General features: G+C 40.8%; 1 protein-coding gene and 2 long non-coding RNA genes across 5 annotated transcripts; 2 read left to right on the forward strand and 1 right to left on the reverse strand.

The window, feature by feature from the left end:
* Positions 1 to 16693: 16693 nt before the first annotated feature.
* On the reverse strand, positions 16694 to 44480 carry CDC42EP3 (CDC42 effector protein 3). Of its 3 annotated transcripts, XM_082047984.1 has the most exons (3): positions 43844 to 44111; positions 42643 to 42725; positions 16694 to 18817 (listed from the first exon to the last, which is right to left on the reverse strand). In XM_082047984.1, the coding sequence occupies exon 3, from the start codon at positions 18533 to 18535 to the stop codon at positions 17771 to 17773; it is 765 nt and encodes a 254-aa protein (XP_081904110.1). In that variant the 5' UTR covers positions 18536 to 18817; positions 42643 to 42725; positions 43844 to 44111; the 3' UTR covers positions 16694 to 17770. The 3 variants fall into 3 exon arrangements, with proteins under 3 accessions (XP_081904110.1, XP_081904109.1, XP_081904108.1); XM_082047983.1 differs by lacking the exons at positions 42643 to 42725; positions 43844 to 44111 and adding an exon at positions 44344 to 44480; XM_082047982.1 differs by lacking the exon at positions 42643 to 42725.
* On the forward strand, positions 44421 to 63350 carry LOC309437503. Its single transcript, XR_014183567.1, has 4 exons — positions 44421 to 44495; positions 48225 to 48292; positions 58100 to 58213; positions 63281 to 63350. It is a non-coding gene; the product is annotated as an uncharacterized lncRNA (long non-coding RNA).
* A 214-nt stretch (positions 63351 to 63564) lies between these two features.
* On the forward strand, positions 63565 to 69591 carry LOC309437502. The gene is made up of 3 exons (XR_014183566.1): positions 63565 to 63672; positions 64230 to 64391; positions 67526 to 69591. It is a non-coding gene; the product is annotated as an uncharacterized lncRNA (long non-coding RNA).
* Positions 69592 to 114403: the final 44812 nt, after the last annotated feature.

Genomic DNA, 114403 nt, shown 5'->3' on the forward strand with positions numbered 1-114403 from the left:
ATTTGAAATTAAACACAAGTTAATATTTGCAGGACTGGTGTTGAAGTCAGGTCCAATAAACCTATAGGTCTGCATAGAAGAAAGTATGTAAGTGGCCTTTGTTGTCTGTCCATGTGGAAGTACATACTTCACCTTGTTTGTAAGAACTACTGAAGACAGCAATAATGTCAGTTTACTTGTCTCTGTATGTTAATGGAATATGCTGGAGATCTCTATCTTCAGCATTGTTGCTTCTGGCTCTTGCTGAGGCAGCCTGCAGGTTTATACAGCTGAACTTTCCTCATTTATTTAATACAGATTCTTTGTGTCAATATAAACACAGATCAAAGCTAAATGTTTTAAAAATGAAGCTATAGACAAAAGACGGCAGCTGGTTTGCAGAGGGAGGGTTCAAGCCTGCAGGTCAGAGAGACTGGGCAATTTCCTCCTTGCGTCTCAAAGGCTGTTGCCAAGGAGACCACTTTTTCTTCAGTGAGCCTTGCAGTATTTCTGCTGCTAAGGCAAAAGAGAAGCACAAGCTGTGGAGTATCTGTCAGGATAAAGCACAGAAAGCCAACTATAAGGCCCTTTTCAACTACTTGCTTTTTCTGACAAAAGTTGGTAACATCACAATTTTTCCTCTTTCCTTTGCAGTAATCTTTGATTCAAATGAGAAGGAAAACGTTGCTGTGAATGGCAAGCAGATGACACCTTACTACTAGCAGAAATCATAGGAAAGCACAAGCTTTCAAAGGAACAGCTCTCCAGCTAGGCATAATCCTTCCATTACAATTTCAGCAGGTAATAATTCGGAATTTAGCACTATCTGTATATTCTCTGACAGTATTCCTTTACAATAACAGGAGGTAGTATAAATGAACCTGAGCTTGCTTTACTCCAAATAGCCCTCTTGTGTTACTGAATAGTGTCAATGGTGCTTCTAAGTAGCACAAATCTTTGGCTAGTTTTAGAGCTTACAATGACTATTTTTACATTTAACCTTCAGCATTCCCAGCTTTGATAATTTTATGTTTCGTCACCTTGACTTTTGTATTAACAGATTTGACATTCACATTAGTTGTGTGACAAAGGTCACAAGGCCTCTGTTGTCCAATCTATTGTTTCCCTGTGATGATCTTTCTGTGAGATAAATTAATCTTGATGGGGGTTTCCTAAAAAGGAAGAGAGAGAAGTTTCCACTGCAGGACTATTGAGAATCAAAAGGTCATTCAAATCTGATATACTTTAAAAAGTTATTACTCTTTTAATTAGAATGGTACTGTTATCCCAAAATAGTTATATGCAGGAAAGCCTGTTGGGTGGACACATATATGTAAATGCATTACACTGAAATAGCTAACACAGCTTTTACAATAAGCTGTATTTGAATAAGCATGTTCATCTGTGCTATGAAAATTCTGTAAAACCTTGTAGCAGTAAAACTAGTGTAGATAAGGCTCCTCTAGCAATCTATGGCTCATCTAGGAATAATAAACAATAAGCCCTTCCCCTGTTCCCTGAACCTAACTTTACAAAACCATTGTACAACATGGAGGAAGGGTGTACAATTTTATCAATGAGCTTCATTTTCCTGCCAGGTGAAGTGAATGTGACTCCCTCAGTAACAATAGTATATTATATTCTTTGCTTGGCACCTGCTCCTTTAAATTAGGACTCACTTTTTGATCTTTAACCTTTAAAATGTTCTCTCCACCAGTGATGTAAAGTGGTTTGCAATATATACTTGAATAGCACAGACATTTCACACTGAAGAAAAAATTCAGCAAGTTGAGTGAGTGGATGGCAAAAGAGTATCCAGAAAGCCTTAAAGTTTTCTTTTCAGTTCATTTAAGCTTTTATTTCACTGTGATAGACACATTGATACTCAGTCTACAGGGAAATAAAAGTAAAAATAGAGTATGGCAAAACAATGTAGAGCCAATGTGCTTCATTTCAATTTAATTGAATTTATTTTAAATTCTTTAAGTGAGACTAAAATAACTTATCTAAATAACCAATTAATTCAACAAAGCAAATTCATGTATTTACATTTACATTTTACATGTATTTACTTCTATTTACTGATTCTATTTGAGGAATGTGAGCATTATTAACTTTGAAATAAACAGGAGGTATGAACTATTTGATTCCTTTTTGCTTTGCACTCTTATGCTTTGAGGGAAGAAAACCGAAATATTAAAGGTGTAATAAGAAGGGTGCCAAACCGTGAAAAATGTGCCTGTTCCTTACCAGCTACTATTCCTACTGCTGAGAAGGAGCAAGTTCCAAAGCAGGCAGGTGAGTGAGAGCTGGTGACAGCTCAAGAAAAGTAAGGCTTATTTAGTATGGGGGTGGCTGGTTTCCCAAGGCCCAAAATATCAACAAGAACACCTGGAAAAACTCTTGAAATGACCTAATGTGCCACAGTTTGCATATATTTGTAAAGTAAGAGGTAATTTCAGTGTTTATTTTGTGTTGTTACTTTTAATTTTGAGGGCAGGTGTAATCAAGTTCTCAATATGCTGTATTTTTGTGGAGCATTTTTTCATAAAATCATCACCTCTGCGATGCTGAGCTATTAGGAAAGAACGAAATTTCATTGTAATGTCACTTAGATCTATCACCAATCAACTCTGGTGTCTTCTCACTTAATTATTCATCTCTAAACTATTTATATCTTAGAAATACTTGGCTTTTTTTTCCCCACTCAGAAGGAATGTGACTAGAACAACTTGAAAACAAAAGGAAAAACCCAAAGTTCCTTCAAAATGAGTGAGCATGGAGTTGTTCCTCTGAAAACACTTGAGCTTCTTGATAAATTATCAACACTTGAAGAAGAAAAAGCCTAAATATCAGAGATATAACTGCAGACTTTTTTTTGAGCTGAACTTTTTTTCCTTTTTAAAGATTTATAGTGAAAGCACTGTTTTTTTCACAGTGCATTAATTCTTACTGCTTGTAGAAATTATGTTTGGAAGGTATCATATTTTAAATGTGAGTTTCCCGTAATTTTTCCACATTACTTGTTTGCTTGTGGGTCTGTTCTTGCAGCCAGTAATATACAACAATGGCTTCATTTCCTTCAAAGTTGTTATGTTTTACATTCAGCTTCCCTAACATAGTCTGGAGAACTTCTGCAATACATGAAGCTGAGGCTTCCTAACACTAAACCAAAGTGAATAATTAAGTTGCTTCAACACATGTTTAGAGTTCCTGACACCTTTGCTATTCCTGTATTTTGAATGTGTGGGGAACATTCTTTGCTAACATTATGTGATTTCAGCTAGGCTGTGACAGTTTTCAGCAGCTGAGGACCATTAAAAATAAGCCGTGTGTAGATTTTTTGGCTTTACCAAAGCGGATAACAAATCGAAGCTGTGATATTATACCTTACATTTAACATCCAGGCCATCTGGGCCCCAGGAAAGTAAAAAAGGAGTTTTGCCTTTACTTCAAATTACTCCAAGATTTCACCAGATTTTGCAACTAGATCCGTCCAGATACACTCAGGATGCACTTTTTCCCTCTTTGTAATGGCATGAAAAGAAAGAGAAATTTTCTCAGAAAATGCTAATCATGTCCACACAACATATTCATAGCCACTATGTCTAGAAGGGTTGACAGCTACCTTCGTGGTATGATTCCACATCCCCCAGAAGGACTCTTCATGGGGATTCAGTTGTATCAGATTCCATCCATCCCAGATCTGTGGGACCCCATGACAACTTATCAATAAAGGACGAGACAGAAACTGTGTAGAAACTCTGAGATTTCTTGCCACCACAGATGTGTAGGAGGGGTGTACCTCAGGTACATCCTTTTAGTTCATGAGGATTTACTGGTGACAACAGCTCCACTCTCCATATCAGACCCTGTAGAGAACCAACTGTTTTGCTTCTCAGTCTGGGTCACAGTGCAGGAGGGCGGGCAGCAAGGCATCATGCAGTACCAACAGTGTCCATGCGGATAGTATCCAGGTCTACAGGGTCTTCCTTTCAAGTGTACACAGCACAACCCTCCAGCTTTCTATCAAACCAAATCAACCACTGCTTTGAGAACAGCCAGCTGGAAGTGAGTGGGACACAAAGATGGCTTTGTAGCAAGAAGGGGGAAGTCCTGTGGAAAAACATCTAGTTCACCCAAGTTCTCAACTTTTAGGTTCTTCCAAGCATTTCAGTGCTATTAGGTATCCAAACAATGTCTGCCTGTGCCTAAGGCTGGACTTCCCTTTCAGAAGCAGGCTTGACCACAGTGATCTGTAAACTCAGGAATTCAGGACTATGTTACCATAACACTTAGCTAGGAATAAAAACACACAGTTATGTAGCCTCTAACTGGTTCACTACATGACAGGCTTTTCACTTAGCCACAAAAGCCAGCACTAGCATCTCACTTGACTGCTTTGCAGTCTGTAGTGGCTTCTCATTTCATGCAGGATGTAGGGAATCACTGATGCTAATCAAGGCCCAAGAATCTGGCAGGCTCTTGCAATACACATTGGAAAGTTCAGGCACTAGTGAAATCACTTCTGCGAAACTGCATAATCATCTATGTACAGGAAGGGTGAACTTAAACTGGAAAGTTTGCAGAAAAGAGCTGGAAGGATCATTAGGGAATGAAAGGCCTTTTAAGAGATTTGAATAGAGCAGCTTGTTTAGTCTAGCAAAATTAAGATCGAGGGAGAAAAAGAATGCTGTCGTCGACAAATACACTGGTGAAGGGGGTTAAACACTAGGAGGAAAAGCTATTTAAGGTGAAAGACAGCACTGGCACAAGGGTACAAACTGACCCTTAATGATTTTAGACTGCAAAACCAAGAAGGAGATTGCTGCAAGAGTGAAATGCTGGAGTTATGACAGCAGCAGTAGAAACAAAGGGATGGAGTTTGACCTAGCTGTGAAAAGATCTGTGTAATAGGACAAGCTATGATGTGGGAGATTGGTCTTGATAACTGGGGTACTTCATGCAGTTTTATCTTTTTAAGACCTAGTCTACAAACAAACATATACTGAACTAACTCCAGCCATTGCCTCTCCAGCTGTGAGCAGAACCTTCACACAGCAGCTGCATTCCACAAGAACAACTAAATGAGTCCAGGCTCCCCCATGAGCAAGAGAGACAGGGACGTGGCTTTACTACATTTGGAATATGCCTCTTGTAGAACTAAGGATAAGCTTCAGATCTCACTGCATTCATAACTAAATATAAAACAACTTGCTTGATTTCCTACAGTAAGCTTTATAGGCACATTGACACATTCTGATTTTAATGATCTTGTTATTTCTACAACTGGGGAGAGGGAGTGAATTGGGGAAAAGTGTGGTTGTAATTTTCATAACTATTATAAAGTGTTCATTTTTGAAACTTTTTTGAGAAATACAGGCAGGTGTCTAACTTTAATGAAGTATTTTTCACCATTTCTTTAAAAAAATTTCTTCTATGATATGCGTTCTTAGACATCTTAGGAACTTAGAAAATTAATTTCAGAGCTACTCTAAGTTTTTCAGTGCTGTATTAATGACTAATTTGGCAAAAAGACAATGCCTTTACATATGCGCAGGTTTATGACTGTTCCTAGAATGCTTTTTCTGCTGTACTACACCTGGAGACTATACACAACTTCTTAGAATCTCATCATGGCCCTGCATTCTCATGCTATTGATGAAAGTCCTCTGATCCTCTCGTCAGAGCAGATAAAAAGAGTCTCTAAAGACTATTTGTCTTTTTCTTGTCCTATTGCTGAAGGAGATCCAGAAGTGCCTGCTGGGCTGCCACATTTTCATGTAACACAGCAAGGCTTTGCTTGGTTTTGTGATTTGTCTTAAAATGACTGACACTTCTTCACAAGTCTTAAAGAAACAGGACCAAAGCATTAGAGCCTCGTCTCTTTATGATCAGGTTTAGATTTGCTGGTTTTAAATTCCTTGTTATATTTTGTCTGATCACAAGAAACTGTTCATCTAGTACAGTAAGTGCTTGCAGGCAGACTGTTAAAGTATCAGTTATTCTCTTTCAGCATATTCAGCTGATGGGTAATCTTACCCAAAGATCTAAACTATTTATTTATAAAACACAATAAAGAAATGATCTCTGGTGTAAAGCAGTTACTGTAGGGAGGGTTTGGGCCAGTTGGATCAAGCAGTGTGAATAAGAGAAGGCGAAAACAATCCTATAAATGGATGAGATGAAGAAGATTTATGAGATCATCCTGAAATTCCCCCAAGATAAACATCAGGAATAAGTTACCATAGAAGACAAGTGGTGATCATCTATGAGTTCAAGAAATACCTGATTCTTTCTGAAGAAATACTGAATCATTATTCCAGAGCAGTATCCTGTCATGGTTACATTTCAGATCCATGGTATAATCTGGGCTGAATGGGAATCTTCCAAGGACACCTGTGATTACTGGAAATATAACCAGGGATTCTGTGAAGGATTTCCTAACTCAGTATTCATTTCTGCATACATTCTTGTGCTCTAGACTGGCCAAGAGGTGGGTGGTGGCCAGAAGAAAGACACTCAGTACTTTGCTGTGGCCCTGTTGCAAGGAACTGGGAAGAAAAGGAAGGGGGCAAACCCAGTTCCACTGGAGCAGTTTAAACAGTATAAGCTTCCTACACACAGCTCTATTTTCTGATTACTTTGTGACAACCACTCAGGTCTAGGAGAAAATATATTTTAAAGTGATAATTCTTCCTTCATTCTGCAGGAGCTAAACCCTGCTTCACTGTAAAATGATCTGAAGGACATTCAACAAGAAACTTCACAGAGCATCACGAACTCTGCTTATCCTCAGGTCGGATCTACAACTTTCAGTTTGTTAAACAGTTTTACAGTAGAAAAATACTAATATCCTCAAGCCTAACTGGTACTGTGAGAGTCCCTCACAGGTGTAAATTGTGACAGCTTTATGGATGGTTTTGAGGTATCTCTTTGTTTCTTCCTTTTCTTTATCAAGTCCAGACATCACTGAGTTTTGTAGAACATTCACTGTGGAAAGAAGGAAAACAACCCAAACCCAAACGGTGTCATATTTTGCTTTTCAGGGTATTATTTTGCAGCTAAAGTGGTGAACTCTTGGTTTATTCAGTCAGAATATCTAAAGGTATTTCCCAGTAGCATGGATTTCTAACTGTGAAAAAAAGCTTCATGCCTTTTTAAACTCTCCTACCTCATACACATATATTTTACTAGAAAAACACTTTAACTGGACAGGAAAACACATTAAAAATAAATGTAGATTTAATCAGGAAATGTGACTGAACGTATTATTGCATGAGTTTTAGAAGGAAAATGTTGAAATTCAGTATTTCAGATTGTGTGTCCTCTCTACTTTGACTCCATCATCTGCAGACTTTTGCATATATAAGTGAGAAGATCTGTCTGTTCTGAAAAGCTGGTATGTATCAACTAATATTTTTAATATAAATTTAATCATTGTGGAAAGTATAATTAATATGAAGAAGCAGGTATAGAATGTAAATAACAGTATATATTAACCTTCCTTGAATGAAGATGAGTAGAAGTTTGCACTGTCAATAGATTTTCCCCTAAAAGGAAACAGTTCACAGAATCCAAAAAATAGCCATGCGCAAACCCAGTTGTGCATATCTCTGCCAGACAGTGATGAACTTTTTATGAGATAGTTTAAATTATATCTTTAAGACATTTCCTAAAAAGGAAGAGATAGAATTGTCCACAGCAGATTAAAAGATGTTTTAAGAAACAATGAACAAACAATCCAAAATTGGACTCCATAGTACTTAAATTTATTTGCACTTAGCACACATCTGAATATCAAAACACCAAGTCAAATTCAGCATCAATTTATACTTTGCCTGACTTCCTAAATGTCAGTGTGGGATACAACACAGCACACAATTAGGGTAGCTTTCTAAAGAATGGGGTTTGGAAAGTTCTTTGTTTGTGAGGGTTTGTGAGTTCTTATGTGTGTGAGATCTTTGAAGTACTTTTGAAAACTTTGGTCTGTTTCAGTCAGTTGATGGACAGGTGAATGGTTCAGAGCTGCTTGCTACAAATAAGCAGCTGGGCAGCAGAAAAAGACCCTTTCAGTATGCCTGTATTTCCCCAATTCAGGAAAAGGTGTATCATGAAAGAAGCCTTTTTTAGACATGAGAGAATCTGCCCAACAGGATTTCCCTCTGCTCTCAGAGACATGAAAGCTCTTAAAAATCATGGTGCATTAGTAATGCTGTATTATTATTATTATTACTATTATTATTATTTCTTAATATGCATATAATGTTGTATATTGAGTTTTATTCTATACCAGAAAAAGCTGTATTACCCAGTGGGTCAGCCACTAACTTACATTATTTTCTCAGATTTGCCCACTGGCATGATGTATCTTCCAATATACCAAGGACTAAATGATTTAATGTAGTAAGGAAGCTTTCAGAATGCACCTTGCAAATGCAAGCTAACAGTGGAGAGAGGCAGGCAGTAGGACTTTTTAAAAAATCTGTATTCAGTTTTCAGAACTGCAAGAGGAGCCCTACAAATAGAAAAGTGTGTCATTTATATTTTGCTTGCTGTCATGTCATGATATAGAGAAAGCAAGGCACAGCGGGTACACTTTCATCTGAGTGACACTTTGCAAGGTGCATGGAGAAGAGGCAAAGCCCGCAATTCCAGCAGGGGAAAGCTCAAGGACTATGTGTAAACTGGTATGCTCTTGGGCTTTTGGCTGTGGGCATATGCCCTCCCAGCAGCCTGTCTGAGATCAGAGCAAGACACATGCAGACGTTAATTTTCCATTCCTATGCTCACTTTTGAGCAGAAGGAACTGAGCATACAGGGCGAAGGGGAGCTAGGCATGCTTTAGATATCTCTTGATGCTGTTCCACTGAAGGTTCTTAGCTTTCGTGCTCACTGCCTTTCCATTGCTCAATGCCAACACAGTTTGAATGAATTAATTTCTAAGCAGAAAAGCCTAGGGGGTTTTTAAGTTGGTGTGAAGTCGTTGAGACTTAGTGAGCAACAGCACAGCCTCCTGCAGATTGTGGGATAGCTATGTGTTGGGCTCGCAGAGCCATTTTCCTGTTGCATGAAGTGCAAAGTAATCCTCTTGCTATATGACTCTCTCCCACCCTGATGAAATGATCTGGTGAAAGGATGCCACTCCCATGAAGACTGCTTACAGTTTTTCTCCTTTCATTCAATAACAGTAGGAAAGGAAAATGTCATTTGATTGCTTCCACATCAGGGAGCAATCCACAAGGATGACAGGATAAATATTTTTCCTGATGCAGCCCTAATTAAGGATGTCCGTTTTGCTTGCTTGCTTGCTTGCTGTAGGAATAGTGTCAGACACTCTGTGGCTACAGGATGGCTTAAGGTTGCAAATACCACTAGGGTAAAGTGTCTCAAGCCTCATTTAGAATGACTTAACCAGAGGGTTATTTCATGGTGGTCTGGTTGCACCTGTTCACACTTAACTGATTCTGCACAAATTTGACCTCTGCCTGACATCTTTGCTAACATGCCATGGCACAGTGAACATCCCTCTATTGCTGGACATGTGTTGGATTATTTATTGAGCTGTGGTGACAGTCATGTTATTCTAACTACTCTCCAGACATTGGATGAGACAGTCCTTGCTCCCCAGGGCAGTTCCAAAAAGACAAACGGTAATAGTCAAACAAATAAATTAGATGGCTCGCTGGTATTCCCTGGCTATTAGATTTCCTGAAGCCATCACCATCCCATCTTGCTCTCTTTCTTTTCCAAGTCATGTAATCATATTGCCTTATGATTTATTATATTTCAAACTGAGAGCAAAACCTGGATTGTTTTCTTTAAATGATAAAGTTTTTCATGGGAGTTTATAGAAAATACGATTTTAAGGCACCTATCATTGAAACTTTATACAGTCTGTTAAGCAACCATTGCAGTTCCATATAACAGCAATCCTTAGATACTCCAGCTAATGCTCTTAGCCTAAGTGGGGCCCTCCAAACAATTTACCTGCAAACTTTTTCATCTAATTTGACAGAACGGACAAAAGTTGATAGAAATACAATGTTATCCCCTCCCTGTACCAGTCCAGGCACATCTCTCATCATTGCTGTTATTTCCAGTATGAGAAATGGCATTCCTCACTGTGCACATCCTCAATGTGGTTATGATTTCCCCAACACTGTCACAGGATACAGGGCTCACTATAGAATAGTAGTAAACATTTAGCATATTTGTGGTTGACATTCAGAAGTAATTACATAAGCCAAATGTAGTGAAAGCTCTTGCAACCCTGTGGATGCAGAAGGTCAACATTTACAGTCAGCTTGTTAAGTTGCTGTCTCCATCTGCATTTTTCTAGTGAGAGCAGTTTGGATAAAATAACAAGCGATGCGAAGCTTTTCTGAATTTAGAAAACACTTGAAGATTAAATATAAATACATGAACACTGAACTGCAGATACATGTATCTGCCAGGAGAGCATATAGAAATATTATGAGTAAGTATTTTCTCACAATTTTTCCAACAAACCAGATAAAATTTATTAGAAATGAAGATGGAGGAAAAGAGAATAAATTCCCAGAATTTTTTTCTGTACTGCCACAGAGTGCTTTGTCAAAAAGAAATAGGTGGACGCTCTGAGAGACAGAGCTAACATCCCACAGTATCATTGAGAAACAGAAAGTAAAGGCTAGAATTCTGTGTCCTATAAGGAGAATAAATATTAGAAAACAAATAAGCCATCCAGTTATTACATTTTAAGATAGATGGCAATGATAGCTCTTTGGGACTCCAAGCATTTAAGCTATTTTTTTATTCTGGTACAGGCAACATAAGCCTGGGAGGAGGATGGAGGACGATGCCCTGGAAGTCTAAAGCTGTTGGATGTGGGGAGCTTCTGTGGACCAAGTAGAAATCTGGTGTTTATGAAACTGTGACAAGCACAACCAGCCAGTGCATGGTGAAAGGCACAGACCAGAGAGCCAGGCATCCCTTTAGGCAAAGCACCTGGGATCTGCAAACGTGCCCAGAGGAAGAAAAAACAAAACCCTCTCAGTTAACAAAGCAGTTCAGAAGGCAGGACTCCTAACATGAAGCAGTGCTGTTCATGTGAGGTTCTTGGTCCTGTGGCTTCCAACTAGACCTGGTCCTGGACCTTTCTCCTGCTTCCTCACCACTCTTGCTCCCCAGTGACTTATTGTGTCTCTGGTCAAACAATTGCTTCAGCCTTGCTCCCCTGCCTTGGAAGACTGGTACTGTCTTGAACAAAGGCTCCCCCCTGATGCTCACTCATGTATCCCTTGTGTTCAAAACCCAAATCTGCCACTTGACCAAGAACACAACTGACAGTAAAGCTAAACACTCACATACTGAGGGAACCTGTTATTATTCCCCATGACCTTCCTGATGGTGAATCTTGAAGGGCTAGTCATGGTCGTACTTCAGTCTAGGTCCTCAGGATATGTGTTTGGCACAAGAGATAGCATTATTCTTCACAATCCCAGTGATGGGCCTGTTCCTGGGTGTCTCCTCCCAGGACTTTCAGCTGGTCTGTCTGATGCCAGTTGAGATGGCAACTGATAGCTCACGGTGACCATAACTGCTGAGCATGTGATTTCCACTACAGCTAGTTCCGGCTCTGGGTTGGGGTTAGGCCTGACTTGCTTTCACTAGGAACAACTGAGATGACTTAATACATATGGAGGAATCTGGCATGAAGCAACGAAAAGCTCAGGTTCACTGATCTTTCAAAAGTGCATGAGACAGTATCTTATAGTGTAATGTCACAGAATCACAGAATCACAGAATCGACTGGGTTGGAAAAGACCTCAGAGATCATCGAGTCCAACCCTTGGTCCAACTCTAGTCCGTTTATTAGATCATGGCACTAAGTGCCATGTCCAATCTCAGTTTAAAAACCTCCAGGGACGGCGAGTCCACCACCTCCCTGGGCAGGCCATTCCAATGCCTGACCACTCTCTCTGTAAAGAATTTCTTTCTAATATCCAGCCTAAATTTCCCCTGGCAGAGTTTAAGCCCATGCCCCCTTGTCCTATTGCTAACTGCCTGGGAGAAGATCATCTCTGGGGAATATCTGGGGACGGTGACCTCAAAGCACTTACAGCTGAAAGGAAGAAAGAATGGACTGGCAAAAAATCTGCTTGGGTAACTGCTGACATGTGGTATTTGACTCAGCATTTTTTATCAATTTTATCAAAATATAGTTACCTCTGCAATCTGTGGGATCAACTTTCTTCTTGAGAAGTAGTTTTATCAATCAACACTTTGTCTTGTAAAGCTGCAGCATTTTTTAATGAGGCAGTTAGGTGCCCTGGAATGGCATTAGCAATTTGCTAATAGAGCAAATGGGTTTGACTTTTCTTTGCCATAGCAAACAGGGAACAGCCCAAGGCTCCTTCATTTGTACGGCAACAAAATCTAATAGCATATTAGATGGCTCCTGTAACTATGACCACTGGAGATATAATTAAGCTTCATCTCTCAGGTCAAATGTATTACCCACAAAAATCTGCCAGAGGTGTGAGGGTTCTCAAGTGGGACCCCACCCCTGTCCATCAGCGCAGGAGCCCCATTTCAGCTCAGCCCAGGGTCTTCAGTCCCTCCCCAAGCGATGCCACAGGAGTGCTCATCTCCACCTCAGCCACAGCTCTCATGGCACCCTAAGAGGACATTGTAATAGAAGAAATGTTACTACATACAGTAACCAGTGGAGAGCTAGAGATCATTAGGGGTCTGAAGCATCTTTCTTGTGAGGAGAGACTGAGAGAGCTGGGTCTGTTCAACCTGGAGAAGAGAAGGCTGAGAGGGGATCTTATCAATATTAATAAATATCTCAAGGGTAGATGTCAAGAGGATGGGACCAGACTCCTTTCAGTGGTGCCCAACAACAGGATGAGGGGCAATGGGAACCGGCTGAAGCACGGGAGGTTCCATTTGAACATGCGGAGAAAATTCTTTACTATGAGGTTGCCAGAGCACTGGAACAAGCTGCCCAGAGACGTTGTGGAGTCTCCTCCTCTAGAGACATTCAAAACCCACCTGGACACATTCCTGTGCAATCTGCTCTAGATGAACCTGCTTTAGCAGGTGGGTTGGACCAGATGATCTGCAGCGGTCCCTTCCAACTCCAACCATTCTGTGATTCTGTAAATATATTAATATCTCAAGAAGCAAAGGAAAGAGCACATGTGAAAAGTCACTCACTCACAAAGCTAAAGTCGTAGTGTCTCTGTGCACAAGCTAAGAAAGAATTGTCTTCGACAATGAGGAAAAGAAACAGATTGAAGAATGTGTAGGATCATACTGCAATGTATCTATGAAAAATAATATTCTTTCTGGTGTAAATATTCTGGGAAATTTACGTCTGCCTGGAAGTACTCTGATATAAATGAGAAACCCTGATTCTACTGGAGTGATATTAATTTATACCGAGAGAAAATAATTACTTTTGTAATCATTATAGTGAGAAAATAGATCACAATATTCTAAAGTAAATTAAGTATTAGGTACTTCTTTCATTTTCTAGCACTTGTAATATGCTATCTTAAGAGAAGCAGTTAGTGATGGACCCAGCCTTACACCTGGAGCCAGGAAATCCCTTTAAAAAACACATAAATTGGAAGTGTTTATAGGAAACAGATACACTATTGTACTTTGTGTTCATATGAAAAGCAAATGGATGAAAGCAGAACAGTTAGGTCACTGCTAATCTAATTAATTTGCTTACAAGAACCATTAATTTATTCCCTTGGAATGAAGTTCAGTGTGTCTCTTTGTTAGCTGCTTCTCGCATCATCTGAACTTTATTTGGCCTCAGTATGCCAGGTCCAACACCTTCCCTGCTAGGCTTGCATTTGGGTTATTTATATTTGACATATCAAACAGCTGCTTCCAATACTGGGCATAACTGACATTCTCAAAAAGACAACCACTTGAAGTGTCCCTTCTCTCACTAATTCTAGAAGGACTGAAAAAAAAATTGAGCTGATATACCTTCTAGAAGTGAAGTCCTCTGTTTTCCTTGAAACTTGGCCTCAGCCTATTCTTGTTGATTGTTGTGAAATTTCTACACAAATTAGAGAATGTCCTTCAGGTCTAACCCTGATCAATAGCTTCCTTGTTAACACCTATAAATTCAAAAAGGGAAAAGGAATATGAAGTAAAATCACCCTTAAACAAGGTATTGCTTACGATTCTCTTTAGATTTTTTTTTTTTAACATTTCCTGCCCTTTTCTGTCATGTTCACATACTGTGCAGTTATTTATACCCATTTGCCAGCAAATCCAAATGTTTCGGTCCTGTATACACTTGGTAGTGGTTTAGGTAAACAGGTGAAATGAAATGGATACCTTCAGTACATTAGAGTTTCAAGACTATGAATTCTAACAAATGTCAATGCTGAGCAATTTTTATTAATAAAATGTAGCTTTTTCAATGTGGGGGGGAAAGCGGGGTTGCTGTGGAAATCATTAATTACTTGATGTACCTTTGCAAGGGACTTTCAAAAGAAACTGTGTTTGCATCAACCCCCTGTCTCAAGATTTCTGCTAAGCCTCCTTGTCAGGCTGTTTGCCATCATCCAGTTGTGATCTAGCTTGGAGGTTTGTTTTGCTTTTCGTTTTTCTCTAGGGTGTTGCATTTGGTCCTTGTTAGAAAAAAAACAGAGATCAATGTGGGGTTGGGCATGTCTCAGCATTTTATTTGCCCATTACCTCCCACTGACATCCCCGGCAAAATGCCAATTACCCCAGTTAGGCTGGCAGGGGAACTGGGCCAGGGGTTCAAGGGCTCTTGAACTGGACGATTATTGGACTTTCTAATAAGTTTTTGTATTGTATTGTGCATAGCCCAGCTTGTAGGATTGTACAGATGAGGAATTCAGCAAATTCTCATGCAGGAACTAAGTGTATGCTTTATGGCTTCCACCTTCTTCCTCTAGCACATTTAGATTACATGTTGAGGTCTTCGCTGCACTTCTTCAGTTAGAAGAGATTGGGAAGTGTTTTCTGGCATACTGGAAGACTTGTGAAGCATCTGTGAACCTTTCTGGGCAGCTGTACAGTCAGCATATTTTTCCCCTGACCACAAAAAATTGATGTTAGATCCAAGGGAACACCTTCCAGTCCTCTCCTCCAGTTCGAAGGCCAACTTGCAGCATTACCTTGGTCTTCAGGAAATTGCTGTGTAACTCCCCCTGGAAAATTCACATTAAGAATTTTATCAAGGCTTCAGGAAGGCAGAACTTCTCACAAACCAGAAATTCAAGGTTTTAATCTGACAAGCTGTGACAGCTGAGATGCCATATCAGATTACACAAAGCAGTATTTTACAGATAACTATGTCAGAACAGAAGCTGAGCACATTTCAACTTTGCATCTTGTAGGTCTTTACATGTAAGACTGAGCAGATCTGAACAATTCAAGGATTCAGTTTCTGAAGGAAGTAACAGAAAGGCTTTAAAGGAAGAGGAAAGCTACTTCGCTAGTGTAAAAGTCCTGTTCTTAACTTGAGCAAAACTTCTCCACACCACCACAGTTCTTTTTGCCTGGTGTGATGGTTATTATTTTAGTTCAGACCACCCACCGTCATCACAAGACCTAAGGATTTACAAATTTACAAGAGCAATCACATAGGAAGGATAATACAGACCAAAAACCTCCTTCAATAGTGAGACATTTTTCAGCAGACTAAGCCAGGAAATCAAATATAAAACAGGACAAAGTAAAACTAACACAACTGCAATAGCTGCTGTAAGAATCTCTTTCTGCTTTCTAGAGAATACTGACTTGAAAAGGCCTGCAAGATTAAGACTTTTCATTCAGCAAATACTTTTAATGTTGTAATCATGATATTTGAAGCTTGTCTACATAGAAAATATATAATTCCCTATTTCTCCCAAACTTCCCTTATGCTAATGACTGACAGATTTTTACAAAGAAAGTTTTGGCCTAAATTCTCATTGGGTTCTAAATCCCCAGGTCCCATAAGAAACATGTGGCCAAGCAGAGCCTTGAACCTGCTTTCAGGTGACAGAACCACCATTTTTCTTGGATCATGAATGCACTGGAAATTTGATTCAGGCTTATACACACAGAATATTAAGTCAAAGGCAATTAAGCATTCTTTTAAAAATAAACACAGTTCTTGGCCATTCTACATCTCTGTTGTTCATTTCTAGGAATAATATGGGAGAATGTAGCTGCATATCTCGTTAATGCAAAATAATAGAAGTGCTTAACCAGAAACAGGGGTAATGACTACATTCCTAACACACTCTGAAGGAATGGAATTAGTTGGCATTGACTCCCTAGAAATGTTAAGGGTAAATGTAACACTTATTAAATAATCCATGACTTATATGTTCTGATACAAAGATACAGATAAATGTGATTATCTAATGAAGAACAGTCTACAAACTGTGTCAGGATCTTACCTAAAGACTTCGGTGAAAGGTGCTGGAACTTTGCCATTAACTTCACTAGGACCAAAGTGTTACTCCCCTGTCTCCAACTACTTAAAATCAGTGTATATCTCACAGGGTCCTACGTGCTTGGACTTAAACTGAATTGGAGAAGTCAACTGAATTACAATATTAGAATTGATCTACCGCTTGGTCCTGTATTTCTGCAACTCTACTGCAGTCTGTTTTATTACAGCAGAAAACAAAACTTCATGTTTTGGTGAGGTTATGTACTGAATCACAAAGACATAGCAATTTAAAGTTTCTTTTTATTGTATTGCACAAGATATCTATGCAATTCACGTAGGTATTGTATTAAAGGATCCACATTTCCCAAAACACTGGCTGTTGCAGCACACATCAGAAGCATTGTGAATAACCAGTGCCTTCTTCAAAAATTCAAATAACCGGTTGCAAGTTTAAGCATGTGTAGCAATAAATGAAGAAAAAAAAAAAAAGGCAAGTAGTATCAATACATATTTCTTTTCAAACACACAAATATACAATTTTCAGAAGAGCACTGATAATGCCAAGCGACTATTTTGATGAGATACTGTATGTGTAGGCTCTGCAGTAAAAAGCCAATATGCACACACAAAAAAATATTTCAACTTTTAAAATAATTTAACCATAATATCTTGCATGTGTCACCTGTTTACAACATATCATTTCATATACAACGTCAGGCCCAAGCCTCAGCTTGTGTAAATTTGTGCATATTCATTTAAAGAGGCTGAGATTCTGGACCAGGTGTTCAAGCTGAAAAAGCCTTCAAATTGTTCACATCTGAATACAGAGTGGTAGTATAAGACCGAAAAAGTAGTTACAGTGAAGGTGTAACAGAACAGTACTACGGAAAATTAAGAAAAACACTATCAAACCCTCAAACACAAGGTTCTAGAAAGATGCCTACATGTAAAGTGATGTCATAATAATTTATAAAAGTGAATAATTAATATCAGTCTCCCTTCTGACGCTTAGAGAATCTTGTATATTCAGAAGCCCATAAAAGTGAACTAACCAAAGGTCACAATGAGTATCATCCTCAAACTCTGTATTTTAAGTTTCTGATCATTAATACTGGTACTTAAAAACATTTGTACTTGCTGAAAACTGTTATTAAAATTTACCTTCCTGCTATGAGAATTTAGTGTAATAAAAATAATGAAAAACAATAGGTAAAAAAATAGTATTTTAAGAATATTTTTAGAAAACCCGTCAAACAACTGTAAATACAGCTGATTTTTAAGTGTCTCTACTTTTGAACTACTTTTTTGTTTGTTTTTGTTTAAATGAATCACTTATAAAGAAGCAAGGGAGTACCAGTTCTAAGATTTGTTCTTGTCCATTACATTGAGGACCTCATCCAAAAGTGAAGGTCCCAAGTCAAGCTGTAGTGATAGAAGAGAGCCTGTAAGATCTGAAAGGGATTCTTCTGACTTAGTCTTTGTCTTGGTTAGTTCACATGGAAGTCGACCGTCATCAAATAGATCAACTGTTTGCCAATCAGTGCATCGTTCAGAAAAGCTGGATGAGTGGCTGTCTCTACCATTAGTAAAATGCGAAGAACCACTGTTTTGCTCCCATATGTCATCTTTGTATGTTTCTCCATCCTCTATCTGTTTACTTGTCTCCTGCAATTTTTCTTCTATTACTGGCTCACAGCTAAGCCTAGGATTTCTTGATGATCTGATGGATTCTTGCTTTGAATTAAATGTCACTGGTGACAATAAGGGCAACGTAAGGGCTTGAGAACCCCCAATGGCAGGAAGGGAAATAGCATTTTTGAGCACTGGTGATGGAGTTTCTGTAAACATGGATTCAGAAGTGCTGTTTGCCCTTAAGAATTCATTGTGGCCACCAGACTGGCTAACTCTGGCTTCTCCATTTCCAGGCAATAGCTCATAGTTGCCCTGCAAAAAGGAGATGTCTCCAAAAACATCATGTTGTCCCTCTTTTCCAATGTGTATGGTATGACGAAAATCTCCAAGTGGTGGACTGATCATATCAGGAGACAAGATATCCCTTAGTTTGAATTTCTTCCCTTTCTTATTGTTAGCAGCTTTCAAGTAGATGGGTGTCTTGGCAGGCATCTTGCTTGTAGTTTCTGAGACAAGCAGTTATTAGGAAAAAAAAAAAAGGGGGAGGGAGAAGCCTCTTACAAAATAAGTTATTCTCAGGAGACCTTCAGTGTTATCAACATTACATCATCATATTAAATCACTCTTGCAAATGAAGTTCCTTTCTTCTGATGCAGAGAGCTGTAGGGTGTGTGAAGGTGAATGCCTCCCACTGCAGATCTTTCCAAGGTGAAGCACAAGTTTCAGGTTAGTTAGCGACCAAATGCCCTGCTACTTCCACAACTTGAAAAAAACCTGCATGGGATACAAAATCAGGTTATCATTAATTTATTTTTCATTGTTCATTCCATCTTGTTTTTTTTTTTTTTAAATAGTAATTGTACTAAGACTTCCAGCCTGCAGATTAGCTTTATGATGTTGTTTCCCTTCATTAGGCAAGATAAAAGAGTTTAGATTAACAAGGGCTAGCTAACTTTTCTCTGACTTCATAGCTTTTTTGAAGTCATAGTTTCTTAGACACGGTTGCTGAGCACAATTCATTCGATAAATATCACTAATCTCAATCTTTCTTCTCCTTATTCTGACATTCAAAATGCTGGCCTTTGAGAGCACATGCAGAAACACGTTTATGACATTCAACAACATTAAGCTTTTGGTAGACCCAAGAAGATGGACAGTCATTCAGGAAATCTTTCTGGAAATGCAGTAGATCACCTTGGATTAGAGAACTTCAGATGCCCCCATTTAGTGCTGGAACCCTCACAAACTGACATCAATAACATTTCTGTTAAACATGCCCATTTAAAAGGATAGTTTTAGGTACTTGAAAAAAGTTCTAGTCTAGAGCATCACAGACCACTCCTTCTCACCAGAATACTCAGCCCCAAATCCCTCACACTCTGTCCATCACCATCTTCACTCCATAATGGAGCTTGCCCAGTAAGAATAACCAGTTTTAAAGCTTTGTACTGTATGGCTATACAGCCAGATTGTCAAGAAGTATTTAAGCATTTTCACAAATCCTTTAACCTGAGTAATTAGTTCCTAGAGTGGGGTACTTAACCATGCATCACAAGGGGAGCTGGGAATATAGCCAGGTTAGCATTTTGTTTTTTTGGATTCCCACCAGATATCTACTGCACTTCAAAGCCTTCTTCTACACAACAAAATGGTAATTCATTAGGATCTATAGAATACTAGGAGATGCACATTACATACCAAAACTCCACCAACTTAACTCCATGTTAGTACCGTACGATACAAAAGTAATTACTAAATAAGATCTCTACTTGTGGCACACCCCATGGCAACAGAACTGATGAGTCAAATCGGTTACTTTTAAACTGAAAAATTCACTGCATTGCTTCACCCATCCAATTACCATTCTACCTAAGCAACCCATTTAGCTAAACAAAATGTCCTCAACTATAAAGAGAAGATTATTCTTAGTGAACAAAGCTGAACAGTGAGGTTGTTTTATGTTTATCTAGTGAACTCAGCTCTATCTTACTTCTCAGGAATAACAGGCAGAATTCCCCAATTCAAAATCCTAATTCTTTTCAGATCTTTTAATCTGGAATGAATGGCAGTGTAGTGTAGTGTCCATGTGGTCCAAAGTCACACTTATTGGTTACTAGTTTAAAAATGAAAGTTCATTACTAGTTCATTAATGGCTTCCACCAGTTTGGGTGTGTATCAGAGACCATCATCACCAAATACCACAAAGGAGATTTCAAAGAAACCTAAAGGACACAATGAAACATCTGAACATCAAGAAATACTAAAATCAAGTATAAAATAACTTCTAATATAAATAAACCATTTTGGCACACAAGAGGAGCAGTGTATTTTATTTGGCTCATAGCTCAGGGGAAAAAAAAAAAAATGCAAAAACCCAAACCAGAGCAAATGTTTGGGCATCCAGATCTCCTTCAATTCTTGCATTATTAGAGAGCCCCAGTAAGGGGCAGTGTGAAACCACACTTTCTCAGAGGATGCTGCAAGAGACTCTGGCACCAGGAATTATGATCCCTCCCTATACAGCAGTCCCCGTATCTGTGAAGGCCTTGCCTTCCATTTGGCCAGTGCAAGAGGCATTACATTTGGAGAGAACTTTTGGAATTACATGCTTGCTGCAAGCATCGTTTGCTCTGCTGAAAACAAATGCTGCCATCACTGCAGATTTTATTAGCCACCCTATTGAAATATCTGCAAATTACACGTTGTAAATAAAAGATAAGAGTTCCCTCCTCCACGGACGTACAGCATAACATCAGCTTCAGATAATCTATACTTTGTTACTGCATACCTATCCTCCTTGTTAAAAGCTGCTCAAAGGAATACAGATTTTAAGCTACTTTGAACAGCTGAAATATTAGGTTGGTGCAAAAGTAATTGCCATTTCAGACTGTGAATTTTAAATCATTATAACTAGACTCAAATACATCTTTATTAATCTAAATAGGAACCATTACAACCAACGTATTTTTGCCAACAAGAAATAAGTTTGTTTATTCCTGTAGCATAAAAATCGGTGCTTCAGGAGTCGATGAACTCTTGGAAAGCATTTTCTGCATCCTGCTGGTTGTGGAAGTGTTCTCCCTGCAAAAAGTTGTTGAGATGCCTGGAGAAGTGGTAGTTGGTTGGCAAGAGGTCAGCTGAACATGGCAGATGAGGCAAAACTTTGTAGCCCAATTAGTTCGACTTTTTAAGCGTTAGTTGTGCACTCTGTGGTCGGGTGTTGTCATGGAGAAGAATCAGGCTCTTTCTGCTAACTGATGCCAGCTGCAGGTGTTACAGTTTTTGGTGCATCTCATTAATTTTCTGGGCATTCTTGTCAGATGGAATGGTTTCACTGGGATTCAGAAAGCTGTAGTGGATCAGACCAGCAGCAGACCTTCTTTTGGTGCAAGTTTGGCTTTGGGAAGTGCTTTTGAGGTTCTTCTCAGTCCAACCACTGAGCTGATTATCACCAGTTGTTGTATCAAATCTACTTTTCATCACACATCACAATCCAATCAAGAAATGGTTCGTTGCTGTTGCATAGAATAAGATAAGACGACACTTCAAAACAATGATTTTTTTGATTTTCGGTCAGCTCATGAGGCACCCACTTACTGAGCTTTTTCACCTTCCAAATTTGCTTCAAATGCCAGACGACCATAGAACGGTCAATGTTAAGTTCTTTGGCAACTTCTCATGTAGTTGTAAGAGGATCAGCTTTGATGATTGCTCTCACTTGGTCGCTGTCACCTTCCGCTGGCCGGCCACTACGCTCCTCATCTTCAAGGCTCTTGTCTCCTTTGCAAAACTTCTTGATCCCCCACTGTGCTGTATGTTTGTCAGCAGTTCCTGGGCCAATGTGGTGTTGATGCTGCGAGTTGTTTCCGCTCCTTTACGACCCATTTTGTACACAAATAAGAAAATCACTTGAATTTGCTTTTTGTCTAACATCATTTCCATAGTCTGAAATAACTATAAAATAAGGAGCAAGTAATAATTCAGAAGCAAAAAAAAAAAAAAGTGAGAAAGGCACATTAAAATGATGTATAACATAACCACATTTAAGAATGTAACCAATACCAAACAGCAAATTTCAACAACGCAAAAACCACAATTCCTTTTGCACCAACCTATATATCGTAAATCTGCAAATATTCACTTAGCCTAAAATACCATTGTTACTCATATTTCATTTACAATTAAATACGGAAGAGCCTGTTTTTTAAAAAAGTAGGTTTTTCAGTAAGAAAATAAAAATTCTAACTTTGGCAAATGAAGAAAGGCTTAACAAGACTATGCCTCCAGCTTAACTCCTGCAAAACAAAAAACTAGTCCACAGAATTTTCACAAGAACCTCACACATTTTCCCTGCATTCAGCAGGATTTAATGAAATCATAAGCACACACAGGCTAAGAGAAGGGACAGAACGCAGTCCAATCTCGATACCAGGCCACACAGTAAAGTTCGCCTTGTCTTAAAGTGAGACCTTTTCCTGATCTTGCTGCTAAAAGAGTCTCTGTTTTGACTAATTTTAACTCAGTAACTAAGTGACCATATAGCCAAACTGGAAAGCTGAATGAGAAATTACCAGAAAACGAAATACCTAACCAACAGCCCACCATCCCAGACTGCCAGTATACAGCGGAAGGCCTTAATTTAAGAGAAAAACAACATGAAAAGATTTTTCTTCCTGTTGAAGACATATCCGTCTCCTAAAAAGAACCAAGCTTGAACAAAGCCAGAGAAACTTCAGCCCAGTGAAACCTGAAGTTTTAGTTTGGCTGTAGCACTTGCTCATTTTCATTCCTATCACTTCACACCCTCATATAAGTGTTTTGCTTGGTAACAAAGACTAATATTTTCAGAGGCACTTCTCGATCTGCCTTGCGAACCTTCTGTCCACTCAGCAATCATCACCTTCCACACAGCTCAGTTCTCCATGGGTGCCTCAGTTTATTCCGCAATCAAGTTTTAAAAGGACAGACTATCAGCAAATACCTTCACAGCTAAGCTTACAAAGCCAGAGACAAATAAGGGCCAAGGTGCAAAATTTTAGCTGTGCACAAACTCCAAGAGACCTAGATCATTAAGTAGTGTCCTAGGCAAAGAAATAATAGAAAATTCTACTTCCACAGAGCAGGACCAAAAGCAAATTGTGCACTCTGGGCAGTCTATGGCCTTTCTATGGGACTGGCTAGAAACGTGAACTTTAGAGAAACCCATTGTTTAAAATAACATTGAATTATCTTGTGGAACAAGTCACTAGGATAAAATAAAATCTGTACATTATTTAAATACCCAAATGAGAATACTGTAACATAGCACAAGAGAGATCCAAACTGTGCAACAAGCTGCTGCAACTTCTCTGCACAATGAAATATCTGCAAGTATAGAAAAAACTAGGCTCTAGGGGTTCATTTTAAGTTTTGGTTACCAGTGGCTTTCGGCAGCACAAACAAACTGTTGAGAACATCCTTGTCAATGCTGATACTTTTACTAAGCCTGAAACATCAGTGCAAACCACTTTTTGTTTTGTTGGTTTTCTGTTTCTTGGGTTTTGTTGTTGTTGTTTTTCCATTTTTGTTTGTTTGTTTGTTTTCAAACAGGGGTTTGAACTCATGCAGTCACAATTCCTGAAATCAAGTAAAACAAACTCGCACTATAACCAAGTCTTCAAGTACAAGAAAAGCAGCAGATGATACACCATAGAGCTTAACTCCCATGCTCCTGTGGACTTGGCTGTCCATATGAACTGACAGCCTCTGAAGATGAGAGGACCAAAGTCCGCTCACTTCCAGAGCAGGCCACCAGTAACCTCTGCTTACAGAGCTGCCACAGGCTGAGTTGCTTTAACCAGACCAAGCAGTAACACTTCTCCCTCCAGATTGTTAATCTAAATTTACCTTGTTTATAAGAAGCGCAGCCTTTGAATTCATCTTTATTAAAGTCAAATTCCCTGACCAGATTACAGGTCCTCACCCCTTTGTTTCTCCCTCCATCAAAAAATTTGCACCTTTCTGATTAAAGCTACAAATGTAATTACTTTATAAAAACAATCAAGCTAATCACACTTCAGCTCAACTGATTTTCTCAAACTGCACTCAACCTACTTTCCTAGATCAAATCTAATCTATTTGATCCCATTGTCACATACACTTTTAAGAAAATTAAGGAAAAGAAATCCCCAGTCCTTCCCACAGCTACAGAAACACAGGTCAAGAGGGGAATATGATGCAGTTCATTCATTCATTTTTCTGTCCACCTGCAAAGATTCAGATGCCTTCTGCTAGTCCTGGAAGATGTATGTCCACCTTCCTCTTAAAATTCTCTACAGGTGCAGACTGCAAATATTAATTTTTGTTACAGAGGCCACTCGTCAGAGAAGATGCATCAGAGAATTCTCCTCTGCTCCAATCTGGGCCCTGATGAATACTGTTCATTATTTTATGCATTCTGTATCTCCCGTCAGCCTTTTCTTTTTAGATAACACAAATAATTCAATCTTCCAACACATGTAATGTTTTTTGAAGCTCGAATAGCTTCCCCCCACCTCCATTTCCAGTCTTCCTCCACTCAGCTCAAATCTTTCTCTAAATATTCCCAACAGCAAATATAAAATTCAAGTTGAGATCTCAATTTCTGTCTTAATAAAGTGTCTGCATTTTTCTTTCAGCATCACAACATTGTTGGCTTATATTTAGTTTGTGGTCCCCTAAAAACCTAGCTCCTTTAGTGAAGAACTGTTGCCTAGCCAGTTATTCTACATGTTGTTCTTGGCTATGCCCCTGTAGCAAGGCCTCCATACTCACTGCATTGCTTTCTATTCATTTCAAACACTTCAGATGGTCAGAATCATTTTGAATTTTGATTCTGGCCTCTACAGCATGCGGGTTTAGCATCATCTGCAGATGTAATAAGCATACATTCAAATAATTCATGAAAATATTATGTAGTAACAGACATGCAAGGTAACCCTGCAGAGTTCCTCGTGATGTATCTTTCCAGATTAATAGTGGCTAAATACTCCAAGCTACTGCTACTTGATGCAGCTTGAATACTTGAAACAATTGTCTGCTCAGGGCTAAGTATGGAAAACTTCGGCTAGACACTAACTGGAGAGAATTTTTTTAAGCAAAGGAATTAACTCATTAGTCATTGTTGGAAGGAAAAGTAAAAGGCAAATGCGAGAAAAATCACATAAGGACACATTTTCATCTCCCTTGCTATAAACACTTTTTCCCACATAAATCAAAAGTAAATAGTACAGTAGCTGTGAGCAGTCCATCTGAAGAAGTGTTAATTGGCATTAAGTGTAAGCACAGACAGGGACAGGCTGAATACAGTGCCTTTCTAGGTATATTCCGTTTCTCCAGCACCCTCCTCTTTTCCCCTCCCAAAACCTAAGTTCACCAACAAAGAAAACCAAGTTCCTTAAATGATTTTAATTGTTGACTGCTTTAAATCTTGCCACCTTTCCCAGCACAGTACCCTTTCACATGGATCAAGCTGGAGTAAATCATATTAACCAGGGAATACCTTCAACTTTGAACCATTAAAGTGCTTGTGCATTATATTGAGTGAGGCATTTCACATATTAAAGATTTTTCATTTTAGCTTGTAAGAAAAAAAAAATAAAGGAAAGCCAACCTGGCTTCATAAAAAATAATTTCCACAGTTCATTGTATCCTTCAAACAGTTGCACCAGCACAGCAGGAAGGAGCTGTTGAAGTTCTTAAATTTGGGTCTACTGTCTAATTTGAGCAACTGGCTCCAGTCTCCTGTCATTATTTTGTTCTGTATTAGTCTGTGCGATTACTAAGGCCCTTCATCAAACAGTAACCTTCCTCCCTGTTAAGGTACTTGAATGCTAACCAAGTAGTTTCTCAGTCATCTTTTTTGATCGAAGTGAACAGGGGGAATTCCTCATGCGCGAATCGTGGGGGAGTAATTTTCAGGTCTTCTCTCTCTCTCGCACGCACACGCTTTGAACCTTCTCCAATTTTCCAACTTCCTTTTCAGAGCAGACCAGAATTAGTGACAACATTTCAATATCATTCTCCCTAACAGCATATACAAAGATAAAAATCGCTTCTTTCTTTCTATCGTTGCTGCGCTGTTTACAAACAAGATCATATTTCTGCTTTTATATCCTCACCATCTTACAACAGGAATTTTCCTACATTTACAAGATAGCATTTTATTACAAACCATTTAAGAGTTCTTGTGCTGGTATAACAAAAAAGAGTTCTCCAAGCAGAATAAACTATATTGGCAAAAGTAGAAATTCCTTATCGCTGCCATTTCTTCACTCAGAGTGGGCATCCCCATTCTGTTTTTTAGGATATATACATATATTCATTTAATCAAATTTTGCCAGCACGGTCAATGCTGGTGCTCATATTACACTGTTTGTCCAGTAAGACTCTATTCCTCAAGAAAAGAAAAAGGCTTCCCAAGCTACGATTCTCCAGCAAATGATCTGGATTTATGTTGTTCAGGATAAAAAGTGAGGCCATACATCAGAAAGAAAAAACATTTTATTTGAATGTGCTCAAGCTGTCAACTGGTAAATCAGTTGAGATTTCTCCATCTTCCTCACCTCCATCACCTGCAAATTTGTACCACAACGATTTCACACTTATTTACAGGCTCCTCATAAAAATACTATGCAGCCCAATGCTGTATAAAAAGATGTCTGCATTATTTCAATAGAAATACATCCCCCTTTGATGTCAACTTCTTTCTGACATCTACTGTGCAATTCTAAAGGTTTTTAATGCATGATTTGTTGACACTGCAGAAGACTAATGTTTCAAAAATTTGGCTGTGACGCAATATTAAGTCAAATGCCTTAGAGCCTGTTTTTGCAGTTGTGTTTTAGACCACTCCTTAGAATGTCTTATATAATTCTTACTTTTTTTCATCAAGCAAACTTTTTTTCACCTTCCACCAGTTTTCAGTCACAGCTTTCTTTCAGCTTTGTATAGTTAGCATATTTTCTAGAATAATAAAAGCCTTTTTTCTTTCCTTCTCTTCTCCAGAGATGATGGGCATTTAATGAGCTCACTGTATTCTGTTGTTCAGCTCCTTGCACTGGAACAGGTCCCTCTTTATTACCTTCTTCTTAGCTTTGTTGGCTGGTACATTCATACATATGGATTTAATACCATACGGTTCAATCATTTGCTTTCAAAAATTGAGTGAGTGCAAGAGCATGCAGATTTAGGCATAGGTACATGTCAGTACAAAGCCTAGCACCTTAACTCATGCAGCCGGTGAAGGTGAGGTTGTGCTACGTCAGACAGACTGTACACTGAAGCACAGTCACACGTTTCCTCCTACAAAGCCAGCAGATCACATGAGCAAACATCTGGGGCCATAAACTTATAGGGCACAAGAGGGAGAGGCTTAAAGACTTGTCCATCAGCTGTCTTAGGCCAAGGGAAAACAACAGTCAAATGGGACAAAAAAAAACCCCATAACCTGAGCCCATGTGCCACCTAAGAGACTGGGTAACTGCTCTCCTTGAAATCTCATCTGCTGCAGGAGAAGAAAGGAACGGATTTTAGCAAAGCAGCTCCCTGACGCAGCTCAAGGTATGTCCACCTGAGTGCTAGTATTGCCATTGGGAAGAACTTGGGAGGCTGTGGACTGAGGCAGGCAGCACTGCTCCTTTTGATGTCAGCCAGCACTCATATAGATTTTAGTGGATTATGAATCCACACCCTTTGTAATTCTGAGCAGGTTAGCATGGATGGCTCTCTCTTTTGACACAGAGGCTGTAGTTCCCCAGCCCAGCTCTGCTCTCAAAGCTGGTTTAAGAAGTTCCCACCCTGGATTCCTCACTCCTCCTAGCTGGTTCCTGGTTCTGCACTGCAGTTCCTTGTACCCTCCGTGGGCAGACAGACGTACAAGCCACACTGCACACCGGCCACGGCAGCAATTCTTCCCACTGACTCAGTTTCCAGCAAAGGCTTACCAACAGCTGCAGTGTGACTGATGGCAACGCTGCCAGTTCAAGCCAAATATAACTGTTGCTGTCAGGAAGACATTCTCCCCTTCCCCCTACCGTGTGCACACACTTGACCCCTTATAAGCCAGTTCAGCAGACTGAACTGGGAAAAAACTAGCCAGGAAAGGGGTGTAAGATCACAAGGCTAGGAGTGAGACTTCTACTTTCAGCTGCAACAAATCACTTGAAGATCTCGGCTACCTCAGGAAACATCGTTCTTGGAGAGGAAGGAGTTCTGGCAAAAGGGATGGGCAATTCTTAACCAACTCTTGTGCAAGAAAAAGTGTCCATGGAATTACATCCAGATTTTATTCATTTCTGATGCAAAAATGGTTTGGTAGCTCCACTAGCTTCTGCCTTAGGGTTCCCAAAGTAGCAGGAATGTTGAAATGAAGTTTTTCCAACTATAGTTAAGAGTTTATCATTATTATTTTTAAAAAGATCCTTAGTTTAACAATTCCCTAACTGGTAGCTCCTAACAATAGGCAATCTAAAATGAAAGCATTCCACCCCCCAAAAAAAATCCCCCTATGCTGAACACCCCACCTCCAATTCTCAAAAACCCTTCATCTCCAAGTCAAATATTCTTTATCATCTCCTTGAAACACACAAGTGACATAAGCATATTATAATCACCAGTTCTCCTATTATTCAATTCTCAAAGCATTTCACTTGAAATAAATATTTACCGTCTTGAAGTAGCTGATAAACTAGGTTTAAAACAAACTTGAAGGCCAGAGAGCCCTCTATATGCAAAGGCTAACAATGAGGTAGAGGTACAAAGCTAGGGAAAAATATAAATTTGCACAGGACTTATTTGTTTTATTACAGAGAAAAAGGATGAACCCTCTGGTGTGTTGCAGTTCTTCTGCCTCCTTCAGAGGGTTGAATGGTCATCAAGATGAGATCAAAGAGCATGGGGTTGGGGTAGGTGGAAGAAAGTAAATTCTTCAATGGATTACAAAAAAATCTTCACTAATTTTATTTTCTGGTCCAATTCATGCCCTCTTGAAAGAATGGGGATGAAATCATGGAGTAAATACAACTTCTAAGATTTCGTTATCTATATACAATTCAAAGTAGATTGTTAAAACAACCAAAGTAACTGTTATGAAACAAAAACAAACAAACAAAAAAAGTAGAAATTACATGTTCACTGTCAGTTTCAACTCTACTCCTAACAAAAAAACTCTACTATTTGAAGGCACCATTTCAGCAGAGGTAAGAACCTGGAGGAATATGTGACAACTGAAAGACGTAATATTCTGGCTCTGCTGTGTAGCTTGCCAGGGACACATCACACTGGACAACCGCTCAGGGGGTCCCCGCTTCCTCCTGAAATCTCATTGCTACAGATGCTCAGTTCTGTTAACTTGAGCTGCTTGTACTAAACCGATCAGACTTCATTTTTTCTGGAATATATCAAGTAGTATCGGAGTGCATTCACTCTCTGTGCCAACAGTCATATTTCACATAGTGCTCTTAAAAATCAGGTGGAGTTTCAGTTTAATTTGAAAGAAATTAATACACACAGCACTTGCACAGAGATATACTGTCTGAATATTCAGAGTGACACAGTGACAGTTCAGTGCTAAAGCTAGTTTACTGATTAGCAGCTGATATTTCTTTCAGACTTTAAAATGCATGTATTTAATTAAACTGTCTGAAATACATGTATTTAATTAAACTGTCTGAAATATTGTTGTCCCATATCCCACTAAAGGTACCTTCTCAACACTCAGGGATTTACCTCAGCCAGTACTCAGTACCATCATCCCATTACTGCAGCCATATTTCAAAAGACCAGTACAGCTCTTAAGACACAGCTTAAGCCAAATGGTGAGTGAGATGACACCATCTGTATGTAGAGAAGACTGGAGCTCAAGCTTGCATGTGCAGGCAACGTGACAAAATAATTAAATGCGTCAGGGAAACATGCTGTATCCAATGAACCCAAGCAGACCTAATGTACTACAAGTCAAGTCCCGTCCTTCGCAGCTTTCCAGAAAAGCATTTTGCAGACACTTATGTTCTCTCTGCACTCTGCAGGGGCTCCTGCTCAGAATTTTGCCTTGAGACTGCAAGAGAAAATAAATCCCTCTGTTTAAAGTTCAGTATTTCAAAGTGCTCCAAAATGGACATTTTGTTTTCCGAAGTAGTGTCAAGGGAAAGTGTATTGGCAGCAAAAAGAAAACTTCTAGTAGGCAGTCACCTTAGGGTAATGTAATCATGACTCACGCTCCTCACCCATTTCCTGACTAGGGCTGTGCATGATCAAAAGAAAACCAGCCACAGTAATGCTGCCGCTCGTTAATGTCAGCGAGCCTGAAAGGATTATAGACTACCAGAAAACAAACTCATTGCAGAGCGTCCTATTAAAAGCCTGGCATAAATTGACCGTGACAAACACAGTGGCGTAATACCATCCTCAACCAAAACAACAACTTGCCTTTGTTGCGAGCAACAAGTTACAACTTTTAATACCGAGTTCTCATACCTGAACAAACCCTCTCACATGCCTTAAAACACTGTAAATCCTTGGCATGTGTATGGGGAGGGCGCGGCAATATCCATTTGCTAGTTAGTCTGTAAGGAAATAGAAGATGCGTGGCTCTTTTGAAAAGCATCACAGCAAACTCAGACTGCTATAAAACAACTACACAAGAAAGGCTGAAAAAGAACACACACACCAAAGCATCAGCTGGGCCTAAGTGGTTGTCACCTTGTAAGAAAGGTACTTCAAAAGGCAATTTCTGTCTCGGTGTTCAGTCCTGTTGGACAGCCTGTGTGAAGCGTGAATGCACTTAATGATGAAAATTAGCGTTCATTTGTATAAAGAGTTCTTCAGCAGAAAACAAATTTGAGGTCCTTGTAGGGACTTTGGTCAAATTTAACTTGTTCCAAAACCCACATTAATGAAAACCTCAAAATTAATCAGATATTTCAAAAGAAACTAGGCTAGACTTTAGGTAACGCAGATGACAACACCCAGCTGCACCGCTCTGTAGCCCTCACAGGCCAAACAGAATCACAGAATCATTTATGTTGGAAAAGACCTTTAAGATCATTGAGTCCAACAAGTCAACTCTTTCCCCCCACCCCCTTCAGAAGCAGGGCCCTGCATTTGCAGGTCCCTTGCCTTCCCCTTTACAAACACCAACTAACTGCTAAACATGCTCCTCAGCACCACTCACCATGGTCCTTATGCTGCTTCCAACAAGGGACATCAAAGGGGAGAGAGATCCTGAATGCCAAAACCATTGTCAAAAGAATTAAGACCGATCAGCAGTCACACTCTACTTCCAGGATACTGAGGAGACCTATACCAGGTATCTGACAGCCAAATGAAACAACAACCTGATGTTTTAGTAATACCTCAGCTTGCTTCTTACAAGTCTCAGACATTTTGCCCCTCACATGATACAGAGTACTGGGGGACAGGTAGGAGAAACAATCAGTTGCACAAGGCAAAAGTTGTCTGGCTAAACCAACAGCAGCTAAATCTACTAAGCCAATACTTTATCTAGGTTGCACTTATTACTTCGGAGTTGAGAAAAGCTAGTTCTGAAACAGAGCACACACATACCAAGGCCTTACATTGCATTGTGACATTTGCCGCTAGACTGTTATAACTCTGCTTTTTCATCACGCCCTATTTATACAACTCCAGCAGCACAGAGGTGAGGAGCAGTAATCCCCTTGGGCACAGATGCACCTCTCTCTTGACCAAGAACAAGCTGTTACCACACGCTGCAAGCTGTTCATGTACCAATTTATACAGCTGGTATGGAATGCAGTGGGATGTAGGCAGACACATAAGAGAATATAATTTGGGGACCTTCTTTCCTGTGTAAACGGTACACTTATTTACTTAATCCTTTAATAAGTGGGTAAGATGAACTTCTGCCTGTACTGAAGGTTATTTCAAGCAAATTTCTAATGGCTCTTGCAAGCTCCGGGGAGTCAGAAGTCAAGTTACGAAAGGAGCAAATTGTTGAATTGCTCACCAACCGCTACAAAAATCCATCTCAGCAATAGTTCATCGGCACTCATATTGCTATGTCGTATAGTTCTTAAGATCTCTCAGAACACTAAATATGGGTTATCCTACAGTAATTCAAATTAAATATATCTATTTTCTTATACAAAAATCCTGCCACAGACACTACTGTTAAACTCTTGCCATTCCTGAAAATACCATAATCCATTCACTTTAGTGAACACAACTGGGAAAGAAAAGACAATTTAGCATAGGAAGATAAGAAAGGGACAAACAAAAAGAAAAAATCTGCACGTAATTGATAAATGATAAATCCAGATACAACACCTTAGCAGCTTGTAGTAGAACAGTTAACTTTTAATAGTCACCAGGATCCCAGGTTAGTGGCTGCTGATTAAGAAAGTTCATGCCTCCCAAAGTGAGTGTTTCAGACCATCTGAAACAGGGCAGCAGTTTCACCCTGGGCGCCAATGCAGGCTGAGGGAGCATTAAATCTCAAAGCAAAATCTCGATTTTAAAAACAAAAACATTGTTAATACCTGAAAAATACAGAGAGTCTCTTCATCTCCCTTGCATTTTGGCTTTTACATTCCCAGTGACTTATCCAACAAGATTAACTCAGTGCTGCTCTAGAATTTGATTAAGCTAATAAATAATGAAACTCCCTTCATACCTCTTGCCATTCTACTTTCTTATGCAAAACAGAGAATGTTCTTATGTTTTCCCAGAGACCAAAGTATTCTTCTTGGGCTTTCCATTGAAAGCCCATCATTTACTGGGCACCTGGAAATAGCCATCTGCTCCTTTGACAGACTTAGCAGAGTGCAACAAAGAGTTTACTGATACTGTACACATCTTGGTACACATACTGCATTGGAAAGCAACAATCCCCCACCCCAGGAAGTACGATTAACTCCTACTTCTGTTCTTTTGGCTAAAATAATCCAATATTAAATGCAAGAAGCAAAAATGAAACAAAATAAGTTGAAACACTGTAGCAGTTGACAACTACTAATGACATTTTTCTGATAGCACAAAAACCAACAAAGATTAACTTTTTGCTTTTTGAGTCACTTAGCCCGGATCTCTCTCTCTCCACAGTAATTAAAATCAGTGTAATTAAAATCAGTGTAATTACTGGAGGCTATAATTACTGCAAATCAGATCAGAATCAGAACTCTTGCTTTACTAAATTAATGACAAGATGACAAACTCAATATATCTGCAATGGAAGGACAGGTCTATACAACACCCAATATACACAGTTCTTCTTCTGCCCAGTACATCCACTCAAAACCAAAAGAATGTTATTTTTTCCTGTCATGGAATTATGCATCAACTGTGACTTCTTATACACCAGGTTAACATGCCTGATTTCATAGGAGTTTCTCCCCATTTGTATTCCGTAAAAGATTTATGTCACTCCAAAGTCAGACTGATGTTACAAGATGTTACAAATAGAAGTTGTGGCATTTTTTAATATGGATGTTAGGACTCATGTGGGCTTTCTGCTTAGCAGAAGGACTTTGAACCTGCATTGCCAGTACACACTCTTAAACTCTTTGCCTGTATTTGGCCATCACCATGTCCAGCCCAGTAGCCACAATTCCAAGAGAATGCCACTAAACAAAAGGGGGTTTCAGAAGAGGCACAAGACTGATACTGTCGCTTAGTTACTTAGACTGAAGCTAGACAAAGCAAGGTAAGAAAGAAAATGTACCTTTTCAAAACAGCAGAAACAATTTACCAAGGCTTGTTTTTAAATTTTTTTATTTTTTTATTTTTTTTAATTCTAAGATCTGCCCATTGTCTAATTCAAACAATTCAGGCAGAGCCAGGAGTCATACTGACAGAGACTGGGTAACAGTTCAGGAAGGGCCTACATCTTATCATAGACAGGTTCCAAATGCTCTGTTCTGGCTTTTCACATTCAAGATCCGAAGAGTATTTTTTCCTAAATACGTGACATTTCTCTTAAGAATCAAATATTTTGCAAAATATTTAATTCTTATCTAGGCAAAGACATACTAATATTTTTTAGTCTTTTTGTCTACAGATTGTGTTTTCTTGGCCACCAAGATGATTATGAAGGTTGAAAGGGCAAATCTCCTGGAAGCTATCAAAACAGAGCTCTCATCCAAACTGTCATGTTTGGAAAGCTCTTGTCTTTCAGCACAGAATAGAAAAAAACAACAACAACAACAAAAAAAAAAAAAACCTCCAAAAACTACATCTATGTTTGACACTACTTCAATCCTGGATGGAGAACTGAATAAATTCTTTCCCGTCAAACTGCCACAAACAGTTTGAGATCTGCAAACTTTAAAAGCTGTTTCTCCTCTGATGCTGTGCAAGCAGAAGGGCACACTTTTCACAGCAACTGAGCCTCTTTAAAATGTTTAGCTTTGCTCTTTCACTTTGAAGTACAACTTTCTAGCAAAGCTAAACATTTTAAAGTACAATTTTCTAACAAGGGTATCTCAAATGCCTGACCAAGCAGAATCCAGTGTCCAACTTCAGATACTCAGTTTTGAAGAAAAGCACAATGAAAGAATTAGATGTGGCTTCATTCACTTTTCTTCGAGAGAAATTGAGATAGTTCTTGAATTGTGACATTATACAGGAGATGTGGCTTGAAAAGAAATTCATAGTCTTAGAGAATGTTGCTGCTGTACTATGGGACCACATTTGTAGTTTTAGGGTATTAACCCAAGAACTACAAACTTTGAAATTCAGAAAGCCCAGAAACTCTTGAAAGCTACCTCACCAGATGGTCTGAAAGAACAGACTGAATCAGAGCACCTGAAAACTTATGTGGTACTATTTCAGACAAGGATCTTTAATACACACACACAGGGACAGCTGCTCCTACTTCCACAGATAAAACGCTGTTTTATTACAGAGAGAATACACACAATTTCTCAGATGATGCCTTTTTATCATGTCCACCTACCCTTCAGATGTCTTGGAGGCTTCCAATTTAAAGCTCATTTTCGGAGTTGTTTATAAATATCAGATTTTGCCATTCAAGACAACATTTTCTATACTTCATCTACAGCAATCTGTATATGTTTGTTTATTGGCAGGATTAAAAAGAGGTGGGAGAAGTTTAACAGAAGTTGTTAAACTGTTTCTCTAATGAGAAAAAACAAAATTATATACTTCTACTGCCCTGCTCCACTGTAATGCCCTTTACTCCTATGCATACACAACCTATCAAAAACTACAGCCTTGTTAAAAAGTTCTGGCACTTCTGTACTTTGAAAGCTAGTCCTGACATTCAAATTTTTATCTGGGAATGTGTCTTTACCTATCACTGTGACTTACCAGGATGGTCAATTTTAAGGTGTTTTAATTGTACAATTTTTGCAAGATTCAGTAACTTAGCACCTGCCAGCAAAAATCTTCCTAAATCTGCACTCTATTAAAAATACTGCCCCTCCTGCTTACTTGCTCTGTACCTGCAAACAACTCAGCAGGAAGGGATGACCATCAGCTGAAATTCAGACAAAGGACAGAATCTCTGCGTGAGAACTGGGAATGTGGAACCAGTAAATGCAGGACAGCGGAAGCGGCGAGGGGATGGACCCTCACGAACAGGTGCAAGGGAGAAAGACATAAGCAGGCTTGATGCAGGAAAATCAGCTGGAATTTAGCAATAGGACTTAATTTCATGTTTAGATTGCTCATTTGGGCATTGAAGCCTGCTTCTTTCCTTACAGATTTTTCAGTTTCATGCAGATTATATCTTTGTATTTTCAGAGATCACTTGAATACACTTAAAGATTTACATTTCAATGGATACATTGTTCTCACCCAAGGCAGTGCCAAAAAGCTTCCAACTTCTCTGTTGTTGCTTCTCCTGTCTCTTCTTCCTGTAAGTTGTCAGAGCGTAACCCAGCAATCTGCTTGTTATATACTACGCCACAAAATACCTTGTTTACAATGCATATTCCTCTGCCAAAGTAGAGGTACCATTGTAGTCTCAAGGCAAAATAGCTACTGCAACTAAAAGTGAAATTTATGCTGCAGAGAGCTTTTATATTTTTGTCTAAGAACTAACTATTTGATTGTTCATCACTTTTGTCTGGAGAGGTGGGTTTTATTTTTGTCCTCACAAATTCCTTTAGGAACTCCTACAGATTCCTAGCCTACTTGGGCTCTTACTATTGTAACTTTTCTTCTTTGGGAATAGAAATATGTATTTTTAAGAGAGCTGTACAGCCCACTCTGCCATAAAATGAATGACTTTGTTGTCTTTGCTGTTGACCTTAGTGGATCTTATCTAAAAGACTCTGGAGACTGAGATGGATGTTCATCATGCCTGAGGGTGGATACAAAAGAAAATAAAACAAAACAGAAGAAATATAGCCTCCCTTCCCACTCAAATAATATGGTGCAAGTGGGAAAGGGACATTCAAGAACAGAGCAGCTACCATACAAATTACTGGTATGCTCAGTTCACTATCTTGTTCCTAACAATAGATTTTTCTGTTCAGTCTGTGTGACTTCCCTTACCACTAATTACTTTGCATATCATTAATAAGAAACAATTTGGAGCAGATATGATAACACAAATAATCCAACTTTTTCATTTAAGGCAGTAACTACTCCTGCATTTATACAGTCCTAAAATTACATTTGGCCCTTTGAAGGCACCACGAGGCTGATGTGGCCCCTGGTGAAAATGTGTTTGACACCCATTATTTAAGGTTTTCTTTAAAATGACTAGATTCTACCATTTACTTCTACTGAAAGTGACCAAACTGAGCAATGTAATACTATAAATTTGTATTGTTGCAGCATCAGGAGCCCTAATCGCAAGCCAGGTATCTAGTATCTTAAGAATTATGCAGACATAAAATGACAACTACAAAACCTCACAAAAGACAGTTCTTCAGATCCTGTATCTTTCAGGACAGGGAACACTGCTAGCTTCCTAACAGAACCGTAACTGTTGTGAGTACCATCTCCCTCCTATTTCAGCTTTCCACTCCAGAGTCTGGACTGAAGTAAAATACGATTCCATATGCCATATATACAGCCTGTGCATGGATACGCTGTTCCATTCTTTACCTCCATATTCCCATCTGATTTTAAACATCCAAGGAGAAAAGAGCCCCTCCCCAGATACACTGCATCTTACCCTCTTATTAAATGTGATTAGTTCTTGCAAGGTCATCTGCAAGAGAGCCATAAGCGAGCAAAGAACCAGCTTAAACTTGATGAAGAGCAGTAATATTTTGTATCTAGAGCAGGAACATGTGAGCTGCATCTGACATGCAGGACCATCAATGGCACTATTCTTTCCTTGTCCCTCTTTCACTCACCATGTAGCTCTCTGGCTGTTCCCATCTTCCTTAAATTAGGCTAAGCCCTGACATTATTTGTAGAAGTCAGGCATCCTTAAAAGAAGGGAAACACCAAAGACTACACAGCCACATACTATCCTCCAAATGAATATAGACAAGTCATGCAAAAGCTAAAGATAAGTGTCTTTCCAAGGACCAGAGCACTGGGGAGAAATAGTGCAGCTGGCTTTTATTATCTCACTACAAAAGACAGAACCTGCATCTTCTTTTTCCTTCACCTTCACTGTGGCACATGCAGCTTTTAGTGTCAGAGACGCTTTTGGTTTTATTCTTTGTGGTTACGGAAACATACTCTCAAAGAACAAGAGTCACATTAAAGCTTCAAATGACAGGGAGCTTGTAAAATTAAAATTGATTAAGCCATCACTTGAAATTTGAACATTGAGAAGATTAGCCTAATCATTCTCTGGAGATAAAATTTAAGCAAACTGAAACTATACTTCAGTTCCCAAAAGACAGTTTGTCAAATAATCAAAAAATGAAGACCAGAAAGTAATACTGATGACCATTCCCCAACAGAATTCATTGCAGTGGCAAGAGTGCCTGAACAAGATGTTGTTCCTTAATGGTGGTCTGTCACATTGAAGACAGGATATTCATGGTGTGCATCTTGAGCACGGAAAAGGGGACAGAAAAAGCAAAACGAAATATTCACCTTAAGTTCCACCACATCTTGGACTAATCTTTGCTTGAGTTTCAGATCTAATTTAGCCAGTCTCATGAACAAACAGAATTAAAGTCAAATTAAATCAAAGTATACATTGAATCATGTTAACTGAGGCAAAAAAGTAAAGTTAGAGGTTTCTAGAAAATACTTAGACCTTCATGAAAAAGATACGTAAACACACACAATTTAGGCTTCACTTAACTAGAGCTGGAGATACACATAGAAGGAAAAACGGAACTTGTTTCTGATCAACACATGGAAGGAAGAATGTAACTTGTTTCTGATCACAGTATCTTGCTGAATGCAATTTAAAAGGTTAGATTCAGTAAGTATTGGAATTAAGAGGAACATTCAAAATTCTTCTGGTATCACAATGATCTTTTTAATGTTCTCAATTACTTAAATATTGATTTTTGTAAAACTTAAAAGCTTTCTTAATGAGACAAATCCATCACTGCTCTTGTACAATTCTTGACAACATAAATAAAATAAGGGAAGAAATAAACAAAAAGGCAAGAACATAAATGTGGGGGAAAATCCCTAACAACACTGATGTCATGCTCCTGTACATCACTTGGTACTAGTGCATCACTCAAACACTAGAAAAAAACAACCAAACAAAAAACTGTCTACTACACAGGAGCTGACCCTGTCGTATGGCTTGAGAAAACCACCTTCTTGAAAGTCAATTAGAAGCTTTACTAGAATAAGAGAAACAGAAAATATTTATCAAAGAAACAAGATCCGTCAGCCTCTTCTTCACTAAAGACTTTTAGCCTCAAGTCTTGTCTACCATCTCCTTCCTGCCTCTTCTTTGCCTCCTGCTCAAGATTTGAAACTGTATTACTCAACTCATACTCTTACAGGTATCAGGGTTTCTCCTTGTGAAGATCATGACAGAGAGCTCTGCCAGCTGGAAAGCTCATTTCACAACATCTTTGGAGAAATGCTTCATAGATGCTGACTGTGGTGGCAGCAAAGCACCTTTGATCTTCCTTGGAGAGTATCGCTGAGAATTCTGAACCCCATAATTAGAAATATCATATGTGGAACACTAAGGTTGCAAAGTCAAAGAACGCAAAGTTAGGAAATCCCAAGATTATACTACTTGTGCAACCATTATTTGGTTCCTTCACCATCTTCATTACAAGGTTGCCCAGCACCACCCACAAGCCCTGTGACAGAGCAGGACCTTCAGCTTTAGCCCAGGATTTCAAATAGATCCCCTCTTTTTGTTACTTCTCACCTCATTTACCCCACATACTGTTTGAGGCAAGAAGGCTGTGAGAAATAATGTGACCATAATGCACTTGCATTTGTGTCACTGTTTTCTACAGGCATTTTTCTATTTATGGATACTTACTTTTGACAGTATACCAAGCTTTAGGTGTTTGGGTTTGCTTGACTTCACTGTTATACTGTACAGACTTTTAAAAAAGTTAACTGAAAACAAAAAAGAAATTAAACCTGACAGTTCACTTTTATTTACTATTTTTATGTTATTAAAAAAAACCCCACATTTGAAATGAAGACTCAACACCTGTTTCCTTTGTTAAAGGCACAACAGAAATATTCAGATACACATAAAATTTCTACAGCTAAAGAGCTAGAACCGGACTTGAAGCACCTGGTATTTCAAAGGGACGGAATAAAAATATACACCAAGCCGTACATTTTAGATCTTCCAGCAAAGGCATGAAGAAGTGTTTATTTTTAGAAAGTTCTCCACAGATGACTTAAAAAAAATTGCTTTCTAAATGCATCTAAACAACTTTGCAGAAACCTGACTAAGCAAGTCATACCTAGTTTCAGTGACCACAGTTCATCATCAGCACTTGTATCTCTCCAGAAGGTCAGCTGCTGTTTACACATAACCACAGAAAGTTCACTTAGCTCACTCAGAATGAGCCCCAGCACAATAACTCACTGTATCAGTCCATTTAATTTCTTATCTAACTTGTTCCCTGTTGACCTTTATGATAGTAATCAAAGCAGTGTATCAGACTTGGTGAGCTTTCTTCTATTATTCAGTACAAGTAAACAACATTAACACAACATTTACATAGTTAAGTTGTATGTTGTTGTCCCACACATGGTGGGGGTTGAAACCCTTCATGTGGCTCCCTGGCATTCATGAGATACTAGTCATCATGCTTTAAGAGTATTGTGCAACTTGAATAATTCCAAAGATTAGCAAAAGTAATTTGCAATACTGTTATACTTAACATACATTTCAGTAAAATGGTCTCACATGAAAAGGTACTATGATCATGAAGTTCATTTAGTTTGATTATTCAGCTACCGCTTTCACATTTTCAGAGCTTTAGGTATTAAAAGGTGCTACTCCAATGCAGGCTGAGCCTGTAAATGGCCTGCAAATGGCTTCTCTCCCCCTTAAAAACCAAAACGAACAACACATGCAAAAAGGAGTAAAACACATTCAACAGTTCACTAGCCTCTCAAAAGAAAAATCTCACAGTTGCTTACAAAAATTACTAACTAACTGTGCTCTTGTGGACTTAACTAGTGGCATAACCATAAGGCAAACATTTATTCCTACACGCAACTATTTATTCCATAAATATCAATGAAATCCAAGTATAGGTATATTTATATCTTGCTACCCTGGCCAACTTTGTCCGTTTGTGATCATCTCATTTTATCTTGGCAGTGTGTTTTCTGAAGCTTTACTGCACCATGATTTAACTCTTCAGCTATGAGGAAGCTATTATAGTCATCTTGTCAGCCAGTTCCAGCTGCTCCTGTTATGCTCATCTCCCCAGCAGTCACCCTGCTGGATCAATATCTTTGCTCAATAACATTATGAATGCAAATACAGAACATTGTAAAATATTGTAAGCAATGCTAACGTTCATGAATGTTATCCAGAAATCTTTATTTGATGTAGCACTAGAAATAGATCCTTTTTTCAGCATGAACTTTACCTGAGCTTGTCCTTGGTAGCTGCACCTCATTCTGCCATCACGCTTCACACAAAAGCTTCCCCTGCGTAGGTGGTGCTCCTAATCTGCTCTCACTGCTCTACCCAGGCACTTCCATCAGCACCAGCTACCTACCTTCAGGGGCTCTAACTGCTCTGCAGTGAGAGGAAATCACTTCAGAACACCCCTCCATCCAACACCTGACTACAGTTCTTCCCACATCCCCATTTAAGTTCAGACTTGAGTTTATTTGGGAAACTCAACTGCTATGACACAAAGAAAACCAAAACAAAAAAAAACAACCAACCACAGGATACACCTCCAACTGCCACTCCTGTAAGTGCTGTACCTGCAGCATGGCTACACCTACTGGGCACAGACCACCCAATTAGTTCAGTTTTACCTCTGGTGGAGGGAGAGGCAGCCAGTTCTCCCCACGATGGTTCAGATCTTGAGAAAATATATTTACTCTGCCTTGATCATGATAAGGAAAAAAAAAAAAAAAAGAAGTTATGCCTTTTTGTTATGTTTGTGTTTTGATGTTTGTGTTGTTGTTTTGTGTGTGTGCGTGTTTGATTTTTTTTTTCCCAAAAAAGTAACACTTGCATGCAGAAGGATGAAAGCTGTGGTGTTTTCCATCATTATGAAAGGCCTAAATGGGAACTAGGTGACTTGAACCACAGCAATTCTGTCAATGAGGGCAAGGAACAGGAGGAGGCATCGCTGAGCCCCTGGGACACAACTCACTGGCAAGACGCAAAGGAGAACTTGATGGCAAATTCTGCATAGCAGAGGGAATTTGTTTTTAAATGCCAGTTGCTTCTCGTACCCCAAATTATTTCTCAAGACTTGGGCAGAGGACCAGAATTTCTTCTATAAGAAGTCATCTAGCTTAGAAGACCAAAGCAGCATACCTAATTACAAAAAGCTGAGAGCAAAACATACTTTACCATGAACCATGGTTTAATTGGTTACAGTAAAGCTGATATAAGTGGTTTGGAACAGTTTTAGACGCCTCTTTGAAGTCAAAGTGACATTTAACCACAGCAGTCATATAGGGATGGTTCAGAGCTGCACTGCCTCAGGGAAAGAGTGGCTCTGGGCTGCCTCTTAGGTGATAGCCATCTCTTTCCAATATTCCAGGCCACCTCCTGGTGATTCTGTCTGGTTTTACCCACCACAGAAGAGAGGCAGAACCACAGGGGTGGTTTCTGCAGCCCAATTTTCACTTCTGTGGATTCACAAGGTGCTCCTGAGAGAACAGTAACTGTGATTATCTTCAGTCCAAGGATGAGATAGGCCCCATTGTTTCCTTCCCAGATACCGCTGGCTTATGCTGAGGACAGGAAAGTCATTCCCTTCAGTACTATCCCACCGATCAAAGAACCTGCTCAGTTTTTCTCCTCTGCATGCTGTAATATTTACAAAAAAAAAAAAAAAAAAAGTTCAAAGTATGGAGTGCCTTGAACAGAGGAGCTTCCTCTTACTTTTCTGAATGCTTCTGCCGAAAGACTATTTTTAACATGCCATTGAGCTAAAGTAAATCTTAACACTAATGCTAAAAAAGGCTGGACCCTTTCAGTACAAGACACTTTAAAAATAAATCCTTGCGACAGTAATCACCTGCTGATACATGCTTTTATGTTTAGCCAGCTGCTGAGATGCCACATCTGTCACTTTTGCTTCCAGAAACGTTCTTTCCTTTTCTGTAGGGAAAGAAAAAATTCTGCTCCTGGAATTGCGCGGAGTATCATGATGCCTTTTTTGGTATCCCTGTCATTCCTCTAAACATCTGAACCACAGCACATGGATTATAAGATTTCTGGTACTGTGTCTCTTAAGAATTGTTCAGCTTTAGATTTTCATACCTTAAAGTCTCTGATTTTTTTTCCTACACTTTGCTGAACAAAGTTACATACTTATAACCTATATGTAACCAAAAATAATGGTCTATGTGTAAGTAATTTCACTCCTGGGAGCTTTCTTTGCATCCCTCCCTCAAATATTTTTCAAAGGAAGGTAAGATCAGAATCATATTTTTTTGCATTATACATTTCATAATGAGCCCTCTTCCTATTTTTAAAACATAACAACAATCTACAGTGACGCAAGTCCCAAATTAATTACTTCCTCTATTTTGGTCTCTTTTTAATTTCAACTGAAAATAAATCAAGTCCCTCTTATTAACCTCCCGCCCGCATTTCTTCATCAGCACCCTAATACAGATTTTAATTGACTTCCCGACCCCAGCCCTGCCGGACAGCCAGCATCGCACCGCTGCCCTTCTCCTGGCCCCGCCCGTGCCCGCGGTGCCGCCCCAGCCCCAGCGGTGCCGCCCCGGCCCCAGCGGCGCACACCACTGCACGGGCATTTCGGAACCCCCGCGGAAAGGTGCCGAAAAAAGGGACATCCCGTACAAAAAATGCCCGCTCTGTTTCCGGGCGATGTAGGTGTGCCTTCTGCCTTCAAGGCAGGGCAGAAAATGAGGTATGTCAAAATACGCAGGGAAGAAGATTTAAACCTGTTATAGGGATGAATTTCAGCTCGGAATTTCAGTGATGCAGAAACACCCCGAGTCGGTCTTAGCAATGCGATTGCTCCGGCATAAATCCCCCAGGCAGCCAAACACGAGGATTAATGGATACTCTCCCAGGCCACCCCGAAATGCCTGCCTTCCCTCCCAACCTCCTTCCCTGTCCCCCGAACTGCCGCGGTGCGGCTCCGCGGGGAAGAGGGGCCACGCCGCGCCCCTTACCGCTCCCCGGCCCCGGAACCCAGCGGCAGCGGAGCTCCGCGCACACGCTGCCCCCGCTCCCCGACTCACAGCTCGGCCGGCTGCTCCCCCGCCGCTCCTCCTTCCCTCCCTCCGGCCGCTGCGGAGCCGGGAGGGCAGCGGGGCCGCCCCTCCGCGGCTCAGGGCGTGCGCGGCACCTGCGAGCACCCGTCAGTGCGCGGGCGGGCGGCGGCGCCCCGTGTGCCGGGGGCGCTGGGCCGCGGGTGGCGAGCGGGAGCCGCGGGGAGGCGGCGCTGCCGGCGGGGAGGGCGGGCTGCAGGGAAATCCTGGCACCGCGGAGCGCCGCCTGGGAGGCGGGCAGGGGAGGCGAGCAGCAACCACAGTAACAATAAAGGGGGTCTCTCCCCCCTCCCCCGCTTTTTCTAAGCTCATTGCGGGAGTGGGGGCGTTACGGGGAGCGCCGGAAGGCCACCTCCCAGCCAGGCAGTGCCCCGCCGAGCCCTGGGGTGGGCAGCCTCCCCTGAGCACGGCCAGCTCAGAGAGGTGCTTAAAAGCTGACCATTTTTCACCCAAACCCTCATCCCCCTCACCTCCTCGGCGCCCCGCTCCGTCACGGGGGAGGCTTTCAGCTCGCTCTCCGCAGCGGCGCCCGCCGCACTCATTCATTCTGCCTTTCCTCCATCATTTACGCGTTTTTAAGGAGCGCTCAGGCTTTCGTGACTCCACGGGCTGCGACTTGCAGGTAAATGGCAAATACTGCGAGAGCTGGCGAGGCGCGGGGGCGTCTCCTCCCGCCCAGCGGCGGGGCCAGACCGGAGTCTCGGCGCGGAGCATCCAGCATCGGCTCCGCGGGACCCGCCGGGGCTCAGAGCCCTTTAATGACAGATTTCAGGGCACCTGCCCATCTGTTTTATACAAGTGAAACTGCCTTGCCCAGAACGTGAAAGGTCTCAAAATAGCTGTTGGCAGTCCAGCAGATTGCTGACTACGAAGCCCATAAATAATGGGCTGATGGTAAATTTTTTTACAAGTTCCTTGGTTGATCCAGATAGAGACCCCGGTTTTGTTTCACTTCTCCCAGTGACATCTCTCCCAGAGGTTTCTGTTGGCAGGTGCCTGAACTCAACACTCCACATCTGACAGTTTTACCGAAGGGTCATTTTTTGAAATGTTACATTTGGCACTGCCATGCAAGCACTGCATGTGCATTTATTGAAATATTCAGTGTGGTAAATACCTTACCCAGGCTAAGGTATTTTTATAAACATTTGCATGTTTTTCATTACATATGGCATTTTAAAGTAAGTGTAAACGGTGGATGCATTGTATATAAATGTATACTTAGTTTAAAATATGTTTACATACCCACATCTGGGTGAGAGAATTTTCCCCTTTGCCCTCTTTGCATTGTTAGCATTGGAGCACTTCAGTGCTAAAGCACTTTACCACGGGGCATTTGTATTTTCTTTTCTGTAAACACAGTGCTCAAGTTCAGAGAACACTTTCATTTCAAGGTGTTGAGACTGTAATATTCAGCATGCCTGGAGACTGCTGTGCCCTTACACATAGAGAGTGAAGTCTCTGGGCAGAAAACATCAGGTCATACGCAGCAGTTTATATCCTGATCCTGCTATCTGAAATAAAACTTTCGCTGAAAATACTGCCCTGTCACACAAAAGTTCTCGTTGCTGAAGTATTTTCAATTCTATGAAAATCCTTTTAGGGATTTGATCTACATAGCATGATTTTTTGTTTGTTTGGTTTGGTTTTGATGGTTTGGTTTGGTTTTTAAGCCCAAGCCCTCCACATGGCAGTTACAATGGCTGAGAGTGAAGCTGCTCGCTCTGTTGGAGCAAGGGCTTTGTGCCCACAGTCCCTCCCCATGCCCAGCGTGCAGCCCCTGGCTGGGAACAGGCATCGGCCCAGCTGGGGGTTGGAGGGGGCAGCTCCACCGCTGCCCAAGGGAGTGGGTCAGCTCTGGGCCCCAGCCTCCGACGGTACTGAAGGCCAGAGACTGCACAGTTCCTGTAATTCTTAATTGCTGTTGCAGAAGCCAAAGTAAATTTGAGAGCGGCCCAGAGGCTGCTCCCAGTTTATGCAAAAGGACAGTCAGAGAAAACAGCTATTATAAAGTTTGTGTAAGCAAAAGAAAAAAGAATTCTGTAATAAAATGTGGCTTCCTTGGATACATTTCCAACATTGCAATTATTCAATTATTTATCCTGCATGAATGCACTCCACGCTACCTTTAATCTACCAACTCTACTCTTAAAAGTCTTGAGACTCTCATTTAGGAACCTAATTTAAGTGGTTTAAAAATTTTTAAAAGGGACACTCTAGGGTTGATATTGCTCACACTTCTTTTTAGTTCAGAAGGGACATGTGTAGGCATGTGTGTGGCTCCATGTGCTGAAGCTGAAGAAAACCTACACAACGGTTTCTTAGAACAAAACAAACACATGGATTCATTTGCTATAATAACAGGCTGGCAACATTCTGCAATTGCACACTCAAAAGCTTGTCTCAGTCATGTCACAGATCTCTCCTTCTTCTGAATACTTTCCCTGGCTCTTCTTTTTCAGAGCTGGGTTTCAAACCTCTGTGTGTCACTGTATTGCAGCCCAATTGGGTTTCTCTCTTGTGCTCTTTCATATCATGACCTCCCACACGTTCGACCTGCAGCACCTGCTCCAGCTTTTCCTCTTCAGTTTTCCCTTGTCTTTATCTCTTCATGCTTGTTTTCACTGTGGTGAGGAGATGACCCGCTTCTCTTTGGCTCTAAAAGTGTATTCAGCCCAAAGCCGCACCCACACTATTTCTGCTCTTCTTGTATCATTGCTCTTTCCTTTTCCAATCCCATGTTAATCGCACCAAGGTTATCAAAGGCAGGCTCATTCCCCAGTATAAGGAGCATGTTCTTTACCCTGCACTGTGCCCAAGTGTACCACCATGGGCCATTATCATAGAATCATAGAATTGTTTTGTTTGGATCTTTGTTTGGACCTTTAAGATCGTTGAGCCCAACCGTTATGTAGCACTCTCAAGTCCACCTCTAAACCATGTCCCCAAGAACCTCATTTAAGCATCTTTTAAATGCCTCCAGGGATCATAACTCAATACTGGTTTGTTCTTTCATGAAGAAGCAAAGGGAAGTGTTACGTGTAAACATAAGTACAGTTAGTGTTTTGGGGCAGTAATGGCTTAGAGAAAAGTTTCAGTTTCTCTGCAGAAAAAATGCCGATCCCTTCCCCAGCTTAGCATATCATGGGAGACAGAAGTGCAGGGGCCAAAGGGAGTACGAAGATTTCTAGGAAAACCTCAGTTCTGAATTTCTTCGACTTCTAGCAGTTAAAGTATCGCATTATTAGTACCATGCAGATTTTGAATGGATCACCAGAAAGGAGTGATGAGATCCTCTGCTGTTCGGTCTCTTGCCACCACAGATTTATGTTGTCTCTCCTGTCATTTCAAACCTCTCTCATTAGGAACTAAAGCTGGAGTTTAAAGCATGGTCTTAAGATTCCTAAATGGCAGGCATGCTTGAATACTTAAGTACTTGAATACTTAAGTCCCTGTGATATCTAGAGAATGTGAATATCTCTTCAAGTGCTTTGCTGAATCAGGATGACTTCTGTTCACCATAATATTAGTTTTATTTATATATGCCCAACTCAAGTCCATGGTGCTTTTGCATTTCTTTCAGCTGGAGCTAGATCATGCATTTAGTGAGGATTGTTAAGCAGTCTGTTATGCTTTGAAATTGTTTAAACGCTGTACTTTGACAAAGGTTTTATGATCTTTAAAATACACATGATTAACATAAGCTCTGGAAGCTAACAAGTTGAATTATTTAATGTAAACACTCTTCATACTAGCACCATAAACAAGAAAATTTACTAAAACCTTTTTTCGAAAACCGTCTAATACTATTTTCCAGGGTTCCTGAAGATCACATTCTAAAATACTATTGCTAAATAGTGTTTAGCAATACTACATAGGAATAGTCTAAATATTTTTCTCTTTTTAAGTAATTCCAGTGGATTACCCATGCACACATATCCAAACACACACCATTTCTGATAAGTTACTTTATAGAGTGACAGAACTGTAGGGTCAGAAGGACTTTGAGGTCATCTCTTCCACATTGTGCCCTGATGCAGGATCAAGCACTCAGCTTTTAAAACCTTCCAAAATCTCTGGACCTCGTCATGCTGTTTTCCAAGGGGAGACAGAGCCCCTTTAGAGTTCCCTGGAAGAGGCTGCTATGTAGCACATACAAGCTCATCTCCTCAGGCACCTTCCAAAGTCCCTCTCACATCTCTGTGGCACTGTGGGCAAGTTGGCCAACCACTCGCCCAGTTCTTTTATCCTCTGTTCCTAAAATCATCCACTGATGGAAATTACACAAACTCCTGAGGTAGCTCCATGGTCTCATCCCTTCGCTATCCATATTTTTCTGTTTTCCCAACAGATACACAACTTACATCTCTCTTTGCTGCAAATGAGTCTACTTTCTTCTCCCACTGTGCCCAGAAAATGGTGAGACCATGTCCTTTATAGCAATGCTTTTGGGAGGCTATTTTTCCCAACTGTATAGTTTTTTCTCACCGTTTGCTCTAACCAAGTTGAAACAATGATCAGGGCTACATAGTACAGCTTCTTTTCATGGAAATTATTATGCAGCATTGGAAAGAAAGAACATGATCTGACTGAGGGAAAAATCTTCTGCAACTTGTTTGCCACAGATTATTTCTATAACTGTCACTTTGGGAATTTCTATAAATAAAATCGCTATCACTCTTCTGAGAAGTGAGCATTTACTACCATTTTTTAAACAATGAAAAAATACAGATCTGTTTTTCATCTAAATTCTTTATATATTTGAAATCACTCAGAGAAGAAAGTCCAAAGAAATGTGGTTAGGTTTGACGAAAAGAAGCCTCCCAGTGGGATATTTAACAGAATACCTAGAAAACAGTGTTGAAAGACTTATAATGTTTGGAACCTATTTTTTCGAGTCTCGTTCCATGACCTCTGAGCTCCAGAGGACCTTACTTGGCTTTAACTCATTATCCTCTGTGGTGATAACACTTTGGATCCAGGGGAGAAAAGAAGGACTAATTGACCCATGGCTTGGGTGAGGCTTTGGCCTGACCTGGTACATATTAATGATGGATGTTTAACTTTAAACTTTTTTGATACTCAAACACTTCAGAAAGTTTGGCTTTCCCATTCTGTCTTTTCATACTGCATCATGAAATGCCAAGTGGAAGATGCGTGTGTGTGTGGGCACCAACCTTCCCCCCAACACACCTCCCAGTCTTCCCAGGCTGCCCAGTACTGCCTGGGGGAGTGCATGGGGTAAAGTGGTGATTCAGCTGGTGAAAGGAGGTGGCAGTTCACACACTGCCCTGAAGGGCTTTTCCTTTCTTTTGTCATCTTCTCTCTGGGGTCCCCTAAGCTCAGAGCACTTTCCCCTGCAGAACTCCCCAGGGAGGACAAAAATTCTACAGTGTTTGGTGTGAGGGGATGCAAACAAGGCCCTGGTGCCAGATGAATGCCACTCTCTGTGATCACCAGCAGCTTCAAATACATCACTAATTAATTTTAATAAAAGGAAGTTAATGGCTGTTTTAAACTTAGAAGGGGAAAAGTAAAACAAAAGTCACTTGAAAGGATATTGCAGTTGCTCATATAAATGTAATAAATGGGTACAGCATAGAATAAATATTACTTTTAGTAATAATTGCTCACTTCACAAAGGGAAAAAAGAGTGAAAGAACAATGAGAGCTCTGCAAAATGTTGTCTTGCTTAATATGAAAATTTGTGCATCTGTCTGAGCATTTAGGGACCAATTCTGAAACTGCTGAGTACTCTTCCCTTCCATTATCTGCTGGGGGAGTGAAGAGCAACTGGCATCTTGAGGAATCAGGCTCCTTGGCTGTTTTAATTTAGTCTGACAATATTGCTGAATAAAAATATTCCTGGGGATAGCCCACAATTACATAGCACGAACTCATTTCTTCATTATAAAATGTGAGTTGAAACCATTCATAACTCCCAGCCAATACTACAACAGGCAATTCCAGTTTTTCATTGCATGGGAAAAGCACTAGCAAGCATTAATGAGTTTCAAAAATAGCTGCCACATCAGAAAATTGTAATTGTGCTTGTTCTTCTAATGTGAATACCTGTTCAGCAGACATCGCTTAAACAATGGCATCCAAATAGACCAGGGCATGTAAAATAGCTACTCCTATTTGTCAGCTGCACACCCATTGTTTTCAGCGAGAGCCTGCAGAGCAGCTTCAGCTGTACATTCCTGGGAAGTGAATAATATCAGTTGAGATTACGCTCCAGTACCACATCTATTACAAGCACATTATAAAGATTGAAAATAGCCTAATTAGGAAATGCTGAAGTCGGCTGGGTGTGGATGTGGGCTGGTAAAGCATCATTTTACATGACCTTCACGCACTGAAAATGAGAGTTCACAGAGGGTAAAGCAAAGGTAACAATGTAGATTTCAGTCCCAAATCCAGATATCACATACGGATCTCACATTCCTCAAACTCTTACTGCTAAGCTAAACAATTGCTCCCCAAGTTTCACTTCCATGAAACTCTTTTGTAAACACTTTGTGAATCCAGCAGGACAAACCAAATTTGGTCACATTCTTATTTTTGACACAGATGAGAATTAGAGCTCTGTTCTGGCTTTGAGTGCTGGAAGGAAGAGGTTGCAGGGAGAGGCAGCCAGAGTTTCTCCCAGGAAGCAGGTCTTCTGCATGCCCTTGCAGAAGGTGTGTTTCCACAACATCACCTACTGCAAAGCCCCTTGCCTCCCCACACAAGCCCTGCTGGCTCATGGAAGAAGATTGCTTAGCAAGCCAGCGGTCTCCTTTGGGTCCTTGCATGCTCCCTCGGCTCGGTATTAACACAGCAGCAAAGGACAGCAAGTAGCTGTAGACCACAGTGTCCTATCTGCGTGATGGCACAATTCCAGATGTAATGTACCTTCAGTTTTTCTTCAGTTTTGGGTTTGGATGGGATCAGAAGATCTGATCAGAAGAAGATCAGCAGAAGCAACAGAAGATCTGCTTTTGGTTTTTACAAATTCCTTAAGGGCTTATCTTTACTGGACAAGTGAAGGGGCAAGCTCTCCTAACAGCTTTATGAGACCTGCCTCTTCTTGTAGGTCTGGCCCTTCTGACATGCCTTCTGGTCTGCAAGAGAGGGTTGTTTCACTGCTCTTTGCTTGCAGCCTTACCACAGCATCACTGATCAACATTATGGGATTTCACAGCTGTAAAAATCTGCATCAGCTGCCCCTGTGTCTGCACATTGCTGTTAGCCAGGCGTGCTGCTGGCTTACAAGTCACTGACAAAATGCCTTAAAACATGTCTCATGTCTTGCGTTTACCTCCTGGTTCCAAAATGAAAGTTGCATTAATGCCAACAGCTGGAACAGATCAGCACTCCGACTTGGATTAATGCCTTACCACTGATTCGAATAGAGGTTGCAAAGAGAGAACTTCAGCATGCCAAGCTGAAAGTAGTTTACTATGTTTGTGGGACAAAGTCTCATCTGTACAGGTACTCACAAAGGACAGACCAGTTTTCCCACAGCATGCCACAGAATGGTGCAATTTAGCATGCAGTTAAAAACAGTAAATATAATTTCAGACATCATGGTATGTCCCATAACTGAATATAGTACCAGAATAGATACACTTGAGCATAGCTCTGCTGCTCTTGTGCTCAGACCTGAGCTAGCAATCAAAAATTGCCCATTTTCTTTGCCATGTATAGATTTTTGAGACCACTGGAAATGAAGGAATGATTCATCGTTTCTCGTGTTGGCCTTTGCACATTAAGTACTATGAAATTGATTCTCAGATAATTTTACTGAGAGTAGAGAATAATTATTAAGATCAATGGCATGGTGCTGGTGGGAAATGACATGCAGGCATCACCTAAATGCACTTTAGTGAGACATGTTTTTACCATGTATTTGATGTGCGCTTCTGTATCTCCTGATGTTATCATACCTGTGCGGTCCCTGTCCTGTGCCTTGTAGCTTGGGAGCATGTCTGCCTTTACCATAGACTCCATAAGCACTGGAGAGTTATCCTTTCTCACAAATAAGATTAGCTCTTTCTATTCTCTGCAACAATATCAACAAAATCTGCATTTAAAATGCAAAACGCAAAAATTGCCTATTCCACAGTCCCATAAATTTTCTCTAGTAAACAAGTCACAAACCAAGCTTGAAACCACCAAAGCCCCCAAGACTGTAAAGGTCTGATTTTTTCCTGTCGCCCAGTGTGTTTCCAGAGCAGTTAAGAGAAGTGAGCTGCCAACTGACTTTTGCAGCACTAGTTGTGACCCTGTTGTCTGTGAGCCCCTGGTGCCCACTTCTGAGAGTCGTGAAAGGTAAATAAGAAAAGCATCTTCATCATCAGCAGGTTCATGTCTGCATGGGAGAATTTTTAGTCCACAATTTGAGAACAGTGGAAGTAGCTAATCCAGGACGTGCAGTTTCACACCTTTTTCTTACACATGGCAAAGATTCTGCCATTTATTTTAGACTGAGAAGTATTAGTTGGAAAAAATATAGGGAAAGCTTAAAAATGGTTAGCATGATAAAATCTGAAATAATTGTTTTAAAGATACCTTAGTTTCATAAGATACCTTGTACATTTGCAGAAAAAATGTCTGGAAACACAATAGCAAATATAACTTATATATATTTTAATTTTCATAATATTCATAGCAATTATGGTAATGTTTTTACCAGTGCTGCTGTTATATAACTAGATGACCTGACATCTGGCTAAACAAACAACATACTGTACATGATTAAAACATTGATCACATTGCATAGCATAATAATATGACAGTGCTGGCAAAATTCATTTGCTGGTGATAAATAGTGGTGGGGTTTTTTCCCCAGACAAAAATACTTTCATCCAAAGAATATAACTGTCATTAACTCCTTCTCTCTCTTCCTCACCATCCCACACATATATAAATATGTTGTCATTCTAGAAGATAATTTAGGAAGAAACTGGACTAATCTTTTAAAATGTGGTAACAGCCTATAAACTGGCCATTAACTACAGGCAAAAAGTGCCCTGCTAGTGTAATTAAAGCCTGGAATAAGAAAACTCCCACTTAATTCAGTAGGAATTTTGCCTGCACCAGCTTCGTCCAGAACCAGGTGCTTATGTTTGGGGGGAATTTTGACACTCAGTGAATATCTTAAATCCCATTCTGTTTTAGCTAAACTATTCTTTTTGAGTAACCCCTTAAGCAAACTGGTATGACTGGAATACATACTTTAGAGAAAACAGATGTGTAGCAAACCTTAATCAACAGACTTTCTGCTGAGTGACATAATTTGTTTTTCTTAACTAACCACAATACTAACAGGTTTTTATTTGGGGTCTGGTATGTCTGATGTTGCCTTCCCCCCCGCCTTTTTGTTGTTTACTATAGGTGTATTAGACTTAACACTTATGTCCGTCAAAACTACTGGAGTGGAACAAATTGAATCAGTTAGTAACATCTGCCAGTTTCCTCGAAACACACAAAGTGTATTTGTTACAAGATTTCCATTACTTGCAGCAGACAGTGCTTTGAAACCTCTAAGAACAGCTCCTATTTGGTCTAAATTTTCAGGTTGCTACAAAGAGATATGCATTAACCCAAACCAGATTCTACATTTGAGTTGATATTATCTGACAATGGAATTAAAAATAAATATTTTTTTTAAAAGGCTACAAGCTTGTCACAAGCTTTCCTGGAAGTGCAGACAATATGGAATCTAACAAACATTGCTGGATCTGAGCCAGCACAGCACAGAAAGCAGAAAACCACACGCTTATTTGCTTATTCAGCCTGTCCGAATACTTAGAAAATCTGTTGCATGCACCTTTACATCTGACTTCTGATTGTCTACTCCAGGCTGTAAAAAATGAACCTAAAAGAAATAGGAAAATGTGAAATTGCTTTCCAATACCTGTTTTTCCTCTATTTTGATCCAATTTGTAAGATGTGGGTGTCTTTTTATTTCCCATCAACTTTGAGTTCCTTACAAATATTTCACGTAGATCAATCATTGTTCAATTTAATATTGGAGCCATATCAGCTTAAAGCTAGGTTACTACTGCTCAGCTTTGGATTTCCAGCCCTGTGCAGCTATCTTGCATTTCTAAAGAGATGACTTTTCTACTCTATTTTAGTCTATTCTGTTTTTAACTGCACTTTTAACTGACCTGCAAATCTCAGTTGCACATTTTATGCATTACAGACACATCTTTGGGAAAAAAACCCCAAAGCTTTGGCATAATGGAAAAATGTCATGTGATGACTCAATCATGATATGTCCAACTGTGAAAAACTGACTTTAAAAAATTCATTGTTGAAAAAAATGCTAGAACAGATTACAGTAAATTCCCTGGTGAATTCTATCAAGAAAGAAACGTGTCTTACTCAGCGTTTACTCACAGTTGACCGGTTCCTGAAGTCCTGAACAAAGACTTGCTCAGGGTCTGATTTGGTAGGATGCGCACGTGGAGAAGCAGAGGTGATCCTTCCTGAAGGGATGCCAGAGCTCTCAGCATTTCCAATGCTTTGGAGAAGGGAGGGAGATATCAGCTGGGAGTAGGCAGAGGAAGGCATTCAATTTCTGCATCTCAGTGTTTTCTTATTTACCTTAGTTTGGCCTGGCTTACTATTGTGTAGTGTTTGTTTTAAAAGTGACTCAGAATTTATGGAGCCTTTCAAGAGGGTGTCCCACAACCTGTGATTCATGACATCCTGCAGAAATGGCATGCTTGTTAATAATACCCTCTCTGTATGGAACTGCATTTCTGAGCTGTGAAACATCACAAGTGCGGACAAAGCCTTCTGACTTAATTCTGTCAAAAATCTATTTTGTGATCACAGCCTTTCAGAGTATAGGTCTACTCCCTCTGAAAAGCTTCCAGAGTGTTTGGCAGCAGCCCATCCCTCCCCACACACTGACCCACAAGAAACAAGGGCATCATATTTAAAAAGCTTAAATGTTTCAATGCTACATTATCTGAAAAACTGGTGGATTTTTAAAATACAAACTTCCAAATTAAAGATTTAGTCTGTAAAGCCAACCACCATGCCCAGCACTGCCTGCTGTGGAGCAGTCCCAGGGGTTTTGCTTGGGAGAGGTTGTCTTACGGCCCACTTGAGTTTAAAGGCAAGTTTGGTGACTTCAGGTAGCTCTCTGCCTGGCAATGTGCCTAACAAGATTTACAACTTTGTAGCATGTTGACTAGCACGTCATATATATCTAATATATATCTATACGTATATATCTAATTTTAAACTACACTGTTATAAATAACCCCCCATAATATTAACAGATTAACATTATTAACACCTAGTGAAATTAATTTTGAAATATGCAGTCTTTTAAAACTGAAATGGAAATAAAAAATGTAGGAAGGAAAGTGCTATTAAAAGCAAGCTACCATAATGATGCAGCATGCACACAGGTGGGCTTTATGGTTCACTGTTAGTTCCCATGGAACTTGCCGGTACTGTGCGGCTGACATTTGGCCAGATGTACCCGTAACAGAAAGTCCTGCCTGGCCTTCAAACTGACTCATGAGGACACGGTGCCAATGACATTATTATGCATGCCTTACAATTTGGGGGATTCCTTTTCTGCAAGGTAAGACAGTTTTACTCTCCTCAGAAGGCATTACCTGAAAGGGAAATATTGACAATAAATACTGATCTGAATTGAATTACCTTATAGCTAAATAATAATTTTTGTGGGTGGGGACCTTACAGGCAACACTAGAGAAGGACCAAGAAGCACAGAACTTCTACATTCCAGCACTTCTCATTTTGGAGTAGTATTTCCATTTTCTGTAAATAGCTGGAGCTTCAGCTGAGCTGTACAGGATATTGTAAACTGAAACACTTCCTAAAAAACACAATGCCTGCACAGGTGCAGTGAGCAAGCAGAATGATAGCAAGAGTTATTCTGTGACGCTCATCCTCACAAATGTATGTGTCTCTTGATCCCTGTGGCCATAAGAAACCTTTCAGCCACCTTTGCTCTTAGCACTGAATACTCCAAAGTGCAAAGAATGTTTTCAAACAGGATGACAAGGCTACATCCTGCAGAGATTTGAAAGGAATTGATTGCAGAGAGCAGGCAATAGCCCATAATATCCTTCCTGTTCAGTTGGCCCTCCTATCGCTGCCGATCTCAATATGGGGAAGTCCCAAATAAATAGGAGCTTTAAACTTCCCCTGTTGTGCCGCATTGCTATTTGGCATCTAAACCCCTATTATTTGCTATCCAATGGGGAGACAAATGGATCATCGATTAGCTCATGGTAGGTTTCAATTGAGGAATGTGAGTACGTGAAATTGCAGCACCATTAGATCACCCTGGGCTGACAGCTGCTTCAAACGAGCCTCACCCTCTTGTTTTCCAAGGATCTTCCCCACTCCCTGTGGAACACAGGTATCCCTGTTCCCCGGTAGATGCAGCTGGCTCATCCAGGCTGGCTCCAGGCTGAGGACAGATGTCTGCAATGAGGACCCTGGCCTCCTCGCAGCTCTGCCAAGGTCTTGCCTGGAGCACATGGCAGCTCTCTGCTCAGTTTCGATGTTGTTTCCCACAGAACCCGAGGCAAGGAGGAGGCAGCGTGGGGCTGACTTCCCTTCCCTCCAGCAAGCAGCTGGGAAGTGGCTGGGCTGCCCGCACCCAGGGGACAGGAAGCTCTTCTGGATCCACCAGTTTAAGACAGGCCTCGGGCTGGTTCTACAGTGATAGTTTGGTTTGACCACGGGAGTCACCCCTCTCTAGGTTCAAAACACGTGAGCCACACCTCATCCTTATTTGCGTCTCACATCCAAGGTCTTCTCACGGCATCCATATGGTGCTTCTTGACCTTCCAGCGGTAGTGACCCTCTAGGCATCAGCCTTTCTCTTCTTCCATGGTTGTTACCTGTAATTAGGGGCAGATTTCGAGAGAGGAATGGTGGGAAGGCAGGAACCAGGCATTGCCCACTTGCTACCTGAGGACTCCTTGCACTGAGGGTGTGCAGCCCTGGGGGGTTTCGAGCAGGTTAGGACTCCCCCTTGGGTGCCGGTCTCCTTCTTGCCATGGGGTAAGGATCTGCCAGGAGAAAAACGAAGGATTTACTTTGGACATGGTGGTTGGGTTCAGCAAGGCTCTGCTGTGGGCATCTGGAAAGAAAAGCGGGGGCTGGATTAAATCTGTGGCTGACTGCACCGATTTATGTGTTTTCTCTCAACTCTCTCTGCAGTTACCCAATAATTGTGTAACTTTTACCAGGGCTGTTTGTTCTTCCTCACAGTTCATCCGTATCCTATGTTTTCACCATGTTTGCTTTTCCAAGTTTTGAAGAATGAAGAGACAATTTCACATGGTTTTGTAATACAACAGACTCCAATAGTAAGAAAAAAGGGGTATGCTGACAGGCCAAATTCTGATAAAATGGTGATCTTTTAAGGAGCTGATTCTGCTCTCATTAAGCACAGGGTAAATAAGAAGGAAACTCCACAGTTATCAGGGAAGCTGTAATGTGAAAACATCAGTGATAATAGCTGGATCTTAGATATTTATAAGAAGAGATGTAGTGTTCATGTCTGTCTTGTGTTTGTTGATAGTTTAGTTTGAAGAAGAAGGTGCAAATGAAAAGCTTAGCCTGACAGTGATTACTTAATGCCTATTTTATTTTCCAAAAACATATATGTCTAGATTTTCTTCTACCTCATATTTGGAGAATTTAATAAATTCATTTATAAAAGAGGAAATAAGAGTCTGCACTAAGTAGATAACATAGTACTTTTTGTTTAAAAGCAAGTCCTTAGTATAACAGAGTAAGCTAACTGACATGAAAATAATCTTTTAAGTGAATGTTCTTTTATAGCCTTATCTATAAAATGTCCTGAATGTCCATGTACATCAGAGAAAGTAATTAATTATTTTTAGCAATGGCCCAGTGGTTCTAGATAAAAGGCTTAAAACTGGACTTCGAAGGTATCATAGTTTTCATTAATGGGAGGGATGACCTGGATGAGAGCTGATGAGTCACTGCAGGAGCCTCCTGGAATGTTGCTCCAGTTGCGTATCGGGATCCACAGGTGCACATTTCTTGGCCTGGATATTCAAAATTAATAGGGAGGCATTGAACATTCAGCAAATTCTTACTTGATGGAGAATGTTTTTTCTGAAGGAGAAGGGCACGGTAGCCAAACTCCCAGTACTAAGAGTTGTCTTGAATGTTTTCCTACATCTTTTTGCCATTTACCTCTAGCCTACAGCGCAAGAGAAAGTGAACATCCTGAGACTGGCAGCCAGCCAAAAGCTGAGAGACTTCTCACCTACAAGAGTTTCTTGTGGAGCAGAGGGGAGAGCACATGCAAGAGCTGTGAGTTGTTACTCAGTTTGTAATCTAGAAAAGTTCAGAGTAAGATCCCCTGTGTTCTGCAAAGGACTCTGCCTACAAAATCCAGTTTACTCTACTGGCAACATATTGCACTTGTACTAGTCAAAAGTATTGAAAATTGTGTCTCCTTTTAAGCACCATGCATTTAAAAAATATTTTGTATTTTTTATCACGTATCTTGTAAGGTGATTAGTTTTCGTTTCAAACAATTACTGAGGGAACTTCTTAGCATGTCTTATCTTGTTCCTCCTAAGCTTTCCTTTAATCCTAAACAAGAAAAATTATAGTTATGTATCTGTAATAAGACTTTTCTGACCGAAGCAACAGGAAAAGTTGATTGTAATAATGGAAAATTATGCAAGTAATCTGAATTGAGTTTGATCCAGCTCTAATCATTAATATATGATATAATGCAGACTTTTGATTACATGGTTTGATTAGTCAGTAGGAAGACATGCTTCTGCAGAAGGACTTTAAAAATTTGTATTTACATACTTTCCAACAGCAATAGCATGCAGTAACAGCTGTGAATGATACATCAAAACTGCCATTCCTGGCACGTCCCCTGGTTTGTTGTTTGCTTTTTAGTTCCCAACATGTGCCCTGATCCTGCCTGGAAATCTTGTCTGGGCAAATTTTGATCACTTTCTATATTTGTGTGGGATTTTCAGCCTTCCTAGAGACCAGTTCTTGGCAAAAGGTCAGATGCTGCTTTGCTTTTGCCCTGTACTGACATGTGAGCTGACAGTTTTGGACCTGGCTTATGTAGAGGGGTCCTAGACAAGCAAAGAACGTGGACACGCTGTATGGATATACACCTCACTGGCACAATGCCTCACGCTCTGGCAAGCATAGAATAAACTCCACACGCCTAATACAGCCACCTTGGACCCGTACAATCAGTTTGACACCTAGAGCAAGAATCAGCTTTGCTGACTGGGCTGGTATTGCAGAATTACACTGCGGAGGGGCAGTAGGTAGGGCTGTGAAATCCTAGAGGTGTGTATGGCAGTGCCACACAGAGAGAAAGCATCCGCAGCAGAGTTCAGCTGGTCCTATCCTCAATTGCATGATAATAGTTATTTAATCAGCTTTAATTCAGTACTTTCAGTTAATTAGTCCTGACTTTTTTGAGGCCTTTCTCAAAGACAAGCTCTCAGTGGAGATAGTCTCATTTCTCGCTTGGCTCAGCTCCACGTTTGTTTCAGGACTACCATAGATTTTAGACACTGCTGCTTCTTGTGACTTAATATATTTGTGAATACACACTAGACATTTAATTATATTTGGGATTGCAAAGAACTCACGATGATCTCCTGTGACAAGATCATTCATTCTGCAGCCCACCGAGCACATGAATATATGACCCTCTGAAGTGTAGCTGAAACACTGACATATAGTTCCTTTTTCAATTGACTCGTTTTTAACTGGAATTTCGAATAATCAGACATCGTATTTTTTTTAGATTTATGCAATTATATAAGCACTACTAAGACTACAAATAAAGCCTTAGATCATCATGAAACAGCAATAACAGTCCAAGAAAAACTTCAAGTTACCAGAAGAATGTTCACTTATGGAAAGAAAGATAAATATTTCTAAGACTCACATAATAATTTTAGTCGTATCTGAAAGAATTTTTTTTCCAGTTTATCTTTTACCTTTGGTAATTAGAAATCATGATTCTTGCCCTGAGGAACTCCAGTTTTCATTTAGTTTTAATTTCAGTGCATGAATGGAATGCAGACCTTTATGCAAAATGCACATGCTGCCCTGTGGCTTTCTCATGGCTGAAGATGTGCTTGTCTGGTGCTTGCTGAGCTAGACTTGAGAAAAAAAAAGCCCTGCAATTTGGGTTGAGCAATGTCCTTTGCTCATGGATGTATGGGATATATTTTATATAGATAAGGCTGCTGGTGTCATTTCTATAGATGTGAGCTTGTCAGATAGATGTTTACCTTTTAATCATGATTGTGTTTGTGCTCATTACATAGTTTTGCTTCATCAACTCTTTCATGCTGAATTTTCAGTAAAGAAAGGATTCTGTATCCATTCTTTTCCAGAAAAAATATAATACAGGAACAAAAATAAGCATTAAAAGAGGAGAATTATCTTTTGCCAAGATTGTAAGTAATTCCTAAGGAATTTAGTCAGCTTGTTTGACTAAAATATTTTATTTAAAATAATAGCTACATTTATAACACACCAGCTCCCTTCCCAACTAAGCTACTTTGCAATTTGTAAGAGCAGTCAGAATGACAGATAGATCATATCAATTAAATTTTTTTCAGGACCTGTTTTATCATGCAGCTAATTTCATGCAATTGCAAAAGTCAGGCATCCAAAAATAACATGATAGTTTCCCCCCAAATCATAAGATTTTAAGTAATAAAAATGTTGATGCTGGTTTTATTCCTTGATATTAGATACACTCTGTGTGACCTTCTACCTAGTCTGCGTCATACCTTGCGCTAAAAACAGCACATGGTATTGTATTTCACTCTCCTTAAAAGCCCACCGTGTCCCTGGACATTCAGCAGATCTCTCTGATATATCATCAGTTTCTGTGCAGGTTTACTCAAATCAAAAGTATTTCTAAGTAAGAATCATTCCACATGTGCATTAAATTAATCAGTGCAACTTTTCTCAGGAATATGGTGTCTATTTACACAATAGTAGCAATAGCTACTATGAAGATTTAATGCTGTTTAAATATAAGCTAGGTACTGTATTTTTTCACTTAGCCTTGCCACTCCCAACATTTTGCAAAACGGGAGTCAAGCCTTGAGGTCAGCCTACAAATCACAATATTAAAGCAGAAATAAAAGTTGCACCCTTTTTTTTTTATCTTGTCCTTTTTTGCGTCTTTATAACTTATTTAATAGTACCATGCGTTCATGTTTTTTGCAGCACAGAATTCCAGGATCTAGGTTTTACATGAAACACAGTAAATATCATAGGACTTCAAGTGAGAGGCTATATTGGCAGCTGGACTGCAGTTGTAACATCATTCAAAATTTTCCAGCTTTCTTCCCCTGCCAGCTTTACATAAGGGCATTTAAAGTGATATGGAGGAAAGATATAGTAGTCTGGCTACAAAGGGCTTGAGAAACTGTCACAAAATCAGTGTCTAGTTTGCAAAAATAAGTTTGTCATTTTAAGTATAGATCCTGCATTTTTGCATGTACTTAAAAGCATAGTGAGGAAATCTGTGTAAGGAATGAATAGTTAACTGGAAAAAAAAAAAAAAAAGAAGGATTAAAGAGCAAAACAATCCATCTTAAATTTCCAGCTTCTTGTATCTACACCATGCTAAGCGAGAAAATAGGCAGAGGGGTAAGCTAGGATTTCTAATACTGTATATAGTTCAGAAACACAAATGTTTGCAGTGCCTTTATGTTGTATACAAACACTGGTAAACCACCCAATTTTGAAAAATACAATAACTCAAGAGCAGATGTGAAAACTACAGCACAGTCTGCTACTTTTCAGTAAACTCTATACTTGAAACACAATCAACATGGAATACAAGTGGTACATTATCACAGTCTCCACATTTCAGGCATATTTAGTGTGAATTATGAACAAATACATGAGGAAACAACTGGCTACATTATTCAGTGCCACTTTCAGCATTAGCAACAACTGCAACGTGTCCCCCATCTCATACTGACCCCTGAAAAATGTTCTGTACTTCCTAATTCAGTGAAGGGGTTCCAATAATAAACTAATCATGTCTTCCACCTGAAGCTGCTTAATACTGGCTCTCAGTAGGATCAATGGGCTTTCAAAGAGTCCCGTGATAATTGCAGCTGAGCTATTTTCCGTGTTTAAACCATATCTTTTCAGTTCTACTTGGACAAATGTTTTACATTGCTGCTGCTGTCTTTCCTCCTCTGTCCACCACAGATTCATGTCCGCACTTCTGGGGGCGGAGGGGCTTCTCTTATGCCAATATAATTGTTTTTCAGCCAGATCCATTCTTCAGCTCACCTTGTGGCTGCCCAAGTATGTGTATTGTACCAAGTAGGGGAAAAATCAGGGCGAGGGCATTAGGAGCTCTGGCCGGGGCAAGATCACTTCCTCCAGCGACATCCTAGTGGATGAAAGTGTTTGTCAACACTTGGACATCAATATGTTTAATGAGACATAATAGAGCATAAAAGTACAAAACAATCTGTTATCAGATCTACTGTTCATTGAGAAGTCCTACATGGTGACGTGGTGGTTGACTGCTATGGATTTTGAGAAGACTCTGTGCTGGCACTGGTACGCTCACATCACCCACCATGCCACAGCCATTCCTACAGATCCGAAATTGCAAGCCCATGAATAGCTCAGGTACCCCCAAAACCCCATTCCTCAGCTGAGCCGCACTGAATCTACCCAGACCAAGAGTCAGGGCCCCAGATGTGCACCTGACCTCAGCCTCAGCGTTTTAGCCTGGCCTACAGATGGAGTGGGAGGAAGCAGATCATAAAATTGTAATGGGAAAGGCTTTTTTAATTTCTGAGGATTGAAACCGCAGTCACATTCTTGTTGGTAGACAAAACTATGTCCACTAGAGGGCTCTTCTAATTTTGTCTAATAAAATCAAAATGAAAATTTTATTAAAACATTAAAATCAAATTACATAGTTATGTGAACTGTTAGAAACTGAAGGCTAAGTCATATCCTACTGAAAAGGTAAGTACTGATAATAATACTGAGCAATTTTTTAAGCAAAAGCACACCTATTATCAACCAATTATCTACTTATTATCAATGATCCACTAATTTATCCTCTCTGACACAGCAGTGACTTCCATTTTATGCATGGAGTAATTTAGATGGACCAGATTTACCTGACACCAGATTCTGATTCAATGATGTGGTGAAGGTCAGACTTCAAAGTTCTAAGCATGTTGTCTTCCCACTGGCAATTAATAATTTGATAAATTTATATAACTGAGTAAATGTGAACAAAGGTTTTCAGTAGCCAATCTGCATTATAAAGGATAATTTTAAATTAATTAACTACTGACTGAATTTTATCTATCTGACCCCGAGGTCTGTAGCCTTTCTCAGGGAGATTTTCTCAGATTTTCTCAGAGTTTACATGGCTGCTTTTACCAAGACAAGGTGAAGATAAACTGCCTTGTTTCAAGTACATGTTTACTCCCCCCTTGCCACAGTCACCACTCCGGGGAACTGCTGCTCAGTTTGTTCACCATTCCATACATCTACATACAGCTGCAGCTGAACTAAGTACAGAGAAATGCTGAAGCTTAAGCCATTACAACTTGACCCCAGTAAGAACAATTATTTCAGTCCTTCTACTGTTCACTTTCCAGGTTGTGGATGATACCTCAGAGATGAAGCGTGATCGAAGCATTTCTCCGCAGAACACCAAGCTGGGCCCGAGAGGTGCCTCCGTTTCAGAGCCTGTGGCAGGGGCTCAGGTAAGGACACGCAGGGGAACAGGTTCACATGGAAACAGCGAGTGTGAAGCTGCTCTCCCTCCCCTCTCAGCTCTGACTGCTCAGTGCTTTTCATCATGTTTGGCCCTTGCAAGGCAGGAACCTCTGACTTAATCACTCAGCAGCTTTATTTGACCACAGTCAGCCTCTCTCTTTAGGAAACATGATTACTGGGGCCTAAATGTTTCCTAGAGTCTTTCATCTTTCCTCTATCTAATTAATGCTAATTTCCTTGATGGTGCTCCTAAAGTACAGTTGGAGCCTGGATGCAGATTACAGAGCACTTTACAGTATCAGCATTAAATCAGACAGAGATTGTGAGGCACATATAATATGCATTTCCTGAGGCTTGTGAAGGGTGGGATTTTATCTTGCAGTGCATTAGTGCCCCTGAGATTGTGTAACACTATAAGTCACTCAGTTATCATGACACTTGGTTGCCTGGAAATCCTCTTCCTTTACTCCATATGCCTCTTTCATTTTTGTAGACAAATCAGTTTGACACATGTTAACCTGGAACTATAACTTTTGCCTTTCAGACAGTTTTCAAGAGTGATTTTTCTCAAGAAGTAAAACACGTAATAAACATGCTGAGAGAAATGAAGAGAGGCTAAAATCATCTTCAGGAGGATCACGCTCCTATTTTTGAACTCAAATGCATACCTGACACATAACAGAAGAATGCACATTAAAACTAAAAGGTACACTCAGCTTGCACTGTTATGAGTATGATACCACTGAATCCATGAAAAGAAAATTGTCTTCCATTTTAGACATGCTTGCCTCCAGTAAGAAAGTTATATGGGTTATTTTTCAATGTAATGTTAGACCACTTGGCTATACGACCTATGCCAAATCATGCAGTGAGCATCATTCCACGTATTACTGAGAAGTCATTCATATGGTGATATACGACCGCTTGCACAAGCACGTTTCAAGGTACATTTGTGGACGTACATGCAGAAGTGCAGGTGAATTTGGAGATCAAGTTCTAAAGACGTGTCCTAAATGCTCTAAAATACAAACCTATCCGGGTTTATAACTCCAATAGCCACTGTGCTCCATTGTCTGGTCCCTTCCAGTGGTGGAAAGCAGATATGAAATGTGACACTTTTGGCTCGGTAGTATTTTGTCATCACTTCCTACTGATTCCTACCCAGGGATCTGAGCAGCCCAGGGAATTACCACAGATTTTGTCTCTGCTGTTCTGAACAGTATCTCTCTGATGGCAATACATGCAACCCAGTACAGTTTATAACTTAATTCAGATTGCTGTCACAACTCTCAGTTACAGTATTGGGTCAGTTTCTCTGTCAAAGATCAGAAAAACTCCCAGTAGATCTTCCTAGTTAAAGTACACTATCTTCTAAAATCCATTCAAGGAAGGAAAACTCAAGCAAATATATACTTGTGTCCTTAGTAATACCAAACTTTCCCATGTTTTTACCTGAGTTTTTATAGAAATTATAAAATGATAACATGATCAGAGCACATATATATAAATTTTTAAAAAAGGATATATTGAGCTTTCTCCAGAGACATTTTTCCAAGCCACCATATATGAAAATCAGTTCGTTTTTTTCAATAACAGCTTAGCTTCAGTGACTACAGTGACCCAAACCCAAGTTATTTTCATTGTAAATTATGATACCCACATTTTACAAAACCTTTGTATTATTTAGTTTAAAATCCTCCTCCCTTTTAATGAAATACAGTAGCTGGCGCTTCTACTGAAAAAATCATTAAATATTTCCATATTGGCTTCCAGCTTGTCTGGTGTTTTTGCCTGGCAGAATACAGTGCATCTTTGTGTGTTATTAATGGGCTGAGCTTCTGGACAAGACCATGCTTTTTGCCACTGCAGAATTTTCTTACAAATTATGCACTATAAAATGGATAGAAACAGAAACTTTCGTAGATCCAGAAGGGATTCTTTTTCACAGAATAAGTCACCTTCATTAGACAAAAGTCATTGAAGGGAAGGGATTTCTTCCCTTCAAAGCATTTTTTTTCTTTTTTTTTCAAAAAATCCTAGGCATTTTAGCTGTTGCAAAACTGGAGGAATGTGGGAGGCTGTTAGCCTGCAGGTCTGGTCTTTGGCCTGTACGAGTCCTCCCCTCCTTTTGACTCTAAGATGAAGGATAACGGTATGAACGCTGCAGATGCAGAACTACAAAGAAGGGCTGCCAGATGTGGGTGGTGCAGACAAATCACTGTCAAGCATTAGAGGAGCCTTTCCAGGGGGATTGCGGGCTCTGGGCCAGGAAATGTGCCATTCCCAACAGCACTAGGAACCATGTGCAATGCTGCCACATCCCCCAGGCACTTCGGAGGTATCTTGAGACCTTAAGGCTGAGTGCTGAAATACAGCACTTCAATATTAGGTACTCTCGCTGCCCTGGCACCCAGCAGTACTCCAGCAGAGCAGTGCAAATGTGTGTCTGAGGCTCAACTAAGACCCTTCTGTACTTCACGGCAGGCTCAGCACAGGTGGTGGAGCAGGAGAGAAGCTGTGTGCGGCCCTGCACCCAGCAGACGGGAGCTGGTGGAGCTGGTTTTTCTCATCTGGAGGAGTTAAACAGAAGGTTTCCTTGGCTGTGCATCTGTCCTTGTAATCCTCACTCCTGTGTCTTCTGAAATGAGGGCAATACACAAAACTGTCTAGGAACTGTCAACGCTTGAAGGCCTTTATATGACAAAGACAGTTTTGGAGGAATCTGCCAGATACTGTCACCCCTGGAGCAAAAATAAGCATTTGCATTGGTCTCAGCTGCAATATTTCAGAAATCTGGGTAATGTGTTGAACCACTGGTGAGTTGTGCTATTGAGCCAGTATGCAAGATGTTAGGGAGGTAATGACACACCTTCTCTGTGCTGTCTCCCCCCTGGATGCAGACGGCTCTGACAGACAAACACGGAGGAATTTTCTGAAATTCACTGATCTAAATTTGCCAAATGAGTCCATGCCTTAAATGACAACAGGAAGGTCTCCTGCAGCTGAATATTTTATTGGCAGCATTTCTGGCTTCCCTCATTTCAGAATTATTTGGATTGGGATAAAACAGACCCAGGCAGACAAATTGGTCCCCTGCATCTCTTATTTATGATGTTTCATACAGTAAAAGACAAGGCAAGAGTCACTCGTTTAAACTGCCTCAATCACATTCACCAAATTTATGTATATAACCACCATCAATCTAAATTATTTCAAGTGTGGTCCTTCCCCACCTGTCTATTCGCCCCCATCCAAAACCTACCCTCCTACTTCAGGGCTTCTAGGTTTTGAATGAAGAAAAGCGATGCTCTCTGTAATTTGGCAAAGTGAAGGTCTTCTTCAACTCAGTACAGAATGAAACCTTACAGAGTGTCCGCTGCCTTGACCAGGTCACAAAGGGAAAGTCATACAAAGATGGGAGACCGTGTCCTAGGAGTTTCAGTGTTCATTTAGTGGTAAGGGGTGGGGATCTGACCAACATGGGCTGGTGTTTCCTGCCTGCTCGACAGAATTGAATCTCTCAAAATGATTTTGTGCACAGTGGCTGTCCCGTGCTTAGCAGTCTCATATCCTGGAATGAGACATAAAGAAACGAAAAAGGAAGCAGCAGTGGTTGAGTAAAGAAAGCGACAAAATATGATAATGTGCATTTTTTTTTTAAAGCAAGAAGAGTCTGGAGAAGGTTCTAACATAAGGCCTGCAGTGGAGGGAATAGCATGTCTTTGATGACAAAATTGTTCTCTCCTTTTGCTGAGAGTTCTTCTCTCAATATTGCAAAAAAACAGGATGGTTTTTCATCTACTATAACAAGATTAAAATCCACACTACTTTTTTCTTTAGCTGTATGTGCTCTAATACCAGCAGCCACTTTCTGGGAGCAACAACCAAAACTCGGGAACATGCTGCGTGTTCTTCAGCACCATCTACTGGCACTTTCCTTTTCCACCGCTTGGGCACTGCATCGCCAACAGCCCATGAAGCGATGTTAGGAACAAAGAAAACAAGTAAAATTCTCCAATAGACTGTCCATACATAGTAAACACAAAGACTAGCCTGGCTGAGTTGGTTCTTAAATAGATTTTGATTCTTATGAGAAACATAGTACAAATCAGTAAACTTAGAAGCTGTGCAACCCAGCTAATGGCCATACATGCTCCCTAATAAAAGCATAATGGAGGCCAGGGACAAAAAGACAACTCAGAGCAAAACAAAACTCATGAGGTGATGAAAAGGCAAGGAAGTGGCAAGGAAAAAAGAAATCTACAGGAAATGTAAGAACATATTAACCTGGAAAAGAGCTTTTGGAAGCAGAGACTGTGGATAGTATGTATTTGCTGAGATCTGTGCCTTAACAATGGCATTCCTGAACAGGCTTGGACAGTTATTCTCAAATGTTGCAATACTCCTGTTTAAACAGAAAACTGATTAAGAAGGAAGGATGACTGTGTTTTTAAAGAAGACTTTAGATAAAAAAGCTCTGACCCGTCTGACTAGAGCAGCTCCTTCAGTGGGACAGATCTGGTGCTGGATTTGTTGATAGTCTCTATTGTCTTGGGAAACAATGACATGAAAACAAAAAGGGAAACAAAATTTGGAGCATATCTTGTAGACACTGTAAATAAGCGCAACTCACTGACGTCAAAAGCATTTAATGATTTGCTGCAGTGGAGGAAACTTTCCTTCTGTTTGATGCCTTTTCTGCCAGTGGAGTAAACCCGAATTGAAGCACAGCCATGGAGTCAGCCCTAAAATATATTCAATAAGTTGAACAGTGTTCAGGGCAAATGTTCGATATTCATTTCATTGACAAAAGATGGTGTGCCAAAGGCATTCCAGTTAGCAATGAATGAGCTGCTCCAGGTGTTTCTGAGCATGAAATAAGAACAGAGAAAAAAAGGCATAACAGAATGTGCTACTGACATATTGAGATAAATACTCATTAAGCCTAAGGGTTTGTTGTTGTTGTTGTTGATCTGCAGCTCTGTCCTCACAGATTTGTAACAGTTCAGTGAAGCAGTACAGAGAGAAAAGTATATTCTTCTCGGCATGGAAGTTGATCTCAAAGTCATCTACTCCAATAAAAATCCATTGATAAAAGGCTTCTATACACAACCTTCTATTCACAACCTTTTTTTCTTAAAAACTTTCTGATTAGCATCAATTAATAATAATTATACTTAATTGCAATATCAGAAAAATGTTGACTAAATCAACATTTTTGCACTATCAGTTTGCAGGATCTATTTTGACAGCAACACCTTCTGAAAGATGTTTTAGGCAAAATCTCATTTAGCATCAGTGCTTGCATATGCTAATGTTGCAAACATAAATGCCTGCAGTTGCTCAAGACAGGATGACTCAGTTATTAGCTGTGTCTAGGGACTCCAGCAAGCTGTAGCTCCTGATGACATCTATAGAGTTGTGAGTTTTGTAAACCTTTTTGGAAGATGTTATTTCCAAAGGAAATACAAGGACCTGAGATGCCTTCCAATGTTAATGACTCCAGCTCTGATAGAAATGGCCATATGTGTGAGCAGTCATCTGATAAAGGAAAAGTCAGTGGATGAACAGAGGAGGGATAAAGCAAGACTGATGACAACAGAGGTTAAGCAGACAAAGGCTTGAAATTACAAATGTCTGTAACTTTCTCTGAAAAGGCAACTATCAAAGAAAGGGCAAAGGCAGATTCAGAAAAAGTAAGAATGATAGAAAAATTACCCCCAAGAGTTTTTCTGGAATTGATGCAGATCAAGCTGTTTATATACTTCTTTAAAAATACTAAAAGAAAACACTGGAGTATGCTTTTGGGGATATAAAACACCAACAGGCTCCTCCATTGCGGTGTGATTTTAGGATGTTTCCAAATTTAGTCATTTTAGCAACTATGAGCTCAGAAAGTTGCTACTGTACTTAAGATCAGAAGTTGGCAACACATTATTCCATATGGCTTTTAGACAGATCCAGGGTGCCCGGATAGAGCTGAAGAGCGTTTGGTGAACATATGCGTGAGTGAGTTGCTTGTAGATTTTTGCAAGACATTGATAGCATCACATTTCTGGCAAAACACAAACTACTTGTTCCCATTTATAGGAAACAAAAGCCTCAACAAGTGTTTGTCTTGGATGACGGAGAGTAGAATGTGCACCAAAGAATTTCCTAGTCATATCTATGGCTGAGGTAGGACAAATCCTACAGCTTAGGCATAGAAACATGAAACAATGAAACCCCACAGCTGGAGTGCTGGAGAAGGAATATGGCCAGGGCTTGTAGATGTAATGATGATCGTATCTCCTTCTAAGGGCTGCAACTCAGTATGTCAGTGTTACAGTTTGGCCTTCAAGTGCAATTCAAAGCGATAACAGATTCAAATCTACTATGTCTTTCATGCTCCAGGGACAAGTCAAAATTTGACCTTAAAGGTCATTCCTTGGTCTGAAGGTAATCAAAGATAGTTTTGGAGGACTCTGAGAGTTAACACCTGAGGAGATGGCCTGTGCTAGTAGTAGTTTTTAGCCCTTATTCCCTTAGACTATTCAGTGCTTTACACATGGTACATGTATCTTTTGCTGGTGCTAGCACAAAATGTTCTGTATGCAAGTGCAGAGTAGCAAAGCTCAGAATAAAATGAAAGTAAACTGTGCCTCCCACACGCACACGTGAGGGACAGGATTTTTCCGTTGCATATCAACGAACTTGTCCAAGAACTACAATGAAAAGAATGTAACTTCCTGTTAATAAGGCCAAAAGCTCACGGCAAGGATTCTTCATAAATAATCCAGCGGTGAGTCCTGCATTCAGTTTGCATGGGGATATCTGTGCACATGGAGGATGTGTATGCAGAAGGAAAATGACTCCTAGCCAGTCCTCATCCCACACTAGGGGCCCAGCCAGCCCAAGGTCTCCCCAGCTCCTCAGCTGCCCTGTGGCAAGGCCTGCAGGGAGGTGTTTGCCCTCCTGCCCCACCCCATGCCTGCAAGCAATTAGCCATGGTCCACAACCACTGGACGAGAGTTTTCTTCGTGCATCCCTTCAGAGGAACTCACGTACCATTAGCGGTGAGCACACACCAGCTCTAGTGACAGCTGCTTCCACCGCTGAAGTGGTCAACTGAAAAGGCAGATGAGGAATCCTGAGAGAAGACTCTGCTGATGGGTGGGGTCCCACAGTTCAGTAAGCAAATCACATTAGTCTAGCAGTGAAGTAACAATGCTAGTAGCTATATCCTGTATCACTTCAGCTCTGTTTTAAATGTGAAATAGTGGATGGATCTCCAGAGGAAACAAGAACCACCAAGTATCCAGTTGCCTGTTCGTAGAAGCCCAGCAAAGTCCAAATTTATGGGTAATCCAACTACACTGTCTTGCTGCCAAGTGCCTGAGCACTGCTTAGTGATGCGGGGTAATTGCAGCTGTGTCCTATGGACAGATATGTTTTGTTGTAGAGAGACAGGATGCAGGAGCACTGAACAGTTTACCAGTAAACAGCATTAATAAGAGAGTGGTTGAAGAGATCCTCTTGGGAGAGCATGAAAAACACTGTCCTTGGGAAAAAAGTGAAGTTGGAAATTTGTATTTTGAGTGATGTGTAACGGGCTAAGTCTGGTCTACTTGTATTCTATTATCTTTACCAGTTGGAATTCAATAAACTAGTATTCATTGAGTTTTAACTAGCAGTTTTGTTGTTCAACACAATAATGTATCCTCCTGTTAGTCTGCAGATCTGCCTCTCAGTATTCAATAGGCCAACGAGCTCTTCAGCTCCAAGGTGAAGGAGCCCACAGGAATCCCATCTGGGGCTCGGCAGGGAGAGGGAAGTTAATAAAAAGTGTATGTTGTGCCCACTTCAATCAACAGTGCTATCAAGTGTGATTATATGAGGCTGAAGAATATTCCACAGCATTGCCTATTTCCGTTTTAATGAACAGATCATTTTACCCCAGAGGATTGTACACAGTCACAAAGGAAACTGAGTTTCTTACAGTCATTGCAACTATGCTGCAACGTATAATTTAGTCACAGTATACAATGATGGCAAATATCTCTCCCGCATATGGCGTATACAGTAGAAATATAAGTTACCTAACTGAAGTTTTGTCTCACTTGCAATTGTTTCACCTATTTAGGACAATATTGAGGGGAACAGAGGAGAAGTCACCCAAAAAGAATAACCCATTTGTGGAAATGAAGAGTTTAGATTATTATACTGGCACAAAAATTACCTGCAGTAATAGCAATAGGGTACAGGACACCAGTGTCCAGTACAATACTGCTTGTAACTCCTAGAACAAGTATTTGAGCCTGTTTCAGACAGATAATGCTTGAGAGTTATAGAAACTCTATATAAAAAATGAGCCTGTAGGCTTAGCTGAAGCATTTAAACCCATGTTTATAAAACACCAACTCAAATGCAACTTTTGCTTAAGCATTCAAGCACTCCATCCCATGTACAGCTAGGACACACCGACACTAGTGTATCATAGTAACTGCTCAAGGTATTTTCAAAGAATTCTAAATTCAGAGAATATTTTGGTTTGCTTTTATTTCCTAGCTACCTGTAAAGATTGTCTTTCTCCCTTGCTTTTGACTGTGCTTCATTAGCTATGAATAGGAGCTTTGCTTTATTGTTTATGCTTCATTAACTATGAATTGGAGCTTTAAGTCTCAAAGGGATGACAATCCAGCATTTACTAAGCACTAAAATAAAATTAAAATGTTATCCTAGAAAAAACCCAATAAAACTAGTATTGCATTATCTGACAACATAACTGCATAGTCCAAAAGGACTTATTCAAAAAAGTATTATCTAAACTGTCAGAAGCAAAATTTTTTCTTGTTAATACTGAGCATTTGCAAGACTATAATTTTTCATTTTATTTCTAGAGAACTGGAAAAATGTGCGTAATAGTGGGAGCTACCCTGCTGGGATGGGTAAGTAAACAAATTTTGCTGGACTAGGTTGTTTATTCTACTTCTTATTATAGTCAGGCAATTACAATTCTTGCTAAGGGTGAAGAATGAAAGTCTTCCAGAGGTATTCAGTAGATTTTAATACCAAAGTAAGGGCATGTGAGTAAGTTTTAATGATGTTGGATAGATTCAACTTCAAAGAGCAGGCACACTGAGGTCATTTAATTAAAAACTTACAGAATGCATGGCTAGAGTATGCTCTTGACTGGTTATTAGCCAAGTTAAAATGTAGATGTCCAGTCTTCAAACCAATTACAAGAGTCTTCTTGAAACAAACCAGTAGCAAAAATGCTAACGGTTGAAAAATGCAGTCAGAAGGAAGCTATTTGTCATTGGCTACTTCTGTGCACATTATAGTTTATTTTGAGAAAATAAATTCTGATATGGTCCATGTATCTCAAACACAGACTGGAGAGCTAAGAGCCAGTTAAAAGGCTGCTTTTCCTGAGACAGGAACCAGAAAGAAACCTGGGCACTTGCAGTTTGGCTAGGAATGTAGCTGGTGAGGTACTCTGATCGAGACTGGGAGGGTTGGACCTATACTGCAAACCAGAAGGGTACAGACAAGTTTTCCAGCTGTGACTGATGTGCCTCTCCTCTTGCTAACAGGAGGATGGAGAGACACTGCTGCATTTTTAAAAGCAAGGTGTCATCTCTCTGTTTTACCTAAAGCCCCTCTCCTAGCTATAGCAGTCATCCACTGCATCCTAAGTAGATGATCTGACTTTCTCTGAAATGTTCTAAAAATTTTGCTTTTAAAAGATGCTTTTGGATGGAGGCAAAATCACATCAGTGTCTCCAAAGGGTTCTTTTCTGTTGCTTCCTGAGCACCACAGTGGAGTCAGCATCTTGTGGAGCATCTGGTGAGAGCAGGAACAGGCTGAAGGCAACTGGGAAGAGGAATATGGCACAACTCTGCTGTAAAGACACAGATTTTGCAGTGCTGCATGCAGCAATAAATAGAGAAAATGGATTTCTATTAAAGAAAATGAAAGGGCTGGGAGAATTAGATGCTGTGGGACATTAGTGCTTACTGCAAATTATCTCCCCTATTCAGAGGCTGGAAGTGGTTGGACTCATTGAAGGAGCAGTAGAGAACTAGTACAAGTAGAAATGTAGGGGTATCCTAGAAGCAAACATCATCCTGTGCAGTGTACCAACTGATGGATTCAAGTATGTGTGTAAGATAGAAGTTTGAAGTGTAATATCATCTGCTTAAAAATGAATGCAACTCCTCCTGCTAAGCAGGTCTGTAGCTGGATTAACAAATTTTGTGTGCCCCCACCTCTCACTTGCATGGCGGTCAGATGAAGAGCATGGTGCTTGTCTGACCCTGGGCCAATGCACAAGCACCTGCATAAGCTAAAAGTTGAGTTCCAGCAGATGTTGGCTGGATGTTGGCAGCAGATGTTGATCACACAAGATCTTGGAAGACGTATCAATCAGGGAACAATAAAACCAATATATATATGTGAAATGTTCATCAGCAAATACATTGAACCAGATTATGACTATCCAGAGAGGGCTTGTACATCACACAGCAGCTTGGCTTTCTGAGGCAGACTGCTTGTTGGGTGTGGGATCTTTGGCAGTCTTCTTTGTAGGAGAAAACAAAAACTGCCCAGAAGAAAATGTGGTGAAGCGCTATTTTCTAACAGCTCAGTGACTCCACAGAAGCCATTTGAGGCTACGATTTCTCTCATTTTACAGCATTTTTCTGTTTAAACAAAAACGTACATTGTGTGTCTGCATGTGGTGAACTGCAGATGTGCTGAAGTGGAGGAAAAGTTCATTTCAAACTTGCATGTTGAAAAGCTTCATGCAGCGTGAACTTATTTTCTCTTCAAACTAAACATATATTTGTGTACATTTAAAAAGTGCTAATTTTAACTGGTTTTGTTTCTGATCTGGGAACTCAAAGGGCAGTCATCTGAACAAATTTTGGCTCTTACTGAGCTATTATTACACCTTAGAGACCTGAACGGTTCCAGTGTGTGAATTTGAAGATAATTTGACAAGACATGTGGAATCGAAGGTAGCAGAAGTGTAGATAGAGGCTCATTTTCTTGTGGAATAAAGGATTCAGAGTATAACCTGACCTGAAATGCTGACTCAGCAACAGGGTGCCACAAAAATTTATTTCCAAACATTGTGGCATCTGTTAATGCCAGGAAACCTCACAGAAGTTAAAGAATGTGATCGAGATGTTCAAAGTAAGATCCTGAATTCTACTTCAAGCTCGATGAGGACCGCTTCTGCTATGTCTATGCAGGAAAAGGAAAGTATCGTTGTTATACGGGTAGGACTACCTTCCCAGCGAAACCCAGTGGCATGGGTGACAATAATAATGAAGACTCAAAAGTCCAACATGTGCAAGCACAAGCCAGGAACTACAGTTAAAACTCTCAAAGAATCCAGGATATATATTTTGCTTTCTAGTATGTCCCAAAGGCCAAGCCACCAATTCTTGGCTGTTTTCTGTCCTTGCCTGTTGATGCCAGCCCAGGTCTGCCAGCACATCCTCCAGGCTCACTCCCTGATGTATCACAGTGAGACTATTTAGACACATAAATTTAGATATCTAAAAGAGGGAAATAAATTTGCATTTCAGTTTGATGGCTATCTGAACTGACTGCCATACCCTGGAAAATGAATCGCGGGTGCTCGTTTTGGCGGTGGGCAGCTGCGCACTCCCCTGCTCTGTCCCTGTACCTCTCCCTGTCTCAGAACATGCTCTGTGGTTGCTGGGTGGCCCAGTGGTGTTGGCAAATGAAAGGAGTGTTTCAGACTGAGTACACAGAGATGAGGAGGTGTGATGCAAATGGCTAATTTAGAAATAAAAACTAGGTAGTTGTTGTGAAGTAATAGTTATGATTTATCATCTGTAAAATACTTTCACCACATCTAAACCAAGGAGTGTTTTGGGACACCTGTCCTTTGCTGTTGGAAGCTCATTTGAGCTGGAAAATTCTTCCTCTGGAGGCAATTTATTACCCATGTAACGGATGCTCTTCTGTTGAATGTGTAGCATACTGAGGTTTGGCTACCAGTGTCACTCTTTCAACACGAAGTGAAAATATGGAGCTTGTGGGTTTGGAAGAATTTCTCTTATTGATATGGAAAACTGAGAATCAAACTTGGAAAGTCTTTGATTAACTCCTGGTTATGATTATACAGGGAAAAGGCTGTTAATGTTGGAAATTAAGTTCAAATGCATTCAATAACAAACTCCCTCCTTCAGAGGTGGCTCATGTTTCTCCTTTTGATGGGACACCAGTCCCTGAGCAAAAAGTCTACTTTTCAATAGGCTGCTATCATGATTTTGCATATTTTTAAATTTTACAAAGCTGTATATTTCACAAATGGGAAAGGTGAAGGTCTGGGAGGCAAAAGGAGAACATCTTCTCTGTCCAATTGATGTGGTTTTAAATTGTTCAAAACAATTAAGAACCCAGTAACTCTGAAAAAAAAGCACATTGAACTGTGTACCCTGAATAATTTTAAGCCACTTGATTTATCTACAAATGACTTGCAGTATATTTCCACACTTTTAGAATGCACTTCTCTGGAGTGTGTGCCTACCAATCTGATTGACATACAAGATCAGAGAAACTCTAAAACTAGTTATCTAATCACTTAATCTTTCCTTCTTAAATCTTCTTTATCTGAAAAGGTATTTTTGTTTCACAATGTATTTTAATTGCAGTAAGCATGGGAAGAGAGGTATAACTGTATTCATTTTGTGTGTAGGATTGCTAATGAATTACCATACTACACTGCTCACATCCATCTGGTATCTGATGATCCAAAAATATATCCAAGAAATTCTGAAATGGCTAATCACAAAGTGAAATACACTCCTGTGAAACAGTTGTGAAGGTGTCACCAGTCTGAATTTCAAATGTTTCAAAGTGATCAGAATTTTGTATTCCTTGTTCTAATTCACCTCAAAATGATAATGACAAAGATGCTTCTATTATATGCTCCACAGTGTCTGACCACTTAATTATAGCAGTTTTGATATTGTTCTTAGATTTGAACAGGACTAAGGTATGCTTGTGATTTTTTTTTTTTTTTTTTAGTGTAATGTAACATTTGCTTTGTGTTAACTGCAAATTAATAGGAGTTAGTAAACAAAACCATAGCTAAAAGAAAATCAGTTTGATACTTTCCTGGTGTGGACAGCTGTAGCTCAGACAAGTTTTTGTCCTGAGGCCAATTCTTTATCAGTCCTAAAGGAAGGAACAGATTTGTCTGTTCTCTCCTTAACTCCTCCTGTATGCATTTGTATTTGGATTAATGTCTTTATAAATGTTCTAGGCAAGTGTCAGATCTGCGAAGACGAAAACCAGGTGTTGCTACTTCTGCTGTGAAGGTCAAGTTTATATAATGGAGAATGACAGGCTGCTTGTGCAAGTGCAACAGTACAAGTAAGCAAAGTGGAAGGAAATATCTCAGAAGCCTACACCAGTCCTTGCATCAGATAAAATTAGCCACAAAAGGTCTGAAGAACAATTTATGGGCTCTTGGGGGTAAGGTTTGACTGGGCATTGGTGTATGCATATAGTTTGTTGCTATTGGGACGAAAAGAATAATAATAGTACAGAGTACTGATCAAATCCATTCCTTGAAGGTGGTTATTAAGGCCAATACTGAAAAACTATTAGCTTAAAGGGCAGGCATGTGGTGACATGGAAGTGGTTTATGAGAATTATACTGTTCTGTGAACAAAGTTGTGTATCAGATTTCACAATGACAGTTTCGGATGCAGCCTTTCAACTATGGTACAAACCCTGGTAGTATGAAAGAGACAAGTTGCCCTTCAAGAGCGTTAATCAAACAAAATCAAAATGCCAAAGCTATAGGTTTGTTTTGCTTTCTTTCTTCCTTTTTTTTTTTTTTATTTCTTGTTTAATGCTGTATTTACAATGCCAATTCCATGTTGACTAAATGGATACTCGGTCATTCATATTTGGATTATTCAGGGTTTTTTTCCAAGGCTTATTATCAAAACAACTGCAAAAACTACACTTGCTCCCAACTAAGGTGACTGCCCCATTGCTGTCACTGAGGCTCTCTAATCACTGGCTTCCAAAAACTTCAGTCTGTAGATAAAAAAAAGAGAGAGAGAGCATGATATAAGCGGCAGGGTTCCCCCTTCCATACAAGCCTCTATCTGTTTCCTGACTTAGACAAGAGTGGGGAGAATTAGGTCTGTCAAGATTTTTCTCCTCCACTCTCCAGTTCTCATTTTAGCTTCTTTCATCAGCTGTGCAATTGAAAACACTCTTCTCCCAGGCTTCCAGCATGGACAACAGGAGGTATGAGAATCCTGACTCATGATGATGCCAATTAAGTCTCTATCCTGTATCGTTACCTCATCCATCTTTAAGTTGCTGTTTCCTCCTGGCTGTGGGTTCAAAAGTCATCATCTTGCTCCATGGAGCTCCTAGCACAAAGTATAATAGCTCCAAGGCCAGTTCAGGTCTGGGACTACAGCCCTGCTCTGGGGATGGCAACTGGAGCCACCCCACCTCCTCATGCCTGAGGTGCACAGTGAGTGACTTTGTCTTTCTCTGCTCAGCATTGCTTTTTCTGTTGCCATTCAACTCTGCCCTCCTGCTCCCGTGGTGAGGGCTGCCTTTGCAGTCCTGACCCATTTGCACACTCTTTTGGGTGTGGAGGTGGCATTACCCCAACTTCCACCACTAGCCCTGATGGGTGCAGAGCACTCATCCAGGCCTCAGCAGTTCCCTCAAGGTTGGACAGAGTAAACACTGTACATTTGGGATCAGTTTGGGGTTGATATACAAAATAACTAAATGATATATCCAAGGCCACCAAAGAAGCTGGTGGCACAGTGGGGGCTTAAACGCACAATTTCCACATCCTTTCAAAACCTACTTGGGGATTTCCTGCAGTACTGTTCACAGTACTGCTGAGAAGGAGGGGGTGCTGGGGCTGTTCTTTTGCCTTACGCGATGGTTGTTCCTTCCCTGCAACTCCATCATTGCCTCATGCACCTCTGTGCAGGGCTGGGTCTTACCTTAAATAAACTTCTTGGCATTTAGTGAGTAAATCTCTCTGATCATCTTACAGTCCTCTTGTGCAATGACATAAAAGTTGGTACACATTTTTTCTCTTATGAGCTTACCTCCAGGAAGATGAGAAACCACAAGGAATCTGGGTGCTTTGAACATAGGCTTTGCGTGGAATTCCTACCCTTTTCCCCAGTAAATCCTTGGAAACAAAGTTGTTTTCAGATGTCCCCAAAGAATCTTTTCATCACATTTCTGAGATCATGAATAATGGCTTTATTGATGAGAAATGTTGATTGCCTGTTCAGTGGTGAGGAAAATTATGATAGCACTGTTTTTTGGACAGATCTTTCAGGTATTTTTTTTTTTCTCACCATGAAACCTTCAGGCTTCCCTTTAGCACACATGAATGAATTAACTGTGCAGCCCTTTGCCACTGCCAAGATCCTTCTTATCCTGTTCTGTAGATGAAAGGATGAGAAACCCATGGATCTGCTTTGCATCTTTCACTGCAGACAAATGTCCCCTCTATCATCAAGAAGCACACCATGACTTGGTTAAGATTTAAGGCACAGACTTGCTGTGTTCAAGCTCAGGTCAGAGCTCTGCAGGCAGTCAGGAGCTGGATCTAAACCTCATGACCACCTGAGGCCAACAGGCGGTATTTCAGCCCTGAACATACTAAGTTACTGTGACACTGGCATGTGTGCCTATTTCTGGTGTCACTGCTACTGAGGTAGTAAATACAATTGCAAGTCTTAGGTCTTGAGCTGGATTTTCAATTCCACAGCTAAACACCACACTTGCAAAAGCTGCATCTTTGGGTATTGAGGTAGTTTTCTGACAGTGGCTGGAAAGTCAGCATTTTCAGCAGGTTCTGTAAATTGGGTCATTCCAAGTACCTTGAATGTGAAGGCATCTGTACTTAGTAGGCTCTTCTCAAAATTTGGGTCAGGGTCTTATTTTGAGAAAGTAATGTTTGATCCACTGCAATGTTAGTGGCATGCATAATTTTAATGCAGACAAGGGGCTGGGCTGAAGACTTCTTAATACTGAAAGAATTTAATTTGTTGCCAGTGGAGCCAAAGAGGGGCCCCATTTCTACCCCTGCTCCTGTGTCAGTCGGCTATTTACTTCCAGTAAGATTGCTTTGGTCTGCAAGCTCTATTCAAAATTAATAAGGATAACAGGACCTAATACGCCAATAGCAATGTATTAATGATGTTTTAGACTTAGAAGTGTGAACTTTCAGAAGTAATTCAGTTGTGATTACGATCCGTGCAGCACCAGTATTTTTGATCTTGCACTTTATATATGAGAGACCATTATGGTGGGGTTACTGGAGTTCAAATCTAACATGATTTAGGATAAGAAAAGCTCTTTTAAAAAGGTTATGGAAGCTACTCCACACTTTTCTGTAGAATCCTCTTTAAAATTACTATTCTATTGTAACTTAGATTTGACTTTTGTAGACTATTGTGGAATGAAACAGTAAACTGAAAATAATACATTAATTAAATTTAAAAGCTGAATCTTGCAAATTCTCACAAAATTTTCCTTAGGTCCCACCATTCCTGACCATAAAAGCATTCCCTCCTTTTTCCCTTAGATATCCATATCCATGCTATCTATATCCATGGGGACAGACTTTTTTAGAAGGGTGTATTATGACAGGAAAAGGGGCAATGGTTTTAAACTAGAAGAGGGGAGATTCAGGTTAGACATGAGGAAGAAATTTTTTACAGTGAGGGTGGTAAAATACTGGAGCAGGTTTCCCAGAGAGGTGGTAGATGCCCCATCCCTGGAGAGGTTCAAGGCCAGGCTGGACGAGGCTCTGAGCAACCTGATCTAGTTGGAGATGTCCCTGCTCATGGCAGGGCGGTTGGAGTAGATGACCTTTCAGGGTCCCTTTCAACTCAAACTAATCTATGATTCTATGATTCATTGCTGAAAACAGCTTTTCTCTTTCACAGCTTGCTCTTAATGTGAAGAATAACTCAGAGGAAGGAAAGATGGCAACTGCTTTTAAAATACATAGCATTTGAAACTTGAAATAAACAACATATATTGGAGCTCTGGCATTACAGCATCTCACAAAGAGGTGACGTAAGGCTTTGAAAGTAGCTGAATTCTGAGGCAATAGCTGAAGTGTTCAGGAAGAGCTGAATCCTTATTTAACTGGGAATTTCTGGATGATGGACAATGCGCTGTTTCCTATCTGTCAGCTTCTCCCTGATTCTTTATGTTTCTCATATACATACAAGAATATCTACAGGCAAATCTGACACAAAAATGGCACAGAGTTTTATTTTGTTTTGTTTTATTTCATTTTAAAGCAGCTTCTAAGTGGTCTTACTGGAACTGGAATAAACTTGGCTGACTTTTAAGGAAGCGTCGGGACAGTTTAGTTTCGCTATAATAGGTTAAAATAAAATCCATAAACTAGTTTGTCTGAAAGTGTAGGCTCTTGGCTGCTCTGCTGCAAGGATTGTTCTTTGCTATGTAATCTCTGCTAAATGCAGCAGAGATGATTCTGTGATTACTGAACTAGTGGGTTTCAAGAGCCCAAAACTTGTTTACATTGAGAAGAAGTGTTTCAGCAGAACTGCTTTTTACCTACTGTTTAAAAAGCCACTTCTTCACAGAACAGCAAAAAATAGATATGTTGTAAATACTCAGCAGGTCACAAAGTATTAAGTAATTCCTAATTTTCTTTACTACTTTTTACCTCTGACTCTACATGCAGTGCCAGTGCGTACAGACTCCAGCCTTAACAGCCAAGGTCCATTTCCTACTGCTGAAGAATCTGGCCCTACCAGCACTCCATTGCACTGAGCAGGAAAGAAAATATCCTGAAAGGTGCCCCAGCGTAAGGGAATGGGAGAGTAAGTGTAAAGAAAGCAGAGGCTGGGCAGACCAACAAGAAATGTTTAACATTCCACGCTCTCCACAAAGGGCAGGTCAAGGAAAGGGAATGAGTGGTTGGGATGAAGCACATGCCACAGATATTTTTCAAGTACTGTTCAGTGGAGCATATCTGGTCACATAAACATCCACAACAAACACAACAGTTTTGCTCTTGAACGTGGCAAACCTCCTGAGGTCCTTCTATATACGCAGGAGATGGGTCTCACTATGCAAGGAAGCCGCAGCTACTGCATTCACAGTGGTATCTTTGAATTCAAAGGCACAAACAATACTGAGAGCTGTACCCCAAGTGCCAGATGTTCTCAGGTGCAACCAATTGAGCCCTTGCTTGCTCATGTCCTAGTCAAACCAATATACTGGCAAGCTGTGTGTGCACAGAAGAACTTGGGGCAGGTAGGAGGTAAAAGAGGTGAAGTTCTCAAAAATTGTAATTCGGGGCTTGGGGGAAAGTTAAAAAACACCCCTTAAGAAAAATGAAAGTTCCAGATGTGGTGGGCAAGACTTCTTATTCTTCCTTATTCTCAGGTGCAATCCAAAGTAACTGCACGAAGATCAGAGATATTAACCCTATCTTTAAATTTATACAGATTTGAAGCAACAGGCTTGGATCTATTTACAGCTGAAGTAACTTGGCTTCAAATTTGTGAGGCTGTAGTGATATAAAAGTGGTATGGGAAGAAAATGAGGTTTATTTTTGCATTGTATTGAAACAATCCACACAAAGTTTAATAGCAGTTGGCTACACAGATACAGGTCTTCAGAAAGCTGCAAAACACTCAGCAGCGGTAAAATGTTTCTATGAACCAAATCTTCATCCCTCCTGAATCTATGATGACCCCATCCTGGAAACTGCCATGCAAATATGTAGAAACAAGAGCATGTTCCTAAAATAGCAACACTCAATAGGGAAAACATACCTTGTGCTCTGCACTACATGATGGTATGGAAAAGAGTACTGTCAAGGTCATGGATACCAATGAGGAAGACACATGTCCACTTGCTTATCTGGAGACTATTTTGTTAACATTGTTTGCCTTGCCATGGTATGTCCACCAAGGGCTCTTGAAGGGACAAAAGTCATCCCCAAGTGTCCCATGAGTTCACACTATGCCTCAGCTGCTGCAGATATTCAGCAGTGGCCAGCAAGGACGCATTGATTGGCAAAACCGTTTATTTATGGAAAAGGAGGGAGAGGTAACTGCACTGGGCCTACAGATCTCAGCTCATAGGAACTGCAAAGGGATGGAAGGAATGGAAGGGCTTTCCTAACCTCACTTTGCAAGACTTGAACATGTCCCAAATTAGCATTAATAGTTGTCTAGAATACTGTGAGTTTTGGGGTGCCAGGCTTACAACTACCACCTTACTGCAGAAGAATGATGACTGCCTGGGACGGTCACAGTACCCATTTTCCCTTTCTTTTTCTTCTTTTTATAATTTAATAGTTTGTATTAACAGCTATTTTGCCTTATATGCAGTTTGAAACCCCTTACTGCGTAGTTTGCACAGTGATCCAGAGAGAGGTAACCCTCCTGGAGCTTTAGAGTGTTGCAAACGTGATTTTATTTTTTTTAAGATGGCAGGGTTCAGAAGTCTAGCTGGAGTTCATGAACCTCTTCTTCCTGTAACCGAAACCCATGTTTTAGTCAGGGTTGATTCAATTTTTAAAATAAATGTTTTCCTAGTTACAGGGAAAGCCAGTGCTATGTATAAGGGGTAGAATAACACCCTTCCAAAAGCCATGTGTCATGGGTGGGTGGCTTATATACAGGATATGCACACACACAAAATCTAGAGTAAGAGATTTTTCCTCTCTCCCCATCTGTTCTCTCCCGCCTACTCCCTTGCCATAATTTCTGTCATCTTTCTGCCTTCTCTCCGAGCTACTTGCATATCAATTGCCGTATTTTTAAAAGTATGTTTGCGGTGATTATTTTTAGTTTCTCTAAATGGAAATTGAGCTCAGTACCACTAGATTTCACCAACACAGAAATTTTGTCCAGTTTCAGCTTAAGTCATGTTTACTTTTCCTTAATAGGACTGCACATCTGAACTTGTATTACTGACATAAACACAGCGATAAGAGGTTCTCGGTGCTTGGGCATGTCATCTCTCCAGCCTGAGTTACCAACAGCACCTACTGTGCTACACATGGAACATGAGATTTCTCTGCAGAGACCCAAATGTGGAGAGTAGGGACATGCCGCGATAATGTCCATGACTTAACTCTTGAAGGCGAGGAAAGATGGGAGCCTCTGTGTTGCAAGTGCTCTCCAGTCTTTATGTCTGAGTCTTGCAGCCCTTCTGCCCAGTGGAGTATCACTGGTGTCCCATCGCTCCGCAGGAAAAGCTCCCCAAGAACAGCAGGATTTTTCCCTTCCTGGACTGTGGTCAGACATGTTGTGTGAAATTCCCGTTCACATTGGAGATAATTCCATGTATGGATCAAGGGCAGCACAATCTTAGGTATGCAGTCATCTGCCAAGAACAGACATACTGATTGTATTTCATAAAACCATGGAATTACCCTTTGCAAAAGGAAGATAAATCATTAAAACTATGTTAGGATATCAGACAGGAAAACATAAATAACTGTACATAACAGCATCTGTTCCTGATCAGGTTCCATTCTTTGATCTTTAGAAAAATGGTTATTAATTAGCAAGGTCAACGTTAAGCTTTTTCTTGGTAAAAATGTTCTTTTGAACCACTCGAATAATATTATAGATAGCTGCTTGTAGTTTTGCTATGCTAAGCTTCTCTGGGAAGGATTCTTCAGATAAATAGGATAACAAAATCACCTTAATATAAACAGTTTTGAAGTTAGACCATGTCTGTAGTAGACAGAGGAGCCATTTTATTGACAACCATCCTTTGAAATCCTAAATGAAATGGGTTCCTATCATATTGAGATTGCTGGTACTGCAGATGAGATTGCAATCACTGCTGGAAATTTGGGCATGTATCTGCTGTGCCACATTCCATCTGCAACATAAAAGCCACCACATTACAGGCTCCAAGATTGCTGAAACTCTCCTGTTAAGCTGCTTTTCAGTCTTGCACTACTGGCTGGGTTGAAGAATTTTCATTGAACTCCCTGGATAAACTGTAAAGTCCTACTGACGCCCACATGACTGGACCCTGCGATGGAGTGCAGTATCAGACCCTAAGGCTGGTCTCAAATACAGAACAGGTGAGTCCTAAAGCCTGGTGCCAAACTGTATGGCAAGAGCACAACCCCAGATGCACACTATGTGCTAGAGGTGGGACTCACTAGTCTCCAGTGTGCCGTTTCTGATTCCACTTCTGTGGAGTTCAGCAGCAAACTGGAACATGTTACACCTGTTATTTAATTGTGGGTCATAAAATTTACAGGCAACATCTTTCTTGTTGACATACTATAATCAAGCACTGTTTTTTCAATGGAAGTCATAGCAACCCCTGTGGAGGGATTCTTCTGAAGGAATGGGCAATGACCTGGATTTCTCCTGCTTTTTACACAGCAATGGGCATTCAGAGTCTGTGGTTTTGTCTCTTCCTGGCACAAGACATGCAGAAAACTAGTCTGTGTGAATTCAGACATAAGTTGGAGATGGGATCAGTATGACCCATCGTAAGTAGTATTAGAATTACTGTTTCACAATTTTCAGGGCTGAATGTCAAGAAAATCATGGACATGCCACCTTGTCTAACTGCTAACATGATTTGACACCAAAATAGCTCATCCTCTCAAAAGGGATGTGTACTCAAATATACAAACACTTCCTCCTTTCTCAATCCAACAGATGCTTTGCATGATATAAGCCAATCTGGCCCCCTGTTCATGAAAATGTGTGTGACAAGTTGGGCTGTTTATCCCTACCTCTCTGGCTGCTTTAACAAAAATAGAGAGGGGAAAACTTTGCTTCACATGAAAAGCTTGCAGCCAATGACAAAATGGCTGGCTGAATGGTGAGAGAAGAGTCAAAGTAATACACACAATAGCTGCAAACATTTTGAAAATATGGGCATACGTGTCTGGCGCTTACCTTACAACAGCTGAAAAGTACCGGGTCACTGTTCATGTGTCGTTACTTGCACAACCATAGTATCCTATGTAAGAGAATTTGTAAACTAAAATCATAATTCACTCAATCCTTGTGGAAAGCGCTGCAATGAAACTGTGGCTATATCTGACTGGAAGAGTAGAAAAAATGTAAACCCAGCTGTCACCAGTGCATTGTTAAGGTCATGGTGGTTGCATAGTAGAAAACTATTGTATTGGATGTTGTGAAGGGAAAGATGTGGTATTTTTAAGAATGATCCTCCCTGTTCTTTATTGCACATTGCGGAATCGTAACATTATGTCCCTTTTTAAGTATGCAAACTGGCCTAGAGATTTCAGCCAGGATTTCACCAATCCATACATCCACTTTGTTCTCCAGAACCTGGGAGCATCAAGGCTGAAATGCTAATGTCTCTGTGGCCGCTTGCAGCTCCAGGGAACCCCAGCTAATTGCAGTATCTGGCTTCTCGCTCCCCACTCTGCTGCTGTCTCTTCCCTTCCATAGCCACACTTACACACACATTACTTTTGGGCGTGACTCATTGTCCACCTCTCTCAGGAAGAACCTCCTATGAAGCTGGGGCACACTGGGTTGCACAATGTTTGTAACTGTACTGAAACAATTGCATAATGTGATTGATTTGGTAACGAAATGAGGTACATAAATGCCTCAGCAACCTGAGTGGTACTTGCTCAAAGAAGCTAGCTGGAAACCAGCAAACGGTGGTAGGAGATGTTTGTCCTGATCTTTGCAGTTCATAACTAGCATGAACAGACTTGAGCTTTAGGTGATAATTAGATGCAATGTCAGAGCTGTATCTTACTTTTGAGTCCTTTGTGGATAACAGCAAACTATTGACCTTAATAACAGCTGACGTGTATTTCTCCTAACATGTTACTTTTCTCCTCAGCCTTCTCCACGTCTTTTGTGCAGCCCCATAAACTGCTCTTTTAAGAGTTCAGGAACTGAGTAGCAAAATATTGCCAGCTCAGAGTTCTTGTGCTGCCCTCCCTGCCGTGATGCTCAGGTGCATTACCAGTGGGAACAGAGAGGAAATATCTAGAAATAAACTCAAGTCTTTCCATGAAGTGTGTTCCCTCTGTGCTGGAGTGAAGGCGATGGGTTCCTTTCTTCTTCTGTGAACCCAAGCCCTGAGTTTATAACAACTGACTGTGCAGGGATACAACATACAAATATTTTGTCTTTATATACCTTCCCCATTCTCCCCTCCATCCATGGCTTATAGATAGAGCACTGTTCAGCCCTCTACTGGGACTCTTAATTCTCCATCTCCAAATGGCTTTATTTCTTCCTAAGGAAAAGGAGACTAACAGGTAAAAAATGTGGGGTTGTATTTGGAAGAGTGATCCCTGAAGTTCTTTCTGCTGGCTCCAGTTTTGCACACTATTACTGACTAGTCCATAGCAACAACTCACAACAGGGACTTCTCTGTATCCCCTTCTGTCTGAATGCTAAGTACTAAAAACAGATGCTAATTGTACGGTTCCAGAGAGAAAGAAAAATAGTGTGCTGGGGTGACTCAGGACATAATCCCGCTGTTACGCAAGGAAAAACGGTATTTAGATATGTGGAGATTTGTCTGTGGTTAACTGTGGCTTGTTGGGGGCAGGGGAAGGGTATGCAAGTATATGCAAAAACTCATAAGCACCACCCTGAACTATTTTTAGTCTTGGAGATGAAACTGGTAATTATCTACTGTCCAAGTTGTTAGCAAATGTCTATTCAATGCCATGGTGGGACAAGCTGAATTTAGTGACAAATAAAGGATGGGATAATAAACAGAATTTTATGTGCTTCCTTTGAAGCATAAAATTTGCTACAAATTACATATCATTAAACAAAGGCATAAAAACTTATTGGAAAACAGAGGGTGGCAACACTCAGACAAAAATGTAAATGTGACTCTGGTGCATATATTTTTACCTGAGGGAAATCAATGCCTGTGAAGACACTCCAGACAAGAATGCCTGTGAAATGAAAACACTAAAGGCAAGAATTTATTACCCTACAATTATTTTTTTTATTGTGTGCTTGAACATCCAGCCAAGCGATAGGAATGCAGTGCTCTGAATATCAGTTACCCTTCTTTCAGTGCTTGACTATAAGCACTGACAAGGAACTTAGGACAGCATTTTACACCTCAAGTTAGACACTTAAGTTTATAATTAGACACCTAAATAGTTAACATCGTTATCTTAGCTAATGAGCACATGAATGGAAAATTACTTTAGAAAAGTTAACTGAAGGTGCTTATTCAGGTGACTCACAAGTACCAAAGTCTGACAATGCTGTCTATAACCTTGCCATGCCTTCTGTTAACTTTAGTTGGAGGGATTGTAACCCTTCACTTGCCACATGCCATGCCATGCTACAGCTGGTTTTTGCCATTGTAAAGCTCCACATGCTGGAGTAAGGTTATTAATTAAGAAACAGTTTTTTGGCACTCTGCTGTGATTTGCATCCATAATGAACTTGCAGCAACCACTGGTTCCAAGCAGTTAGCTTCTCCAAGCTCTCTTTTAAGAATCTCCTTGAATATTTAAATAAAAAAAGCCATCATGAAAGGGTACACCTGTTTTCCTTGGTATGGTCCTTCCTTGTCTCACTTGATCTAAATTTTGTCTTTAGGACATCTTCCTCACCTTCTGGACAAACATAATTCTTTCTCAATAATGCTCTAAGCTGCTAATAAGATGTTTTATGCCGACTGTAAGCGTAGCAAGAAGGAGAACTAGTTTTACAGCCACCAAAAATGAAAATTATGGCTCTTGACACCCCTTTACAACATAAGCCTTCTGGTTATGAAGTCTCATTTGTTGCAATGAACTATCAGGTTAATTGCTAAATGTTGCATTACTCTCCAGTTCCAACCTTCAGGCTGCAAAATCCTCCAGTAACCCTTCCAGACAAGAAAGGACTCTGCTGTCAGGATGAAGCCAGGAGTGAAGGAGGAACAGTGGCGGTACAGGAGGCAGCTCTGCAGGACCCCGCAGCAGTGGGAAGCAGTCTGTGGTGGCCGAGGCCAAGAAGAGCGGTAGTGAGCAGCTACTTGCCAGTGATCACCAAAGAGCTCCTGACAACAGGTGACCACAGCTTGCTGGTCTGTGGCTTTGCACTCAGTGGTGTAACTGTCTGTGGATGGAAGGAGTAACTTTTGCATTGGGCATGAAGAGATGCGTTTGTTTTCCTATAGTGCGCTGTCCTGCTGGGGCTAGGTAAGAATGTGTCATCTGCGTGTTTACATTAATTCTTCAGGCAACTGTGCCATGAATATATGTATGCAATGCCTCTGGCAGGCCTAAAGAAGGTCTCCAGTTTCTTTGCTTGTGTACATTTTGGGGACACCGGTGTAGCTGGAAAATGAAGAACCTGATGTTTGAAGAAACCAGGATAACTTGCTTCCAAGCTTCTTGCAAACTCACGGCAATTGCAGGCACAGAGCCAACAGTGGCATCCCACTGTGCTAAAGGCAGAAAGGGCTCTCTGCTGATAGGGTCCTCTGGTATTTGGGGCAGTATCCATATTGTCCTGCTTTTTTAAAGCTCCACATGCTGTTGTCGGAATAATACTTGTAAATGTAAGCTTATATTAAAAGGCAAATAGTCATTTAAAAGCAATAGTCTTTTAAATGATAACGAGAAGCTTGAAAATGTAAACTCTAAATGCCCTCAAACCATGAAGAAGTAAAAGCAATTCTTCTGGGTTTTTTAGATCTAGAATTTTTAAACCAGCTTTTGGTGGATGCCCAGCAATGGGATCAGTTACACTCAGTTGTTTGGCTTTCCCTGCACATGTCCCATCCCTGGAGAACTGCCTCTGACTTTGTTTCTCTTACCAGTGATGCTGGAGCGAGAGGGTTTGCCACCGTGAAGCTCATGTTTACACTGGCTGCACCGTGGCTCCTTTTTTGGTCCTTTACCTCATTCTTGCCAAATACTAAAGTTTCCACTGCCAGAAATAAGAAGATGGGGTTAGTTAAGGGTTTGGGGGTGTGTGAAAAGCAAAGACAGGGTGTGTGATGACAAAGGGAGCAAAGTTGGTAACTAGGGGGTGGAGGGATGGAGAGGAGGAGGAAGCCAAGACATCAGGAAGGATTTTAAGACTCAAATGTTTCTGTCATTGAACCTCCAGTACTTCGAAGACAGAGATCTCCTGAAGTTCTAAACAACATTATTTTTGTCTGGTTACTATAAACCAATAAACAGGAAATGTGTTATAGTAATAAACAAAGGGCAGGAAAAAGGAAACACTACTAATCAAACAGGAACATGGCCTGGGAACACAAAAAAGAACAAACAAGAGTTACGTTTTGCCCCATTCTCACTCAGGATTGAGAACAATAACGAATATGACAAAGCACAGGACAAAAAAGAAAGAGACAGTTGGGGTAGGACAGAAACAAAGACCAGCATTATTAGAGAAGTTTTTGGGCCTTGTTTATTGCTAGGAAAGAGGATGGGTGCTCTTGGCTTTGTGCAAACTATCTGCTGTTCTGCCTCTTACACGGGAGAGTTTTACAAGCTTGTGTGTGTATGAAACTCTAACTACCCACCTTAGGTTTGTCTCTTGACCTTTGCACACCGGTTTGCATCAACAGAATGGGGCTGTGTTAGCATGAAAACATGTACCATACTCAGCAGTTGCCAGACAGGCTATGCTCATGCTGGATGGAAAGCAAAAATATAACTAGTTTCATTTGTATGTACGTACGTTATATATATATATGTATGTCTTTGTGTGGGAACATCCTATTTACAGCATTTCTAGGTTTTACTTCATGGCTAGGGAGTATCCTGTCATGTATCATTTGTTCTTTTTTTGTGTGTTTGTTCTATGTTTCAGCCACAAAACCCTCTTTAGAAAACAGACTGTTTCTGTAGAGGAACTTTAGTCAAAAATAAGTCCTAGCATTCTTCTAAATGTTGTTCCATGAACTTCATCCTGAAAAGAAAACTAATTTCTTGAAAATATTGTTACAATTTTTATTGGATTATGATTCACTTAATAATCCTATGGCTTTATGCTGCACCTAAAACATGAAGGTGAATAATGGAGAATCATTTGGATTTACTTTCTACAAATAAGATACTCATAAATAAAATGTTCAAATGAGACAATGAGCTTCCAGTGGATAAAAGCATTTCAAAATCCGCTTGTTCTTCATTAATGACCCAGATAACGAAGTTGACTGCACCATCAGCAAATTTGCAGATGATACAATACGAGGAGGAGTGGCTGATACACCAGACGGTTTTGGTGCCGTTCCGGGGAACCTTGACAGGCTGGATAAATGAGCCAACAGGAAACTTATGAAGTTCAAAAAAGAGAAATGCAAGGTCCTGTCCCTGAAAAGGAATAACCCCATGCACCAGCACATGCTGAACACTGACCAGCTGGAAAGCAGGCCCTGGGGATCCTGGTGGACTAGAAGCTTGCTGTAAGCCAGCCATGTGGTGGTACCACTGAAAGGACAAGAGGCAATGGGTACACACTGAAATGCAGCAAATTCCATTTAAACCTGAGAAAAAAAAATACTGTAAAGGTGATCAAACACTGGTACAGGTTTCCCAGAGAGGTTGTGGAATCTCCACCCTTGGTGATATTCAAAAGCCCACTGAACGATGTTCTGAGCAACCTACTTTAGCTGACCCTGCTTTGAACAAGGGAAAGTTGGACTTGATGATCATGAGAGTTCCCTTCCAATGTCAACTATTCTGTGATTGTGTAAAATTTAAAAAAATTAAACAATAATGACAGGTTGAAGATTAAATGACTGGCTATTCACAATGAAGGACAAGAATGGGAATATTCTGCAGAGCATCTCTGACTACTTTATTTCTGAAGGTACGCAAAAAGCATGGGGATGCTGCTGAACAGTGTTCTGGAGGTGACTGCAGAGCTGACATGAGCAAGGACCAAGCATTTGAAGGAGTGCTCTGAGGTTTCCTCTACCAGACACTTACAGATGGCTGAAGCAGGAGGCAGTTGGTGAGGAAATTCATGGGTTCTGGGATGCCAGAAGAGAAGTGCAGGTGGAGTCTCAGCATGCCGTTTGGAGAGGGGTTACATGCTGGCACAGTAGGTGTAGGGATGTGTCTGGCTCACGCTGTGTGCATCAGTCCTCTTAGTGCTGATTGAGTACAGGGTTGTGTCCAGCCCAGATGGATGCTGTGTTTCGCCTTGAGAAAAGTCTTGGGTCTGGCACAAATACTTTCTCATTCAGCTTTGGTCATCACCTGCTTCTCTCACCTTTCCTCCCAACTGGCTTTAGCTGATCATCCAAGTCCTGCCCACCCTGACAAAATGACTTAGATACTCCTCAAGCTGTGCAGCAATGATAGCTTTGGAAAGTACTACCCAACAGAAGGATGGCAGAAGGATGGGCTGAAGCAAATCCATCTCCCTTGTCTGTTTTGGGTCCTTGTGCCAGAAAATATCACCGCAGCGGTCTGGAGAAAAGGGACTAGAGAGGGTTAACATACATACTCTATTTGCATGAACTTCCCATGTTGTAGCTTAAAGAAAGAAGTGAGATACCACTCCACTAGAGACCAGGGTACCTGCAGCTTCCAGTCTAACTAGCAGTGTACTGTACCTGTAGCTAAGAGCTATATTTCTCTGTCAGGGAGGCATGTGTGTGTTTATTTTCCTCACAGCCAGCACATCTCCTAGATGTGCATCCTCCCTGCAAATGTTGCAGCTTCAGTCAACAGATGTGCCTGCAACTGTGGGAACAGCAGGATGTGGGGTTCCAGCTAAAGGGCTTTGGACAGGTTATACAGAAGTATGGTTTTTATGAGTGTAAGGCCAGTGAGAATGATATCTCGGGTAGGAAAACTGCCCCTGTATGTATGATGTGGGAATGTTGGGCCCGGGTGTGTGAATGAGTGGGTCAGAACGCCTCCCACAAGATATGCATGGGAAGGTGACTGAAAATGGACACAACATGAACGTGGTGTGTTTGGGATAACAATTTTGAAAAAAACAACCTGTCTGACCTCTTGGTGCAGGCCCATATCTGTAAACCTATAAATTGAGAACTGTTAATTAAAGTCAGCTCAGCCTGGCTCAGCTCTGCTCAGCTCTGCCTAGCTCTGCTGTCACTGCTAACAAGAACTCTGTGCCTGTGCATCTCTGTCTGTGTCTGTGTGCAGTGTTCTCATCGCCCCATGCAACTGGCATCAGAAGATGACTCCAGGTGCTGACTGGCTTCAGCACATTTAAGCTGTCAAATACGGACCTTGTTCCTTGCTTTCTCTCGCCACTGCACACTCTGATCACCATCCCATTTTGTGTTCCCAATACAAGCAAAAGCTGTGGCAGAGCAACAGGAGTTGAGAAGTATCAAGTTCATAGCAGAGAGCAATTCCTATGTGACAGACCATTTCATGAGGCAAAGGGCCCAGTCCAACCAGGCACATATTATGCAATTAAGCTGATTTAGCTTAATTTATGTATTAAAGAAAATGATATTTTTGCCTACTAAAATGGCAGCAAAAGTACAAATCTCAAGTTTTGCCTATATGAAACCATGCTGAGGTCACAAGCTGAACCATGAAGTGTCACGTGTGGGACCACCTCTGCCTTTGGGCACACAAAATAACTGCACACAGTTCATCATCATAGCACATAAGGATATCAGCATGTATCACCAAATATGGCTGTGGTTTAAAACATTGGCAATTATGATTCTCAGACATATCAGCCAGTTCTGCAGCTTTAATAAAGTGGCATATTTTCCCTCAGGCCATAGTTTGAAGCCATGCCTAAAACTTCTGATACTTTATTTTTTTTGTACCCACCAAGTGCTGAATACAAGTAAAAAGAATTTTGGTAATTATGGTAGAGCATTCACACTGGCCAAGCTCACAGCAAGCAAATCCTTTATGCAGCCCATTTCTCCTCAGTATTATTAGTAAAACCATTTAAAGTTTAATCAGTCTTTTCAGTTCTTGGCTAGGCTCTCATTCTGATGTCTGAATGAAAATAAAGTGAAAAATCTCTAATGAAAAACTTGCTAAAGAAGTTTTGTGCCACTAAGCTGATACAGGTGCAATACACCAGCTCACTAAAGCAAATCACTCTGACTTTGAAAACCTGAGACATTTGTTCTTGAGTCCAAATTTTAAAACCTTTAAAACTCAAATGTTAGAAGTAGAAACCTGGGAGTAAAGGAAACCGAAGTCTGCATAAGTTAGTTTTGGCAAAATTAGTAAAGAAAACAGAACAAAATAAAATATGATCAAGGGAAGGGGAAACCCACAAATATAAAGGCACTCACGGTGTGATTTTTTTCAAAGTGGATTTTCAGCAAAATCTTTACATAAACTGAAAACTTCATTAAAACATTCAGCTTGAAAGGGTTTAGTGGACAGGGCTCTTGTTTATCATGTGAGACTGTGATGTCAGTCCAGGTGGAAGCTGTAATGAAAATAGTTACATGAATTCAGTCCAGTTTCTTTGAAGGTTAACCCAACATCACAAACCCATCATGTCATATAACACCCATTGGCAAGGCCAGGGTTGATTCCATCTAGAAAGCCCTAAGATTGTATGGAGGGTACGTAAACTGACCTACAAATCATTTATGGGACAGTGGGTCAGTAAACATATCGTTAAAATCTTTTGATGTTTATTATCAATAGTTTGGAAAAGATGGAAGGGCAGGTTTTCCAGAAACGTGTGTGTCTGTCCTGAGCATGGAAAACATTCTCCAGGTGTAAACGGGCTCATTGTTTGCACAAACAAATAACTGGGCTCATTGTTTGCACAAACAAATAACTGGGGGCACCTGACTTGCAAGTTACCCTTGAGTGCTGTGCATGCTCATGTCATGTGTGATGCAGACCACTTAAAAAGTAAAGCAAACAGCATATTTTTAGGAAATATGCTATGACCCCAGAATGCAGAAGAGGAAAGAGGGGAATTCAGCTGAGACAGGAAACTGGCCCACCTCCCTTCTCAGCTTGACATGATTTTTATGAGAAGCTGAAGAGGACCTCTGAACCTCCTCTCAGGAGGTTCCACAAAGGGCCTGAACAAGCCTCCAAGATCCAAACATCTCATGAACTTCTTTGCATGAGCCTATTCCTAAAGAATATACAGGAGAAGGAAAGAAAGTCCTGGTTGTGACTTGGGAAAAAAAAAAGGAGCATTTTTTAAATGACAGAATAGTTGTGATATGCCACCTCTGTCTGTTGCTGCCTAGGAAAACAAGTGTAGGCACAATCTCTTTTAACGCTGCTGTTATAACCTCACTATGGTTAAGGGAATTGCAGTGGACCTTTATTGGGCCTCGACAGCTCTGCACTTTGGTGAACACCATGCAAAAGGCTGCATTTGCTCATTACGGTGTATGCACCACAGCTTTAGCAAAGTACTTGCATCAGATACAATCCTTTGCAAAGATAGTCTTTATTCCAATGTTGCAGGAAGGAAATGTGTCTTTTGCAAACCGTGCATTTCAGATTTCTCACTCAGGCTGTCAAACGGGCCGGGAAGGGTACTCTGTGCTCCCCCAGCTCTCCGTGCTCGCATGTCCCTCTCGTGTCTTGCACTAACCATGGAGGGGATCCACTGTTCCCAGCTAGTACCTGGATACCTTGTCAGATACTATGTAAGGAATGCTGGGAGTGTCCTTGAAGTCAAAATGCTGATTGCAAAGCCAGGGAAGATACTGAGGGGTAGGACAAGGCTCTGGGGCAGGTGGGGACCTAATTCCATGCTGGCTGGATGCATTTACATCTCTATATTCATTACCATGTGCCTTTTCCTCAGCACAGGTACCAAAAACAAGTCAGCCCCTTTTCGTGAGAAGAGGGTACTGTCCTTCTTTTTCCCTTTATGAGAAGGGTGCTGGTTACTCAACATACCTTGAATGTCCCTTTTTTGTGGGTCGGACTCTTGTTAGATGAATCAGGAGGAAACACCTTTGCCAGGAACACTGTGTATCAGACCCTGCGACAGTGTGAACAGAAAATGGCTGGGGAAGCAGACCTGTAGGAAACAGATCTCCTAATAGCCTGTTTAAGAAGGACTTAAACATGTAACAGCATGGACATATCAGCACTCCAATCATGCTGAGAGGCAACAAATTAGGCAGGCAGATAACCCCAGTGCCTCCCTGGGCATTGGAAAAGCTGCTTGGGGCTTCAAGGGCTGAATTGAGGTACCTGGAGCGGCAGGTGAGGGCCTCAGCCTCTTTGGGGGCTGATCCTCTCATGGTCTGCTAAATATGAGTAGGGAACTGAAATTTTTCTGCATGAGTGAAAGAGAAACCGCACTGTAAGTGAAAAACAAACAAACAAAACACTGTTACAAGTCTTTTTGATTTCCGCAAGGCAGACTTTGTCACAAGCACAGGCAGCAGTCTCCCAGCACAGCCTTTAGAGGCAGCTTTATTCAGCTCTGCCGCTGCACTCCGGAGTGCAACTGCTCCCCGTGTGCTCCCGCAGTAGTGTGGAGCACATTCAGACTTCAACTAGTCCCCCAGTCAGTACCCAACTTCAGTTTTCTCATCACTGTGGCAGTCTTTGGCTCTGGCTTGTACAAATTAGCACCAGAAGCAAACGTTTTTGTTTTGGTTTGTGGTTTTTGTTTTGGTTTGTTTTGGTTTGTGAATCTGTTTGGAGGTTTTTTTTGTTTGGTAGGTTTTTTTCCTTCTGCCAATACCACCCTGCCCTGCAAAGTGGCAAGTCTGAAAGAGTTCTGTTAAATGCTTGTCTAAACCTGCTTTGACCTAAGTTACCAGACAAGTAGCAAACATATCTGCAGTTCTAAACCAAAAGTGAAATTGATGTAATTTGCAAATAATTTTCTTAATTATTATTCATAAACAAGAATTAATGGCAGAATGTCTCTCGTGTCATGGTCAGCACAGGGTGCAAGTGGGAAGGAGAGAGCGCTGGGCACAGCATATCTCTACCTCAGAAGTTCTCTGAGTCTCGAGGGGGCCCGCAGAGCTCCCCTTCTCTGGAAACATTCATTAAGTTGTTGTTGTTGTCATACATTTCTTAGCATCTAATAGCAGATATGCATTTGCTATCGCATCCTTGTTGGGAATTTAATAGCTTCTGTCCTTACATTGAACTGTTGCTTTCTTAGTCAATTTCAAATAAATTGCTTTAAAAAAGAAAATATTTTTTTCTCAAGATAATTTGTTATAAAAAACAAATACAGTTTTTTAAATGTTCTCTATGTTTCTAACCTCATTTTTATATTTCCTTTCTTTGAACTAATTGATTTCTCCTGAGCAGTTCTGTTTCCCAGTATCACATCTGAACATCATTACAATGTGGATGTATTCAATCACCTTTTTATCACCTCAGAAGGAGGGGCTAGTAACATGCTACTTTCTCTAGCTTACACTTAATCAAAGAAAAATAATATATTACTTTAGGGACCAACTTTCATTCTGGTTATTAATGCTATCATCTGATATCCATCAATAAAGCTTTTTATTCTGTATGTGTCTATGTATAATACGGTTGTCTGGAGAACCAATGTGAACTTTAAAAAAGACTTTATGTACAACCTCTGTATCTGATAGCAAGTGAAAGCCTTGCTACCTTGGTTTGGTTCCCAGATGTGCATGTTCCACCACTCCCCTAACTCTCTAAAGACCTCAATTTGGTCCAGTATAGCAAGTCCACTAAAAAACTCCCCTGTGACATCCATGTTACAGCAGAACTGCTTGGCTGCTTGAAGCATTCTGGAGTTTGAATGTCTTCCTGTTTGCGTACTGAAAAAAGTTGGATGCTTGGCCATGACATCTCCTTCTCCCAAATCCTATCTTTATGGTTTCAACTGCTCTGCTTTCCCATGCTTACCGCAGTTTGAGCTCCTCCAGCAGCTTGTTGGTTCAGTGGAAAAATTTTTGACTCTTTCATCCAAAGTCTAACAAGCAAACATTGGTGATGTAGCATGAGTGGAGGGCTTTATGGGCCAAAGTCTGCCTCTCAGGGGAAGTTTATTGGCATATTTGAAGAGCTGAGGATGTTTTCGTAGTATACAAGCCAAGCTGACCGCGATAAGACCCTGTGGGGTAGAACATCAGGGTATTTTCTGTGTTTAGTTAAACTCTTATATCTGTGAGTAATTGAAAATGTTGATTGTATTTTATTGAAGATTTGTGATTCAGTTTTCTCAAGAGGCCTATAAACATGAGGGTCTTCTTAGTCTATGAACAACCCATGTTGCAATGCCAGGATTTAAAACAAACAAACAAAACCCCCAAAATCTCTCCTAAGACAATAGTCAAGATTCTAAAGGCCTATAAATTCATTAGCTTTCCAAAAGGAAGAGAGGGTGCAGTCTAGGGGAGTCACTGACTTCCTAAACTAACGTGCTAGGCAAGCCAGAGTCTGATCCAAGGCTTGTTGAAGACAATGAAACCAGTCCTTTCACTCCAACTGGAGCCTGAGGACTCTGCTACATCCAGTAGCACCATGAAATACAGGGAATTGTGACTCAAATTTTATAACATATTATTGTCATTTGGACACAGGGCATTTGGAAGGAATAACTGCTTTATGGAAAAGAAAAACACAGAGATGGAATTTTACATATGTGAGACTATCTTGACATGAATCTGTGGGACAGTTGAAGTTACCAGTGGCCATTGTGAGCTGAATAGTAACAGGATTCTTTGCTTTGGTTTATCTGGCCAAGACAAATGGAAAGAGCCCACAAATGTATAGGGCAAAATTTACTTTCAAATTCCTGTCTTTCCTTGCTGAGCTGATGCTTATAGAGTACGTGCAGTAGATACAGTATCATGTTGTGCATATCAACCATTGTGCTGTCACTGCTACCCTGTTAAAACTTGCTAAGAAATATTCAAGCTAAACATTATTTCTGTTGGAAACAACCTTCGATATTTATGACAGTCACTAAAGAATTACAAATACAAAACAATTCCATGCACTTGGAATCTGAAATACTTCACAATTTACAAAAATATCAGTTCCATCATTTCCCTGGAAATGTGCCCTGCATTTTCCTGTTGACTGACATGACTGATTTTCATGACCCACCTAACCCAGACTGTTTTCTTGTGACACAGCAAGCAGGCAAACACAGAAACCTCTCTAGTTTCTGTAGCAGAGATTGTAATCACCCACATAAGTAAACTATAACAACCCAAATTAATAACCTCCATAATATTTTGCTAGTTGGATGTTGGGTCTTTTCCTGTGCAAAGCTCCTCGGTTTCCGTAGGAGTACAATTTCATGCGAGCTGTGCATCTGCTTAAAATAGCCACATAAGTAGAGATCCACTGGGGAGAAAAAGAAGGGACTGTTGCAGTTGATGGGATTTTGACCAAATCATCCACAGTGAAGAAAGAATTGCAAGTGGTTATGACAAAACAGGACAAATTTGTGGGTTTAGGTTTGTGGTATCACTCTAAAAAGCCTTTTCTAATTAAGACAGCGTTAAAAGGCAAGCTATTCAAAGTCTTGATTTTGCAATATCTTAATCAAAACAAAAATTAAAAACCTAAATGTCTAAAGATGTGCTTCTGGTTTTCACATATTCATATCTGAATTAATGAGCATACATCTGCTACTCTTGAGTACTAACAAAAAATACATCAACATAATGATATTAGGAAAAGACAATTTTGTTTGGTTTTGAAAATGGAACTTTTACAGTATTCTGAGGTACTTTCACCACATAAGCTACATAAAGGATTCTGAAAACTGTAACTTCAAGCACCAGGTTTTTTTCAATTCTAGAGCTGAGGGACCGAGCAGCCAGCCAAGAAACACCGCAGAGGAATGTGTTGAGGGAATAGTAGTTCAGGTAGATGGTTTGGCATGTTTCCTTCTACTACACCGTTAAATTCTGGAGGACTGGGCTTTCCAGGACTCAGTGCAGCCTTCTGCATAAGTTACAGCCCAATGGGGCTCCCAAATTCACTAGATTCACACACCAGAAACCTGCCAACAACACTGCTGAAAGTGTAACTCTTTGAAAACCAGATGTGGCCTGCAGTGGCAGAGAGGCTGGTATCCACACACTCACAGTATGTCCAGATAATCCCACCCCATCAGCCTCTTGCCGTCAGCATTTTAAGAGACCTTTCTGGAGTCTCCTATAAATTATTATTTTTCTAGAAAAACACAGGTTTTGTCACAAAAACACAGACCCTAAGAGATGTTCATTTTCTTTTAAAATGCTTTAGAAGGTCCATAGTAACTTGTTCAAGATTTTGATAGCTTTCTGGCTTTATCCCTATTGAATTTCATGAAATGCTTTCATAAAGGAAATAATTAATTAATGGTGGTAGCCCTCAGCACAGGCCTAAACAAGGAAGGCAAGTCTGAGCTCACCATTGCTGGTGATGGTAGTTCATAGGAAATCCTCGCCCAGTCCTCCCACCCAGTATTTGGCACGGGATGTGGTTGCAGAGCAAAAGGTCTGAGCCTGGGGAAGCGCTATATCTAAGGTGATTACGATTTATTAGGGCTATACACAAACAAATCCTCTGCACTAATTAGGGAGACGGGCAGAGAAGGGAGTAAATTGCAGCTGAAAAGGAAGACAGGAAGGTGAGGCGATAAAGAGAGACTCCCTGACCAGAAGCCCGTGGGCGCTGCTGTCAACGCTGCCCCTTCCCAGTCCCGCGGGAAACTGCAGGCCAAATTATTAATAAACCCATTGCTGCCCACTGAGTGCTATGGTCTCAACAGGACCCTGATTTCAGCTGTCATCTCTTTGCTCAAGAGGAATGAACTTGATCAAGAAAAAGAAGAGAGGAACAACAGGAGGATTCTTTAAAACTCTTAAAAAACTTGTTCAGGGAAGAAAATAGAGACTGTGTGGCTCTGAAGTCCTAGCAGGTTGTCTCTGTCAACTGCTGCTACAGGGAAGAACCAAGACTTTTCAAAAGGGAAAAAAAGATCCTCTCTTTGACTCTTTCATTTGACATCTAAGTATTACTTTGTCTTTTTTTTGGAGGGACATAATTGGGCTTTTCCTACTTTCACCGAGCCTCAAAACTCTTAGTGATGGAGAACTGTCTTGTTTAGCCTCTTCACAGTGGCTTACTTGGTATTTGGCTTTACTGGTTCACTCCTGATTCTATAGTCTCCATCTTTAAAGCACACCTAATGTAGAGCTGCCTTAATTTTGTCTGCTGTTCTTATTATTAGGAGCATAATTTCAGATATGAATGTTTATAAGACAGCTTGAGGAATTTCATCCTCCCCTGGTAAACTGTGTAGGAGATTGCCTTAATGGACAAAGAAAAACGTCTGCTGGACTGTAGCCAGAAGCTTGGACTTGCTTACAAAGGAGAAAATATGTGTTTAACCTTCTGGTATTGTGTACAAAAGACATATTTTTTTAAAAAAGTCACCTTTCTTCTCACAATCTAAAATGGAACCAGTGAAAGATTAATGTTTTTCACTATTTTATGACAAATCACTTAGCTGTGACAAATTTAATTCTGCCTCTTGACCAGCTGTCTTAAAAGGCTGTCCTATTCTGTTTTCTTCTACAAATACCTCTACCTGGAAAAATAAATTACAGATGACTGTGAAAAACTGAAGGCATGAAAAGAGAAAGTGATAATGGGCTTTATGCACAGGTGTAAGGATTCTGACTTGAAACAACAGATTCAAAGCTGCAGCCCAGTTTTAACTTCCCTGAATAGTTTGCTTGAGCCAGACTTGGAACTTAAATTCAGCACGCCATTATGTTAGTTAGATTTATGCTTGTGCAGTTCATTTAATCAGGACCTGAATAAAGACTTCAGGATGTGAGCTGTTCTGAAGTCTACGTAACAGAGGTGTTCTGAGCTTAGGTTAAATTCACCGTAGAACACTTTCTAACCTATGCTGAAGAGAAGCAGAAACCGTGTGTGGCGTCTGGCTAAACTATTACATTGCATTTACGGTAAAGAAAATACACATGCTCGTGCTATATTGAAGAATGGTTACTAACAGGTAGAGAACCTGAAAATATTCATGTCAAACAGCTGTTGAGCATTTCACCGCTTGCTTAAAAACTGTAGATGTCTAGCAATTAAAAAAGGAGCTTTTCAAACAGGACCTAGGCATGGCTGAGGTAGCAGCCAGGATGCACTAGTGCCTTTCTCAGCAATTGAGAACTATGAATCGCTCTCTGTGTTTTGTCACCGCACTCACTGGTCGAGGTTAAACGTCTGTTAACTGTATCCCCATGGACAGCGTTACGTGCCAGGAATGGAAAAGCAGCGATAGTCTCATGTAGCTGATGGAGCAATTAAAATTTGATAGGTCCCTTCTGCTGCTGCATCTCAAAAATGGAAGAGAGGATGCCTTTTCTTCCTTTAAGCACCTTATCCCTGCTGCTGCCTCTGGGCTGGAGAAGCATGGATGCTCTTTCTGCTGTTGGCATTGCTTGAGGCTCTCTGGAATAGGAGAACAACTGCTCTTTCCTTCATTAGACCCCTGGAGAGCCAGGATTTCTCTCCCACATTTCTGGAAAAGACTATCAGTCTAAATTGAGATTACAACGGAAAGGTGGGCTTGATCCTGGCCCCACCTCTCAAGTTCACAGGCTCCATGACCCATGGTAGCTTCCCTACCGAGCTGTCAAGAAGCCCAGAAAGCATGCAAACTGCTGAGAGAGAGCCAAGTAAGCCTGCAGGGGAAGCAGGCAGCTTGGGCTCCCGCCTGGCTGCTGTCAGGGCCAATGTGCTGCCCAGAAATCTGTCAATTAGTTGGGGTTTTGTGTTATTTTTCCCAACAGCGAAACTTTCTGTCAGAAATTTCCAGCCAGATTTGCTCTGTGTTGCTACCGCTGCTCCAAATGAGAAAAGCAAAAAGGCCTAAAGGGCTTCGCACAGGGAAGGTGCAGGGCCCGGGGAGACCTGGCATTATGGCAGGTCTGCAGTCCTGGCTGCCACAGCCCAACCACAAATACACTTCCGAAATGTCAGATATTCCCTCTAGAATGAAGTATGTGTATTCACTCTAGCATGACTGCCAAAACAATGCACGTGCCTTGCCAGGGACTTTAAATAAAGGGGTTTATGCAACACTGTAGTCCTCTGATAAAAAGTTCTGCTTCTTTTTAGGGTTCTAGTCCTGATCAAAATTCTCAGATTTTAAGAGCAAAGGGAATTCTCCTGCTGCTTTTATCCACAAAGAAATGCATGCTTTTTTTATTAAACACCCAGAACTTCACAGAATCACAGAATGTTAGGGATTGGAAGGGACCTCGAAAGATCATCTAGTCCAATCCCCCCACTGGAGCAGGAGATAACTTGCACTTGTTACCTTAGCTGACTGAAATGCATTTATAACTAAGCTGGACAATGGTGTCTATCTAAAGTACACAGAACTACCAAAACTACTGGGTCCAAAACTACTACTACTGAAGCCAGGCTCTTAAAATGAATCGGGACATTGCTCCTGATAAGTAATATTGTTAAGCTGTTACTGTGACTTCACTGGCTCAGTTTAAGCAGTAGATCAATTATGTTATTTCTTTACATGTTATTTCTTTACATTGCAGGTCTCCATGTACTACTCTTTTCATATATTAGAAGGTGAATCGTGATGAAAATAAGAAACTTGTGCTCAGTGCCAGTTTGTTGCCTTCTCATGGTATTTAGATGTAGATACTACGAAGACAATGAACTATAAGCAGTAACTTGACTTGTTACAGTAAAGTGCCTATAAGATGCTGTTTTCCAACTCAGCTTGAGCTAATTCTTATTATGCTCCATGGTGAAACACTGATTATGGTCAGAACCATCACAGATAAAGACTGCTATTGTCTCAAAGAGATTAAAATATTTAAAAAAAAATGCAGATAATAAAAAATGTACCGAGAAACCCATGTTTGTTTAGAAACACTGGTCAAGCTTCTTTGCTGCACCAGACTGCTGTTCAGTAGAACTCTTTGGGAGGAGGCAGCCAAGATAAACAGGGAAGCTATCACAGCTTCGTGATTTTCTGCTCATCCTCCTGTTTCAGTTCAAAATAGATTGCAGGACATCTTGCCAAAGGCTGAAACTGAAGTCAGCCTTTTTAAGGCCAAAGAGACAATGATGATGACACGGGCTGGCCTCCCATATAACACTATCCAAGTATCTGTCTCCAATAACTTCCATGACAAGGATGTCTTGAAATAGGCAGAGGTCGGTGTACCCTAGGCATGTGAGAGCAAGATGCAGCAGCCTACAGCAGATGGACAACTGCAGATAACCATCCTGAAGATCTGTTCCCCTTTGAAGGGGCCTTTCTCTCCACAGAAGTTATGGGAAACCTCTTTGTATGTATGCTGGTTACATACTTATAGTCAGAAGGAAGGAATCCATGTCATGGTCACTTTTTGCAGAGACAAGCTCTTCTGGCATGTGAAATTTTACAGACTTTCTCCATCTCCCTTTATTTCTTGCTTATTTGCTTTTACCTCCCATTTTGCGATTATTCCACTTTTCTCCTGTGCATCTGTTCTGCTGCTTCAGTTTCTCTTTGGTATTTTTTTTCTAAGACTCAAAGGACACAATGCTCTGAGCTGATTCTTTCTCACTATGCGTCAACTTACACAGAGACACACCGTGAGAATAACTCTCATTCAGCTCTACACTAGAAACAAGAATAACCACCACATAGATCTCTGCTGCTTTCTTAACTGGTCCTGAGATATCTGTTGCTCTTGCCCTGGTACAGGTACAGGATACAAGCGGCTAAGTGTTGTCTTTCCTTTGTCCATTTGTGTCTTATACCCTTTCTAATGCAACAGTCCCAATTAGTGGTGCAGTCTCAAGGTGGTTTCCAGGAGATGAGTCACTTGAGTCACCTTTTTCCTCCAGCTCTTGGCCATGTGCTCCTGACTTTTTTCTCACACTGAGCTCTGCCCCGAGCTGTTTCAACCCACCAATCTATCAGAAAATGAAAAAAAAAAAAAGTGGTTTCCAGCCAAGTCAGTGAGCTGAACAACCTAGTGAACACTGGATTCAGTGCAAGAGTAAAAGCACAGGGAAAAAGAGGACACCTGCTTTGGGTGGCAGCATGCTGTTGTTCAAGAAGCTTTGTTTTCCACTGACCATTCTTTCCTCCCTCATTCTGTTTTCCTTTTTCCTGACTTCCGATCTCTCTTTCCTCACCTCTTCTTAGATAAAACTAGTGAAAATCAAAGCCTAACATGGCAGTTTGCTCGTATATCAGCCTCCTGAGGTCAAAATTTTAAAAGCCAGGCTCCTGGATTAATCCAAGGTACCTCCAAAGTGACCAGCAGCCACTCCCTGCCCCCCAGCCCTCCCTGCTGCTGGGCACCACAGCTGCTGCCACTGCCCAAGGGGCGCTTGCAGAAAGGAATCATAGAATCACAGAATCCTTTCGGTTGGAAGAGACCCTTAGGACCATCAAGTCCAACCATAACCTAACCCTAGCACTAAACCATGTCCCTAAGAACCTCATCTAAACAGCTTTTAAACACCTCCAGGGATGGTGACTCCACCACTTCCCTGGGCAGCCTGTTACAATGCCTGACAACCCTTTCCATGAAGAATTTTTTCTTAATATCCAATCTAAACCTCCCCTGGTTCATCTTGAGGCCATTTCCTCATTCTATCACTTGCTACTTGGGAGAATCACAGAATCACAGAATCGACTGGGTTGGAAAAGACCTCAGAGATCATCGAGTCCAACCCTTGGTCCAACTCTAGTCCGTTTACTAGATCATGGCACTAAGTGCCATGTCCAGTCTCTAGTTTAAAAACCTCCAGGGACGGTGAGTCCACCACCTCCCTGGGCAGGCCATTCCAATGCCTGACCACTCTCTCTGTAAAGAATTTCTTTCTAATATCCAGCCTAAATTTCCCCTGGCAGAGTTTAACACCATGCCCCCTTGTCCTATTGCTGACTGCCTGGGAGAAGAGACCAATCCCCACCTGGCTATAACTTCCCTTCAGGTAGTTATAGAGAGTGATGAGGTCACCTCTAAGCCTCCTCTTCTCCAGACTAAACAACCCCAGCTCCCTCAGCCTCTCCCCATAGGTCTTATGTTCAAGTCCCTTCACCAGTCGTGTTGCTACACTCTCCATGCTACAGCCTCCTTTCAGGTAGTTGCAGACAGTGATCAGGTCTCCCCTCAGCCTCCTTTTCTCCAGGCTAAACAGCCCCAGTTGCTGCAGCGGCTCCTCATCAGACTCATGCTCCAGCCAAACCTGCAGCCGGCCATGAAACACCACAGATGAGAATCTCTGGCCAGTTCTGCCGGGACTGACCAGGGATCTCACGACTGCCGTGAGGCTTCATGTTCATGGCTGGGGCAGCAGGAATGCTGGGCCCACTGCCGCCACCTCCCCCCTGCTCCCGAAATGCACCACGAAGAACCCGCGCAAGTAAGGGACAGCGGGCAAGGGGAGCGTGTGCACTTTCTTGCTCATCTTCTCCTTTCCCAGCTTTTATGGGTTCTCTCTCCCTCTCTCGTTTCTGTGCTTTGTTTTCCCCTGGTATCCCTGTCCGTGTTACTCTAGTGCTGTGACTCTGTCACTGTGCACTGCTATGGGTTCCCCACAAATGGTCGCTTCCTACACCCTTGGCAGTGTGAAAAACAAAATTAGGAGTAGGTTTCTTGTGCTCTATATGATTTTGTCTTAACAGTATTCCAAAGGATATGTGATAGCACTTTTTGACCAAGCCCAGTGAGCAGGGAGGGGAGCTGCAGCTGATTTCAGAGACATCTTTTGTGTGTGAAGAATCTGTCTGTAGTTAGGTCAGAAAGAGAATTCCATTGAGGCTTTTGTAACTATATTTTTTTAAAATTTGATATATTCTACGTATTTATTATGTCCTTCAGTATAAACGGGCTCGTTCCCGGATTCACCACCGGCCTTTCTCGGCCTCAGAAGAACGGAGCCCACCCCCCTGCGGCGCTACCCGGCAGTTTTATTAAGACGGCGCCGCGCAGCGGGGCTGCTCGGGCCGGCTTCGGCGGGAGCCGCGGGAAACCTCCGGGACAGCGCCCAGGCCGCGGGGCTGCCCCTAATCCGCGGGACGCGGCCCCGGGGCGCCGGGAGGGAGCGGCCGCTCCCGCCGCTCACCGTCCCTCCCCCTTCCGTCGCCCGGCGGCGCTCGCGCGCCACCCAGTGGGGCCGTTGCGCGCGGCCACGTCCTCAGGCCCCGCGGGGCGGCGGGAGGGGGAGTCTCTCAGGTGACGATAAATCGTGTCGCTTCCAGGTGGCCTTGCGGCCCTGTCTGTGCCAGGAGGGCGAGTCCCTGCTCCGACGCAGGGCGTTTCCGAGAGCCGGTTTGTGAGGAGGAACTCTGGCACCTGGGGAACCATGGAGGGCTCCGTGCTCCTCGTGCCCGGGATGCACAGAGGGTGTGTGTGGCACAATGTGTCGTGTGGAATTAGAAAGGGCCTGGAGGGCCCATGCGCTCCTGTCCCCAGCTTCCTCACGGGGACGTGTTACATGCCTCTGTTCTCAAATGGCTCATACCCCCTCTGAAAACCAGGTAGTGTTGCTGCATTTCACCCTCCGTCACAAGGCTGCTTTGTAACACACCTCCTCTGCTAGTTGTCTCCAGGCTGTGTCTGCCCATGGCCGGCACGCACCAATTTCCCTTTGTGCTTAGTGTCTGCTCTAGCACTGGCGCCCCTTCTCGCTGCCTCCTCCCCCCGGCATGTGGGTAGCGTGTTTATTTTGTGGTTGTACTGTTCTGGGCAAAGAGACAATAGCAAATGACAGGATGCGGTGTGGTTGTGAGACAGGTATCGTACCCAGGATGGTGCCTTGAGAAAACCATGTGGGCCACGTGTGCCTTATACTACCCCTGCAAAAGGTTCTCTGTCAGGGATGCAGGGAACCAAGGCTGGTTATGGGGAGGCATTTCATTCACACATTGCCTTGGAACCAACCAGTACCTGACTTGTGCCCCGACCTTCCCAGCCTGGTGCCTGCTCATTGCTGTGCAGCCTCACTTTGCCCTCCAAACTCCCACTTGGAAGCCCTCACCAGCAGTTCCAAACATCGTGGGCCAAAGGCATAATTGAATCATGACACTTAATACTGGCATGATGCTGTTTTTGATAAAAATATCAAGGAAGATTTAAATGTTATTGCCCAACATTAGTTTGCAGCCTAACACAAATGAAAAGAGAGTACCATGACATCAAGCAGATTTCCTATTCTTCCTATTTACAAATTCCATTTTCACCCTCATTGAGGAAATCACTGCAGTAAGTTAAAAAATAAGCACATTTTTTTAGCATTCTTTCTGAATTTTTGAACCAGGATCTGATGTAAAATAGCGACATCTATAACTTACCTACATCATTTACCGCCTCACACACTGTTGGCTCTTCAGGGTAACTCTCGATATGTATCAGACTTGTTCAGTGTAGTGCTGGATTTTATCCTTCAACCTATAGACTCCTTTAAAGCTTTAAAAGCATTTTAAAATTAAAAAAAAAAAAACAAAAAAGTCAAAAAGGATTGGTTTGCATCTCGAAGGTGTACCATGTTTTGCCATTGTAATACTTCTGGAAATTTTTTTCTTGCCTTTGAAACAACTGTAAAACCAAACCAATCTTTATACCCCAATTCTATTTAAAAGGTGACAAACACAATCTTATTGAAATGAAAGCAAGTTAATCAGATTTCTTTGACATTGTTTTTAATTTTGCTGGCTCTGGGGCAAGCTCTTCCATTTGTGCCTTTGACTTTTCTAGGTGTTTTTCTTGCTTAAGTCCTGCTTTCCTAATCCAAGGCTATTGAGTAAAACACAAAGTATCTCCTTTACGAACATGGATGATCTTGAAAACCTGCTTAGCAACTTGCTAAAGTGGATTGTATCAGCATGCAATAGAAGCGTATAAAGTATTTTATGTGCCCGTTGACATACAAAGCTGTATTTGCATGTGCACTTGAAAATTGGAAAAGAAAACAAGAAAACAGAAAAACATGCTTCAGTTGTAGGTACCATTTATTTTTAAGGCTGGAGTATTACTCTGTTGTTCTCAGAACTAACGGATATTTCAGTCTGAATATAAAAGCACACATGAATGAAAATGCTTCTAAAGCAACTACTCTGACCAAAAATCTGCCTGTTCAAGAAGAACAGCATAATGTTGCCTGAAATGCTTTTCTGGCTGTTTGTTAGGTATGGAATTTTGAAACTACGTATTGAGTAACTGTGCAGTAGCTTTAAATAGCATCTATAAGAAGTGGCAATAGAAGAAACATTTTCACTGCTTTCACACACAGCAGTACTGTTTATATTCCAGAATGTACTAGGAGGGATGTTGTTACTTCTGCTAAAATACAGTACAATATTCCAGGCAAAGAGCCCAAATCTCAATCTGGACCACACTGAATAATGATTCATCTTATAACCTGCTATTTTAATCACACTAACACAGGCTGGGTGAAATATTTCTAAGTAAGAAAAAAATTATAGCAGCGAAAACATGCAAACATTTGAAAGGCCATCATTAGCATTCTTACAAGAGGGCTAATTCAGTGTTGACGCTGCTGCAGCCTTTTTTTTCTCCACAAGGCTGCAGCACTAGAACTATGAATGAGCAAGAGGCTTGTGAGCTCATCTCATCAACATCCAGAAAGGCTGCCCGGTTTATTTGCCTTTTAGTCTTTAGGAGTCTGCAGCTCAGAATGAGAGGAAAAGCTTCTTAAACACCAGGAGTGGGTGCAAACAGCAATTAAAATAATAACATGTACATTTACATTTTACTTTAACAGACCTGTCTCCTACTGAAAAAGCACATCAGGAGACTTGAAACAGTCAGCAAAACTAAAATGCTGTGTATACAAGTATATTTGTCTGAGTGAATATGTGTGTGTGCATTGAATACAGTAGAAATCCTGTCTTGTTATTGTATATAGCAAAAATCTTGTGAACGATTAGGAGTTTCTTTCTGCTTCCCCTTAACTCTCCTGGTTTCACCACTTTTCTTCATGCTTTTTGCTGCATTTATCGATTGTCATTGTCCAAAAATAGTCCTACAATAAAGGAGGAACCCCTTTGCCAGCACATAGTAACTGCCAGGGGGAGGTGACCTCCTGCCCTGCATTCATTCTATCCTACCTGAATAATCGTGTAACCCACATCCTAGTACATATATTATGTATAGGGTAATGATTTGGGTTGGGTTAGATGTGCACTTCTGAGGCAGATCTCCCAATCGTCCCAGCTCAGCAAGCTTTGCTTCACCCCACAGAGCAGCCTTGGGGCACACGAGCCGCACTTTGGGAAGATCCATTGCAGAAGCCCAGCCAAGGTGCTGCAGCCGCCCATGAGCACGCAGCCCCTGCCGTCAGACTGGAGCCAGTCAAAAGTTAACCTGGGGCACGGCATGAGTGTTGTGTCCTCAGCATCAGCTCTTTTGCCTACAGGCACATGCCTGTCAGTCCCTGCTGCTTGCTAGTGTACACATAACTGGAGCAGCCTAGATGGGAAGTTAAAATCAAAGGGAAATTTTTGATAAGCTCACATGCGCTAGCACAGAACAGGGGCAGAAATGATGGAAGAACACACCGTGTCACCCAGATGAAGGGTTTTTTAAAATGTGAAATTGAAGACATCCCAGAACCATGTATTAGGCAATATTTCCTGGAGTGACCAATCTGTGGAGTTTAGGAAGGGGCACTTTGCCATTTGCAGCCGGAAACAGTAAAGCTCTTTAAAATACTTTAATATGCTCTAAAATTGCATATGAATAGGTAAGCTGAAAAAAAACCCCACTGCTCTTTAAATAGAAGAAAATACATTGGGTGATGTGGAATGCATGTGCACATACACACACATATATGTATGTTTACAAAGAGTTTAAATCTTTGAGTTTTGACTCTCAAGGAATAGATACAATATACACAAACCACACATTTATACACATATAATCTTATGGTTTTTTATGACTATTAGTATATTTTTCCTCTTTGGAGTATACCCAGGCACTCCCAGGGTCATTTCTCTTTTTGAAGGAATCAGGCAGCGCTGTGGAATTACGTCTAATGTAGCCTTGGGTATTTATTCTTACTGTTGTCAACACAACATACACAAAGTCTTCTGTCCTGCCAATTCTCTCCTCTTACATCAAGAAGAATGAATCACGTACCTTGGCCTCAAAAATTAATGTATCTTAAAAAGTTAACATAGCTTGTATAAATATATTTGATAATGTCCTTGAGCTTCCTGGTGAGATGAAGACAAAGGCAAAGAAGTAGGAACAGAATGTACTTTTTTTTTTTTTTAAATGCTATAGCATCAGTGACCATTTGTACCTAGCTGAAATTGCAGCACTGGATCCTATCAACACACTAAATAAATAAACAGATGGTTGTGTGCTGCTGAACTAATGAAGCCAGGTTTCTTATCAGGTTATATCTTATAGTTATTTCCCTCACATCTAATAAAATGTAAGTTCTGCGTTAGCTTTTCCCGTACTTGCAAATTATTTTTCTCTTGTGTGGATTCTCAGTCGTGTAACAAGGGGTGAGCAACCTTTCCCATAGTGGGGGCATTAATTCAGGTCTTTCTCTTTTAAAAGATCAACTAATTCAAAGAAACTTGTCAGAAGTTAATTCCTCTGTTGAGTTTGACTGAGATTGGCCAAAGATTCAGAAATACTGGAGAGGATGCAGAGGTATACTTACACTGGCACACATAGAGACATGAAAACAGTGCAGCTACAATAACTGTTCTCCTCTGGGAACTATGCCAAGCAGTATATCTGTACTTGAAGAAAACAGAAGAGATCACTGTGCTATTATCCATCTCACATTAAGTCCAATTTATTCATTTTTCATTAAGGACACCAGAGAATTGTTCAGGGCAAGAGCAGCAGAAAATGTTGACAAGTCTGACAGTGAATGCTTCTCCTCCCTATGAGGTAAGATACAATTTTGTTTATTTTTATAGCAAAAGATCCAGGAGAGTTCAATACAACTTGACAGAACAGTAGGATTTCTGACATGCTGGTTGCAAGTCTGGTCAAAGGTATTTAAGCTTTCACAATATTTGGTGATTTATTAACAATGTTTGATTATACGCTTACTAGACAACTGCTGAGGTAATAAGTATGAAAGGTAACTAACACAATAAAAGTTTCTGTATTTGTTACAATCAGTAGATTAATCTCTAGTTGAGGGGGCATTTCAGAAAGAACAGCACAGCACAAGAGAAAATTTACAGAAGAATTACAGCTAAAGAATTTTATGTCAATTGTAAAACACCAATGTCTTCCATACAGAAATGAAAACACCAGTAAATTAAGCTACAACCTGGTTGGAAATAGCATACATCCATCACAGTGTAATGATTCTCTCACCCATTGAACACAATTGCTCAATAATAAGCTAACTTTTCTAATATGAGACAAAAATACTGTCCAAGTTCAAAATTTCCCAAAAGATCAGTTAAACTACATGGCCTGGTTTTACCCAAATAGTGCTGTAAGGAGGCAGGTGTGTCAACGTTGCAGCTCTTGTGTGCTGAGCTCATCCCTGAACATCTGCCTGGGGCCAGGGGTGGAGGGAGGCAGGATGTTCACAGAATCATTTCAGTTGGAAGAGACCCAAATTTCGAGTCCAACCATTAACCTAAGACTGGCACTAAACCATGTCCCTAGGAACCCCATCTATGCATCTTTTGAACACCTCCAGAGATGGTGATTCACAAGGTTTTACCACCCCAGAGCTGCTGACCTGCACGAAATTTGTTGGACCTTCAGTATCTTGACATCTTTCTTCTGTCAAAATTGGCTAAAGCTACAAGTTCAGGAGCTATTATTCAGTGGAGAAAGTGTCATGGCATAGCCTGACAGAAAGACAGCACACAGACAACCTGGAGACATAAGCTTTGTCTTTTTAGGAACTAAGGATAAAAATACACCAAAAATACTAAAAATACACGAGGCTAACCATTTTATAACAGATGGTGCTCTGGACTTGCATGTGTTTTAGACTTCAGGTACAAAGTTTCTTTTGAACTAGCAAAAAAAAATCCACATGCAGAAGAACAGCACTTTTCTTAAAACAGTTTCAGATTTTTAGAACATATGTCAGATTTAGGCAAATTTAACTATGCCAAATCTAGGTAAATTTGTATTTACTTCCATAGCTTGGAAAAAAGCTCCTATGTTCTGGCGGATTTCTACATTTATGCAATAATTCTGTACTTCTGCATTGCTCTGCCTGGGTAAAATGGCCATAGCTGAAAAAAAAATGAGGAGTTTGGGACCAGACAGTGACCTGATTTTCACCGTTGCTACATGTCCCGGCAGCTGTAGGCAGCAGTTCTCCTAGGCCATTATTTCTAAAAATATGTCTGAGGCCTGCAGCCTGAGACAGCCACTTCGGAAAACTCTCTTTGGTTTTTGCATCCATAATAATTTGTTTCAGCTTTGTGCTGTGTTTGCCCTCTGATTCATTCTCTTTTAAAAATCCTTTCCTGTTTTAGTTGGCTTATAGACAGAGTTTTGGCAGATAGTATTGAGAAGAGAAAGTAAAAATAAAGGTTTTCCAACAAATTTTTATTGCTGTTCCTGAACATGTGAAATACCATCAGCATGGAGATTCATGTAGTCCTGTTCCATTTTAAAACACCGATGGATTACATAACTCACAACAATTGCTCATAGTGAAATTCGTTCTTTAAAATAATAATATTTTATTAAAGTTTCCATAAAATTGAACATATTACCATCCTCAGTTTAAAAACCTCAAACTGAAAACATATGAACAGATTATACTTTTTTTTTTTTGTAACTAGGGAAACTACAGAATACTGAAACTGTATTTGTTTTTCCATCTTAAATTTCTGCCTTTCCTTCAGGTTGTAGTTTGGTCTCAGGTAAGGCTAGTTTCATCCTCAGATTCTTAGTAGAGAACTAGTTAGCAGCCGTAGTTATTTTAAAGGAAGTCTTTGAAGATAAATAGACATCAGGCTGATTTACATTACTAGTTTACAGTAAAACAGAAAATTCTTGAGTTCTTGGTACCTGTTTCAAGTACCTTTTTTTAACAGCATTTTGTTCACTTTTTAAAGGTAAGTAGGATTTTTTTAAGAATGACGTTGTGTTCCTTTGTTTCTGAGTGATATGGCTGAGGAAAATTCCAATGGTTGAAAAGCAGTTTCTTTCTTTGCACAGATATAGCGGTTTCCTTAATGGTTTCCTTGAACCCTCACACAGAAGACCATGGGTTTTATGCTTTTAAATTCTGGCAGGATGTTGTGCATGGGCACCCTCCAGGATCCTTCAGGAGGACAAGTGGGCACAGCAGGTTGTCTGTGATGATCCTTCTTCCATTCAAGGCCAGAAATAAGAGGCATGGGAGGCAGATGCAGAAATGAATAGTCATAAGGAGAAAGAAGAGTCTTGTGAGTATCACCGTTAGAAGCGATGTCTCAGGTGGGACACGTGCAATACCTCCTGCACCCTGTTAACCGCAAGTTGCTCCATGACTTTAGGCACTATAGAATGGTCTTGGGTCAAACCAGCTTTGGGCCCTTAAGATGGCTAAAATGGCAATGAAGCTCTTGTGCCAGGACTGCTCCTCCTCCTGGGAACTGGGCAGCGGTTCTCCATGATTTTGCAGCTTCAAGTGTCCACTAAGACAGCAGAAATACTGTTTCTCTAGGGCCTAGAAGCCGCAAAGGTTAAGTTAGAGAAAACAAGTAGCCAACAGACTAAAGAGACACACATAAACAGGTAGATTTGCACTTGACCAGCATATTGGAGAAAAGTCTGCAGCA

Source organism: Streptopelia decaocto (genome assembly GCF_964273445.1).
Source record: "Streptopelia decaocto genome assembly, chromosome: 3".
NCBI classification, from domain to species: Eukaryota; Metazoa; Chordata; class Aves; order Columbiformes; family Columbidae; genus Streptopelia; species Streptopelia decaocto.

Excerpts from the sequence above, each read along its gene's own strand:
- CDC42EP3 (XM_082047983.1), bottom strand. The coding sequence starts at position 18,535 with ATGCCTGCCAAGACACCCATCTACTTGAAAGCTGCTAACAATAAGAAA.